Source organism: Zophobas morio, unplaced genomic scaffold (assembly GCF_036711695.1).
Source record: "Zophobas morio isolate AGI-343-1 ecotype UQ-CSIRO unplaced genomic scaffold, CSIRO_AGI_Zmor_V1 ptg000006l, whole genome shotgun sequence".
In the NCBI taxonomy this organism is placed as follows: Eukaryota; Metazoa; Arthropoda; class Insecta; order Coleoptera; family Tenebrionidae; genus Zophobas; species Zophobas morio.
The window spans coordinates 6,389,541-6,503,674 of NW_026972111.1; the positions used below are offsets into that span (position 1 = coordinate 6,389,541).

The 114,134-nt window shown below is 31.1% G+C and overlaps 7 protein-coding genes across 10 annotated transcripts; 3 read left to right on the top strand and 4 right to left on the bottom strand.

Annotated features, from left to right (window-relative positions):
• Positions 1-4,835: 4,835 nt before the first annotated feature.
• Positions 4,836-5,663, top strand: LOC135123774 (histone-lysine N-methyltransferase SETMAR-like). Its single transcript, XM_064048651.1, has one exon. It carries the CDS (start codon positions 4,836-4,838, stop codon positions 5,661-5,663), a length of 828 nt encoding a protein of 275 aa, XP_063904721.1.
• Positions 5,664-9,252: 3,589 nt separating this feature from the next.
• LOC135123031 (zinc finger protein ZFAT-like) lies at positions 9,253-10,883 on the bottom strand. The gene is made up of 2 exons (XM_064047531.1): positions 10,763-10,883; positions 9,253-10,716 (listed from the first exon to the last, which is right to left on the bottom strand). The coding sequence occupies exon 2, from the start codon at positions 10,701-10,703 to the stop codon at positions 9,294-9,296; it is 1,410 nt and encodes a 469-aa protein (XP_063903601.1). The 5' UTR covers positions 10,704-10,716; positions 10,763-10,883; the 3' UTR covers positions 9,253-9,293.
• Positions 10,884-19,394: 8,511 nt separating this feature from the next.
• LOC135123442 (U3 small nucleolar RNA-associated protein 6 homolog) lies at positions 19,395-29,069 on the bottom strand. 2 transcript variants are annotated; one of them, XR_010279616.1, is made up of 7 exons: positions 28,980-29,069; positions 28,849-28,931; positions 28,479-28,797; positions 28,031-28,430; positions 21,531-21,839; positions 20,175-21,480; positions 19,395-20,116 (listed from the first exon to the last, which is right to left on the bottom strand). XR_010279616.1 is itself a non-coding variant. In XM_064048081.1 (6 exons), the coding sequence occupies exons 2-6, from the start codon at positions 28,914-28,916 to the stop codon at positions 20,873-20,875; spliced, it is 1,704 nt and encodes a 567-aa protein (XP_063904151.1). In that variant the 5' UTR covers positions 28,917-28,931; positions 28,980-29,069; the 3' UTR covers positions 19,395-20,872. The 2 variants fall into 2 exon arrangements, 1 of the variants encoding a protein (XP_063904151.1); XM_064048081.1 differs by having other exon boundaries at positions 19,395-21,480.
• LOC135123775 (lysozyme C, milk isozyme-like) lies at positions 20,386-20,820 on the top strand. Its single transcript, XM_064048653.1, has one exon. It carries the CDS (start codon positions 20,386-20,388, stop codon positions 20,818-20,820), a length of 435 nt encoding a protein of 144 aa, XP_063904723.1.
• Positions 29,070-29,195: 126 nt separating the features above from the next.
• On the bottom strand, positions 29,196-56,664 carry LOC135123444 (uncharacterized). 3 transcript variants are annotated; one of them, XM_064048083.1, is made up of 13 exons: positions 56,517-56,664; positions 56,192-56,369; positions 55,976-56,134; positions 55,829-55,920; positions 49,090-49,199; positions 48,779-49,036; positions 31,037-31,166; positions 30,839-30,988; positions 30,646-30,790; positions 30,406-30,596; positions 30,169-30,357; positions 29,992-30,048; positions 29,196-29,793 (listed from the first exon to the last, which is right to left on the bottom strand). In XM_064048083.1, the coding sequence occupies exons 3-13, from the start codon at positions 56,052-56,054 to the stop codon at positions 29,560-29,562; spliced, it is 1,635 nt and encodes a 544-aa protein (XP_063904153.1). In that variant the 5' UTR covers positions 56,055-56,134; positions 56,192-56,369; positions 56,517-56,664; the 3' UTR covers positions 29,196-29,559. The 3 variants fall into 3 exon arrangements, with proteins under 3 accessions (XP_063904153.1, XP_063904155.1, XP_063904154.1); XM_064048085.1 differs by lacking the exons at positions 29,992-30,048; positions 56,517-56,664 and having other exon boundaries at positions 56,192-56,464; XM_064048084.1 differs by lacking the exons at positions 29,992-30,048; positions 56,517-56,664 and having other exon boundaries at positions 30,157-30,357; positions 56,192-56,462.
• Positions 56,665-56,794: 130 nt separating this feature from the next.
• Positions 56,795-105,674, top strand: LOC135123443 (nuclear protein localization protein 4 homolog). The gene is made up of 9 exons (XM_064048082.1): positions 56,795-56,904; positions 57,065-57,319; positions 57,370-57,554; positions 66,458-66,858; positions 66,918-67,244; positions 82,640-82,800; positions 98,903-99,321; positions 99,371-99,525; positions 105,327-105,674. Exons 1-8 carry the CDS (start codon positions 56,884-56,886, stop codon positions 99,522-99,524), a joined length of 1,923 nt encoding a protein of 640 aa, XP_063904152.1. The 5' UTR covers positions 56,795-56,883; the 3' UTR covers position 99,525; positions 105,327-105,674.
• Positions 82,831-88,894, bottom strand: LOC135123445 (uncharacterized). The gene is made up of 2 exons (XM_064048086.1): positions 88,570-88,894; positions 82,831-88,403 (listed from the first exon to the last, which is right to left on the bottom strand). The coding sequence occupies exon 2, from the start codon at positions 88,399-88,401 to the stop codon at positions 86,782-86,784; it is 1,620 nt and encodes a 539-aa protein (XP_063904156.1). The 5' UTR covers positions 88,402-88,403; positions 88,570-88,894; the 3' UTR covers positions 82,831-86,781.
• Positions 105,675-114,134: the final 8,460 nt, after the last annotated feature.

A 114,134-nucleotide genomic window follows, 5' to 3' on the forward strand; every position in this document is an offset into this window, starting at 1 on the left:
AAAATTATAAAACAACATTTTGCAATTTAATTTTGAATCTGTTAATCCCAATGTTTTGAAATGTTGCAGATGTTTTAAGGCTAAAGAGCATCATAAATCTTTACTCAAAATATATTTGGATATCTCCTCCAAAAACTTGATGACGTCAGCTCAAAAGTTTGCCAAATAAATCCTATGTAAAATGTACAAAATATGATGAGTGTGCTTGTGCTATATCACTCCATTCATATTTTTTGGATTTGCGTATACAGGGTGACTCAAAAAAATTAATGAATGCGTAAATTTATTTTACTGATTTACTCAGGAACTACAAAACCGAATGCTTTGAAATCTTGAAGGTGTTTTAAAGTTATCATAAGCATGGTAAGTTTTTGATCAAAATGTATTTGCTCATCCCCCCTAAAAAATTTATGACGTCACCACAAAATTTTGCCGAATAAATCCTATCTAAAATGTACAAAATATGGTGAGTCTTTTCTTGTCATTTATCATTCCAATCAATTTTTTTCGATTTCCATATACAGGGTGACTCAAAAAAATTAATAAATGCGTGAATTTATTTTATCGAGTTAATCAGGAACTACAAAACCGAATGCTTTGAAATCTTGCAGATGTTTTAAGGTTATAAAGAGCGTAATAAATGTTTAGTCAAAATATTTTTGCTTATCCCCTCCAAAAAATTGATGACGTCAGCTCGAAAGTTTGCCGAATAAATACTATCTAAACTGTACAAAATATGATGAGTCTGTACTTGTAATTTATCACTCCATTCATATTTTTTGGATTTGCATATACAGGGTGTCTCAAAAAAATTAATGAATGCGTAAATTTATTTTATTGATTTACTCAGGAACTACAAAACCGAATGCTTTGAAATCTTGAAGGTGTTTTAAAGTTATCATAAGCATGGTAAGTTTTTGATCAAAATGTATTTGCTCATCCCCCCCTAAAAAATTTATGACGTCACCACAAAATTTTGCTAAATAAATCATATCTAAAATGTACAAAATATGATGAGTCTTTTCTTGTGATTTATCATTCCATTCATAGTTTTTGGATTTGCATATACAGGGTGACCCAAAAAAATTAATGAATGGGTTTATTACTATTTTTAGTCAAAATATATTTGGTTATCTTCTACAAAAAACTGATGACGTCAGCTCAAAAGTTTGCCGAATAAATCCTATCTAGGATATACAAAATATGATGAGTCTGTGCTTGTAATTTATCATTCCATTCATATTTTTAGAATTTGCATATACCGGGTGACTCAAAAAAAAAATGAAATCTACTGCGAAAAGAAACAATAGACATGCAGTCGTCACGTTTCCGACAGCGTGGGAAGTACTGTCTAAACTCTTTAGACCAATTTTTTAGTTTTGCTTATAGGGAGTGTCTCAAAAAAATTAATCATTGAGTCAATTTATTTTATTGATTGAATCAAGAATTGCAAAACTGAATTTTGAAATATTGCAGACGTTTGGAAGTTACTGTTTGACATGATAGATTTTTAATCAAAATGTATCTGTTTATCAAGCCCAAAAATCGGATGACGTCATCCCAAGATTTTGCCGAATAAATCCTATCCAAAATGTGCAAAATATCATCAGTATATTTTCGTAATTTATCATTGCATTAATATTTTTTAGATTTGCTTTTACAGTGACTCAAAAAAATGTATGGATCAGTCAATTTATTTTAGAGAATAACTCAAGAGTTGCAGAAATGAATACTTTGAGATCTTGCAGACGTTTTAAAGTTATTGTAAGCATGGTAAATTGTAAAGAATATTTATTTATTCCCCCCAAAAACTTGATCGAATGGCTCACTCGATTTTCGCAGATAATTTTGGGAATACAGTACAGTTATTTTTAGTATTACACTGCACCAATCCAAGATGGTATACGTGTTGATCGTAAATGTTGATTAGGTCATCACAAAATTGTGTGAAGAAAAGACTCAACTCGAAAATGCTGAATATGTTTCATTATACTTTTGGTGGGAAGGAAGTTCTGTCGAAACAACGTTCGATCAATTTTTTGACAATGGTTGATATAAATAAAACTCAGTGGATGCTCATACTCGAAATACGAAGTATCTACTCGAATATCCAATCAAAATATTTCTAGTTTTTCTAGATGATGCTAATACTTCAGTAGGTAACAGTTGATGCTCAAGTAGCATCTCGATACAACAAAAACGGAAAACAGTGCCAGTCTTCAACCATTAAAACAAAAATCGAGTCACCAAAATATAAGTTAGGATGGGGTAGACACCTTGAGATGTGAATCTCTATGGCCAGTTGTAGAAAGAACGCACTGCACAATAAATAAAAGTTAATTACCTGAAAAGTTTTCGATATTCCCGCTCCTAATGTGTTTTTCAAACTGAATGCACCTTTTGACGACGCTCCACGTTCATGAAAGTTGCCATGTTTAGTCAAAATTCACTCTTACAACGATCTTACTCATTTTCTAAGCTGCTTTACAGACAGCTCAGTTATTTGCCACGGCGATGCTCATTTTAAGATTAAATGCTCACAAAACGCGTAGATGTTCAATGTCCGGGGAGATACAATGTTTCCAAGTAGGTACTCAGTACATAGAGTAGATGCTCAGGTATATAGGAGTAATAATGAAGTAGGTACTTTGTACTTCGAATATGAGTATCTACTCACTTTTATTCATACCACCCAATGTCTCGCTTCAATGTTTGATTATGTTGATTATGAGCGCAACGCTGATCAACTTCCGTATCCGAATTACCCATGAAATAAATCATTGCGATTTGCACCTGAGGTAGTTCGTCGCACATTTGATTGACTTCGTGGACCTATGTCAGCTTGTCGTCTTCTCGGCATTGTAATGAACTTCAATAAACGACACAGAATTATTTTCACATTTTCAATCAAATCTGTAAATTTTGTCTTAAGAATTTTAAAATACTGAAAACTTCAAATCAAATCCTCGAATAACGGTAAAGTTTGAGGTTTTGTCGAAACCAACAAAGTGAACATAGGTAAATAGAATGGCAGATCAAAATTAATAAGAAACTTTCGCAATGCGTAACTGAATTCACTTTAACGAACACTTTTCTTGAAATAAACGACGTTTTTTGTTACGAAAAAACAAACAACGACTTGAAATGCAATAATACTTTTCACAATCGCACGGAAGAAATAGTTTTGTGTGACACGTCAGTCAGGCGACAGATCCGTCAGGAATGGCCAACTATTTAAATTGATTCGAAATGGCGATTCCCGTGCAAAATTTTTAAAATTTTTTTATCTTTAACCGGTCTCATTTTTCATGAATATTCTTACATATAAACCTTCTCCTGACGATAAGGAACACGTAAAAAAAAGAATCGTCCGATTCGGTGCGGCCGTTCTCAAGTTATGGGCGTACATACATTTCGGCGATTCATTTTTATTAATATAGATTAATTATTATTAATTTTTTAATAAATTATACTATGAAATTTTGCTTTTGACTTTACGAAATTAAAAGTACATAAGGCGAAGGATATTTTTAGTTACGTCAGCAGTTTTTACTTATCAGTGATTCATAAGGCAACAACGACTGGCTCATACGTTCACAGAGGTAATTAATGAATATCAAATAGTCCAAAATCATTCTATTAGGTTGATCTCTGTGTATCATGTTAAAGTTTGACCTACTAAATCAAACTTATAATAATAACTTAAGTCATTACTTTTTAAAAATTGGGTTTATTCATTTATTATGGTAGCATAAACAGAAAAAACAAGTAGTTTCATTTATTTTATTAAATGTTAAAAAAACGGTAACTCTAAAAATAAAAGTAAAGCATTTCTGTTGGATCATAACAAAATATCACAAAATAAAACAACTTCTTAAAAAATACTTACCCCATAACCTGGGTCGAGATTTGTGTATATATTGTAGGTGATGTTGAAGTAAAAAACTGTGCTAAATTCTAGCTACCCATAAATACAGATGATAGCACTTTTAATTTTTTGTTCCCAACTTTCAAATGAAGCATATTAGAAAAACACTTTTAAATGCAAAATTTAACACGTAAGAATTTTTTTTGCACAATAAAGTAGTGGATAACCCCACTTGATAAATTTTCAGAGGTAATTTTCCCCTTTAAAAGTGTTCATGGGCACCTAGACTTTGTACAGTTTCTTACTTTAGTATTCTCTATGATGTATACTTGTACAAATCTTGACCCAGGTTGAGGTTACATTATCACAAATTTTAATCACATCACTTAAAAAAAAACTAGAATTAAATCAAATATTTTTTCAATATTTTTTTTTCAAAAACTAAACTGCCTCTTCTGAGTACCTGAGGTGGAGGTAGTTTCATTATATATTCATTTTCTTGGATCTCCCCCTGATCTTTAATGACCGGAAACATAAAAGCATCCGGAATTTTTGGATTCCTTTTCAAAAAATCACAAAAAATAGGGTTAAGTGATAACACGTTACCAATGTAACATTTTTTGTTTTGTTTTTGAGTTGTTACGAGGGTGGGGTGACAAGTACCGGGCCTCACATAGATGTGGGAGTAATAAGATCAGTATAATGATGGCATTCAATAATTTCATCTTCCATCAGCTTCCCTTAAAAATTTCATGTCAATATGTCATTTAGTAGTTGGATGGCAGTCCTTCAGATTAGATGCATCAAACAATTCTCACAAAATGGAAAAAGTGGAAATTCGGCCAATGATTAAATTTTTTTTTTGAAACGCCTAAAAGCAAGTGAGATCAACAAAGAGTTGGATACAACATTGGGAGACTCCTCTCCATCGTATACAACAATTAAGTGATGGGTTGCTAAATTTAAAATGGGCCGAATCAGCACAAATAATGAACCATGCAGTGGGCACCCTGTTGAGGTGACCCCTCCAGAAATTACAGAAAAAAATCATAAAATCATCTTGGCTGACCGGAGAGTGAAAGTGAGGGAGGTAGCAGAATCAATAAGGATCACAACAGAACGTATTCGAAATATTTTAAATGAACACTTAACAATGAAAAAGCTTTGCGCCAGGTGGGTGCCGCGTTTGCTCGCTCCAAACCAAAAACAGCGTCGTAAGGATGTTTCGGCTGATTGCTTGGCACACTACAGGCGTAACCCAACTGAGTTTTTGCGTCCATTCATTACTGTCGATGAAACATGGTTCCATCTTTACACCCCCGAGACAAAACAGCAGTCGAGACAGTGGACCAAAAAAAGAGAACCTCCGAAGAAAGCGAAGACAGTTGCATCGGCCAGTAAGGTTATGGCCACCATCTTTTGGGATGCGAGGGGAATAATTTTTATTGACTACCTCCAAAAGGGAAAAACAGTTAGTGGGGAATATTATGCCACTCTAGTACAACGTTTACAACAGGAAATTAAAGTAAAACGGCCAGATTTGCCGAAAAAAAAGGTGCAGTTTCATCAGGACAATGCACCAGTCCATACTTCAGTCATTGCGATGGCTACAATTCATGAATTAAAATTTGAATTGGTTCCCCACCCTCCCTACAGACCCCATTTAGCCCCATCTCACTTCCACCTTTTCCCAAACCTCAAAAAGTGGTTGTGTAGTAAGAGGTTTATGACAACATCAAAGCAGCAAATAGTTATTTTGAAGATTTCTACAAATCGTTGTATTACTCCGGTGTAACCGCTCTAGAAAATCGCTGGGTTAAGTGTATCGAGCTAAATGGAGATTATGTTGAGAAATAAATAAAAATCAACCGAAAAAAACAATGCATTCCTGTTGAGGCCCGGCATTAATCACCCCACCCTCGTAATTCTACTATAATATAATCGTCTATATTTAAGTCTGGTTTAGAACGATCAGTCTTACTATTTTCAGCCTTGAGATTCAAACGAGGATTCAAATCATCAGAATAATTGGAAGAATTCAAACTTTCGGTGTCCGTGCTGTCATCATATTCCATACTACTTGGGTTGTCTAAATCAGATGAGTCACTTTTTTGTTTTCCAATTTGGACTGGTTTTTGAATTTGAGATGCATCTTTATGTTGAAGGCAGGTATCTGTTTCTGACTTAACTCTACTACTATTACATTTCTTATTTTGAATAAATCTTTTGAGACGATCCACACTGACGCGATCCTTTTCATTGTCTAACAGCCAGCAAAGTGAAGACTTCTTTATAACTTTTGTTGTATTATCTAAGCGTATTCTGACTAGATCACCTTTCTCAACAAAAATATCGTCACTATCAAAACTTCTAAGGTGTATGTCTGTCAAATTTCTTAGATTCGTACGAAATTGTGCAAAGATCATTCAGTAAATCTTCATCTTGGTCAACTGGATCGTTTTCCAAACTTTGAAAACAGTTACGTTTCATGGCTATTTGAGAATTGTTGTAATTTTCAATGTGATCGCACTGTCCTTCACTAAACATTTCATCTTCAACTTCGTCATTGCATTCATTGTCTTTACACAGAGGCAAAAATACATAGTTGAAATCTATCACTTTCATTCCTAAATCTTCAGTGTCACGCAGACAATCCCGTAAAGCTGATTCTACGGTGCTTTGTATATCTTTATCTGAAATGTTTCCTAAGTCATCATTTTTCACAAAATCTCTCTCCATGATTGAACTTTTTTTCCTGATTTCTCTAGGAAAAACGAATTTTGTATCCAAATCGTTTTTAATGTTGTTTATAGTTTGCAGACTGTCACTTCGATGCAACATATCTCTTAAACTAAAATTAACAATCGTGCTAAAAGTTGAGGTCATTGATCTAAGGCTTCTAAACATACTCTCACAAGTTTGAGAGCTAAACTTCCAAGGCAAGAACATATCATCAGTAAGATTTTTGCACGACCTGAACTTAATGAATTTGGTACCTCATATCACAAACTCAATTTTGAAAAACTAATTTGGGGCGAAATTATAAATTTGGTTTGTAGGTATAAAGCAATATAATGTATCATTTCTCGTCGGAACTGCACTTCATTAACTACAACTTTAATATTTGTCAAGCTGAAATATCATGCTGTCAGTTAATGATATTATACTGGAATTTTCTATCATTATGCCCTTAAAAGGTTATTTAATCTCCACTTTTAAGATTAAATTGATATTTTCTTTCTTATGAGGAATACTATGACTTATGTCGTACATGTTACGTTTATTAGTTCTAGAAAATATCTAGTTTAACTGGTTTTGCTATGATGATTTTGGATTTCCTTTGTTTTCTTGTTGATTTCTTGTTAATTTCTCATTGATTTCCCCTTGATTTCTCGTTGATTTCCTCTTGATTTCCTTTGATTTCCTGTGATTTCCTCTGATTTCCTGTGATTTCCTTTGATTTCCTCTAGCGTGTACAATTGATTTTCTCTGCGGTTTACCCCTCGATTATTATATTCTGTTTATTTATTTAATTATAAATTATCCTGTCCAATTGGATTGTAGGGCAATAAATATTTATTTATTATTTATGTATTTATTTAAAATTTTGCTGCTTATTTTCCGCTTTCTACATTAGTTTTGAGCGGGAGCACAAGCAGTCCCACAATTATTATTGTTGATTGTATCGTAATCTATTATAATTTTGCTTTGTTTTAGCTGGGACGACAATATTCAAATGATTCAAACACTGATCAGCGCCTAAACTGCGTTAATTCGAAAGATCATTTTCGACGACAAAATGTTAGGTTAGTGATCTGACGTTTCTTCAACGTTGCAAGGGTCAGTGCTTTGGTGCTCCGTGGACACTTAGCTAACCAAAATGTCAACTCTGGAGTATTCCGAAATACCTACAAGATGGGGAAGATCTTCATGGAAAAATGTTCACAACTGTAAACAATGTCCATATTTTACAACCTCACTTTTTCTTATGGTGAACCACGTGAGAAGACACAGTTCACCCCTAGAAAAATTGAACTGTGAACATGCCAGTATAGAAGCGTATTATTGTAAAGACTGTGATTTTAAAACTGAACTAACGACTCTGTTCAAACGACACATTAATGAACGTCACGGCCTTAAAACAGAATTCAGAGAAGATTTATCAAGTCAGGATTTCCAAATAAACAACTACGTTTGCGAAAAATGCGACTTTGAAACGAATTTCTTGTTAAAGTGGCTTCAACATCTTTCAACATGCACGAAAAAAAGAAAAAGAGCGAATTCCTATTTCAAGCAAACCGACGAAATATGTTGGTATTACTGTGCGGAGTGTTTTTACAAAACCAAATTCAAAAATAATTTAAGACGTCACATTGACGAGCGCCATTTGAACAAGCGGTATTCGTGCGACAAGTGTCCATTTACGAGTGCACGTAAAGTAGGTTTAAAAATCCACATAAACTGCGCCCATTTAGATGACAAAGATTCGGAATGGTACAAGTGCGAGAAATGTCCTTTTAAAACCAAATTCAAAAATAGTCTAAGAAGCCACGCAGGCTCCCACTTGAACGAAGAAGACATTAAATGGCACCAATGCAAAGAGTGTCCTTTTAAAACCAGATATAAAAGAAATTTAAACACGCACGTGACTGGACAACATCCAGGCAAAGACAAAAGTAAGTGGTATGAATGTGAATTTTGTCCATACAAAACCAAACGGATGCCTAATTTAAAAAGTCATGTGATTTTTCGACATTTAGATGATGAAGAAATTAAGTGGTATGAATGTGAAGATTGTTCGTATAAAAGTAAAAGGAAAAGTTATTTAAAATATCATTGGAGAAACTGTCATTCGGATGGAAACATACACAGACGTGCTGATCTTTCAAGAAAATCGGAATGGTACGAATGTGCGAACTGTTCATATAAAAATAAAACGAAAAATAATTTGAAACATCATGTAAAGGTCCATTCGGAGATCAAATCGCATCAGTGCGAATATTGCCCGTTTAAGGCGAAACGCAGTTGCAGTTTAAAGCGTCATATAAATAGCCTTCATTTGAATGGAACGGATGTTAAGTGGTACAAATGCGAACACTGTCCTTACAAAGTGAAAGATATTTCAATTCTGTATAAGCACAAAAAAATACATGTGTAGGATTTAATTCCATTTAAGTTGTTTCAGTATCTTGTGTAACATGTTTAATATGTTGTGTTCATTAAAATCAAGAAGAACAAATTGAGTGTTTTATTTTTTATATGTAATGAATATACTTTATTCTATGTTATATCTAACTGTTTATGGAATTATGGAAACCTGTAAAGAAGAGGCGGAGAGGCCTAATACCTCTCGCCGCTGTTCCGAAAATCACGAAAAAAACATCTTTGAATATAATTTACATTTAATATACATTACATATCTATATTACATCTGTACATCAGTGACTACATGTTCAGGGTGCACCCGCATTTCATGCCTTCTTAAAGAATTTAAATGCGCCGTCGTAAACGAACACTTTACGCATCGAATTTTTTCCGCCTCTTCCAAATGAACCACACTATGCTTCCGCACTTGACTCTGTTGTTTCGCCTTATATGGACACTTCTCACAATAAAACCACTGAATATTCTCAGGTGGTGTGTGTTTATTCAAAATATGGATCTTCAAATTACTTTTAGATCTACTTTTATGCGGACATAAGTCACAAATAAACCCTCCTACGTCCTGATCCTCTCCGTGTTTACGTGTTATGTGTACTTTTAAAGGACCTTCGTGTTTAGCTTTAAATGGGCAAATTCCACACTGATACCATTTAGTGTCGCCAGTTATGTGAACCTTTTGGTGTCTTGTCAACTGGGCTTTTAGTTTCGTCTTGTAGGGACACTTGTCACACTCAAACCATTTAATTTCTTCGAAGGGCGTGTGTCTGGTCAACATGTGGATTTTCAAGTCGCCGAAAACTTTGGCTTCGTATGGACAATAGTCACACTTGAGACGTTCAATATTTTCGCTGTGTTTGTACATCATGTGGGTTTTTAAGTAGTGGTTGTACTTGGTTTGAAACGGGCAAAACTCGCACCAAAAGACATTTCCTTTATGGCGATATCTGTGGCTGGTTATTGACAGTTTGCTGGTGGTTTTAAACCCGCAGACTTCGCAGTCGTACCACACTTTTTCTTCTTGCGATAAGTGAGTGGTTTGGTGGAGAGCCAACTGACTTCTCCGTTTTGATTTATATGGGCACTTATCACATTGAAACCATTTCAGATGCTTACTGTCTGTGTGTTTGCACACTATGTGTGCTTTTAAGTTGTACTTATGCCTTGTTTCGAAAGAACACATATGACACCGATACATCTCCACTTGTAGCGGATCTAGAGTAAACTTCTCTTGAGCTGTTTCAGAAAAGCCGTGATTACTCATCAGGTGTGCTTTCAAGTTGCTTTTTAACTTCGTTTTGTAGAGGCAGAACTGACACGTAAGCCAGTTCACTTCTAAACCATCTGTGTGTTTGCACATTATGTGGGTTTTCAAATAGTATCTGTGCTTTGTTTTAAAGGGGCATTTCGTGCACTGGTATAGTTTATTGTTGTGGTTTTTGATGTGGTTGCTGAATTCTACTGTTAAATAAGTGCTGAAGCTACAGTCTCTACAGAGGAAACTCTCAGGGGCGCTGTCGGAACAGTCGAATGATTTCAGGTATTTAGGGACTTGGTGGCGTGCTATGTGATTCTGGATAGAGAAGTATAGCTTTGTGAAATAGTTGCATTCTCCACAATTGTACACCATTCGGGTATTTTGAATGTAGTACGGTGGTTTGACAGCTAAATCCATGTTAACCTAGAAACTTTAACGACGAGTTATTTTTTGTAGGTGTTGAATATTCAACTGACCAATTGTACAAGGTGCTCTGAAGTATCTACAAGTTTTTAAATCATCGTTTGAACTGTGTAGAAAAAGATGTGGAACAAATTACATGATAAACGTCAATACGTCAACTGTCATGTACTTGAAGTTCGGCAACCAACAATACACACGCAGTGATAACACGAAATGTGATAGGGGAAGGTGTGACAAGATAGTTATCACAAAACAGAGTATTTATTATGCCACTGAAGTATTTCCGGATAACATAAAATTTCTTATGAATACATATGTCTACCATTAATAGACGTTTCAAGAATAAGATATTCCACTAACCGATTTTAAATTTAAGGGTGCCCAGTAGCAGACCGAAAAATGAGCTAAATAGAATTTCATTGTACGGGCGTAATTTCAACTTTGAAAAAAAGATAGACATTTCAATTGCAAATGGTGTTAATTGTTCTCTCATTTTGCAAATTTTACCAAAATAACGTTCGGTTAGTCTAAAGGATTTTTCTGCGCACGATTCTGGATTACTGCGTTCGCCAATTGTGTTTTGTTCGATTAAAAAGACATCAACGTTTGAACGTTTTTTGAGAAATACTTTTTGCACTGTGACATATCAGGTATTTCAACTGCTTCGTTAGATACATCGTCGCCCGAGAACTTGTATGATCCACAGACCGGAGCGCGCTCAGGCCAATGTCGACTCTATAAGCCTCCAGAAATTCTGCGGGAAATGGTTATTATTTAGACGCTTTCATTTATACACATCTCACATGTTTCACTCGATTTTGACACCCAACTATTTTTTTGTTTAACTAAGAATTAATACTTTCATTGCGTTTAATATCAACGTCCTAAATTAGCAATACTAGTGGAACAGTAATCATGCAATAGATTTTTTTGGGAAAGTACAGTTATTTTTATGTTTTAGCAGCATTGTGTTCTATTTTCTATTAATTTTTACATATTTTTAGTCACAATTTTGGTAGTTATTTTTTACTTTTAGTTTTAGCAATAATAAATAGTCCGAACATGAAACATGATTGAAATTAATATTGAAAAATTGAAACATCAAAAGTTGAAAAATCGAGAAACCGAAAAGCCAAAAAATCTCAATAATGTATTTATAAGCCACAAGTTCAGGATTATGCTACTTTTTAACATTTAAACAACATTTATTGGACAAAATTGTAAGATGACATCATCAACTCCTCGGGAGCATCAACAAATAAATCCTGACTAACGATTTAACATGCTTCCAATAACTATAATTTGGAAAATGTTGTTGATTTTTTTCCAAAAATCTTGACATCTAAGGTAAAAACTCAACACGGATTCATAAACCATAAACGGGGGATATAAAATTTAAATTACATCAACTATTGTAAAATTTGGAGATTACGTCATTTCATTGTTGGTGACAAATTTTGGTGAGCGTTCTATCATTTGATAATACAATTTGAAATGTAAATGTTGTCATTGTTCTGGAACTTTGTTCGCTTATTCGTTGTAAAGTCCGACTAGATGGTCGAAACGGGTTAGTTCTTCGTAGTGGATGTGTATCTGTTAGATCAGCTCTAACGAAAGTCGGCTTATAGATAAATCGCTTAGAGTCGATATTGGTCTGAGTGCGCTCTGGTCTGTAGATCAAACAAGTTCTCAGGCGACGACATGCCCATAATTAGAATCTGCGCACTGTGTGCGCTGTTTTCTTTTTGTGGCACGTTATTTGTCTATTACTAAACGTTTTTGTAAAAGCTATCTGGCTCTTATTACATTTTTAAAACTAAATGATAAATTTGCGACTCTAAAATTTTTCGTACAAACTAGAATTTGAAAATTCATCTGACAAAACTGTTGAACTTCCTTGTCCACTTTTTCGAATGGTCTCCTAATATGTCGTTGGGTCCACTCAGGATGTCATTTTTGAAATTCAAAAATTTTTTTATGCTAAGGAACGTTTTTCGTTTTTTCTGTATCTTATATCTGGAAATCTAACCTTGAAGCGTTATATTCTGCCTCGATATCTTTGGCTAGGAAAAAATATGATCAACTGCAACAACTGAAGTTATTCGTGTCGAAGAAGTTTCAGTCATTTTACATGAAATTACCACTTGCAGATGGCTATCGACGTGACGACGAGTTCGATGTAAATTGTACTTTTTCTTTTTTCTTATTTGAAATAAGTAGACTTGGTTAATTTTTTCATACAATATTGGAACAGGATTAAACAAGTGCATTTTTTTTACTGTTATATTTGGACATAAACAGTTTATTTTATATATTTTTAAAACATTATAAAGAAAATAAAAAATTGTGTCAGACTGAACCTTGTGGGTTTCTCAATCTATTTTCTTGAGCGTTTTAAACCTTCAACTCAATTTCTTTCAAAATACATACAAATGAAGCATCATGAAAATTGCAGCAAAAGTGCTATAAATATCTTTTCTTTTACTTTAAAGAGCAACGAAACCATCAAATTTTAGCTAGAAACAGTATTTTTGTCGATTTTTATTAAATCTAAACTATATTTCAACATTTTTTGATGATTCTGAGCGACGAAACACACTTAGAGCATGCAGAATCGTCTCAGATTAAGAAAAGGAGACGTTTGGGTCAATTTTATGCATTCTGGCGTTCGTAGATACAAATAAATTGTTAAAATTCTTCAGAAACCTCACTTTTGAAGCGTTTTCTTGTAGTTTTAAGCCAATCAGCAACCCAACGTGCTCGGAAAGAGCAACAAAACCATCAAATTTTAGCTAGAAACAGTATTTTTGTGGATTTTTATTAAATCTGAACTATTTTTCAACATCTTTTGATGATTCTGAGCGACGAAACACACTTATAATCAAGAATTTAGTTAATATAATTGTCATTTCATTAACAAAAATAATTAACACATGTATTCGAGATTCTGTTTTAAAAAAGAATTATCCAAATGTTGTTTCCAATTATAGACCAATACCGCTTGTACCCATTTCAAGTAAAATATTTGAAATCATTGTTAAAATACAACTTGGTGCATATTTGGAAGGGAACGATTTACTTACCTTACTTAGCATTTATATTCTTGAGTGTTTAATTTATATATATAAACATGTGTCAAATTATTCTACTTTTGACCATGTATACACCACGACAAATAAGCATGCTGTTATTGTATCAAGTTTTACAATGTTCTACCATTACATGTACAAGAGAGTAGTTTTATAATCTATGAAAAAATATTAATTATTTTATTATATTATTTTTTATTAGACTGCAAATTTCTTTGTAAATTTAAGCGAAATAAAGCATATTATTATTGCTGTCGTTTCTGCTTTTCGAACACACTCCGCCGTTATAAAACACAAAGTAGGTCCTCCATTTTTTTAACGACCTCAGTCCAAAGTCAAACCTTGAAGAGCTTATAATTTCTAAAGCGCGCAACATTTTATGGCAAAACTATGCTGAAACTATAATAATTAGATGATATAGCTTGTTAATCAAACTACCATAAACAATAACTTGTGTCTGGTCAACCTTAATTTCATGAAATTTACTTAGCTGAAAACACGCAACATCTTAACGTAATTGACGACTGTTAACCCCCCGAGAACCACTTGACACTTTTATAAACAGCATAAACACACAAATTACTCTTCTTCAAACCGATGACAAACATCACTCCATTCTAATCATTATGAATTAGTCGGGGGAACTTCGTATTCATCATTCACACTTCATAGCACTTAAGGGGACTCGCTAGACGAGGTATAACATTTTTTTGGTTTTTTGTATGAAAAAATGATATTAATATAGATGTATCATACATCAAACTGCAGCTTTTTTCATATTCTAGAGCGCAGAGACCAGTTCAATCAACTAAAAAAATATGGCTGAGAAATATCGTAAAAAAAAGCACCATTGTATGTTTTCTTTTCAAGTTTTTTGAGTCAAAACCATCATAGAATGGCTTGAAAATTAGCACATGGATAAAACATCACTTTTTACAGAGTCATTAAATGTTTGTTAGTGGTACAATTTGTTTAAATAATAATGTGTTTATTAAAATCAAAATATACCACAAATTAATGCAAAATATGTCGAATAATTTTAACAGGAATATCAGAGGAAAATTAATGATCTATTGGTTAGCAGAGTTTTTAACAAAAACTAACAATTATTGAAAAAAATGGGTATCAATTCGACAGAATTTGAGCAGTTAGTTCAGTACTTTGCCGATAGGAGCGCCAGTAAAATTTACGGAAGCGACTTTCCAGGTAAAACCCTTATCACCTGCTCTACCATAAGCTGATTGTTAGAGTTCTCGGCTGATTTTTCTAATTTATGGCAAGGAACTCAGTTTTATAACAAGCCGCCAGGACCGGCCGTAGTAATCTATTGTTAAGGAAATTAACTTTTACACAATGAGGTACTATCATAAAACCGAATTAAAACTGGGGAACTATAATATTTTTACTCCACTCAGGATCCTGAATTCAATACACATGATTACTAAAAATTCATTGTAATATTATTGTTAATATATATTTTGCTTTCTTAATTAATAAAACTAATATACATATTTATAATAATAATAAAAAATATATAAAATACAGCTTTTGTTTAACACGTATAAGTAGCTAAGTGTATCTACTACTTATCCCAGAAAGGAGGTGTTTTAAAAAAGCCCTACGGCCAGTAACTTCTCCCTTCATTGTTTACTCGAAAAAAGTGCTCCTACATATGTTTTCTTTTGCCGAGAGATCATTTTCAAAACATATTTATAATAAAAATATGCAAGTCTTGGTGATGAAAAATGTACTCCTAATAAATGATTAAAGTACATAAAAAGATAGAAACAAATTTTATTTATTTTAAAAAAATCTCTCGCAAAGGCAGTTTCCTCTTTCTTCTTGAATCAATTAATTCGGGCAATAATGCGCCAAAGTAAAATCTGCCAAGTTTATCTGCCATCTTTTTACATATTTCTTCGTTTTTTTCTATATTAATTCCTTTGGGTGTCCACACAACAAAATAAACTTGTGAAATACCCGTAACAAGCATTTGTCCCTGGACTTGAAAGTAGTAATCATGATTTTTTTTAGTTTCAATTCTCTGTCTGTCAATGTACAAAATTTGATAATTTTTTTTTCTAACCACTTCTTCGGGAGACGATTTTGAAGGGCATTTAATTTCGACTAATGCACTCCTATCCTCTAGAACCCTGTCTGAACTAGCAGCCAAGTAAGGAAATTGATTTGAAATAAACAAGCCACACCGTTCAGTTTTTATATTTTTATTTATTTCAAAACACTTGACAGCTTTTTCCTCACTTTGCTGTCCATAGTGTGTATGACTATTACCTCTAAATGTACTGTACAACAGAGACTCCACAGTTTTAGCTATTGCTGTAGTCGGTCTAAGTTTGTAAATACGTCCAAAATTTGAAGCCGTAACTCTAATTTCTCTTTCTTTTGCCCAAATGTACCTGTCTATTTCAATTTGGTCTAAATTCAAAGATAATTTTCTCAAAAAAACCTCTTTGGCTGTCACAAATGTTACAACATCCATGACAGGATTTTCTAAAAAATATTTAAACCATAATCGCAGTCGGGACCAGCATACGTAAATTTTTTTACGACATATTTTTTTAGGAATACTTTGTCTAAGACGAGCTTGTTCTATAGACGAACAATATTTTTTTGTTATTAAACCAGGACCGTTTTAATCACAATATATTTAGGGGAAAAGTGCTTAAAATGATCCCCTCAGGTCAAATGATCCCCATCAATTGTAAGAAAATTTGTGGCTCCATCTACCAAACATAACTGTCATTTGATTAAGCGCTCTGTAATTAGTAGCTTCTGAAAGCTTGATGGCGTTCTGTGTATTCTGCACAGTTTTGTGCCAAAATATGTAAAATAAGCACTTCTGATCTAAGGTAAGATATATTTTAAAAGTCCATTACTTCCACTTGAAAGGTATTATAGAGGTGGTAGTTGTTTTGACAGAATTAGATACATTTCAGTCGTAGGTTAGTTATGATCTTTTTACCGCATGTAAAAATTGAAGGTTAGTTTACAATTTTTGAATGCGGATATGTTACCTAAGGCGAAATGATCCCTTTTTCTTGAGGCAAAATGATCCCGGATCATTGGGCGGGGCTAGTACCTGCTAAGATAAGACTGATTTTTGCAAATCATATACCCTCTAAGAAAAGAGAGGGTGGGTGGGCGGTGCTAGTACCTGCTAAGATAAGACTGATTTTTGCAGATAACATATCCTCTAACCCCGCCCACCTACTCTTTATTTTCTTTGAGGGAATACCATTTGCCAATATCAGTTTTATCTTAGCAAGTACTAACCCCACCCACCCGCCCGTTATTTTCTTAGATTGTATGTTATTTGCCAATATCAGCCTTATCTTGTCAAGCACTAGCTCGGCCCATCCGCCCTTTATCTTGTTAGAGGGCTAGTACCTAATAAGATAAGACTGATTTTCGCAAATGACATATCCTCCAAGAAAAGAGAGGGTGGGTGGGCGGGGCTACTACCTGCTAAGATAAGACTGATTTTTGCAGATGACATATCCTCTAACACCGCCCACCCACCCTTTAGTTTCTTCGAGGGAATACCATTTGCCAATACCACTTTTATCTTAGCAGTTACTAGCCCCACCCACCTACTAGCTGCTAAAATAAAACTTTTTTTCGCAAATGAAATACCCTCTAAGAGAGGAGAGGGAGGGTGGGTGGAGCTAGTACCTCTTAAGACGGGGAAATTTAAATAATTTAAAAGAATTTTAGGGATTTTCGTGTTCTATTTTTGGGAAATTCTCAGTCTTAAGAGGTACTAATCCCAGTCACCCGCCGTCACTTTTCTTAAAGGGTATCTCATTTGCGAAAATCAGTTTTATATTAGCAAGTATTAGCCCCACCCACCCACCCTCTCTTTTCTTAGAGGGTATATCATTTGCCAAATTCAGTTTTATCTTAGCAGTTAGTAGACCCGCCCACCCGCCCTCTCTTTTCTTAAAGGCTATATCATTTGCCAAATTCAGTCTTATCTTAGCACTTACTAACCCCACCCACCCACCCTCTTTTTTCTTAGAGTGTATGTCATTTGCCAAATTCAGTTTTATCTTAGCAGTTACTAGCTCCACCCACCCACCCTCTCTTTGCTTAGAGGGTATATCATTTGTCAAATTCAGTCTTATCCTAGCAGTTACTAGCCCCACCCACCCACCCTCTCTTTTCTTAGAGGGTATATCATTTGCCAAATTCAGTTTTATCTTAGCAGGTAGTAGGCCCGCCCACCCGCCCTCTCTTTTCTTGGAGGGTATCCCATTTGGCAAAATTAGTCTTATCTTAGCACGTACTGATGACTAAAGTATTGTCTCAAACTCTTCTAGAAATTATACACCCCGTATTTTCGGTGCTTTTCAAATTTTTTTTGTTTATTTTTTTTAAGAATTTATTTTTTTGTTAATTTTTGAAATAAAATATTTATCAGTTATGTCATGATTTGATTTTTCTTGTTGATGCTGTCCCCTTATGGTCAAAATTCAAAGGGATCATTATGCCCATGCCGAGGGATCATTTTACCTATGGGGATGCCTAAAATGATCCTTTTGTAAGGTCCTGGAAAAACGTTAATAACTTTTTTTATAATTATCGAATCACCAATTGGCTTATACTGTTACCTAGATAAATGAATGTTCTTACAAATAATGCTACACTTTTACATGAATAATAATAATTTGTATTTTTTAAAGAATTTCTCCCTTAGGGGGATCATTTTAGGCACCTTTCCCCTACTTATCCCCTCTAAAAAATTGACGATCTCAACATTTTGCTGAATAAATCCTATCTAAATTGTATAAAATATGATGAGTCTCTTCTTGTGATTTATCATTCCATTAATGTTTTTTGGATTTGCATATACAGGATGACCCCAAAAATTAATGAACGCGTAAATTTATTTTATTGATTTAATCAGGAACTACAGAACCCAATGCCTTGAAATCTTGCAAATGTTTTAAGGTTATAAACAGCATAATAAATTTTTAGTCGAAATATATTTGCTTATCCCCTCCAAAAAATTGATGACGTCAGCTCAAGTTTGCCGTATAATCCCATTTAAAATTTACAAAATATGATGAGTCTCTTCTTGTAATTTATCATTCCATTCATATTTTTTGGATTCGGATATACAAGGTGACTCAAAAAATTTAATGAATGCGCAAATTTATTTTATTGATTTCATCAGGAACTACAAAACCGAATGCTTTGAAATCTAATGTGGAAAAAAAAAACATAATAGGCATGCAGTCGTCACGTTTCCGATAGCGAGGGAAGTACTGTCTAAACTCTTTAGACCAATTTTTTTGATTTTCCCATTTCTCCATTTCTCAATTTTTCAATGTTTCAGTTTGGGATTTTTTCACTGTTTCGATTCTTTAATTTTTCTTCCATTTTTAGGTTTTTCAATATTTCAGCTTTGGAATTTTGCAATAGTACGTTTCTTCAATTTTTCAAATTTTTGATATTGTGTTTTCTCGGTTTTTAAATTTTTCGATATTTTAATTTTTCAGTTTTTAACGTTTTAGGTTTTTAGATTTCTCACTATCTCGACTTTTCGATTTTTCAGTTCCATGATTTTTCAATTTGTCGAATTTTTAAATTTTAGATTTTTTGTTTTCTTTGATGTTTTGAATTCTCGATCATTCGAGTTTTCAGGCTTAGATTTTTTTTGTTGTTCAATTCTTGGATTTTTAAAATTTTTGTTTTTTAAATTTTCCTATTTATCAACGTACTGGGATTTCAATGTTTTGATTTTTTGATTGTTCAATTTCTCGATTTTTTGAATTTTTAGTTTTTGATACGATTTTTTTTTTCAAAAATGTTCAGTTTTTCAATTTATTAACTTTACGATCTTACTTCAGTTTTGCTCCATTTCGATTTCTCAATTTTTCGACATATTACTATTGGGATTTTTCAATTTATCGATTCTTCGATTTCTCGATTCTTCATATTTTCGGGTTCTCGAATTTCTTCATTTTTCGATTTCTCAGTTTTCCGATATTTCAGTTTTACGATTTTTAAATTTTTTTATTTTTCAGATTTCAATTTTTGACGTTTCTAAATTTTTCGATTTTTCAATTTTCCTTCCATTTTTCAGTTTTTCAGTATTTCAGTTCTGGGAATTTACAATGTTTCGGTTCTTCAATATATACCGTTCAGGATATTTTTTGACAAAGGTAGGCCATGTAAATCTAGTAATTTGGTTGGCAACCAATTACGTATATGCAAAGATCCCTAATCACAATTGCAATATATGTATCATATTACGTTAAGTTGTTTTGTTAATCTGACAAAAACACTAAAGTCCTGAAGCAAACAATCACAGCTTAGTTTGTTGAAATTTACTCAGTTGAAAACACTCAACATATTAAAGAGAAGAAAACACGTGCCACTTTGATAAACAACATAACCAGACCAATCAGTCTTTCTCAAACTCACGACAGGCACCTTTCTGTTTTAATCATCACGAATTAGTTGGGAAAACTGCGCCACTTGTCCACTTTATTGCACTTAACTTTAAGTGGCCATGATTTAAAAAAATAAAAACCCTCATATAAAGTTGTAATCGCGCCGTCATGCCACCGTCAACGTTTTTCTTCGTCACCTTCCTCCTGTGCTTAACCACACCAGAAGCAAAAGTGTTCGGAAGGTGTGAACTCGCAAGAGCTTTGAGATACAACTACGGCTTTCCACTCGATCAACTACCAACATGGGTGTGTATAGCTAACTACGAATCGCTTTACGACACCAGCGCCTTCAACCGCGTTTCGGGGGACCACGGAATTTTCCAAATAAGCCAACTGTGTTGGTGCTCCGACGACAAACACCCGGGGAAAAACTGCAACGCGGTGTGCTCAAAATTCCGAGACGACGATATTGCAGACGACGTCGCGTGTGTAAAGAAAATTTTTGCGGAAAATGAAAGGCTTTCCGGAGATGGTTTCGACGGGTGGATGACGTATCAGTCCTGTAGGGACAACGTTGGGGAATTTACTACCGGGTGCTTTTAAACTTTTAATCCATAACGACAACTTTACGCACATGCGCAATAAAGTCTATACACTAGTGTTCAAAGCGCGCTTTATTGTATTTTTCCTTAAAATAGGAGACCAGTAGGGGCGAAAGAGTCCTTTCCGCCTCCACACAAATCTGTTGCACTTTTTCACCAACATTATCGATCTTGTGGAAATGTAAATAAAACAAAATGTGATTAATCCACACATCTACGTCTTCTTCACCGAACTGTTTGCACGCTAGTTCGTGAACCCGAGCCCACGCGTCGTAGTCATGATCGAATTCCGTCGACTCTAGTTTGGACATGGTGAAGTGCAATTCTTTACAAAATGGTTGCTTATTCGCTAGTTCGTTATATTTAGTTCGTGCGGCCTCAACCCCTTCCATAAACGCTAACCATTCTATGTATTTGGGTTTTAACACTTCAGAGACCTCTGGTGGTCCCTTAATCCCCTCTTCGTATATGTCGCGGATTCGATCATCAGACAGCAGTCCACAGTAACGAATATACGTAAGCCACAACGGCAACGACGTTTCGTTAAGCTTCTCAACCCCTTGTTTAAACACTTCATCAACTTTACTCTTCCTGTCGGTCATAGTTGCGTACCGAAGACGCATTTTCCACAAGTCTATAGACTCGGGTAGGGCTACAGTTGCTAAAATTACACTAATTATTATTAATTAGTGTGTCAAACGATGGAGTTACCTTTTTCTAATATATGCAACGCTTCTTCATCCGTTACAAGCTCTAACCAATGCATGTAATATCTTTCTGGTAGATATTTTTCCTCTGAAGCTTGTTCCAAAGCGGATTTAAGAAGATCGGTTTTTTCGATTTTTGGCATGCCGTTATTTTCACGCTGTGCGTCCACAAGGCAGTCGAGATACATTGACCAAAGGCTACTTCTTTCGGATGGAGGCACTTTGCTCAAACCCTCTTTGTATTTGTCAAAACAAGAAAGTATATAGTTTTTGCCGTACAGCTGTATGTCTTCCTCTGACATGTTTTCTAACTCTACAAAGTAAAAGGACTGCACAGTTAACGGCCGACTCTCTACTTTTGCATTTTCTCGACCTATCATGACCCCTAGAGGACGAAGAAATAGGTCTCCCGTTTCCGTCTTTCTGTCCGTCTGTCTGCCGTCCCGGATTTTTATTACAGAGATAATTTCCGAAAGTACTGGGTCGATTGTTGTCAAATTTTGTATTTATATTAGGTGTATCATGTAGATGGTAAAACGATAACCAAAATTTGTAATGGGTTTTAAATTGTATCAAATAACATAGTCTTACACATTTTGACATTTAATTTGGAATCTGCAAAACCGAATGCTTTGAAATCTTGCAGATGGTTTACAGTTATGATAAGCATAAGTTTTTATTCAAAATACAGTACAACCGCGATAATCCGAATTAGTTGGGGAAAGGTGTGTTCGGAATAGCGATTTGTTCGGATCAACGAATTTCCCAAAAAGCTGAAACTTCATACACTGCTGAAAACAAATTTCAAGAAATAAATTTTAATTTTATTAAACAGAAATAAAGTACATATTCTTAACCAACAATGTGTAATAGATACATTCGAAAAAATATTTTTGGAATCATAACGTCGAGATAAATATACATCTCTAAATTTTTTCAGAATTTTTAGACAACTTTTTCAAAAATGAAATTTTACACTGTGGTAGTACTTACCAAATAACGTACCCGCTAAGAAAATAAAAAGTGGGTAGGCCAGGCTAGTATTTACCAAAATAAGACTCATTTTGACAAATGACCTACTCTTCTAAGAAAAGTTACTAGCCCCGCCCACCCACCCTTTATTTTCTTAGAGGAGTAGGTCATCTGCCAAAATTAATCTTACCTTGGCAAGTATGAGGCTGATTTTTAGAAATGACATTGTCTAAGAACATAAAGGTGGGGGGCCGGGCTAGTACTTGTCAAGATAGGACTGATTTTGGCAGATGACCCACTCTTCTAAGAAAGTAAAGGGTGGGTGGGCGGGGCTAGTACTTGTCAAGATGAGCCTGATTTTGGCAAATGACATATCCTCTAAGAAAATAAGGGTGGGTGGGCGGGGCTAGTACTTATCAAGATAAGACTGATTTTGGCAAATGACATATCCTCTAAGAAAATAAGGGTGGGTGGGCGGGGCTACTATTTGTTAAAATAAGACTGATTTTGGCAGATGACTTATTCTTCTAAGAAAATAAAGGCTGGGTTAGCACTTACTAACAATAAACAAATTAAAAAATAAAAATATGAGAAATTGAATAATCGGATAAATGAGAAATCGGAAAATTGTCCAACTGTGTAATCGGAAAATCAAAATCTGAAATATCGAAAAACTGAAAAAAAACAAGTCTTATAAAATCGAATTCGAAATTCCAGTTTTCATTTTTTTAGTTTTTAGATTTTTCAACTTTTGAATATTTCATTGCTAATTTGTTTCACAATTTTGCAGTTAGTTTTTAATTCCAATCTTTTGATTTTTCAAGTTTTAACTTTACAATTTTTGAATCTTTTGATTTTTAATTTTTCAAGTTGTCAAGTTAAATTTTTTCCTTTTTACGATTTGTCATTTTCGATTTTTTAACTAAAAGAACAAATTTATTCGAACCGAAATTTTGAAAAATTGAAAATTAGAAACAAAATTTTCAGATGTTTTAAAGCCACGGTAAACATGGCAAATCGCTGATCAAAATTACTTTTTACTTCCTTCCAAAAACTCGGTGAAGAAAAATCAAAAATCTAGTACTTGTTAAAATAAGACTGCTTTTGGCAGATGACCCATTCTTCTAAGAAAATAAAGGGTGGGTGGGCGGGGCCAGTACTTGTCAAGATGAGACTGATTTTGGCAAATGACATATCTTCTAAGAAAATAAAGGCTGGGTGGGTGGGGTTAGCACTTGCTAACAATAAAAAAATCTAAAAATAAAAAAGTGACAAATTGAATAATCGGATAAATGAGAAATCGGAAAATAGTACAACTGTATAATCGGAAAATCAAAAACAGAAATATCGAAAAATTGAAAAAAAAAAACAAATCTTATAAAATCGAATTCGAAATTCCAGTTTTCATTTTTTTAGTTTTTAGATTTTTCAACTTTTGAATATTTCATTTGCTAATTTGTTTGACAATTTTGCAGTTTTTAATTCCAATCTTTTGATTTTTCAAGTTTTAACTTTGCAATTTTTGAATCTTTTGATTTTTAATTTTTCAAGTTCTCAAGTTAAAATTTTTTCGTTTCACGATTTGTCATTTTTCGATTTTTTAACTAAAAGAACAAATTTATTCGAACCGAAATTTTGAAAAATTGAAAATTAGAAACAAAATTTTCAGATGTTTTAAAGCCACGGTAAACATGGCAAATCGCTGATCAAAATTACTTTTTACTTCCTTCCAAAAACTCGGTGAAGAAAAATCAAAAATCTAGTACTATTTAAAATAAGACTGATTTTGGCAGATGACCCATTCTTCAAAGAAAATAAAGGGTGGGTGGGCGGGGCTAGTACTTGTCAAGATGAGACTGATTTTTGCAAATGACATATCCTCTAAGAAAATAAGGGTGGGTGGGCGGGGCTAGTACTTGTTAAAATAAGACTGATTTTGGCAGATGACTTATTCTTCAAAGAAAATAAGGCTGGGTGGGTGGGGTTAGCACTTGCCAACAATAAAATAAATTAAAAATCAAAAAATGACAAATTGAATAATCGGATAAATGAGAAATCGGAAAATTGTACAACTGTATAATCGGAAAATCAAAAACTGAAAAATCGAAAAATTGAAAAAAAAAACAAATCTTATAAAATGGAATTCGAAATTCCAGTTTTCATTTTTTTTTAGTTTTTAGATTTTTCAACTTTTGAATATTTCATTTGCTAATTTGTTTGGCAATTTTGCAGTTTTTAATTCCAATCTTTTGATTTTTCAAGTTTTAACGTCACAATTTTTGAATCTTTTGATTTTTAATTTTTTAAGTTCTCAAGTTAAAATTGTTCGTTTTCATGATTTGTCATTTTTCGATTTTTTAACTAAGTAAAAGAACAAATTTATTCGAACCGAAATTTTGAAAAATTGAAAATTAGAAACAAAATTTTCAGATGTTTTAAAGCTACGGTAATCATGGCAAATTGCTGATCAAAATTACTTTTTACTTCCTGCCAAAAACTCGGTGATGAAAAATTAAAAATCTAGTACTTGTTAAAATAAGACTGCTTTTGGCAGATGACCCACTCTTCTAAGAAAATAAAGCGTGGGTGGGCGGGGCTAGTACTTGTCAAAATGAGACCGATTTTGGCAAATGACATATCCTCTAGGAAAATAAGGGTGGGTGGCGGGGCTAATACTTGTTAAAATAAGACTGATTTTGGCAGATGACTTATTCTTCTAAGAAAATAAGGCTGGGTGGGTGGGGTTAACACTTGCTAACAATAAAAAAATTTAAAAATAAAAAAATGACAAATTGAATAATCGGATAAATGAGAAATAGGAAAATTGTACAACTGTATAATCGGAAAATCAAAAACTGAAATATCGAAAAATTGAAAAAAAAAGAAATCTTATAAAATCAAATTCGAAATTCCAGTTTTTATTTTTTTTTAGTTTTTAGATTTTTCGACTTTTGCATATTTCATTTGCTAATTTGCTTGGCAATTTTGCAGTTTTTAATTCCAATCTTATGGTTTTTCAAGTTTTAACTTTACGATTTTTGAATCTTTTGATTTTTAATTTTTCAAGTTCTCAAGTTAAATTTTTTCCTTTTCACGATTTGTCATTTTTCGATTTTTTAACTAAAAGAACAAATTTATTCCAACCGAAATTTTGAAAAATTGAAAATTAGAAGCAAAATTTTCAGAAGTTTTAAAGCTGCGGTAAACATGGCAAATCGCTGATCAAAATTACTTTTTACTTCCTTCCAAAAACTGGGTGATAAAAAATCAAAAATCTAGTACTTGTTAAAATAAGACTGCTTTTGGCAGATGACTCACTCTTGTAAGAAAATAAAGGGTGGGTGGGCGGGGCTAGTACTTGTTAAGATGAGACTGATTTTGGCAAATGACATATCTTCTAAGAAAATAAGGGTGGGTGGGCGGGGCTAGTACTTGTTAAAATAAGACTGATTTTGGCAATGACTTATTCTTCTAAGAAAATAAGGCTGGGTGGGTGGGGTTAGCACTTGCTAACAATAAAAAAATCTAAAAATAAAAAAATGACAAATTGAATAATCGGATAAATGAGAAATCGGAAAATTGTACAACTGTATAATCGGAAAATCAAAAACTGAAATATCGAAAAATTGAAAAAAAACACAAATCTTATAAAATCGAATTCGAAATTCCAGTTTTCATTTTTTTAATTTTTAGATTTTTCAACTTTTGAATATTTCATTTGCTAATTTGTTTGACAATTTTGCAGTTTTTAATTCCAATCTTTTGATATTTCAAGTTTTAACTTTACAATTTTTGAATGTTTTGTTTTTTAATTTTTCAAGTTTTCAAGTTAAAATTGTTCCTTTTCACGATTTGTCATTTTTCCATTTTTTTACCAAAAGAACAAATTTATTCGAACCGAAATTTTGAAAAATTGAAAATTAGAAACAAAATTTTCAGATGTTTTAAAGCTGCGGTAAACATGGCAAATCGCTGATCAAAGTTACTTTTTACTTCCTTTCAAAAACTCGGTGATAAAAAATCAAAAATCTAGTACTTGTTAAAATAAGACTGCTTTTGGCAGATGACCCACCTTTCAAAGAAAATAAGGGTGGGTGGGCGGGGCTAGTACTTTTCTTAGAAGAGTAAGTCATTTGCCAAAATGAGTCTTATTTTGGCAAATACTAGCCTGACCCAGCCGCCTTTTATTTTCTTAGAGGCTCGGTTATTTGGCAAGTACTAGCAAATTTCGACCCATTTTCGACCATTTTCGAAATTTAACTAAATACTTTTTCTTGTAGATTTCGGGGCGCAGAAGTCACTTCCGGCCTCATTTCTTCGATAACTTTAACCTTTTTTCCAGAATTAGATAATTAATTCAGTGCATTGAAACATCACAATTTTTAAAAATTTCAAAAAATTACGTATAGAAAGAAGATCTTGCGTCATTTTTGCAAGTAGGTGCATGTTTTCAAGTTCAGTTCGGATTACTGGATGTTCGAACAATTGTTAGTTCGGATTATAGAGGACATACTGTACATTTATTTGTCCCCTCCAAAAAATTGATGACGTCACCTCAAAAGTTTGCCGAATAAATCCTAATAAAATGTAGAAAATATAATGAGTTGGTACTTGTAATTTATCATTCCATTCATATTTTTTAGATTTGCTTATATGGGGTGTGTGAAAAAAATCAATGACTGAGTCAATTTATTTTATTGATTAAATCAAGAATTGCAAAATTGAATACTTTGAAATCTTGACGTTTTGAAGTTATCGTAAGCATGGTAACTTTTTAATGAAACTGTATCTGTTTATCAACCCCAAAAAATTAATTACGGCATCTCAAAATTTTGCCAAATAAATTCTTTCGCAAATGTGCAAAATATGAACAGACTTCTAATCATTGCATTAATATTTTTTAGATTTGCTTAAACAGGTGACTCAAAAAAATTAATGGATCAGTCAATTTATTATTGATCAAATTAAGAACGAGCCACCACATTTTCTGGAAAATGTGAGAATACGCTCGCCTTTATAACAATAAAATAATGATAAGGTAAGAATTATAATAATAACATTCAGAATATTTTGTTCAATGGAGGCTTATGAATAATTTTAGTCATCTGATTTGGGGCGATAAACTCATTCAAATCAAACAAATGTCTACGTGACATTCTTCCGATGTAATGTTTCCCCGTTGATAATGTGCTGCCAGACATTTTTATTGCTCAGACTTCCGCTTATTGAATAAAACACTACATTTTATTTTGATTTTCGATGTTCTAATTCACATTTATTTAATTATAACTTGTCTAGATCTCGGGGAAGTTCAGCATCCCATAGCCTCCCCCTAGCTAGGGGTTATGAAATATCGAGAAAATATGAAAGTACCAAATTGCCGATAAGGAAAACAACTTTTAAACGTTTATGTTTATACATCGGGAGAATGTCACGTAGAAATTATAGATTATCTGTCTTATTAAAATCCGTCACGGCAGGCAGACAGACAGACGGAAAATTAGTTAATATTACTATTCTACTTATACTTACTTTTTCTCTCCCTCTGTGCCAGAGTGTGCCACACAAACTCCTTATCAGAATAATTTTCCAACAATTTCTCGATTATTAAATCCTGAACTGGCGCCGTAAAACTATACCCTTCTAACAAATTTAAAATTTCAATGAAATAGTTGCAGTCTTTCACATGATCAGAAATAAAATGCACATACGTTTCCACCCTCTGACACACCCTTTTCGTTATATCATCCTGAAACGTGTCATCTTTAACCACCGACAACTCCAACTTAACAGCTTCTGTATACAACAGCTGACTGTCTTTATGAATAGTTAACCCTTTGTTGAGTACGGTTAGCGCAGTGTTGGGGTCATTCCGGTCTTGAGCATACCATGCGGCAGCCACTTGCCACACTTCCGGGTTTTGACCGCAGTTCTGAATAATCAAAAATTAACAGCGTTGGCATGGGGGTCCACTACGTACCTTTATCATGTTCTGAATGGCCACGGAAGCCGCATTAATGTAATTCGACTGCTTGCAAAATTTAAAATACGATAAACACAAGGAAAAATCATGTGCGAACCTTTGCAGCGCTATTTCGTATAAGTTTTTAATCCGGCGCAGAATTTTGTACTCGATGCTGCTTTTGCGTTCGGATTGTATGCTTTTATCGCGTCTGTTGTGGCCGTGGATTTCTTTCAAGAGGACTTTTTCGAACATGATGTATTCTTTGAAGTCTTTTAAATTTTTTGAGACGCTGTTGATTTTGTACTCGAATTCTGTGCGGGTTCTTCGGATAAAACTGAAAAGGGGGTACGTTCATTCAAATAAATTTTATAAATGGGTGAATTACTGTAGCTTTTCGGGGGTGTATAAATTGGTTTTTCGCATTTCTTCGATTTCTTCCGCTAGTTCCGACATTTTGTTGAGTATTTTCTGTAATGGGAAATTAAAAAGTGGGGTAAATATGATATTTTTATTTACCGATGTTTGAAATTATAACCTCTTGATTTGTGATCATATAACCTCACATTTTCCTCACTATGCCTGAGACTTGTGGTTACCAACCTAACCATTGCCAACCACGGATAAATTCCAATTTGGAATCCTCTGACTCGTCTGTGCTGATTATTTAAATAAAATATAAATACATTATTTAATTTTAACGTTGTAATAATAAGTAGGTAAAAAAAGCAACCATTCTTTTTCAAGGTTATTATTTTATTTCCCATTGTCGTAGTGCTTCAACATATTAATACAAAAAGGATGGACAATAAAGTTACACTTAATAATAAATAAATACAAATAAATTAATAAAAACCTAATAATGAGGAAGACCTGATGTAAATGACACTTGGTGTGAAAATTTCGTTGCAAAATTGTTAATAGCAAGTACCAGCATTCGATCGTGATGGTCGGCATATTGGCATCACAACAACATAAATAAAAACATGTTTATACATTATTAGTTTCATCAATCCTTTAGTACTTCGGAAACGTACATCAACAATCAATACTTACAAAAACTGTACAACTGCAATTAAACATAAACACAACTAACAAATCAGCGCAATTTTATACTAATTTGGTCAATAAGTTGGTCGACTCTCTCGCTTGCTCCCTTAAAGCTCCTCGGATCGGGTCCAATCATCTGAATAAGTTGAGGAACTTCTTGGGACGAAACCAGGACGAATTTACTTATGGCCTTCAAACACCTGTACAAGTGTTCCTCGTTGGGCTTGGAGTTAAAATATTGCAGCAAGGCCATCGTCAGTTCCACCGCGACATCGTCAAACACCTAAAACCAACAACATCACCACAACCTCCAAAAAACGACACCATCTCCGTCAAAGTACAAGTGCTAATTTAGTGCGACAGCGGAAGTGACTTAAACTGACAGATGATCAAGAGACATGAAGTGACTTAGTAATGTAGCGACTGCCCTCTAGCGGAAGGTCACAGTTAGTCAAACAAACGATTAAACCAACTTAGCTACCTTGGATAAGCTGCCTTTGGGTAAAAGCTGCCGAATCCGAAAATATTTAAACATTTTCTGAAAACACAAATCTGAACAGAGTATCAATTGCAAAACCGGTTATACAATTTTGTTGACAAAAGCAGCCAAGCCGCGATTACACAACTGAATAAGTCAGATACAGACCACAGTTTTTACCTCCTTGCAGGCTAAATTGTGGATGATGGCGGTTCCTCGTTCTTGGAGAAGCGGCAAGTCTGACAGTAGAGAGTGCACAGCCACCTTAGTAGTTACTCGGATGTTGCTGGTTTGCTGGTTGTTGTAGGACCATTCGGAAATGTACATCAACCATTCCGACGAGCTCAAATTTTCGAACATATTGGCAATCTAGAAGAAGGTGTGACGTCACAAGTTAACTATGTTTGGTTGGATTACAAATAGGGCTAGAGCTGATTGCTCCTCAGGGCTGATCCTGTCAATTTCGAAAGCGTAATTCATCAACACGTGGTCTTTCCGATCTTGATGTAGCACCAAAATAATATCGTCTTTCAAAGCGGCAATGGCTAGGATGTTCAAAGTTCGAACTCGTACTTCAGTCGAGAGATCTTTGTCGTGAAGAAGACGACCTAAATCATCAAAAATGATCACATAGACTCACACAATGATCTTCGTTACCTATAAAACTCAAGAAACCGTCACTCAACGCCCAGCTACCTTCTTCACCCACCATGTACACCTGCAATTCTTCCATGAATCGCTGTTCTTCTTCAGAAATCTTACCATCTATTAGTCCCAGAAGAGCATCGAACTCAGTTTGGGCCTACAATGTCAACAATAGCACAAAGATTACCACTGCAAGATGTCTTACGTCTAACTGATCTTTATAAACGATGGGAGGTTCTCTCGCCTTCTTCTTTTCTTCTTCTTCGCGCCGTTCTTCTTCCTCTAAATCCAACACTTGGTCCGAGGGAACCCTAGCTTCAGCGCCATTTACTTCGGCTTCGGCCATAGCTGCGTCCTAAAATTTTGCCGTTATTTTACAATTGTGCTAAAGAAATTGACGTACTTCTAGTTCTACTGGAACTGGTCCCCCTTGTCGCAACAACTTCTTTCGCTTCTTCTCCTTCTTCTTCTCTTTCTTTGCTAGTTTTTCTTTGATTGTTTTTCTTCGTTCTTCCAAAAGAAGTGACCGGTATCTAAAAGGAAGAACTATTGAGTTAAATGGTGAGAATGTGTAGTAAAGAAAGGAACTGCAGGGAGAATGTGTGTGTACTTTAGTCATTACAGATGATTAAGCGCATTATTTATCTTGGCATATTTTCAAATCACTTATTTATCTGACAAAAATGTATATTTCATCAAAGGCTAATAATAGCATGTACGTTTCGTTCCAGAGAAAATCTAGCGATATGAAGGTGAAATTTAACGAATTTATGTAAGCATTACATTCGGGAAGAATCGCAGAAAAAAAGTCTCAAAATTCTTAAAAATACTATAATTTTTAAACACCCCAAAATAGAATACACCATTAAAAATTTCCCTTAATTCTCCTCTCATAATCAAATTTCGCGCCAATTAAAACCGTGAAATCGCATTTAAATTCAATGACGTAGCAATCACCCATATTTTAGCGTGTTTTTTTTTTATTTTATGGTTTGTAAATTGACAGTTAAGATTTGTAACTGTTAATATAGTCTTTGCCATTTCTATTGAAAGACCACCTGTTGATTTTCCCTAAAATTTAGCAATTGCTAACAGTTTTCGGTTGATTGACAACGGCTTTTAGTTAGAAAATTGTGTGAATATGAACGTTGCCAAATTTACGATCAACAAGTGGTGTTTTAATAGAAATGGCAAAGACTATAGTTCTAATACTGTTTAACAAGAATAATGAAGACTAGCATACATTAATTTCTTCAGTTTTCTATTTTACGATTTTTCAATTATTCCATTTTTTGCTTTGTTAGTTCTCCGATTTTACAATTTTTTGAGTTTTAAACTTTTAGTTTTTTAATTTTTCGTATTTTTTTATTTTTCAGCAAAAGAACAAATTTATCCAAACTAAAATACTGGAAAATCGGAAAATTGTATCATTGAAACAATGAAGAAAACAAAAATTTTAAAATGAAAAGTCCAAAAATTTCAAAATGAAAATCGAGAAACTAAAAAATCGAGAAACTAAAAAATCGAGACACCGAAAAATTGAAAAAATGAAAAAATAAAGAATCCCGAAATTGATACATCAAAAAATCAAAAACGAAACAATTTTGAAATTTTTCAATTTTAAAGTTTTCAAGTACTTGATTTCCAATTTTTATCAAAATAGAATTTTGTAAAATCGAATAACTGTAACACCGAAACATTAAAAAATGCAACAATTAAAAATCGAGAAATTGAGAAAATCAACAAAAAGAAACAATTTTGCAGTTTTTCGATATAAAATTTTACAAATTCTCAAGTTTTAATTCTTTATTTTCTCGATTTTCATTTTTTAATTGTTCAGCAAAAGGACAAATTTATTCAAACCGAAACTTTGAAATATTTAAAAATCAGAAAATTGTAATCTTGAAGCGTCTAAAAATTATAAAATGGAAAAATCAAAAAATTGTAATATGGAAACCTGAAAACCCCGATTAATTACAAATCGAGCAATTGAAAAATTGAACAAACGAAAAAAAAACTTCTATAAATTAAATAATCAAAAATACAAAAATTTTTAATTTCAAAATCCAAAGATTTTAAAATGAAACTTGCAATATCAAAAAATTTAAAAATCGAAAAATGAAAAAATTAAGAAATTGAATTGGATAATTGAAAAATCGGGAAAAAGAAAAATCGACAAAACGAAGCAATTCTGCAATTTTTCAATATAAAAATTTTCAAATTGTCGATTTTCAATTTTTCATTTTCTCGATTTTTCATTTTTTTTTTTTTTGTTCAACAAACGACAAATTTATTCAAACTGAACTTTTGAAAAACCTGAAAATTGTAACACTGAAACATCAAAAAACAAAACAATTAAAAATCGAGAAATTGAAAAATCGACAAAAAGAAACAATTCTGCAATTTTTCGACATTTAATTTTTCAAATTCTCGATTTTTATTTCTTCATTTTCTCGATTCGTCATTTTTTAATTGTTCGACAAATGGATAAATTTATTCAAACCAAAATTTTAAATTGAATTGAAAAATCAAAAAATTGAGAAATCGAAGAAGTGAAAAAATAAAGAAAACTTGAAAAAACCGAAAACATGAGATTTAAAAACTGAAAAATGAAACTTGAAATATCGAAAAATTTTAAAATTGAACAATGGGATAATTGAAAAAACAATTTAAAAATCGAAAAACTGTAATATTGAAACCTGAAAACTCTGATTAATTAATCGAGAAAGTGAAAAATTGAAAAAACGAAAAACAACAACTTCTATAAATGAAACAATCAAAAATACAAAAAAAAATTCAAGATTCAAAAATTTTAAAATGAAATGCGGAAAACTAAAACATTAAGAAATTGTAAAAACGAAACATGGAAAAGTTAAAAAATTGCAACACCGAAAAAACGAAACACTGAAAAACCGAAAAATCTAAAAGTTGAGAAATCGAAAAATTGAAAAAATACAGAAACTGAAAGATCGGAAAATGGAAAATCCAAAAAAATCCTACTAATTTTTTTGAAAAAAGTGAAAAATTAAAAATAGGCAAATTTAAAAATGAAACAATTCAAAAATTGAAAAACCAAACTTGAAATATCGAAAAATTGAAAAAATTGGCAAACTGAAAATTGGGTAACGAAAAAACAATTAAAAAATGGAACAACTGAGAAAAAGATAGAAACTGTAAAATCGAAAAAACAAAAGATTGTAAAATTCAACAGATAGAAAATCGAAAAATTAAAAAGCAAATCAGAAAATCGGGAAATTAAAATATCTACAAATTAAAAAATCGAAAAATACAAAAATTTTACTGAAAAATGCAACAACTTCATAATGAAAATCGAAAAACTAAAAAATGGAGAAATAGAAAAATGTAAAAACGACACACGGAAAAATAAAAAAATTGACAATTAAAAAAAACAAAAATTTAAAAATCTCGAATTGAGAAAATAAAAAATCGAAGAAACGATCGAAATAACTTGGAATTACATACTTGGAAGTACATTATTTTTAATTTTTCACTTTCTCAATTTTTCATTTTTTAATTTTTCAACAAAAGGACAAACTTATTAAAAGTGAAATTTAAAAAAATCAAAAAATCGGATAATTGTAAAACTGAAAAATTGAAAAATTAAAAAATTAAAAACTGAAAAATCGAAAAAGAAACATTGAAAAACCGAACAATTTAAAAATTGAGAAATCCAAGAATTGCAAAAATAAAGAAGCTCAAAATCGAAGGTCAACAATTGGAAAAGGAAAAACTGTAATCTTAAAACTTGAGAAACTGAAGAGTTCGATAATTGAAAAAACAACTGAAAATTTAAAAAATAAAAAAAAGAAACTGTAATAAAAAATATCAAAGTCGACAAATTGTAAAACTCAAAAGTTGAAAAATGTCAAAATAAACATCGAAAAACTGTAAAATTAAAAAATCGAAAACTAAAAAATTGAAAAAAATGAAACATTAAAGAATAAAAAAAATTGAAATACCGAATGTTGAAAAAATAGCGAAAATAAAAAATCGGATAAGGAAAAAATCAACAATTGAAAAATCAAAAAATAAAAATATCTTTAAATGGAAAAATTGAAAAAAACGAGAAATTGTCAAATCTAAAAATTATAAAATTGAAAAAATCGAAAAGCTAAGAATATTAAAAACTTCAAAAATCGATGCGAATTGAAAGCAATAGTATTCGACTTTGGGCCAGTTTGAATTTACCGCCGATATACTTTGTTGTGATTGGTCGGCACGAGTGCGAAAATTAACATATGTTACGAAAACTGTTCCTGTAAAACACGTGGAGGAAATTCACTCATTCAAGCTCAATTTATTTTAAATTAAACCACCTTGAGAGTTATCATCAGTTACATTAATGTCATCGTGGGCTCGAAATGGGAGGTGTTTTATTATATTAATGTGTTTTCTTACAGCTTGAATTTGAACATTTATTCTAGAACAGTTTTTTTTTATTTTGATCGCATTTAATATGTATGTGCTTTGTTGTGCTCAGTTCATGTCTTTTGCTTTAAGTGTTATCTGAATTTCTTGGAGTCCATGATGTAATCAACAATGTTAATTTAAAAATTAGTTTAAATTAATGCATAACTCAAATTGAGAGCAGTTGTTTTCATATGAATGTTCATCTTCATCTGCAATATCGGATTTTCAGCCCTTGCGAATCAGGCTATCTAGTTGGCTACGTCCTGCGGGATAAAAGTAAACCACATGGACGCTTTTCGCGCCGCTGTCGCTGCGCGTCCTCACGCTGCGTAATTAGCTTTCAATTAGCTTTATCTTTTCTGTCGTAAATTAAATTTGCCGCCACACCATCGTAATAATTTGAATTTTACCATCCGCTACTTTAGGATTTCCTTTTTTTCTATTTCATTTTTGAAACCTGGAGAGGGTTTTTGCAGCCATGATTTCCCGATTTTCCCTCTGCAGAATGGTGGAATAAACATTTTGTCCTCAATATTTAGCATTTTATTTAAGGGCACTTAATAGAAAATGTCTATAAGTATGTATCCGGTTGATGTTGCAGAAACCAAAATTTTTTTTTAGTCATTACGGTTTCAAATTTTAATCAATTGTTGATGGCGCCATCTAGAGAAAAAGAGACGTAACGTAAATGACACTAATGCAGTTCTCATACTTACAGCTGTGTAGAATCAATATTCAAAGTGTTGTCACACTGCAGTTTTTGTCATTTATTACATTTTCAATTAACAGGTTTGCCATTTACTGTGTTTTTTTTTGTAAGTAATTTGGTAAGTCAGGTTTCAGTACCTAATAAATGGTGTAAATAATTGAGTTTGTTTAATCACTGTTTATATTATTAACAGTATTGTATACAATTAATTATTTCAACATTCCCGCTACAAGCACCACATATCGCAAAGGAATTTGTTATAATTGGTAAATATTATTATTACATAACCTTAATTCCAGTATCAAATCTAAAACAATTAAGTAATAATTTTTACAGTGGTTAGAACTAATTCAATTATAAGTAATGAGTAACTGGAACGAATTACTTTTTTTGAGTAATTCAGTCACTTTTACAATTACTTTGAACCCAAATACTCAAAAATATTGTTTTGTTTTTCTCTACGAATCGTTTACCTGACCTCCTGGGATTTATACCTTATTCGTCCCCACAAAGAGACGATTAACCCATTAGGGAGTTAAAATCTAAAACGAGTTTAGCACAGAATTTGTTAAGGGTGCCCAGTCGTCGCGTACAAAATCAGTTCCAGTGAGAATTATTTTTTGTAAGTATGCAACCCAAAGTACCAAATCACCGCAGGTTCCATTTGTATGTATTTTGAAAAAAATTGAGTTGAAAGTTTAAAACGCTCCAGAAAATAGATTGAGAAACCCACAAGATTCAGTCTGACACAACTTTTTATTTTCTTTATAATGTTTTAAAAATATATAAAATAAACTGTTTATGTCCAAATATAACAGTAAAAAAATGCAATTGTTTAATCCTGTTCCAATATTGTATGAAAAAAATAACTAAGTCTACTTATTTCAAATAAGAAAAAGGAATAAGTACAATTTATATCGAACTCGTCGTCACGTCGATAGCCATCTGCAAATGGTAATTTCATGTAAAATGACTGAAACTCTTCCGACACGAACAACTTCAGTTGTTGCAGTTAATCATATTTTTTCCTAGCCAAAGATATCTAGGCAGAATATAACGCTTCAAGGTTAGATTTCCAGATATAAGATACAAAAAAATTGGTCTAAAGAGTTTAGACAGTACTTCCCTCGCTGTCGGAAACTTGACGACTGCATGCCTATTGTGTGTGTGAGTAAAGTAAATTTACGCTTTCATTTATTTTCTTGAATCACCCTGTATATGCAAATCCAAAAAATATGAATGGAGTGATAGATCACAAGTACAGACTGATCATATTTTGTACATTTTAGATATGATTTGTTCGGCAAATTTTCGAGCTGACGTCATCAAGTTTTTGGAGGGGATAAGCAAATATATTTTGACTAAACATTTATTATGCTCTTTATAACCTTAAAACATCTGCAAGATGTCAGAGCATTCCGTTTTGTAGTTCCTGATTAAATCAATAAAATATATTTACGCATTCATTAATTTTTTTGAGTCACTCTGTATATGCAAATCCAAAAAATATGAATGGAGTGATAAATGACAAGTACAGGCTCATCATATTTTGTACATTTTAGATATGATTTATTCGGCAAACTTTCGAGCTGACGTCATCAAGTTTTTGGAGGGGATAAGCAAATATATTTTGACTAAACATTTATTATGCTCTTTATGACCTTAAAACATCTGCAAGATTTCAGAGCATTCGGTTTTGTAGTTCCTGATTAAATCAATAAAATATATTTACGCATTCATTAATTTTTTTGAGTCACCCTGTATATGCAAATCCAAAAAATATGAATGGAGTGATAGATCACAAGTACAGACTCATCATATTTTGTACATTTTAGATATGATTTATTCCACAAACTTTTGAGCTGACGTCATCAAGTTTTTGGAGGGGATAAGCAAATATTTTTTGACTAAAGATTTATGATGCTCTTTATAGCCTTAAAACATCTGCAACATTTCAAAGCAATCTGGTTAGCAGATTAAAAATTAAATTTCAAAATGTTGTTTTATAATTTTGATTTTTTTTTCAAAAATCTGGACGTTTCGGGTGAAAAGTCGATTCAGAGTTGTAAACTACATGTGTAGGACTATGTTATTTTATACAATTGAAAACCCATTTACTATGTACAATTTTGAAGTGACGTCATCGCATTAGTGGTGGGGATGATTAGACAAATTTTGGTTAGCGTTTTACCATCTACATGATATTCTTAATATAAGTACAAAATTTCACAACAATTGGTCGAGTACTTTCGGAGATTATCTGTCTAATAAAAATCCGGGACAACAGACGGACAGACGGACGGACAGACGGACAGACGGACAGACGGACAGACGGACAGACGGACGGACAGACGGACAGACGGACAGACAGACGGAAATGGGAGACCTATTTCTTCGTCTTCTAGGGGTCATGAAAGATCGAGAAAACGTAAAAGTAGAGAGTCGGCCGACGGACTCGATTACAATACTTCCTTTGCTTACGCTCGGGAAGTAAAAAACGAAAACGTTCCTTAGCATAAAAAAATTTGAATTTCAAAAATGACATTCTGAGTGGACCCAACCACATATTAGGGGACCATTCGAAAGAGTGGACAAGAAAGTTCAACAGTTTTGTCAGATGAATTTTCAAATTCTAGGTTGTACGAAAAATTTTAGAGTCGCAAATTTATCATTTAATTTTTAAAATGTAATAAGAGCCAGGTAGCTTTTACAAAAACGTTTAATAATAGACAAATAACGTGCCACAAAAAGAAAACAGCGCACACAGTGTGCAGATTCTAATTATGGGCATGTCGTCGCCTGAGAACTTGTTTGATCTACAGACCAGAGCGCACTCAGGCCAATATCAACTCTAAGCGATTTATCTATAAGCCGACTTTCGTTAGAGCTGATCTAACTGATACACATCCACTACGAAGAACTAACCCGTTTCGACCATCTAGTCGGACTTTACAACGAATAAGTGAACAAAGTTCTAGAAAGATGACAAAATTTACATTTCAAATTGTATTATCAAATGATAGAACGCTCACCAAAATTTGTCACCAAAAATGAAATGACCTAATCTCCTAATTTTACAATAGTTGACGTAATTTAAATTTTATATCCTCCGTTTATGGTTTATGAATCCGTGTTGAGTTTTACCTTGGATGTCAAGATTTTTGGAAAAAAATCAACGTTTTCCAATTTATAGCTATGTATTTGAAGCATGTTAAATCGTTAGTCAAGATTTATTTGTTGAGGCTCCCCAGGAGTTGATAATGTCATCTTACAACTTCGTCGAATAATGTTGTTTAAATGTTAAAAAGTAGCATAATCCTGAACTTGTGGTTTATAAATACATTATTGAGATTTTTTGGCTTTTCGGTTCCTCGATTTTTCAACTTCTGATGTTTCAATGTTTCAATATTTCAATTATTGACATTTTCAATTTTTCCATTTTTGTATTTTTCGATTTCTCAATTGTCTGATGTTTCAATGATTTTCCATTTTTTTTTATTTTTCGATTTTACAGTTTTTCGATGTTTCGATTTTTATTTTTTTGATTTTTTCATGTTTGGACTATTTATTATTGCTAAAAGTAAACGTAAAAAATAACTACCAAAAGCGTGACTAAAAATATGTAAAAATTAATAGAAAATAGAACACAATGCTGCTAAAACATAAAAATAACTGTACTTTCCTAAAAAAATCTATTGCATGATTATTGTTCCACTAGTATTGCTAATTTAGGACGTTAGTATCAAACGCAATGAAAGAATTAATTCTTAGTTTAAAAAAAAAAAAATAGTTGCCGGTCAAAATCGAGTGAAACATGTGAGATGTGTGTAAATAAAAGCGTCTAAATAATAACTATTTCCCGCAGAATTTCTGGACGCTTATATAGTCGACATTGGCCTGAGCGCGCTCCGGTCTGTGGATCATACAAGTTCTCGGGCGACGATGTATCTAACGAAGCAGTTGAAATACCTGATATGTTACAGCGCAAAAAGTGTTTCTCAAAAAACTTTCAAACGTTCACGTCTTTTAATCGATCAAAACACAATTGGCGAAAGCAATCACTTACTTTAAAAAATATTGTGTCTTCCCCAGGGATTTAGACATAATCTATCAATTGGAATGTCAAGTGAACTAAAGCATATTCCAGCATAGGGAAATACATATAAACTTCTACCCAAGTTTTTGCCAAAAGTATACGTCCGATTGTAATAAACTTCACACCGTTGAAATCACATTAGTAGAAATTGTATTAAAAAATCCATTGCGCTTTACAGAAATAAAATATCTTAATAAATAATTGAGTAAACAAGGGCAGAATATTTAAAATTTGTGGTCAAACAAACTTTAGCCATTTTTCTAGTCCATTCGTAATCCGACAATAAAATTTTATGAGTGTCCACCCTCCAAGGTTTTTTAAATTTAAGCTGTAAGTCACAACGCCAAGTAAGAGGCAATTAAAGACAGACTTTTAAGTTCACATTATCTTGTAGCTCCCTTCTAAGTATTTAGGGACTTTTTCATTATAAGTGGTAAAATTGAAGCTATAAATATAGTTGGAATCATTCGCAAAACATATTCGCTTTTTTGTGACATACAGAAACGGAAAATGTGTAAATCAGCCAGTGGGTTTGGAAAAATGCCAAGCGTAACTGCCTCTTTTTTGAGTCTCTCCAATCCTCAGGAGTATACAGGACATTACTTCCGACGGTCATCCCCGTCATTGTTCACAGATTCTGGAGACAATTTGTTTACTATAAAGAATGGTGGATGGCGATCCAATGGTTCGAATTCTTCACATCAAAGCAGAATCGTTAATTTTTACCTCGATGACGTTCAAACTGAAAGATTGGATAGGTCACCGATTTAAATTTAAATCGTCATATTGAAAAACATTATGAAAATTTCAAACTACATATTCCAAAATTTACTCAATCAAATTTAAAAATTTTTTTAGCGGAGCATTTTAAAAAATGTTATTATTATAATTCTTACCTTATCATTATTTTATTGTTATAAAGACGAGCGTATTCTCACGTTTTCCAGAAAATGGGGTGGCTCGTTCTTAATTTGATCAATAATAAATTGACTGATTCTTTAATTTTTTTGAGTCACCTGTTTAAGTAACTCGAAAAAATATGAATGCAATGAATCGAAGTCTGTTCATATTTTGCACATTTGCGAAAGAATTTATTTGGCAAAATTTTGAGATGCCGTAATCAATTTTTGGGGTCGGTAAACAGATACAGTTTCATTAAAAAGTTACCATACTTACAATAACTTCAAAACGTCAAGATTTCAAAGTATTCAGTTTTGCAATTCTTGATTTAATCAATAAAATAAATTGACTCAGTCATTAATTTTTTTCACACACCCCGTATAAGCAAATCTAAAAAATATTTATGCAGTGGTAAATCACAATTATAGACTCATCATATTTTGCACAATGCACATTTAAGATAGCATTTTTTCGGAAAAATTTTGGGGTGGCCTGATCAATTTTTTAGGGGGGATGGGCAAATACATTTTGATCAAAAATTTATCAAGCCTATGATAACTTTAAAACATCTCCAAGATTTCAAAGCATTCAGTTTTGTAGTTCCTGATTAAATAAATAAAACATATTCACGCATTCATTAAATTCTTTGAGTCACCCTGCATATGTAAATCCAAAAAATATGAATGGAATGATAAATTACAAGTACAAACTTATTATATTTTCTACATTTTAGCAGGATTTATTCGGCAAACTTTTGAGGTGACGTCACCAATTTTTTGGAGGGGACAAGTAAATATACAGTATGACCTCTATAATCCGAACTCACGATTGTCCGAATATCCAGCAATCCGAACTGAACTTGAAGACATGCACCTACTTGCAAAAATGACGCAAGATCTTCTTTCTATAGACATTTTTTTGAAATTTTTAAAAATTGTGATATTTCAATGCACTGAATTAATTTTCTAATTCTGGAAAAAAGGTTAAAGTTATCGAAGAAATGAGGCCGGAAGTGACTTCTGCGCCCCGAAATCTACAAAAAAAAAGTATTTAGTTAAATTTCGAAAATCGTCGAAAATGAGGCGAAATTTGCTAGTAATAGTATTTGCCAAAATAAGAGTCATTTTGGCAAATGACCTACTCTTCTAAGAAAAGGTACTAGCCCCGCCCACCCACCCTCATTTTCTTTGAAGAGTGGGTCATCTGCCAAAATCAGTCTTATTTTAACAAGTGCTAGATTTTTGATTTTTTATCACCGAGTTTTTGGAAGGAAGTAAAAAGTAATTTTGATCAGCGATTTGTCATGTTTACCGTAGCTTTAAAACATCTGAAAATTTTGTTTATAAGTTTCAATTTTTCAAAATTTCGGTTCGAATAAATTTGTTCTTTTAGTAAAAAAATCGAAAAATGACAAATCGTGAAAAGGAACAATTTTAACTTGAGAACTTGAAAAATTAAAAATCAAAAGATTCAAAAATTGTAAAGTTAAAACTTGAAAAATCAAAAGATTGGAATTAAAAACTGCAAAATTGTCAAACAAATTAGCAAATGAAATATTCAAAAGTTGAAAAATCTAAAAACTAAAAAAATCAAAACTGGAATTTCGAATTCGATTTTATAAGATTTGTTTTTTTTTCAATTTTTCGATCTTTCAGTTTTTGATTTTCCGATTATACAGTTGTACAATTTTCCGATTTCTCATTTATCCGATTATTCAATTTGTCATTTTTTTTATTTTTAAATTTGTTTATTGTTAGTAAGTGCTAACCCAGCGTTTATTTTCTTGGAAGAATAAGTCATCTGCCAAAATCAGTCTTATTTTAACAAGTACTAGCACCGCCCACCCACCCTTATTTTCTTAGAGGATATGTCATTTGCCAAAATCAGTCCCATCTTGACAAGTACTAGCCCCGCCCACCCACCCTTATTTTCTTTGAAGAGTGGGTCATCTGCCAAAATCAGTCTTATTTTAACAAGTACTAGATTTTTGATTTCTTATCATCGGGTTTTTGGAATGAAGTAGAAAGTAATTTTGATCAGCGATTTGTCATGTTTACCGTAGCTTTAAATAATCTGAAAATTTTGTTTCCAATTTTCAATTTTTCAAAATTTCGGTTCGAATAAATTTGTTCTTTTAGTAAAAAAATCGAAAAATGACAAATCGTGAAAAGGAACAATTTTAACTTGAGAACTTGAAAAATTAAAAATCAAAAGATTCAAAAATTGTAAACTTAAAACTTGAAAAATCTAAAGATTGGAATTAAAAACTGCAAAATTGTCAAACAAATTGGCAAATGAAATATTCAAAAGTTAAAAAATCTAAATACTAAAAAAAAATGAAAACTGGAATTTCGAATTCGATTTTATAAGATTTGTTTTTTTTTCAATTTTCCGATTTTGCAGTTGTACAATTTTCCAATTTCTCATTTATCCGAATATTCAATTTGTCATTTTTTGATTTTTAAATTTTTTTATTGTTAGCAAGTGCTAAAGTTATCTGCCAAAATCTGTCTCATCTTGCCAAGTACTAGTCCCGCCCACCCACCCTTTACTTTCTTAGAAGAGCGGGTCATCTGCCAAAATCAGTCCTATCCCCCCACCTTTATTTTCTTAGAGAATGTCATTTGCAAAAATCAGGCTCATACTTGCCAAGATAAGATTGATTTTGGCAATTGACTCACTCTTCTAAGAAAACAAGGGGTGGGTGGGCGGGGCTAGTAACTTTTCTTAGAAGAGTAGGTCATTTGTCAAAATGAGTTTTATTTTGGCAAATACTAGCCTGGCCTACCCACTTTTTATTTTCTTAGAGGGTAGGTTATTTGGCAAGTACTACCACAGTGTAAAATTTAATTTTTGAAAAAGTTGTCTAAAAATTCTGAAAAAATTCAGAGATGTATATATATTTCGATGTGTTGATTCCAAAAATATAGCATGTTTATGGTAACTGAGTAATATTTTCGAATGTATCTATTATACATTGTTGGTTAAGAATATGTACTTTATTTCTGTTTAATAAAATTAAAGTTTATTTCTTGAAATTTGTTTTCCGCAGTTATGTAGATGAATCGAAAAATTGGAAAACCCAAAAAATTTAAAAACGAAAAATCATAGAATCGTCAAAATTGCAAACTGTAAAAACTGTAACATTGAAAGATCGAAAAACTGAAAAATTAAATATTCAGAAATTCAAAAATTAAAAGTCGATGAATTAAAATTGAAAAATCGAATAGATAAAAAAGAACTAGTATTTGAAAAATGAAACAACTGTAAAAGCGTACAATTGAATTTTAAAAATCATAATTATTATTATTACATATTTAAACTGAAAAATAGAAAAATTGCAAATCAAAAATTGAAGGAACGAAAAATTGAAAAATGGGGAAACTGAAAACTCTAAAACTGAAAAAACGAAAAATTAAAAAATCTAAAAGTTGAAAAATCGAACAATTGAAAAGCGAAAAATTACAAATCGAAAAGGTGAAAATCCAAAAATTGAAAAATTCACATTGAAAGAATAAAAATAAAATCACAACGTTGAAAAACCAAAACATTGAAAAATAAAGAAAATAAAAAACCGAAAATTGGGGAAAAATGGGGAAACTGAAAATCAAAAAATTTAAAAATTCACATTGAAAAAAAATAAAATCACAACGTTGAAAACCCAAAAAATTAAAAAATAAAGATAATAAAAAGCGGATGGGAAAATTGTAAATCAAAAAATTGAAGAAATGAAAAAGTGAAAATTAAAAAATTGACGAACGAACAATTCAAAAATCTAAAAGTTGAAAAATCGAAAAATTGAAAACCGAAAACTTGCAAATCGAAAAACTGAAGACATTAAAAATGAAAATTTTGCACAATTGAAACGTCCAAATGTTGGAAAATCGGAAAACTGAAACATTTTGAAATGAAAACTAAAGTCGCGATCTTTTCTATAGAACCACTCCCTAGTGTAAATTTTCAAAATTTGTTTGGTGTAAGTGACCTTGACGGGTTTCTGGGGGAAAACATATGTGTCAAAAATTTGACAGGTTAGATGGCCCCATTGTCAATGTAGATATTTTATTTTAATAAATAGGTGAACAGAACATACAGTCTGCACGGGATACAGTGCGGCATAGCTGAGGGCAACCGAAACATTCGTGTTGTGCTAGTTTCGATTGCCATGTCAATTACCGCTACCAACAGCGTTCGGCGTAAAGTACTAGATGACAGGGCTACCAACTTGACTTTTTATCGAGTGGTTCCGTAGAAATGACCGCTACTTTAGAAGAGTGCATATCGTAAAATTGAAGTAAAAAAAAAGTGAAAAATTTAAAAATTTGAAATCGAAAAATTGTAAACTGAAAATTTCAAATGTAAAACTAAAGAATCGGACAACTGAAAAATTTAAGAAATAAGAAAAATACAAATTGAAATATCGCAAATCGAAAAACTGAAGAACGAAAAACTGAAAAAATGAAAACTAAAAATACATAAAATTATAAAACCGACAATTGAAAAATCGAATAAATGAACAATTAACAATCGAAAAACTAAAAAACTGAAAATTGCAAAAACTCAAAAGTGGAAAATCCAAAAATTGCAAATAGAGGAACTGAAGAAACGAAAAATTGGAAACAAGAAAAAACCATCGAATCGAAAAATTGGAAAACCCGAAAAATATAAAATCGAAAAATGATAGAATCGTCAAAACTATAAAATCTAAAAACTGTAACATTGAAAAAGTGAAAAATTTTTAAAATTATAATTATTATTACACTTTTAAAATTGAAACTAGAAAAATTGCAAATCAAAAATTGAAAAATGGGGAAACTAAAGATATCAAACATTGAAATTTCGAAAAATTGAAATATCCAAAAGTTGGAAAACCGAAAAACTGAACAATTTTAAAATGAAAACTAGAAAACTTGCAAATCAAAAATTGAAGGAACGAAAAATTGAAAAATGGGGAAACTGAAAACTTCAAAATTAAAAAAAAAAACGAAAAATAAAAAGATCTAGAAGTTGAAGAATAATTGAAAACCGAAAAACAACAAATTTGCTTTCTTGGAAGAGTGGGTATCTGCCAAAATCAGTCCTATCTTGACAAGTACTAGCCCCGCCCCCCACCCCCCACCTTTATTTTCTTAGAGAATGTCATTTGCAAAAATCAGCCTCATACTTGCCAAGATAAGATTGATTTTGGCAGATGACCCACTCTTCTAAGAAAACAAAGGGTGGGTGGGCGGGGCTAGTAACTTTTCTTAGAAGAGTAGGTCATTTGTCAAAATGAATCTTATTTTGGCAAATACTAGCCTGGCCTACCCACTTTTTATTTTCTTAGAGGGTAGGTTACTTGGCAAGTACTATCACAGTGTAAAATTTCATTTTTGAAAAAGTTGTCTAAAAATTCTGAAAAAATTCAGAGATGTATATATATTTCGACGTGTTGATTCCAAAAATATAGCATGTTTATGGTAACGGAGTAATATTTTCGAATGTATCTATTATACATTGTTGGTTAAGAATATGTACGTTATTTCTGTTTAATAAAATTAAAGTTTATTTCTTGAAATTTGTTTTCCGCAGTTATGTAGATGAATCGAAAAATTGGAAAACCAAAAAAATGTAAAAACGAAAAATCATAGAATCGTCAAAATTGCAAACTCTAAAAACTGTAACATTGAAAGATTGAAAAACTAAAAAATTAAATATTCAGAAATTCAAAAATTAAAAGTCAAAGAATTAAAATTGAAAAATCGAATAAATAAAAAAGTTTTAAGTTACTAGTAATTGAAAAATGAAACAACTGTAAAAGCGTACAATTGAAGAAGGGAAAACTTTTAAAGATCATAATTATTATTACATATTTAAACTGAAAAATAGAAAAATTGCAAATCAAAAATTGAAGGAACGAAAAATTGAAAAATGGGGAAACTGAAAAAACGAAAAATTAAAAAATCTAAAAGTTGGAAAATCGAAAAATTGAAAACCGAAAACTTGCAAATCGAAAAACTGAATAAAACACAGAAAAGAAAAAATTGAAACGAAAAACTGAAGACATTAAAAATGAAAATTTTGCACAATTGAAAAATGGGGAAACTGAAAAAACGAAAAATTAAAAAATCTAAAAGTTGGAAAATCGAAAAATTGAAAACCGAAAACTTGCAAATCGAAAAACTGAATAAAACACAGAAAAGAAAAAATTGAAACGAAAAACTGAAGACATTAAAAATGAAAATTTTGCACAATTGAAACGTCCAAATGATGGAAAATCGGAAAACTGAAACATTTTAAATGAAAACTAGAAGAGTTGCATATCGTAAAATTGAAGTAAAAAAAAGTGAAAAATTTAAAAATTTGAAATCGAAAAATTGTAAACTGAAAATTTCAAATGTAAAATTAAAGAATCGGAAAACTGAAAAATTTAAGAAACAAGAAAAATACAAATTGAAAAATCGCAAATCGAAAAACTGAAGAACGAAAAACTGAAAAAATGAAAACTAAAAATACATAAAATTATAAAACATATTGTTGGTTAAGAATATGTATTTATTTCTGTTTAATAAAATTAAAGTTTATTTCTTGAAATTTGTTTTCAGCAGTGTATGAAGTTGTTATTCAATTCCTTTTCAGCTTTTTGGGAAATTCGCTGATCCGAACAAATCGCTATTCCGAACACACCTTCCCCAATTAATTCGAATTATCGCGGTTACACTGTATTTTGAATAAAAACTTATCATGCTTATCATAACTGTAAACCATCTGCAAGATTTCAAAGCATTCGGTTTTGTAGATTCCAAATTAAATGTCAAAATGTTGTTTCCTAATTTTGATTTTTTTTCCAAAAATCTGGACGTTTCGGGTAAAATCTCAATTCGGATTGCTTACGCGCGGAAAGTAAAAATTACAAAAAACGATAAACAAACCCAATTTCAAACATTGGATAAAAATTTCCCAAAACTTGGCAAAAGTTCATAATTACAAAAACAAGGTGATGTTTAACGGAGCAATTTATACTGGGCAGACTGTGTTAGATTTATTGAAATGATTAATATTTAATTTCCGTTTTAGTATTACATATAAAGGAACAATTTAATGATAAGTTTCTCCATTTATGGATGAAAAGTTTCGTAAGATTTATTAATCACCTGTATAGATCAGATAGTGAATATGTAACATATGTGCCCGATCGTCTACAAACACAGCAAAGAAGAGCGGACCAAACGCCGATCCTTGCACGACTCCTGGTTGTTTATGGCGATTAATGCGCATGCGTGCATTACGAACAGTCTGATTTTGTAAACAAATAAATTTAACCAATATGAAAAATCTTGAACCGAAGTGGTTGTCAGACGTTCGCTTTTCCAAATTTCAACGACTAAAACAAATAAAAACTCTGGATCAAACAACCACTTATTATCAGTGATTTATTGCTTTCTGAATAAAGATGTGAATATACAAGGGACATGTAAGTAAGCCAAAAACAGAAAAAATGGAAGACTAGTCACACTACATAAAGCCTGTTTTTTAACTGTGTAAATGTAAATGTGGCAACCCTGCATAGGAAAGTAATTTTTTGGCAATGTTGCCAAGGTTGTCTCTAAATAATGAAAATATAAACTTCTTGGCAAGAACGTAAGCACCTTCGGTAAAAAAACAGCCTTTACACTTGATGCATACATAAACAAGACAACAAAAACTATAGACTACTCTAACCACAAACAAATTAAACAATATAATAAATAAAATGACTATTTTGTTTCCAATATTTAAAACTACTACAACGAGTCTATAGTTTATGTACATTCAACAATAAAATCTCCAAATGTGTTAAAATCCATATATGTTATATGCAAATATGCGCCAGTTTCCTATTTACATAAAACGCATCACACCCAAATACCGTAAAACACAGCACCAACAAAACTCAATAACACAAAAAGCAGTGTCCTATTACAATGTAAACGCATCTACATCACTCGAAGCGTTATGTTCAATGATCCCCAACACTCTTTTTATCTGACCTGACTTCTTCAATCTGTGAATTGAGCTGCTCGAAATCCGGGCTGTGTTCCCTGGATCTCTGCTGCTCCTCTGCGATGGGTCTCGCGCTCTTCTCCAGCTGGCCGATTAGCAGCGGCAACGCCGGCCCCAAGGAGGAGTTGAGCACCTCGTTGGGCAAGTCCAAGATGTATTTGGGTATGCTGGCCCCGCACAAGAACTGGGCGATGTCTTCGGAGAAGTTGTTGCAGTTGTGGCGAAAGAGGTCGTACGTGGTGCCGCTGCGGGTGAAGGGTGGGTAATGGCGCGGAGGTGCTGGGAGATGGGTACTTACCACCAGGTGGACTCGCTCAAGCCGTTGATGTAGTCGATGAAGACTGAGTAAGGGACTTGAGTGTCTCCCAGTTTCAGAATTCGGAGGGGGTCGCCCAGGGCGGTCGTGGCCTGCGAATTTGTAATGTGAAGGTTTAAGATGTTGTAAAGATTAAAGAAATAAATAGCAATATTAAAGTAGAAATTTTGTGGCGTTTTGCAATTTGAAAAAATACTGGTTTTAACTCACAAATGAAAGAATAAAATAGTATTTTTACTTCTTGAGCGTAAGCTTTAATGACCCCTAGAGCCTAGAGTACGAAAAAATAGGTCTCCCATTTCCGTCTGATGTTCCTTGTTGATGAATTTTTCCATCACCAATTGCAGACGTATCTTTATTTGACTCATAAAGGTTATCATAAAAAAATTAAATTGGCAAAATTAAATATTGTACTTTTTCGAAAAATCTGAATTTATTTACCCTCGACCATTTTTTTATGATCCTACAATTTTTTGATATCACAAATTTTCGTTTTTTCAACTTTATTCTTTCAATTTTCCAATTACTCGACTTCCAAATTTTTTCAATTTTTCGTTTCTTCAATTTTTCGATACAATTTTTCATTTTTCGATTTTTCAGTTTCTCCATTTTTACCTTTCATTTTCCCGATTTTTTAAATTTTATTTTTTCGATTTTATATCGCCATTTTTTGTTATTCCATTTCCTTTATTTTTTCTATATTTCTTTAAATTTGATCATTTTTCGTTTATTCGATCTTTGATTTTTCAATTCCTCGAATTTCCAATTTTTAAATTTTTGAATTTTGCAATTTTTGAATTTCTCAATTATACGATTTTCCGATTTTGCACCCTTTCGATTTTTCAATTTTTCGTTTCGAGTTCTTGATTCCATACAATTTCAAGTCATACATTTTTTTTTGTCTCTTTTGGAACTTTGGCTTGTTGTTAAATCTGTATTATTATTATAATTATTTCAAATTTTTAGATTTTTCAGTTTTCATTTATACTTTTTCGATTTTCATTTTTGATTTGCCAATTCTACAATTTTGTAATTTTTCCATTTTTTTAATTCGGAAAGTTGAAAAATCGAAAGAAATAGAAAAACTGAATAAACGAAAAATTAAAACATTGAAAAACTATACATCGAGAAACTTAAAAATCAAAAAAAAAATTAATCCGAAAACTGGAAAGAAGAAAGAACGAATTGAATCGAAAAATTGGAAAGCCTAAACGATGTAAAATTGAAAAAATCAAGAATCGTCAAAATTGTAAAGTCGAAAAACTGCAAGACCGAAAAACTGACAAATTAAACATGAAAAAAGTGAAAAATCGAATAAATAAAAAAACTTTAAAATCCAATATGTGAAAAATGGGAAAATTCTAAAAACGTTAAATTAAAAATTTTAAAATTATAATTATTATAAATATTTAAAACGAAAAATAGAAAAATTATAAAGCAAAAATTGAAGAAACGAAACACTGAAAAATCGAATAATTAAAAATCGAAAAACAAAAAAAAAACTGAAAAAATTGAGAAAACGTAAAACTAAAAAAAAACGAAAAATTGCAAAATAGAAAAATTCCAAATCTAAGAACTGATAAAACGAAGAATTGAAACACTGAAAAACTAAAAATTAAGAAACTTAAAAATTGAGAAAATTAATTAGTCGAAAAATTTAAAAACTAAAAATGAAAAAAGTGAAAAATCGAATACTGAAAATGTTTTTAAATTATAATTATGACAAATATTTAAAATGAAAAATAGAAAAACTGTAAAGCAAAAATTGAAGAAACGAAACACTGAAAAATCGACAAACTGAAAAATCTTAAATTTTAAATACATTTTTCTTTATTCAAAAAGTTGAAAAACCGAATAATAATTAAAGATCGAAAAACAAAAAAAAAACCTGAAAAAATTAAGATATCGTAAAAGTGAAAAAACGAAAAATTGCAAAATCGAAAAATTCCAAATCCAAGAACTGAAGTGAAAAATGGGAAAACTCTAAAAACGTAAAACTGAAAATGTGAAATTTTTTAAAAATTATAATTATTATTACATATTTAGAATAAAAACTACAAAAAATTGTAAAACAAAAATTGAAAACTCGAGAAACCGAAAAATCTAAAATTGAGAAAACGAAAAATTAAAAAAATTTAAAAGTTGAAAAATCGAAAAATTGAAAACCGAAAAATTAGAAATCGATAAATTGAAAAAATAAAGAAAAGAGAAAACTGAAAAAATAAAGAAAAGAAAAACTGAAACGAAAAATTGCAAAAAAACTGAAGAATTAAAATTTCGAAAAATTGAATCATTTAAAAGTTGGAAAATCCGAAAACTGAAAAATTTTTATATAAAAACTAGAAGAGTTGCATATCGTAAAATTGAAGTAACAAACGTGCAAAATTGAAAAACTTGAAATCCAAAAATTGAAGAAATAAAAAATTGAAAAAATTATAAAAATAAGGAAAACAAAAAACCGAAACGAAAAATTGTAAATTGAAGTTTTGAAGTCATGTAAAATTAAAGAATCGGAAAATTGAAAAATTTAAGAAACAAGAAAATTAAAAAATTAAAAAATCGCAAATCGAAAAACTGAAAAAACGAAAAATTTTAAAAATCAAAACTGAAAACAAAAAGTTACACAAAACCGATAATTGAAAAATTGAATAAATGAAAAATCAAAAACAAAAACTAAAAAACTCGAAAAAACCGAAAAATCGAAAAAATTGCAAACAGTAGAACCGAAGAAACGAAAAATTGAAACATTAAAAAACTAAAAATCCAGAAATTTAAATGAATCAAAAAACTGGAAAGAAGGAAAAACGATCGAATCGAAAAATTGGAAAACTCAAAAAATTAAAAATCTAAAAATTAAAAGTTGAAAAATTAGAATAGATAAATGAAAAAGTTTTAAAATCCAATAAGTGAAAAATGGAAATACTCTAAAAACGTTAAATTGAAAGTGAAAATTTTAAAAAATTATAATAATTATATATTACATATTTAAAATGAAAACTACAAAAAATAGCACTGAAACATCCAAAAGTTGGAAAATCGAAATACTAGAAAATTAGAAAATGAAAACTCGATAAGTTATATACCGTAAAATTAAAGAAACAAAAAAAAAAGAAAAATCGAAAATTGAAGAAATGATAAAATAAAATTGTAAAAAAATATAAAATCGGAACATTGAAAAATCCAAAAAAAGACCGAACCGAAAAATAGCAAATAAAATTTGAAAAATGAAAAATTAAAGATCTAGAAATTGACAAATTAAAAGTCGAAGAATTGAAATTGAAAAATCGAATAAATAAAAAAGTTTTAACATTCAATAATTGAAAAATGGAAAAATTCAAAAAACGTAAAATTGAAAAAGTGAAAAAAGTTTTAAAAATTATAATCATTATTACACATTTAAAATGAGAACTAGAAAAATTACAAATTAAAATTGAAGGAACAAAAAATTGAAAAATTGGGAAACTGAAAACTCTAAAATTGTAAAATTGAAAAAACGAAAAATTAAAAAATCTAAAAATTGAAAAATCGAACAATTGAAAACCGAAAAATTACAAATTAAAAAATTGTTAATCCAAAAATTGAAAAGTTTCACATTGCAAAAAAATTATAAAATCAGAACATTAAAAAACCGAAAAATTGAAAAAATAAAGAAAATGAAAATCTGGAAGGAAAAATTGTAAATAAAAAAATTGAAGGAACGAAAAGTGAAAATTTTAAAAATGAAAACTCGTGAAATTGCAAATCGGAAAATTACAATTTCTAAAAACTGAAACATCCAAAAGTTGAAAATTCGAAATACTAAACAATTTACAATTGAATAAATAAAATGGTAAAAAAACAAATTTGGAACATTGAAAAATCGAATTGTAAAAACAAAAAAAATAAATAAATAAATAAACCGAAACAAAAAATTGCAAATAAAATTTGAAGAAATGAAAAATTAAAGAATCGAGACATTGTAATTGAAAAAGTATAAAATAAAAACTTTGAAAAATTGACGAAACGAAAAATCAGGTAATTAGAAATCCAAAAACTACAAAATTGAAAAATTTAAAAGTTGGAAAATTGAAATGAAAAGCAAAAATTTCAATTTGAAAGCTCTAAAAATTGCAAAGCAAAAAAACTGAATAAACAAAAAGGCTGTGGGAGTGTTGTTTATGCCACTTGTTTTAACTTTATATAGATTATAATAAAACAAAAATCGCAAAAAATTTTCATCATTATTTTATATTTGTCGAAATTTTTTTATGCCTTCAATTTGATGTTATCGTGTAAGCTTGGGCACTTAATTTGTGGTCACTCCATCTGTTCAATAAACGGACTCTACTATCAACATTTTAAATAGAACTTCCCTCACTCCTGAAATATTTATTCTGAAAATTGTAAACCATTTTTGACTTAATCAATGAAATCAACCTCATCATTCGCTGTTTATATGTGAAACGGGAGACCTACTTTTTCATATTCTACGAGCTATGAAAACTCATCAACACATGAAACTAGCAACTCGCCATATGGACCCTATTAGTTGAGCGTAGTAAGCATCGATTATTAGTGAAATTTATTTTGACATTTTTCAGTGCTAGAAAACTATTAGTGGATCATATCGTAATTAAAAATATCATATCATATTTGTTATTATAGAAACAAGGCGCGAATTTGAAAAAAAAAAGTATAAAATACACATTTCTGAAGTTCAATGAAGGGTGCCAACATTGGTTTAACAACTTCCCTACTTTATATTGAATACTTTATTTACTTTAGTTTCTGTATACGTAAAATCAGATTGTATTCGTAATTGTGCATCTTGTTTGTGCCTAGGTAATTTTTTCAGGAAATTTCAGTATTGTTGGGTTTTAAACTTTATCCATTAGAAATCTTATTTAAGTTGGTATTATTTTAGTTACTTATAATCATATTACTTATTATTCGATATTGAGTCGAAGTATTGACGACTGTTAGTATTATACACGGTGATTCATTCAATAAAAAAAAAGAACATCGTGATTTTCCATTACCACACAATGAAAAGAAAATTTATTACCAATTTATATTTAAATGATTTTAAATCTATATATAAATCACGTTTATTACTATAACAAAAACATATAAGCTATTACGTTTGATTAATCGATCGATACTCTAATAATACAGCGATTTATTATTGCATTCGGTGTCAAGACACACCGTATATTTAAATAATCTTGAAAGGGTCACCATACGTTCGTTTTCATTTTCTACACAAATTGAAAACTAATTACAAAGATCTTGTTATATCTAAATAAATAACAAACAACAACGCAGTTCTACCAAATTATTGACCACTTAATATTGCAATTAAATTATTTAAAAAGTATTCTGAGTTACACAGTCCTAAAATTGTTAACTACATATCGCAACTGCTAGGCTATAAACTTTATTTACGATTACAAGAAATATCGAATTATCTGAGCACAAATTACTTTCACAGTTAATAAACTTGCTCATTATACTCAATCGAAAATTACTAACACAACTTAAAATTAATAATTTAATAAGCACTTACGTTTTTAAAAACAAAAAATCATTACAGCTCTGAAGGTTAATGTTAAACTTGCCCACTTTTTAACCCACACCTATTCTAAGTACTTACTCGACGCTCTGTCAAATTTAACTACAACTAGTAGCACTAGCACTTTTAACTAGCAAACCAGCTGATTAATCCTCAATTCTGAATCAACTCTGCAGTAAAGACTAAAATATAATGCTTATACCCAAACTGAAAACAAGAGCACTGCATCCAACGTTTACAGAAATAAAATACCAAGCTGAGAGTTTTCAGATTTAAAAAAAGAGTTGGCAGACACTCCTTTGTATTTTTTCCGAACAACAATTTTGGAAACAGAAAAAATACACTGGAACATTGACCTCAGTGGCCAACAACCTGATCTTTCAGAAAAGTTCAGTTTGCTCCAATGTTATGTGATTGCAACATACTTCTAAAATTAAAAATGTAAAACTCCACTCTTATTTACAGAAGAATTCAATTGCTACGTGATTAAAAAAAAGCTCCTTGCTCTAATTCAAAAACAAGGTGAGTAAAAAAACAGACACAGATAAAGTTGTCAAAGCGTGATAAATGAAGCTATTTGTAAAATCAGTACACCCAGTCCACTAAATCTACTCACTTAACTACTTTAAAAATAATCACGCTAATTTAGTTCCCACATTAGAAGCAACGTGCTCAAAAATAATTTATTAGGCGAATCATATCATCTCGCTACCAGATTTTTCACTTGTCGTCACTTTCCACGCGTCTGCTTAATGGTGGAAAAAATTTTGAAGCATGTGTTGAAAACGTTAAGGCCACACTCCACACAAACATTCCAACAGGCACAATTTTAAACAAACGCAACATCTACAACAAATAACTTACAAGATGTAAGAGAATTAAATGCACTAATAAGACTAATCGAAACAGAAAGCCGGTACGCCGCTAGCCAAATAATGTTTCTATATTTATTTATAGCACCATTCCAAATTTAGACTTTTCTACAACATGATACGTACACAACGCTTCGACGACAGCGAGACAGTGCCCTCTGTGGATGTAACCCAACTCACATGTTATTCTAAATTTACAACACCACCTTTATATTTATAAAACCCAAATAAATAAGCAAAATTACATGACCGCGGACAACTAAGACGCATAACAATTGCAGAAAAATGGTGTCCTTACCGGATTGCAACTTGAAATACCGTGCGAGCCGAAGAAGTATTCTCTGCCGTAGACCACGATCGCCGTGTGCCAGATCCCGTCGATTTTCTTCCCTGTGGGGGCGCAAAACGGGGGGTGAATGTTAGATAACCTCAAAATTTTACTCACCTATTATCATTGGGGAGAGGGTGGCTGCCATCCCCCTGGACAGGTCGTAAATGTACAATTCCACCTTGTTCGTGGTCATTTTCGAAAAAGTTTCAAAACTGAATTCGGACGAATTTAAAAGACCTGTCAATTTTTGACAACTGTGATAAATGTCTAATTCTGAAATGTCATCGTGATGTTTTTTCTCCAAAGATGGTTAAAGTGATGGGAACTCACCTCTGCGCCACTTTTTATAATCAGAGTTCTGCTTCGTCACTGCATTGACGAGAATCGCTTTCTTGTTTTATCACTTGGCACTCCGGTTCCAGAATTTTCCAGAAACAATAAGTGACAGTCGATTCCGGAGTCCGGGCGATTCCTCAAACTCAAAATCGAGAAGTTTTGCTCGAAATGCCTAAACGAGCATTAAACGAATCACTTAAATAGATTCTGCGACATATTTCACGAAAAATTGGCAAAATATCGCGGGAATTAAAGTATTTATTAAACTGCGAAACAGCGCGCCTACAATGTCTATTTCAGTAGCAGTTTAGCATTTTACCTGTACGTTTATGCAGTTGTGACGAATTCCAGCCTTAATTTATATTTAGAAACAGGAATTCGCATCCAAGGATCCAAATTGAATTACGATTTGGCCCAAACTGCGAAAAACGGTTCAACCAAATAATGGCGCGCAAATAACAAACTATCCGTCCCAACGACAACTTTCTACAAACTAATTTTAAATTCCTGACTCATTTTTCGCGGAAACTCCCAATTTTTAAATTATCTTCAAAATTTTAAAAAGATTTTAAAGTGTCCAGTCATCTAGTAACTTTCGTCCTGCGCCATTGGCAAGTCTGTCAATTGACAATTCGACTTGAAATAGTACTGACTAAGCTTATAAAAATATACATGAATTTTTTACAATGTCCAAAGCTAAAGCAATAGTAAGCCCGTTATTACCTGTATAAAAGCCCCCTTTTAAACTGCCTCTTACCCCACTAAAAACCTTACCTCAGCCCCAAATCGGAAATTTCCGTCCTAACCTCAAAATTTAAAAAAATCCCGAAACAAGTGACAAAGACAAACCGATTTTTTTTATTTCAGCTGTTAAGGGTACAATCTCCCGAGGGCACAAAACGGATAGAAGTCAGCTCTTCAGACTCGACTTGCAGGTTGTTCGAACGAGTTCATGACACTTTCGACTTGAGCAGTTTCGCTTTCGCCCTGTACAAGGAGCGCAACCAGAAAAATGAGATTGCGAGCAGCAAGTCTCGCACCGTTGCAAGCGCAGGGCTGCGACACGGGGACATGATTTATCTGCAGCCCCTCAACGGCGCGGTTTTATTCCCCACGACTTCAGTGAGTAAGGACAGATCGTGGGAAATTTGGCTCAATGTTCTATTTTATAGAGTAATAATACGCCCTCAGGTGAGCCTGTTCTTGCGTCGACGTCTACTAGTTCAGGAATAAGCAACTCAAGACCAAGTAGCAGTTTAAGTGTAAACAGTAAATTGAGTACTGTTAAGGAGGATCCTGTCGATTTGCAGTTATCAAAGCTCGATGGGAAGGTCCAGAGGAAGCAAGACCCGAAATTGTAAGTGTGAGGGGTGGATTTTGTGAAAATTGACATTTAAATATCAGCAAGTATTGACACTTGTCACTTGGAGTATCCTTGACATTTGATTGGTGCCAAGGGTTATTTAGGAACTTTTGTTTATTAAGGCTTGTATTTGGACAAAGATGATTTAAAAAAAGCCACCATACAAGGTAAAATAACTGCCCACTACATTATTTGTGCATACAATTAGGTATGGTTTATTTGATGTAATAACAAGTGGAAAATTTACTCAAGATTGTGTACATTTAAGGGAGAAATTGTATCTGTGAAAAGTTCAGTGATACACAATTTGAGGTTAATTACGACCGTTAATCAAATTTTATCCATACGTCTGTTTTTTTTTTACATTCAATTTAATGTCACGTAAGGTCGTGTATCGTTTGCGCCAAATTGAAATCAAAGCCTATTATGTTTTCCAAGCAACATCTTTTTTTGTTATCCTATGCGGTAAAAGCTTGGTTTAATGACATGATGTGTAGCATATTAAAATGGAGGCCTTTGTGTTTTTTTTTCTCTCAAAAATGACCATTTTAGTATATGCTTCAACATAATTAAGTTATTTCAGACAGTGTTGTCACCACAAAGTCCACATATGTTGGAATCAAGTTGGAACAACATAAAAAACAAGATTACATTTAATGTGTACATATTATACTGAGAAAAATGTTGCAATTCGTTAACTGATGTACAAATAAGTGACTCATTTGTGTACTGTAAAAAATTTTACCACGTGTATTTTCAGTGTGTTGGTAGATCTTTGAAATGAAAAAAGTGTTTAGTTTCGTTTATTGATGACTAATTTTCCATCATATTTATAAATAATTGAAATAATTATATGCTGATAACGTTATCAAAGAAGTTATGAAAGAAATGTTTGCTACAACATATACCCTAAAAACGCTATTGAAGCAATAGCGTTTTTAATTAATTGGCTTTATTTTTACGATTTTAAAAAATGTTGGACAGAGGAATTACGGTTAGCGTTATCTTGTACATCTCAAAATTAATGATTATATCGCCTCAAAATTTGATGACGTCACTCGTGACAAAATTAATTAACTTTGACACTATACCAACGATTTAATATATTTTGACAATGATTACGTGTTACGTGTTTTGAAAGATAAACTAATCTCATTTTAAAACAACCACCCATGATAATGTTACAAATTTTGACTTGATTGATTCGGCACTTTGGCGGGTTTAAATCATAATTTCATTATAGGGCGCTTTCATGAAAGTAGTAGTTGTAGTTTATGAATCCGTCTTGAGTTTTTACCCTAGACATCCAGGTTTTTGTAAAAAATTCAAACTTGTATAATAACATTTTACAATTAACCTTTGGAATTACAAATCCGGATGTTCTGAAACCTTGCAAACGTTTTAAGATTATCGACCCCCCCCCCTAAAATTTGATGACGTCATCTCGAAATTTTGCCAAATAAATCCTGTCTAAAATGTGCAAAATATGATAAATTTGTAATTGTAATTTATCATTCCATTAATATTTTTTAGAATTACTTATACAGGGTGCTAGTACTTTTCAAGATGAGACTGATTTTGGCAGATGACTTATTCTTCAAAGAAAAAAAGGCTGGGTGGGCGGAGCGAGTACTTGCTAGAAATAAAAAAAAAATGAAAATTTAAACTTCAGATGTACAGTGTGTTTATTAAATGTACGACAAAAATATAAAGGGTTTTTCCGTGGGTTATTTTAAGATTTTTTGTCCTTGGATGATTTTCGGAAACACAATTTGATTTGAAGATACAAGACGATAAAACGTTTCGAAAAAAAAATTGTTTATTAATTCATATCTACAAAAACTGCCGAGAATGACTACCTAACTTTTTCAAAAAATCCAAGAGATTCAAGTCTGGGGATTGGGCAGGCCTGCACAGTACACTGTAATTTGACTTTACTTTTGTGGCCCCGTATTTCCGAAACAAATCGTCTTTTTGAAAATCGTTAAAGGACAAAAAAATCTTAAAATAATCCAAGGAATAACCCCCTGAATTTTAGCCGCATGTTTAGTAAACACCCTGTATAAATTAATTTTTTACGAAACGTTTACACAGGTGATTTTTGGGATTTATATTATCGATTAGTTGACTGTCTTAGATTTAAATCGAATACTAAAATTAATATTTGTAAAAATCGCTGTTAACGCTTTCATGGAAAATTCACCTTGGGTTCATTAATGACTTAATGTTTTTTATTATTTAGAACTGATTATACCGGGTGTCAGCAAAAATTGAGTAACCAATTAAAAATGTTCGACGTATCAAAAATTGACAAAATTTTTAAAACTCTACGTTTAAAGTATTCGCAGTTAATTTTAGGTCCCCTGGTGTTTTATTTTCGGATAGATTTAAAGGAATCTGGTGTTTTATGAATTTGAAAATGTCTTGAGTGCCGCAGTGTTGTTTTTTTTTTTTTTTAATTCGGGAGACTCTTGGATACTCAGAGTGTATGGAGATTTTTTTTGTAAATTATTTAAAACAATTTGTGGTGTTCTATTTTTAGAAAATTCTGACCTGACTTGTTTTGGAGTTAATTTTGGGACCCCGTTTTTTTGAGGTTCTAGGTATTCCTGCTAAAATCGGTCTTATTATTGAAAAATATACAATTTTATTATGTTTTTTTCTTGAAAACTTAAAAATTATGAGGGTATTGATAAATCACAAGTATACAGGGTTCAAAAATTCGCGACACGTTGTTCGGGACCATTTATGGAGCAGAGAAAAATAATTAAAAAAATTCTTTTGTCCAAATGTTGAAGATATAGCCCTTCAAAGTTTTATATTTTTTCTAAATTTCACCACTCTTCGAATTTTTGATTTTGACAATTTCGACTTTTTAAATTTGTTGATGTTTTAATTGCTCGATTTTTTAAATTTTCAATATTTCGATTTTAAATTTTAGATTTTTTGCTTTTTTGTTGTTTCGATTTTTTGAATTTTTCGATTTTTCAATTTTTCGGAATTACTTTTTCAGTTTTTCGATATTCCGATTTTTCAATTTTCGATTTAATGGTTTTCTTTCGATTTTTCGCCTTCTCGTTTTTAGATTTCCCGGTTTTTCAATTTTTCGGAATTCATTTTTCAGTTGTTCGATGTTTCGATTTTTCACTTTTTCGGTTTATCGTTTTTGAGTTCAAATTTGTCAATTTTGAATTTTCCTATTTTTCGATGTTTAGCCACTTCCGTTTCAAGTTTTCGATCTTTCGACTTCTCGATCTTTTGATATTTGGATTTCGCGATTTTTCGATTTTTTAGTTTTCCAATTTTCCAACGTTTCAGTTTTTTCAATTTTTCGACTTAAATCGATTTGTCAGTTTCACGAATTTTGAATGTTTAAGTTTTGGGATTTTTTAATTTTGGGATTTTTGAATATGTATTTCGATTTTTAAATTATTAAATTTTCGACTTCCTGTTTTTCTTTTTAATTTTTAACTCATTCGATTTTTAAAATATTGCGAATTTTTAAATCTTACAGTTTTAGATTTTTCAGTTTTTCGATTTTTCGATTTGTTGAAGTTTTTAATTGCTCGATTTTTAAAATTTTCAATTTTTTAAATTTTAAAATTTTTGGTTTTTCACTTTTCTCTTGTTTCGATTTCTCAACCTTTCGATTTTTTGCCTTCTCGTTTTTAGATTTTTCAATTTTTCAATTTTTGGATTTTTCGTTTTCTCAATTTCTCGATTTTTTAAATTTCCGATTTTTCGATTTCTCTGTTTTAAGTTTTAGGATTTTTCAATTTTGGGATTTTTGAATATGTATTTCGATTTTTAGATTATTCGATTTTTCAAAATATAGCGCATTTTTAAACCTTACAGTTTTCGATTTTTCAGTTTTTCGATTTTTCGATTTGTTGAAGTTTTTGATTACTCGATTTTTTATATTTTCAATTTTTTAAATTTTAAAATTTTAGGTCATTCACTTTTCTCTTGTTTCGATTTCTCAATTTTTCGATTTTTTGCCTTCTCGTTTTTAGATTTTTCAATTTTTGACGTTTCTAAATTTTTGGATTTTTCGTTTTCTCAATTTTTCGATTTCTCTGTTTAAATTTTGGGATTTTTGAATATGTATTTCGATTTTTAAATTATTAGATTTTTCGACTTCCTGTATTTTTTTTTTTTTTTTTTGATTTTTTACTTATTCAATTTTTCAAAATATTGCGAATTTTTAAATCTTACTGTTTTAGATTTTTCAGTTTTTCAAATTTTAAAATTTTAGATTTTTCACTTTTCTCTTGTTTCGATTTCTCAATCTTTCGATTGTTTGCCTTCTCGTTTTTAGATTTTTCAATTTTTCAATTTTTGGATTTTTCGTTGTCAATTTCTGGATTAATCGATTTTTTAAATTTCCGATGTTTCGATGTCTCAATTTTTCGATTTCTCTGTTTAAGGTTTGGGATTTTCAATTTTGGGATTTTTGAATACGTACATATTTCGATTTTTAAATTATTAGATTTTTCGACTTCCTGTTTTTTTTTTTTTTGATTTTTTACTCATTAGATTTTTCAAAATGTTGCAAATTTTTAGATCTTAAAGTTTTAGATTTTTCAGTTTTTCGATTTTTCGTTTTGTTGATGTTTTTGATTGTTTAAGTTTTTAAAATTTTCAATTTTTTAAATTTTAAAATTTTAGGTTTTTCACTTTTCTCTTATTTCAATTTCTCAATCTTTCAATTTTTCAATTTTTGGATTTTTCGATTTCTCTATTTTTTTTATTTTTTACTCATTCGATTTTTCAAAATATTGCGCATTTTTAAATTTTACAGTTTTCGATTTTTCAGTTTTTCGATTTTTCGATTTGTTGAAGTTTTTGATTGCTCGATTTTTTTTAATTTTAAAATTTTAGGTTTTTCACTTTTCTCTTGTTTCGATTTCTCAATCTTTCGATTTTTTGCCTTCTCGTTTTTAGATTTTTCAATTTTTCAATTTTTGGATTTTTCATTTTCTCAATTTCTCGATTAATCGATTTTTTAAATTTCCGATTTTTCGATTTCTCTGTTTAAGTTTTGGGATTTTTGAATATGTATTTCGATTTTTAAATTACATATTAGCTTTTTAGCCTTCCTGTTTTTTTTGTTTTTTGATTTTTTACTCATTCGATTTTTCAAAATATTGCGAATTTTTAAATCTTACAGTTTTCGATATTTCAGTTTTTTGATTTTTCGATTTGTTGATGTTTTTGATTTCTCGATTTCTTAAATTTTCAATTTTTTAAATTTTAAAATTTTAGGTTTTTCACTTTTCTCTTGTTTGGATTTCTCAATTTTTCGATTTTTTGCCTTCTCGTTTTTAGATTTTTCAATTTTTGGCGTTTCTAAATTTTTGGATTTTTCGTTTTCTCAATTTCTCGATTAATCGATTTTTTAAATTTCCGATTTTCCGATTTCTCTGTTTAAGTTTTGGGATTTCTCAATTTTGGGATTTTTGAATATGTATTTCGATTTTTAAATTATTAGATTTTTCGACTTCCTTTTTTTTCTTTGATTTTTTACTCATTCGATTTTTCAAAATATACCGCATTTTTAAATCTTACAGTTTTTTGATTTTTCGATTTGTTGATGTTTTTGATTGTTCGATTTTTAAAATTTTCAATTTTTTAAATTTTAAAATTATAGGTTTTTCACTTTTCTCTTGTTTTGATTTCTCAATCTTTCGATTTTTTGCCTTCTCGTTTTTAGATTTTTAAATTTTTCAGTTTTTGGCGTTTCTAAATTTTTGGATTTTTCGTTTTCTCAATTTCTCGATTAATCGATTTTTTAAATTTCCGATTTTTCGATTTCTCTGTTTAAGTTTTGGGATTTTTCAATTTTGGGATTTTTGAATATGTATTTCGATTTTTAAATTATTAGGTTTTTCGACTACCTGTTTTTTTTTTTTTGATTTTTTACTCATTCGATTTTTCAAAATATAGCGCATTTTTAAATCTTAGTTTTCGATTTTTCAGATTTTCGATTTTTCGATTTGTAGAAGTTTTTGATTGCTCGATTTTTTAAATTTTCAATTTTTAAAATTTTAGGTTTTTCACTTTTCTCTTGTTTCCATTTCTCAATCTTTCGATTTTTGCCTGCTCGTTTTTAGATTTTTCAATTTTTTAATTTTTGGCTTTTCTAAATTTTTGGATTTTTCGTGTTCTCAATTTCTCGATTAATCGATTTTTTAAATTTCCGATTTTTCGATTTCTAAATTTTTCGATTTCTCTGTTTAAGTTTTGGGATTTTTCAATTTAGAGATTTTCGAATATGTATTTCGATTTTTAAATTATTAGATTTTTCGACTTCCTGTTTTTTTTTATTTTTTACTCATTCGATTTTTTAAAATATAGCGAATTTTTAAATCTTACAGTTTTCGATTTTTCAGTTTTTTGATTTTTCGATTTGTAGAAATTTTTGATTGCTCGAGTTTTTAAATTTTATAATTTCAGGTTTTTCACTTTTCTCTTGTTTCGATTTCTCAATCTTTCGATTTTTTGCCTTCTCGTTTTTAGATTTTTCAATTTTTGGATATTTCGTTATCTCAATTTCTCGATTAGTCGATTTTTTAAATTTCCGATTTTTTGATTTCTCGATTTTTCGATTTCTCTGTTTGAGTTTTGGGATTTTTCAATTTAGAGATTTTTGAATATGTATTTCGATTTTTAAATTATTAGATTTTTCGACTACTTTTTTTTTTTGATTTTTTACTCATTCGATTTTTTAAAATATAGCGAATTTTTAAATCTTACAGTTTTCGATTTTTCAGTTTTTTGATTTTTCGATTTGTAGAAGTTTTTGATTGCTCGATTTTTAAAATTTTACAATTTCAGGTTTTTCACTTTTCTCTTGTTTCGATTTCTCAATCTTTCGATTTTTTGCCTTCTCGTTTTTAGATTTTTCAATTTTTCAATTTTTGGATTTTTCGTTATCTCAATTTCTCGATTAATCGATTTTTTAAATTTCCGATTTTTCGATTTCTCAATTTTTCGATTTCTCTATTTAAGTTTTGGGATTTTTTAATTTTGGGATTTTTGAATATGTATTTCGAATTTTAAATTATTAGATTTTTCGACTTTCTGTTTTTTTTTTTTTATTTTTTACTCATTCGATTGTTCAAAATATTGCGAATTTTTAAATCTTACAGTTTTCGATTTTTCAGTTTTTCGATTTTTCGATTTGTTGAAGTTTTTGATTGCCAGATTTTTTATATTTTCAATTTTTTAAATTTTAAAGTTTTAGGTTTTTCACTTTTTTCTTGTTTCGATTTCTCAATCTTTCGATTTTTTGCCTTCTCGTTTTTAGATTTTTCAATTTTTCAATTTTTGGATTTTTCATTTTCTCAATTTCTCGATTAATCGATTTTTTAAATTTCCGATTTTTCGATTTCTCCATTTTTCGATTTCTCTGCTTAAGTTTTGGGATTTTTCAATTTTGGGATTTTTGAATATGTATTTCGATTTTTAAATTATTAGATTTTTCGACTTCCTGTTTTTTTTTTATTTTTTGATTTTTTTTTACTCATTCGATTTTTCAAAATGTTGCGAATTTTTAAATCTTACAGTTTTTGACGTTTCAGTTTTTTGATTTTTCGATTTGTTGAAGTTTTTGATTGCCAGATTTTTTATATTTTCAATTTTTTAAATTTTAAAATTTTAGGTTTTTCACTTTTCTCTTGTTTCGATTTCTCAAGTTTTCGATTTTTGCCTTCTCGTTTTTAGATTTTTCAATTTTTGGATTTTTCGTTTTCTCAATTTCTCGATTAATCGATTTTTTAAATTTCCGATTTTTCGATTTCTCTGTTTAAGTTTTGGAGATTTTTCAATTGTGGGATTTTTCAAGATTTGATTTTTTTTTTTGATCTTTTACTTACTCGATTTTTCCAAATGTTGCGAGTTTTTAAAACTTACATTTTTCAACATTTTCATCTATAAGATATTTTAATTTTTGAATTTTTTAGATTTTTCAAATTCCCGATTTTTCAATTTTTTAGATTTTTCAAATTCCCGATTTTTCAATTTTTCGGTTTTGACAATATTTTGAAAAACGAAACATCACATATTTAAGATTTTTTAAAAGTACATATTTTAAAAACAAAGCACAGGAGAACCCGAAGATTTTTTTATATTAAAAAAAACACTAGGCGCCTGCAAGACTTGCTCTTTTAAACGCAAAAAATTGGTCTAAAGTTATTTAGACAGCTCTTCCCTCGTCTCTGAAGTAAAAATATATTATTAGTACACACTTAACTTCAATTGTTTATGTTTATATGTACATCGAAAGAATGCGACAATTAAGCACGCAGCAAATTGTCTCCTCAAGAAGAAGAAAAGATAATAAAAACAGCAGCTACTAGCCCCGCCCACCAACCCTATACTTTCTTAAAGGAATCTCATTTTCCAAAATCAGTCTTATCTTAGCAAGAACTAGCACTATGTCCTGAGACAAAGCGGCATTTCTTACACTTCAGAGGTCAGAAAAATTGTGTATAAGTAACTATATTTTTTTAACAAGGTATTATATATACTAAGGTGGTACCTTAGTATATTGTTTCGTATGGTACTAAGGAAGGGGGGGATTCATCATTTTCTGCTCTATTTTTAAGTGATAAATAAATATTAATTGACAAAATTTATCATTACACCGAAAACATAACCTAAAATATATCAAAGTCGAGTTAAGGGATTATGTATAAGTCGTTTTTCATTTTCTTGCTGACGTCACAACTTTGACGAAATCAATTAAAAAAATTCAGGTATAGTGCAGATTAAAAAATAATGAAACGTGACGTCAATATTAATTTTTGTTGTTGAATGTGGCATTCACGGCACGTAAAATCCATAGTATTTTTGATAGTTGTGTAATAAATACTACAGTAAAATCAATTCCGCAGGTGTCGCCACAACACTAACTCTCGCTGTGTCCACTGCTCGGCTCTGGAGCCGTTCGACGAAGCTTACTTGCGCGAGCACAATGTGAAGCACCTCTCTTTCCATTCGTACTTGAGGAAGATGACGTCAGGCGTAGACAAGGGTAAATTCTTAGCCCTCGAGGACATCTCCTGTCGCATCAAAAACGGCTGCAAAGACCACCCCCCATGGCCCAAGGGCATCTGCTCCAAGTGCCAGCCGAACGCTATCACCCTGAACCGACAGGTGTATCGTCACGTGGACAACGTCGCTTTCGAGAACAAAGATCTGGTGGAGCGGTTTTTGAACTATTGGCGTTCGACGGGACATCAGAGAATCGGGTTTTTGTATGGAAATTACGAAATTCACAACGATGTGCCTTTAGGTGCGTTCGACAAAGCCGACTTATTTGGCAAAGTCATTGTTGTTTTTTTTTTTTTACAGGAATAAGAGCTAACGTGGTGGCCATCTACGAGCCGCCGCAAGAAAGCGGCCGTGACTCAATTCGTCTTCTACGCGACGATAAAGAAGAACTAGTTGAAGATTTAGCTAGAAGTTTGGGGCTGAGACGCGTTGGGTGGATTTTTACTGATCTCATACCGGAGGATGTGCAAAAGGGGACGGTGAAGCACTTGAGGCACATCAATAGCCATTTCTTGTCGTCTGAAGAATGCATAATGGCGGGACATTTCCAGAATTTGCACCCTAATCCGTGTAAATACGCTTCAGGGGGGTACTTTGGCTCGAAGTTTGTCACTGTTTGTGTCACTGGTAAGTAAATTATCAAATAACTCAGTCCAAATGAAACATCCTGTATATTCGCTTTGAAAGAACAAATAAGTGCAACCGGTATAAAATTGCGCTGAAATTAAGAAAGCCTTGATTTTATCTAAATGGGATCCTCTCAAAGCAAAAAATATTCAATTTGCGAAATTACATATTTGATAATCATAATTTTTAATGGAAGAAATACAGAGTATGCTAATTACAGTTTATATTTTAATAACATTAGTGCGGGAATGTTGCATAATTTAAATTAAATTTACCTTCATCCTCAGGCTCCACTTTCGTTGATATTACTTTAAAAACATGTACTCACTTACATAATATCGTTGCAGAGTTCATTAAGAGATAAACACATTCTTTTTGGAAAAAAAACGTCGTTGGAATTTTTTGCTGTACTCCAGTGTCTATTTTTAACTTTTTCAATTTTTGTTTAATTTTCTTCAAAATAAACATGTTGTGAAAAATGAAGTGAGAGCGTCCGACTTTTAACTGTTATATGGATATTTTTAGAACCACTTTTTACGTATACGAATTTGAGAATTAGTCACTGTTTTCAAAATTGACGATTATTAAAGATTACTTTGTTGAAAGTAAACATAAATAATTCCACAAAAATAAATAAAGTTGCTTGCTTACCTGTAAAGAGATTCTTCTTCAATTAATTTTCACAAACACAAACATTTTTTTACCTGATTCGATTTCTAAAAGTTTGCAAAGTAGTTTATAAAATAATGCGTTATTTCTATTTTTGACTTCGTTTTCTTAGTTTTCCGATATAGATTATAGATATATACTACTCATGAAATATTTACGAATCGAGATAATCAAAAAAAGCAAAAACAAAAATAACCTTGTAGAACAATTGAAGAGTTAATTTTTCCACAACTTTTATTGCTCATATCCGTTGTTATGGCGATGTTATTGCTTCTTAATGGAAAATTTTCAGCTTGATAACACTTGATTTAAATATTTGTTAGCAAATAATTGCCGAAATTGTAGCAGTTATTCTACATTTTTAGTGCATTTTGGTATTATAAACATCGCAAGACGCGAATAAAAATTTAATCATCCCCGCCAATACATTGCTTACGTCATCTCAAAAATTTGCCGTGTCACTTAAAAATACATGCCACTTCTTACTTCGCGAGCGTAAGCTAAGGAAGTATTATTGTAATTGAGTCCATCGGGCGACTGGCTACTTCCATGTTTTCTCGACGATTCATGACCCCTACGTACGGAAAAATCGGTTCCCGTTTCCGTTTGTCTGTTTGTAAAGCCGTCTGTGTAATTCTGTATGTATATTTAATTTTACAATAGTACATAAATATTAAAAGTAACATAATCCTGAACTTGTGGTTTATGAAACCGTGTTGAATTTTTATCCTATACATCGAGATTTTTGGAGGAAAAAAAACAAACTTGAGTAACAATTTTACGATGTTACAGTTTGACGATTTTTCAATTTTTAGCGTTTCTAAATTTTCGATTTATTTCTCAATTTCCCGATTGATCGATTTTTTTGATTTTTGAATTTCTCAATTTTTTGATTTCTCACGTTTTCGATGTTGCAGTTTTTTAAATTTCTTTTCGATTTTTCAATTTTTGCCATTTCTAATTTGCCGATTTTTCAATTAATCGATATTTTGATTTATCGACATTTCGATTTTTCAGTTTTTCGTTTTTTCTATTTTGTAAACTTAAGATTTTTCAATTTTTCGATTTCTCGATTTATCAAGATTCCTATATTTCAATTTTTCATTTTTTCGATTTGTTTTTTTTTTTTTTTAGTTTAAATATTTCAATTTTGGGCTATTTCGATTTCTTAACTTTTCGACTTCTCGACTCCTCAACGTTTCAATTTTTCAAATCCTATTTCTCGGTTTTGCGATTTTTCGATTTGCCCATTTTTCCATTTATTTTTTTTCAATTTTTCGATGTTTCGGGATTTTTCAGTTTCTCGATTTTTCAATTCTTCCATTTAATTTTCGATTTTCAAATTTTTCTATTTTTTAAATATTAGATTTTTCGATTTCTCGCTTTTTAGTTTTTGATTTTTTAGTTTTTGGTTTTTTCGATTTCTCAATTTTTTTATATTTTCATGTTTCGATTTTATAAACCGTAGATGTTTTGTTTGGTCGATGTTTTGATTTTTCGACATTTCGGATTTCGATTTTTCGGTTTTTAAAATTTTCAATTTTTGGCGTTTCTAAATTTTCGATTTTTTGATTTTTCGACATTTCGATCTCTGAATTTTTGTCGACTTTCCGATTTCTCGATTTTTCAATTTTTTGTTTTTCAATTTTTCAATGTTTCAGTTTCGGGATTTTTCAGTATTTCGATTTTTTACTTTTTCGATTTTGTGATGTTTCGATTTTTCGATTTTTTTAAATTTAAATACATATTTCGATTTTGGGCATATTTCGATTTCTTACTTTTTTGACTTCTCGATTTCTCAATATTTTTCAGTTTTTCAATTTCTATTTCTCGGTTTTCCCATTTTTCGATGTGTCAGTTTTTCCATTTTTTTTTCAATTTTTAGATGTTTTGGGATTTGTCAATTTCTCGATTTTTCAGTTTTTCAGTTTTTCGATGTAATTTTTCGGTTTTTCAATTTATCTATTTTTTAAATTTTAGATTTGTCGATTTCTCGCTTTCTAGTGTTTTTTATTTTATAGTTTTTCTTTTTTATTATTTTTTAATACTTATTTCAAATTTTTTGGTTATTTAGGGAATTTTTCAATTTTTGATATTTTCATGTTTCGATTTTTTAAATGTTAGATTTCTCGATTTTTCGCTTTCTAGTCGTTTGATTTTTTAGTTTTTCGTTTTTTTCAAATTTGACATTTTCGATTTCTCGATTTTTTCATTTTCTGATTTCTCCAGGCAAGCTTTCGATGTTTCAGTTTTTTAAAATTTTTTTTAGATTTTTCAATTTTTGGCGTTTCTAAATTTTCGATTTTTCGATTAATCGATTTTTTGATTTTTCGAGATTTCGATTTCTCAATTTTTCGACTTTACGATTTCTTAATTTTTTAATTTTTGGTTTTTCAATTTTTCGATGTTTCAGTTTTGGGATTTTTCAGTATTTCGATTTTGTGATGTTTTAATTTTTCAATTTTTCTATTGTTTAAATTTAAGATTTTCCAGTTTTTAAATGTGTGAATTTCTCGATTTTTCGTTTTTTTTTGAGTTCTCACTTTTAGGTTTCTCAATTTTTCGATGTTTTGATTTTGGGATTTTTCAGTATTTCGATTTTTTACTTTTTCGATTTTGTGGTGTTTTGATTTTCCGATTTTTTAAATTTAAGTATTTCGATTTTTCAATTTTTCGTTTTTCCTATTTTTAAAATTAAGATTTCCCACTTTTTAAATGTTCGAATTTCTTGATTTTTCGGTTTTTTGAGTTCTCACTTTTAGATTTTTCAATTCTTTGATTTCTCGATTTATCGAGATTTCGATGTTTTTAAGTTTAAATATTTCAAATTAAAAAAAAAATCGACGACTTCTCTATTCTCCGATGTTTCAGTTTTTCAAATCGTATTTCTCGGTTTTGCGATTTTTTGATTTGTCCATTTTTCCATTTGTTTTTAATTTTTCTCGCGTGTTCAGTCCTACCATGCTTTTTTCGATTTTTCTATTTTTCTATTTTTTAAATATTAGATGTTTCGATTTCTCGCTTTCTAGTTTTTTGATTTTTTAGTTTTTCGTTTTTTCAAATTTTACATTTCCGATTTTCTGATGTTTCGATTTCCCAAGTTTAATTTTTTAATACGTATTTCAATTTTTTGATTTTCGATTTTTGGTTTTTTGATTTCTCAATTTTTTTATATTTTCATGTTTCGATTTTTTAAACGGTAGATATTTTGATGTTTTGATTGCTAGATCTTTTGGTTTTTCCCCTTTTCGTATTTCGATTTTCAATTTCTCAATTTTTTTTTTTAATTTTTTTCGATTTTTCTTTTTGACGTTTCTAAATTTTCCATTTGTCGATGTTACAGTTTTGGGATTTTTCCAGTATTTCAATTTTTTTAATGTAAGATTTTCCACTTTTTTAATGTTTGAATTTCTAGATTTTTCGGTTTTTCGAGGTCTCACTTTTAGATTTTTAAATTTTTGATTTCTCGATTTATTGAGATTTCGATGTTTCGATTTTTCAGTTTTTTTTCGATGTATCGATTTTTTTAAGTTTAAATGTTTCCAATTTGAATTTTTCTATTTCGGGCTATTTCGATTTCTTAATTTTTTGGCTTTTCGATTTCGCGATGTTTCAGTTTTCAATTTCTATTTCTCGGTTTTGCGATTTTTCAATTTGCCAATTTTTCCATTTTTTTTTCAATTTTTCGATCTAATTTTTCGGTTTTTCAATTTTTCAATTTTTTAAATTTTATATTTTTCGATTTCTAGTTTTTTGATTTAGTTTTTCGTTTTTTTAATTTATGTTTTCGATTTTACGAATTTCTGATGTTTCGATATCCCGATTTTAATTTTTTAATACGTGTTTCAATTTTTTGAATTTCGATTTCTCAAAATAGGTTTTTCGATTCTCAACTTTTTGATATTTTCATGTTTCGATTTTTTAAGTGTCAGATATTTTCATGTTTTCGTTGCTAGATCTTTTGATTTTTCGCCTTTTCGGATTTCGATTTTTAGATTTTTTAATTTTTCGATTTCTCCATTTTTCAATTTTCCATGTTTCAGTTTTTGGGATTTTTTTATTTTTTAAATTTATGATTTCCACTTTTTTAATGTTTGAATTTCTCAATTTTTCGTTTTTTTTTTTGAGTTTCCACTTTTAGATTTTTCAACTTTTTGATTTCTTGATTTATCGATTTTGCAGTTTATCACTTTTTTTCGATGTATCGGTTTTTTAAGTTTAATTGTTTCAAATTTGAATTTTTTGATTTTGGGCTATTTCGATTTCTTAATTTTTTTGACTTCGTCGACTCCTCGGTTTTGCGATTTTTCGATTTTCCATTTTTTTTTTTCAATTTTTCGACGTTTTGGGATTTTTCAATTTCTCGCTTTCCAATTTTTTTGATTTTTTAGTTTTTTCATACGTATTTCAAATTTTTTGATTTTCGATTTCTCGAAATAGATTTTTCGATTTCCCAATATGTATTTCAATTTTTTGATATTTTCATGTTTCGATTTTTTGAATGTTAGATTTTTTGATGCTTTGATTTTTCGTTCTTTCGATTTTTCGATTTTTAAAATATTCGATTTTTCAATTTTCCGGTTTTAAAATTTTTTTCTTTCTCGATTTCTCATTATTCTGATGTCTTAGTTTTTTCGTTGTTGCAGCTGTGGCAGTTCGTAAATACTTTACAGAGTTTAACAAAAATATGTGTTAATTTTTGAAAGAAGCGGTTTGAAAAAAAAATTGTTGGGTCACTTCAAAGGCGAGGGAAGTTCTATCGAAATAACCTTCAACCAATATTTTTATTTTGGTAAGATACCAACGTTGAATGATTAGCAAGTATTAAAAAAATCTATTTATCCAACACGTGACGTTATTTCGTAGCTAGTTATATTACTGTGGGCAAATTCGCGATATACGTTTAAGCTAAATATAAAACAGTGATAGCAATACGCAATAATGGTCTGCAAATTTATGTCATTAACACGATAGTAAAGTTTAAAATTTCACGAAAATACAACAAAGATCCAAAAAATTTTCTTTAACAAAAGAAATTACAGTTGCATCGACAAGAATTACGGTTGGGTATTTTTGGCACTGTTGTTAAAGCCTTTTATTATCAGTCAACCTAGTTTATGTCAGTGGCGTAATATCAACAGATTGCTAAATGTTTACAAACAAATGAAATAATTCAGCTTCATTTATTAAATTTTATGTTTAAAATTCCATTCAAAGTAAAATATTTCTTTAACTGGCCAATGTTGATGAAATTTCCAAAGAGAATTAACTTGTGATTAATTTTTTTCGATGGCTTACACGGGTTTTCTAAAATACTATTAATAACAATAATAATGTGAGTCTAGTCGTAATTTTCTGGCAACCTTGTCCTTTATAATTAGTGTCACATTCTATATACCAAAGTTAATTTTATCACTACCGTCAATATGTTTTAAAAAATTACGAAATGAATTCCAAAAGATTTTCTTTAAATTGAATTGTACAAACGTAGTTCCTGAGATCTTTTTCAGTTTTAGGTAAAAACAGAAACCTGTAATATTAATTACAGGTAACTTTCGTTTGGCTTACATGTGAGGGTGGACTTTTCAGTATTTACTTTGGGAATTGTAATCGTGTAGAATACAAAAATGGCGGTTTCCCGTGTCTAATACTAATTGTATTCGTGAAAGAAGCAATTTCTCTTGTTCGTCAAAGCTAATTGCACAAGTTTAAAAATAAAAACATAAATACATATCGAAAAAATCAGGTTTTTATTATCAATTAAAATAAATAATGCATTTAATTGCTAGAAAATTATTTAATGAGCAGTGTACTGGAACCAAACAATTTTAAATGTCATTCTTTTCTACAAATTTGCTCTTGTGTATTGACTCGAAATGTTTTATTTTGTAACTCGTGGAGGTCTCTCAAGACGGTCCAATACTTCTTCAATTTAAGACAAATTGGAAAAATCCACACTCTCTATATAAATAAACCAGTGTTGTGGACTTTTCCATATTAGTTATTTTTAAATTAGTTAACATGGAGTGCTATTTGTGGAGGTGTTGCGTGGAAGTATTTACCGCCTTCTTGTTCAACTTCTGTCAAAGAGGATGGCGATCAAGCCCGATTTAAACGCCAGGCAACGCCAACTTTAGTCGATTTTTTTTATCAAATTCTGTAGGTTTATAACATGTGTTTCAATTTACTTCTTCTATTGTATTATTTATTTAAAGACAAGTTTAAAGTTAACTAAATTAAATTCATTAACATAAATAAATCTATAAAGTGATTGTATCACATCGACTTTGTTTTTCGGAAATGATCCGAACTTTTATTTCAAATACTTTTTCACTTGGGAATGTCACTAATTTGCTTCTTTTTAATGACTGTGAAAATATAATCCATATTGCTGTTTTTTTTTTCATCAAAATAGATTGACCACTGACAAGAATAAAATATTTCCAACAAAATAAAACCCGAATTTTCAGAATATGAAAAAATTGAACTCCCGTTTCCGTTTGTTTGTCTGTCGTCCCGATTTTATTAAACAGATAATCTCACAAATTATTGGACTGATTGATATCAACTATTATTTGTATTTTAGGAATATCATATCTTAGAAAACCGAAATTAGTCTGATTATCCCCAACAAAAATTCGTCACCTAAAAATATTGTATAGTAAATGTTATAAAATAATAAAACAATTTCAGTATTGGTTCCAATAATCCTATACATGTGGTCTATGAATCCGCCTCGATTTATTTAACTTATTGGGGCTATCATGAAAAAAATAAAATTCACAATTCGAAGAAGCTGCATTTGTTGCACTGTACTTCAGGGGCTAGGAAAATTCTGTCTACTGCCCTTGGCCAATTTTTTTTTATTTTAAGAATGGGACGTATAACAAAACAATTATTAAAAATATTCGAGAAAACTTTGTAACTGGTTACAAATTAAAAAACATTTCATTTTCGGAAATTTTGGAAACGTTGTTAAGAAGGTACTGAAGAACTCGAAAAAAATAATCCCTCAACCAAATTTTCGAAAATATTACACCTCAAAGTTGAACAATTAACTTACAGTCTAAAATTTTGATGGAAACTGTCAAAAATGATTTCTGCCAACAGTAAAAAATGGCGTTGTGGATTGTATTGTAGCAAATGATTATTAAATTATTAATAACTAATTATTTAACTGTCTATTAGATGTGTAAATCATTAAAGAACTACGAAGTTAATTCTTGAACTTTGCAGTTTAATATTTCCAAAAGTTTGGTGCAGGGATTTTTCATCAGCCTGTATATTGTTATATTTTTTAATTTAAATTTAAATCGTTATCCTAAACCGGTTACGTATCAATTGATATACTGCTAAAAAATAAAACAAAAACTCACTGTATTCTACCTGAAAAAAAAATATCATTTCCGAATAAACCAAAATCGATAAAAATATACTCGGATATCCAGTTTATACATTTGTTTGAACACAAAATTTTAAGCAACAGATTAGGTTTTCTAAATTTCAAAAATCTGTGTTGCAACATGTTACAATATCGTTTAAATGAAATTTTAATATACAGGGTGTTTATAAAAAATTTCTACAATTTTCAAACATCGACATTTTTAAACAGAAAAAAAAATGTCATTTGCCAAAAACAATCTTATCTTAGCAGGCACCCACCCGCTCTCTCTTTTCTTAGAGTATATGTAATTTGCCAAAATGAGTCTTATTTTATTAGCAAGTACTAACAAAAAAGAAAATAGAGGGCGGGTGGGCGGGGCGACTACTTGCTAAGTTAAGAGTAACAATATTAAGAGTAGTCCTTGGAATGAAGACTGGGTGGGTGGGCGGGGCTACTGCTTGCTTACAAGACTCTTTGGAAAAAAGGCAAACTCGGTTCCGCCCACCATTGTTCTCTATTTCATTGTCTTAGTTTTTACTGTAAAATGCAATCTAAAATTTAAAACTATGCAAAAAGTGGCCCCGCCCACCCACCCCCATGTATTCCGTTTTTATCATTCTTTCTCATTGGCTCAGAATTTGGATTTTATACTGATAAATAATGGAATCTAGAATTATATATTTTTTAATGAGTATTTAAAATTTAATTTTACTAAATTTTTTGCAATTTTTGTAGTTTTCATTTTAAATGTGTAATAATAATAATAGTTTTTAAAATATTTCACTTTTTGAATTTGACGATTTTACAATGTTTCCATTTTTCAAATAATATTGGATTTTAAAACGTTTTTGTTTATACGACTTTTAAGTTTTTGATTCTTCATTTTTTCATTCCTTCAAATTTTTTATTTGCAATTTTTCGTATAGGTTTTTTTGTTTCCTTTATTTTTACAGTTTTTCGATTTTCAATGTTGCGACTCTATAAATTTTGTATTTTCAATTTCAATTATTCGTTTCTTCTATTTTTTGATTTGAAATTTTTCAATTTTTCTTTTTTTTTTTTTCTCTAATTTACGACAAGCGACTGTTCGAGTTTTCAATTTTTAATTTTCAGTGATTGGCAAATGACATTCCCTCTAAGAAAATAGAGGACGGGTGGACGGGGCTACTATTTGCTAAGTTAAGACTGAACCATATTAAGCCTGAAATAAAGAGAGGGCGGGTGGGCGTGGCTACTGATTACTTATAAGACTCTCTAGAAAACAGGCAAAGTTAGTTTAGCCCACCTTTTTTCTGTAATTAATTTTCTTATATTTTTCGTTTATACGACTTTTGAGTTTTTGATTCTTTTTTTCTTTTCTTAAAATTTTCGATTTGCAATTTTTTGTTTCGGTTTTTTATTTCCTTTAATTTTACAGTTTTTCAATTTTTCAATGTTCCGATTTTATAATTTTTTGTTTTTTCAGTTTCAATTATTCGTTTCTTCAATTTTCTGATTTGCCATTTTTTAGTTTTTCAGTGTTCCGATTTTTCAATTTTTCGTTTCTTCAATTTTTCGATTTGCAAATTTTCAGTTTTTCATTTTTGTTTGTTAGTACTTGCTAAAATAAGACTGATTTTGGCAAAAGACGATCCTCTAAAAAAATAGAAGGTGGGTGGGCGGTCTTAGTACTTGCTAAGTTGAGAGTAATTTTGGCAAATGACATACCCTCTAAGAAAATAGAGAACGGGTGGACGGGGTTACTATTTGCTAAGTTAAGACTGAACCATATTAAGCCTGGAATAAAGAGAGGGTGGGTGGGCGGTGCTAGTGATTACTTATAAGACTCTTTAGAAAACAGGCAAAGTTAGTTCAGCCCACCTTTCTTCTCTAATTCATTGTCTTATTTTTTTTTTTACTGTAAAACGGCAATCTAAAATTTAAAACAAAGTAAAAAGTGGACCCGCCCACCCACCCCGTCTATTTCGTTTTCTTAATTCATTCTTATTGGCTCTGAACAACGGAAGTTGGATTTTATACTGATAAATGGAATCCAGGATTATATTTTTCTTTAATAAGTACTTAAAATTTAATTTTACTAAATTTTTTGTAATTTTTGTAGTTTTCATTTTAAATGTGTAATAATAATAATTTTTTTAATTATTTCACTTTTGAATTTTACGATTTTAGAATGTTTCCATTTTTCAAATATTATTGGATTTTAAAACGTTTTTGTTTATACGGCTTTTAAGTTTTTGGTTCTTAATTTTTTCATTTCTTCAAATTTTCGATTTGCAATTTTTCGTTTGGGTTTTTTATTTCCTTTATTTTTACAGTTTTTCGAGTTTCAGTGTTGCGACTTTATAAATTTTGTTTTTTCAATTTCAGTTCGTTTCTTCTATTTTTCATTTGCAATTTTTCGTTTTTTTTTTCTCTAATTTTACAATATGCAACTGTTCGAATTTTCAATTTTTAATTTTTCAGTTTTCGATTTTGTAGTTTCTCGTTTCTTCAATTTTTCGATTTGCAAATTTTGATTTTGGCAAATGATATAACCTCTAAAAAAATAAATGGCGAGTGGGCGGGGCTACTACTTGCTAAGTTAAGACCTGGTTTATAGAAACCGAAGTTAAAGTTAATTCGCGATTAACTTTTAATTGAGGTTCGTTGCTAGGCGACGTGCAGGTTTTAACCAATCACGAACTCCCATTCCACATTTTAATCCAGTGTTAAATTAATCGAGGATTAAATATTTAACTCGCGCTTCTATAAACTGGCCCTCAGACTAACAATATTAAGAGTAGTCACTGGAATAAAGAGGGGGTGGGTGGGCGGGGCTACTTCTTGCTAAGACTTTTTAGAAAAAAGACAAACTCGGTTCCGCCCACCTTTTTTTCTCTATTTCTTTGTCTTATTTTTTTACTGTAAAACGGCAATCTAAAATTTAAAACAAAGTAAAAATTGGCCCCGCCCACCCACCCCCTCTATTTCATTTTGATCATTCATTCTTATTGGCTCTGAAGAACAGAAGTTGGATTTTATATTTAAAAATAATAGGATCTAGAATTACATTCCTTTTTAATAAAATATATTTTTTACTATTTTTTTTTCGAAAAAAAGTTTCAAATTTTTAATTGCAATTGTTTTAGTTTTCATTTTAAATAAGTAATAATAATAGTTTTTAAAACATATCACTTTATGAATTTTTCCATTTTTCAAATACATATATACATATTATTGGATTTTAAAACTTTTTCATTTATACGACTTTTGAGTTTTTGATTCTTAATTTTTTTCATTTCTTCAAATTTTCGATTTGCAATTTGTTGTTGCGGTTTTTTATTTCCTTTATTTTTACAGTTTTTCGATTTTTCAATGTTCCGATTTTATAATTTTTTGTCTTTTCAGTTTCAATTATTTGTTTCTTAAATTTTTTGATTTGCCACTTTTTTCTCTAATTTTACAATATGCAACTGTTCGAGTTTTCAATTTTTTAATTTTCCAGTTTTTCGTTTCTTCAATTTTTCGATTTGCAAATTTTCAGTTTTTCATTTTTGTTGTTAGTACTTGCTAAAAAAGACTGATTTTGGCAAGACGTATACTCTAAAAAAATAGAAGGCGGGTGGGCGGTCTTAGTACTTGCTAAGTTGAGAGTAATTTTGACAAATGACATACTATCTAAGAAAATAGAGGACGGGTGGGCGGGGCTACTATCTGCTAAGTTAAGACTGAACCATATTAAGAGTAGTCCTTGGAATAAAGAGAGGGTGGGCGGGCGGGGCTACTACTTGCAAAGTTAAGACTGAAAAATATTGAGAGTAGTCTCTGGAATCAAGAAGGGGTGGGTAGGCGGGGCCACTGCTTACCTATAAGACTTTAGAAAAAAGCAAACTCAGTTCCGCCCACTTTTTTTTCTCTATTTCATTGTCTTATTTTTTACTGTAAAATGGCAGTCTAAAATTTAAAACAAAATAAAAAGTGACCCCCCCCCACCCACCCCTCTATTTCGTTTTGATCATTCATCTTATTGGCTCTGAAGAACGGAAGTTGAATTTTATATTGAAAAATAATAGAATCTAGAATTATATTCTTTTGTAATAAAATATAATTTTTACAATTTTTTTTTCGAAAAAGTTTCAATTTTTAGATTTTTCAATTTTTCATTGCAATTTTTTTAGTTTTATTTTAAATAAGTAATAATTATTATTTTTAAAATATGTAATTCCCTTTTAGAATTTCACGATTTTAGAATTTTTCCATTTTACATATATATATATTATTGGATTTAAAAACTTTTGCTTATACGACTTTTGGGTTTTCGATTCTTCATTTTTTCAATTCTTCAAATTTTCAATTTGCAATTTTTTGTTTCGGTTTTTTATTTCCTTTATTTTTACTGTTTTTCGATTTTTCAATGTTCCGATTTTATAATTTTTTGTTTTTTCAGTTTCAATTATTCGTTTCTTCAATTTTCTCATTTGCCATTTTTTAATTTCTCATTTTTTTTTCTCCAATTTTATGATGTGCAACTGTTCGAGTTTTCAATTTTTAATTTTTCCGATTTTTCAGTTTTTCGTTTCTTCAATTTTTCGATTTGCAAATTTTCAGTTTTTCATTTTTGTTTTTTAGTACTTGTTAAAATAAGACAGATTTTGGCAAATGACGTATCCTCTAAAAAAATATAAGGCGGGTGGGCGGTCTTGGTACTTGCTAATTTGAGAGTAATTTTAGCAAATGACATACCCTCTAAGAAAATAGAGGAGGTGGGCGGGGCTATTATTTGCTAAGTTAAGACTGAACCAATTTAAGAGTAGTCCCTGGAATAAAGAGAGGGTGGGTGGGCGGGGCTAATACTTGCTAGGTTAACACTGAACAATATTAAGAGTAGTCCCTGGAATCAAGAGGGGGTGGGTGGGCGGGGCCACTGCTTACTTATAAGACTCTTTAGAAAAAAGGCAAACTCAGTTGATTGCATTTTTTTAGTGTTCATTTTAAATAAGTAATAATAATAATTTTTAAAATATTTCACTTGATGAATTTTGCGATTTTAGAATTTTTCCATTTTTCAAATATGTACATATTATTGGATTTTAAAACTTTTTCATTTATACGACTTTTGAGTTTTCGATTCTTCATTTTTTCATTTCTTCAAAATTTCGATTTGCAATTTTTTGTTTCGGTTTTTTATTTCCTTTAATTTTACAGTTTTTCGATTTTTCAATGTTCCGATTTTATAATTTTTTGTATTTTCAGTTTCAATTATTCGTTTCTTCAATTTTTTGATTTGCCATTTTTTAATTTTTCTTTTTTTTTTGTTTTCACTAATTTGATGATATACAATTGTTCGAGTTTTCAATTTTTAATTTTTCAGTGTTCCGATTTTTCAGTTTTTCGTTGCTTCAATTTTTCGATTTGCAAATTTTCAGTTTTTCATTTTTGTTTTTTAGTACTTGCTAAAATAAGACTGATTTTGGCAAAAGACGTATCCTCTAAAAAAATAGAAGGCGGGTGGGCGGTCTTGGTACTTGCTAAGTTGAGAGTAATTTTACCAAATGACATACCCTCTAAGATAATAGAGGACGGTTGGGCGGGGCTATTATTTGCTAAGTTAAAACTGAACCATATTAAAAGTAGTCCCTGGAATAAAGAGAGGGTGGGTGGGCGGGGCTACAACTTGCTTGGTTAACACTGAACAATATTAAGAGTAGTCCCTGGAATCAAGAGGGGTGGGTGGGCGGGGTCACTGCTTACTTATAAGACTCTTTAGAAGAAAGGCAAATTCAGTTCCGCCCACTGTTTTTCTCTATTTCATTGTCTTATTTTTTTACTGCAAAGTGGCAATCTAAAATTTAAAACAAAATAAAAAGTGGCTCCGCCCTCTATTTCGTTTTGATCATTCATTCTTATTGGCTCTGAAGAACGAAAGTTGGATTTTATATTGAAAAATAATAGAATTTAGAATTACATTCTTTTTTAATAAAATATAATTTTTACAAATTTTTTGTTCGAAAAAAAGTTTCAATTTTTAGATTTTTCAATTTTTGATTACATTTTTTTTGTCTTCATTTTAAATAAGTAATAATAATCATACTTTTTAAAATATTTCACTTTATGAATTCTACGATTTTAGAATTTTTCCATTTTTCAAATATATACATATTATTGGATTTTAAAACGTTTTCGTTTATACGACTTTTGAGTTTTTGATTCTTAATTTTTTAATTTCTTCAAATTTTCGATTTGCAATTTTTTGTTTCGGTTTTTTATTTCCTTTGTTTCATCAGTTTCAATTATTCGTTTCTTCAATTTTTTGATTTGCCATTTTTTAATTTTTCATTTTTTTTTTTTTTTAATTTCACGATATGCAACTGTTGGAGTTTCCAATTTTTAGTTTTTCAGATTTTCGATTTGCAAATTTTCAATTTTTCATTTTTGTTTGTTAATAATTGCTAAAATAAGACTGATTTTGGCAAAAGACGTATCCTGTAAAAAAAAGTAGAAGGCGGGTGGGCGGTCTTAGTACTTGCTAAGTTGAGAGTAATTTTGGCAAATTTGCTAAGTTAAGACTGAACCATAATAAGAGTAGTCCCTGGAATAAAGAGAGGGTGGGTGGGCGGGGATACTGCTTGCTTATAGGACTCTTTAGAAAAAAGGCAAACTCAATTCAGCCCACCTTTTTTTTTGTATTTCATTGTCTTATTTTTTACTGTAAAATGGCAATCTAAAATTTAAAACAAAGTAAAAAGTGGTCCAGTGGCCTTTCATTTTTTCCTTTTTTTCTCTCTTTTTTCTCGCATTGTGTATTATCTATATTTATGACGCCATTACAAATTTTTATTGGTCAAATTAAGAACGAATCACCTCATTTTCGCGAAAATTTGAGAATACACACGTCTTTATATAATAATAATAAAATAAGAATTACAATATTCAGAATATTTTGTTCGATTGTGCTTTAATTTAATGTTAATTTATGCCTGTCTTTTGAGGAGATAATCTCATTCAAATCAAACTAATTTCTACGTGACATTCTTTCGGTGTATAAACATATATAACCACTAAAGATTCAGATTGCTATTACTTAGTGCTCAAGGATAAAGGGTGTCTTTTATGCCTCTGGTTTTTACTTTACAGCGGTTATCACAAAATCGTAAAATCAAATTTTATAATTTTTTTCATATGCAAATATGCAGCATGTTTCATAAAAAAATACAACTTTGAAAAATAATTGTAAATTATTGAGCTACGAAAATGCAAGATTTACACGACATATTAGAAGGTTCATTTTCCATTTCATGTGTGAAATTTTTGATCAAAAAATGTATGATAGAAAGAATTGTCGAACGTTGCGTTTATTTTCCAGGCGATAAAACAAACCAAGTTCACATGGAAGGATACCAAGTATCCAACCAGTGCATGGCGTTGGTGCGCGACAACTGCCTCCTCCCCACCAAGGACGCCCCCGAACTAGGTTACGTGAGGGAATCATCCGATAAGCAGTTCGTTCCTGACGTATACTACAAGGTAAGTGGGATATAATAATCACATCACAAATTACAGATGCGGAAAGTAATTTATTTGAAATCTAGAGTGAGGTGGTAGTAGGTACTCATTATCACAAATATTAGTCGGGTACAAGGCACAAACACTGGCTGCTACATTTAAGTTTCGCAATTAGGGGTTTCTGTTTTTTGTATTTTTTTTCCTGTTTCTATGTATTTTTTATAAATCTACCGACATGACATCACGCAGCCTTTTCGAAACGGTTACGACGACAGTTCTACTCGAATTATTGTTTATATTTACCATCGAGGTGATATCATGTCCGCTTACATGAAATTTTCACTAAGCTAATGTCAATAATACTTTACAACGATACTAGTTCTAGTAGACGTTTCTCTTCTCTTTGCACATTTAGTATGCAACATCTAGTTTATCTTATTTAAACAGTTGAAGAGACGCAACGAGCAAAAGGAGAGTAGGATAGTAATTCGAAAAGACGTAGGGTAGCTCAAAAATCCTTGACTTATTTATTATTCGCCGACACAAAGTTTAAAGTACACATGCACAAGTTTTTGCTGCTTTTGGTGTTTAAGTTCTTCCGAAAAGCGTGAAAACCTCAACGAAAATAAACAAAGTTGTCGTACATGCGAGATTGGACGGTATCTATACATAGTGAGCTCGATTGTTTCTAAAAAGAATGGAACCGGCATCGGCTACAAATGTCTCAATAAAGAAAATTAATTAACATTTTTTTTAATCGTTTACGTTCGTGATGTTATTAACTTTTAAGGTCATATGCATTTTTTTTAATGAGTTAGATCATAATTTAAATTACTGCATTATCATGACTGGGTACTTTAGCAATAAAAAACACGAGACACCCAGTATATGTTAAAAAATGATATAGCAAAATCGAAAAAATTAACATTATCCATGTCACTGCAGTTCAATTAAAATTTGATAACAATGTGGTCGGTGTCCGTGGCCGCATTTCGTGCCTTGTACTTTGTTTTTGAACGAACTAATTTGAAACAAAAAGCTGTCAAAATCATTTACATATTTAACGTATTAAATGTCGTTTCCTGCAAAAATTAAAAGTAATGTAGATGCCAACGACCACTTTTTTTAATTTTTTTAAATTCCAGTTTTGAATTAAAATTATTCTAGTGCTTGTAGACATTTATAGCCGATACGAAATCGATTTGTAAGAAATTAAAAAATAAAATTGTTATTGTCGATTTATTTCCACGTATGAGTATATTGGCAGGTGGCAGCATTTAGAAAAACGGAGAAATGCTGCCCTTGACAAACTGAATCCAAAACAAACCAAAATAACCGTTCACGTTTTTCCTGTCATAGTAAGCGAAATGTAAGCACCATATTCGAGATTATTGTTGAGCCACCCTATACGCTATACATAGAGTCCACTTTCCCGTTATCCATAAAAATAGACCTATGCCGAATCGAACGATGAAGTTCAGACAGTGAGCACATTCGAAATATTTGCCAATAACGTCATAAATAATTGTACTGTAGAGTAAGCAACGGAAATGTCAGAACAAACACCATTTACATAAAGCGGCACCGGTGCGTACATTCTCAAGGTCTACTCGTAACTACAATTATTTACTTTTTTCACATAATTAATGCACACTATTTTTGTTGCTAATTGGAAGAAAACAAAACTCGCTATTCCGACGTCGAAGCTCAAATTCTCTTCCAAGCCGATTTATTTTTTTTAAACGTTCGTAATGAAAATAGATGCATTCTTAAATAACGAAAGCGCAGCTGCTCAATTAGATCAAGTTTTCGACGTTAAGGTGTTTCGTGGCCTAATTTTTATCTGTCTAATTTTATTTTCCGCCGAATTAACGCGCGTCAATTGTTTTTTTGACAACGAGCGGCGAACTTCATCGTGGGGTCCGGATTGCGTCGGCGACGCCCCTTTATCAGACACCGATTTTTACACATTTAGACAATTACGCGTTATGATGAAAGATTGGCGAAACACTTATTGTTATGTTTAGGCTTATACATATATTAGGCTATGATATTTTTTCGCGCTACTCACTAACGTCTTGGAAATGTATTATGATACGAGTAATGCTTCACATCCGGCATTTTCCCCACCCCCCACCCCCAAACCAAGGAACGAATTTTTCGCGAATTTCGAAATTGCTGGACTCAAAATTTGGAACGTGTGCCACTTCGGTCGAAGAAAACGTGTGTCGACGGAACGGCTGCGGGTTGGAACGGGATTAGCCAGAGTCACTGAATGAAGGAAGAAATGAGAAAAACAGAACGATAAGAGTGAACGAAAAGCATGACTTTATTACAAAAAAAAAGAAAATCAAAATGCGTGATTTTCAAACATTCTAAAGCTACAAGTTTCTATTTAAACACTAGGCGAGTCAATGAAAAAGTTTATTAAACTGCAGTCTATCACATAATCAGTCGTAATTTTGCTCAGTCGAGATCTATCTCAAAACAAAATAATTTACAAAATAATAATCGATCGATAGTCACAAGTAAGTCCATTCAGTAACTCCAACTTAGGACCTAAGGAAGACCTAAACTAGACACTGGGTGATGAAAACAAAATTTTGTAAATGAATGACCTTGTAAGGCACAAACAAACTGTTCTAGCGAAATGAGACAGTACACTATACACTAGAAAAAACTAAATTGATATGCACTCGGACAATTCTCCTACGGTGATTAAATTCGTTGTACATTCGTTTTGCCCAAAAAACCAAAAGTTAGTTCCGACAGACAGTTAAAAAAAAAAATAACCAAATTGAAACGTTAAAAATATAGATTTTATTTGCCTTTTTTTTTTCATTCATTTTATGATTATAACATTGACAGCGATTCTAGCATGTTATATTATGATTCTTCGATAAATATACCCGGTTGCGACTAAATTAATTAACTTAAAACTACAGAACCTGAACGATTGCACGTTTAAACAAACTTCCACCTGAAACTATACCGCTCGATCGTATATCGTTTACTTATCCGCACGAAACGAAGAAATTTATTTAAACGTACAACCGAAGCGTACAATTAACAATTTACCGAATTACCGCACTTAAACTAGACAATTATATCCATGTCATATAATGAAAAGGAAAAAAAAAACATGACAAACATAATTAAAAAAATGGGAGATTTCTCGACGACTTCTTGTTTATGAACCCAAACCCTCTGACTTTACGGGGGATCCCATTATTATCGCTACGTGGGTCGAATCCTAATCCTGGTTTCGGTTCACTAACGAAAAAGCTCGTTACGTGGTGTGGAGGGAAAACACAAAACTATAATATTGAACGTATCTGCGTGATAAACCAGTACAGACTAATCCTATAAGGTACAACACGAAAAAAACAAAAAAAAAGAAAGGAAGCATCGATGAACAAAAGTGACGTGAGGTTCCAATGTGGACTTTAAAACGCAAAAGTACACGTTCAATTCCTGCACGTTGACATTCCGGGTTTGTTTTTTTAAACTCTGTAATCTTTAACATTTCTACCGCACCAGGAAACAAACATAACATAGACACTTATTAAGCTAAAACGTCCCTTTCACAAGCTGAAAAACGACAACAATAAAAAATATCGCTCGTGTTTGCTCTCTTTTATATACGATATTTCATACGATACGAAAATATAGTTATTTCGGAATTCGATAGTACTATTAAGCTAAGACGGTATCTTTACGTTTTCATCTTTTCGTGATCATTAACTACGCAGTTTTATGCTTGAAGCTACATATATAAAACATCTAGATATATATTTTTTGTACAGATTTTTTTTGTTTTTTTCTTTTTTAAGCAGAGTTTGATTCATACACATCAAATAGATAATTTAGTGTTTTTTGTTTTCTCAAAGAACATGTCAGTTGAAAACTGAACTCTTTGTCATGCGTGCTACAGATTGTTGCCGTTTTCACCTGACATTTTCGGTTTTCGATGGTGGTACGACGAAAGACGATTTTCTCGTTTTATAACTTCCCACATTTAGCGATCAGTATATTTTTGGTTGGTTTACCGGCCGTATCCCCGTACGTGCTGATTTTCTCGACTAGCTCGAGCCCCTCGATCACGTGACCGAAAATTCCCGTGAACCCCCTCATCTCTTGTAAAATAATGCGAAACTGCGACCCCACCATACCTAGATTGTCGTGCCTCTTCTGCGTCCTCCTCATGCCGACGGTGCCCCGGACGGCCATCAGCTTCGTGTCGTCCGGCAGGAAGTACGAGTCCTCGAAGATGGAACGCCCCCCTCTGCCGTTGTTCAGCTCGAAGTCGCCGGTGATGACGCTCTCGCCCTCCCAGCACTGGAAGATCTGGCAACCCTTGTACCCCATCCCCGCCTCCCCCGTCGTCAGTAGGCCGAAGTTCTTCGCCATCTTGGGGGCGACGTCGGCGCGGACCTCGATCACGATCCGCCCGAGGCTCTGCCCGTTGACTTCGATGTTGAAGTAGTAGAGTGGGCACATGTTCGCCGGGTTGCGGATCTGCGGCGAGTGTATCACGTTCTGCATCATCAGGTTGTTCTCTTGGTAGATGTTCTTCGGGGTGGTCAGCACCAGGTGTTGGGGGTTCAGGTAGTTGACCGGAGGAATGGTGTTGTGATTGTGGTAGTCCAGGCTACCGTTGACGGTCTGCTTGGTGAGGACGTGTCTGGAGTACAGCTGCGACATGCAGTAGTTCGCCAAGAAGAGGATCGGGTTCTGCTGCGAGGGCGGCAAGATTCGAGAGTTGCCGGGGAAAGCGACTTCCCCGTTGTGGATGTTGCTTAAAGCTTGCTTCAGCAGCTGGAAATCGAAAATGACTGTGCTGTTGCGGATGAGGTCGTCGAGCTGGCACTGCAGGTACATCTCCTGGTAGCGCAACTGGAGGCGCTGCTTCTCCACGTTGACGCTCGAGTAGAGGTTGTGCACGTCGGTGAGGTTCTCCGCCATCGAGAGGTTCAGCCGGAGCTTGGCCAGCGCGTCGCGCGTCTCTGACAGCTCGAAGTGCGACGCGTTGTTGGTCAGGTCGGCCTCCACGTGCGTCTTCAGCGTGACGCAGGCCTCCAGGATCTTGAGCAGGAACTCGCGCTGCTGCATCGCCAGCCGCTGGATCTCCGAGAGCATCTTGCTCATCGAGGCCAGGTCGACCTGGAGCTCGGCGATGAGCTGGTCCTTGGCCTCGTTCTGCGACTTGATCTGGTGCGTGGAGTGGTCGCTGGTGGTGGCGCAGGCCCGGCACACCGGCGAGCAGCACGTGTGGCACCACAGCGCCAGCGGCATGGCGTGCGTGTGGCAGTTCTCCGAGATGACTTTGGCCGGTTTGTCGGGCGGCTTGGGGCCGAGCTTCAGCTGCGAGAAGTTCTTGGTCAAGCACAAGACGGGCGCGTACGTGGGCAGGGACTCGGGCCCGAGGTCGCCGATCTCGGTGCGCTTCCAGCAGTACACGCAGAAGAGCTCCTGGCCCTTGGTGAGGTTCGTCCGCATGCACTGCAGGCAGAAGTAGTGCTTGCAGGACAGCAGCTTCGGGCTCTGGTCGGAGTCGTTGAACTTCTGCTTGCAGTAGCCGCACAGCATCAGCTCCTCGAATTCGGGCACCACGGATTCCATTTCTGCAAGAGAGGCGCCGTGAGTGGCGTGGGTCGGCGGCGCCGGGGCGGCGGAGGCGCCGCGGGGGCGCTCCCGCCGCCCCCTGGGCCATGCAAACAACTGCGTCTCTGTGCCTGTCAAAGCAGCGTTGCTGGCGTTCTCGTCGATAAGTCGCTCAGCCAGACTTACCGTTATGGTTTTTTTTAATTGTTTTGTTTACGATGTGTAGCACAGCCTTTGAGTAAATCCGATAAAACGAGAGGGATACGCTTTTTGGTCGTCGGTTGTCTAATCTTATAAAAACTCGGTGTTTCGGCAACGGTTTTCGCGTGTTTGTACTATTTAGCGTTTAGAACGGGTACGGTGAACGATGCATTAACTAATCGAGATTTATATTACATAATTGTTTCGTGCCGACAATATCGGCAGATTTACGAAAAAACTTAAAGTTATTGTGGCCGCCGAACGATGTGCCACATCATGTTGACGACTAACCGCACACAGTCAAGTTAGCTGCGATGCGCCGATGTGGCGTCGGCCCGGTTTTGACAGATTCGAGATAACTTCGTACCGTTGCCGGCGAAGCCCGCCAATTTCAAATAACGACTATAATTAAACCCTCTTATCGTGATTCACGACTTTTTTTATTTTGATTACGAGCGAAACGGAACGACGAACACAATACGATCGTAAGCATGTCCGGCGTATTTTTACAGATAAAAGTATTAAATGGACACGAAAAATTCGTGTTTATTTTCTCTCGGTGTTTTTTCTCGATTACAAAAAATTACAAACTTTCGTAAAACAGCCATCACAGGCGCAATTACGAATTCTGAAAGCAAATTTAATGTTGGTTCAGAAACATTTGGAATAAGTATATTATTGCTTTGTATATTATTCAAAATGGCGGCGAAAACAATACTTGGAGGTTTTTTAATGGTGCATTTATTCTTTTTTTTTCCAATTGACGTTATATTTGCTGTCAGAACCCACAATAATACTTGTTGTAACTATATTTTATAAAAGTGTATATACAGCGTGATCAACAACTACTGTTTAAGTTGGTATCAACAAATTTTGTTTGAAAGTTGGCAGAAATATCCCCACTTTATATCTTATCGTCAAAATTGATATGATTGACAGTCGCATTTAATTTAAAGCAAAATTTATTATTAATTATTATCAGAATGAAATTTTTGAATTTTTGGTTAGTGAATTTGAATTCAGGGGGATCAAAAAACAAGTAAAATGTTAGATACTTCCATTTCTGGGAACAAAACTTGTCGGAAAAACTGGTGTTATCACTGCATAGAAATTAAGATTTTTCATGCGCAGTATTATGAATATGAAAGTTCTCTTATTTGTTATCACTTATCATTATCATTATCAGTCTCTGTTTATGTTGTGGAGCTTTTCTTACAGCAAACTGTCGGGAGTGCACTCTTATCTTATCATGCGATTCTACTGTGTGGGTACCCTGCTAATTTAAAATAATTCTGATATTATAAAAATCATTTTAAGAATGTGTTTCACCATATTACTAGTATGAAAAAAGTTAATGGAAACCGAAGATTCTAAAAATGGGAAATGTGTTTGTAAAATTGAATAATTTTTACTAATAATTGTGCTGTCAAAGTTTTATGTAAATCTTACTTGATTATTGTGACTAAATATTCTTTTAATTCAGCTTTTGTTTCAGACATATATATTTTTTTTTTATTCGTAACACATGATCTGTCAAAAATTAATGATTGGAACGATTATAGAACCGGCTTATTTGATTTTCGTGAAATTCTGAGATCACAGTAGCGTTGTTTTTATTGGAAAACTTGACGATTTTTGTTGATGATGTTCCAAGTCCTGAAGAAAGATAGAATTTCCATCCGACTGAAGGCATACATAAAATTGTGTATAGTCTTGTAAATTCTGCATCGGTTTTATGGTCTGTTAAAGTGATTATGGAGTGTTAAACTTGTCGATAATATTAATGAAAAACTTTTCTTTTTGAGGCAGTTTTATTGAATTTTGCAGTTCTATAAACGCTTGTTTAGGTTGAGTCTCGACTGTAAAAGTCATAACTCATAACATATAATTATTTTATAAGTTTAAAGTCATGAATTTTAAAGGCTTCAGAAAAACCTCGGGCTTTAAAGATTATTATTTTTAATTAATATATTATTGACTTTATTACCTCCAATAAACAATAGATAATAACAGCCTACTTAACATGTGAAATAAAAATTTACAATACTTAAAATTGATAATAAACATCAAAGTATATGTTAAAAACCCATACATGATGTATGAAATTTACATTAATATGTATTTACACAAATACATTAAATGTGAACAAATCATCACATAAAAATTTACTATATGCAGAAATTTTGACAGTAACTTGCGAGAGAAATGTTTGTAAAATTTTCTTTTTTTTTTTTCGAGTTTTCAATTTTTCGAATTTTTAATTTTTCATTTCTTCGAATTTTCAATTTGCTATTTGTCGTTTCGGATTTTTGTTTTCTTTATTTTTACACTTTTTTAATCATTTTTGTTTTTTCAATTTCAATGTTTTCAATTTTGCTTTCGTTTTTTTTCCCTTCTTTAATTTCAGTAAGATGCAACTCTTCGAGTTTTCATTTTAAAATTTTTCAGTTTTTCGATTTTCCCACTTTTGGATGATTGGATGTTTCAGTTATTAGATGGGTAGTTTCAGGAATTTTCTGTTTTTAATTTTTTATCTCTTCGTTTTTCTTTCGTTTCGGTTTTTTATTTTCTTAATTTTTTCAGTTTATCGGGTTTTCAGTGTTTTGAATTTATCATTTTTCTTTTTTATGTGATTTTTTTTTAATTTTCGGTTTTTTCGTTTCTTCAATTTTTGATTTGCAATTTTTCTAGTTATAATTTTAAACGTCTAATAATAATAATAATAATAATTTAAAAAATGTTCACTTTTTAATTTTACTTTTTTGAAATTTTCCATTTTAGAATTATTGGATTTTAAAACTTTTTCATTCATTCGATTTTTTAATTTCTCGATATTTAATTTTTCAATTTTTTTATCTTTCAGTGTTACAGTTTTCCGATTTTACAATTTTTGAGTTTTCCAGTTTTTCTATTCGATTCGTTTTTCAATATTTCAATTTTTTATTTCTTCAGTTCTTCGATTTACAATTTTTCGATTTTGCAATTTTCCATTTTTTCGATTTTTCAATTTTTTGCGATTTCTTATATTTTCGATTTCTAATTTGTAATTTTTCAGTTTTTCAATGTAGTCATTTTTCGTTTCGAATTTTTATTTTTTTTAATTTTTTCAATTTTTCGTGTCTTGAGTTTTTCGATTACCGATTTTTCAATATATACATATATTAAATTTACGTGAATATGTATTTACACACATACATTATATTATGTGAACAAATCATCAAATAAAAATTTATTATATGCAGAAATTTCGACACTAACTTGTGAGATAAATATTTGCATTTTTTTTTTTCAAAATTTGGTCTAAAATTAGACACAACTTTCTTAGTCTGTGAGGCTTAAGAAATACATGTTGGCAGATATTTTTCAGTAAAAATTGATGAAGTAATTTTTGGTGAAAAAAGTACGTTCATGTTAATATTTATAATCGATTTATTTTTTATGAAAACTCGCATCCGTAACTTTCTTTTTTTTTCGAATTTTCAATTTTTGATTCTTTAATTTTTCATTTCTTTGAATTTTCAATTTGCAATTTGTCGTTTCGGTTTTTTTTTTCTTTATTTTTACAATTTTTTGATTTTTCAGTGTCCGATTTTATAAATTGTCTTTTTTCAGTTTGAATGTTTACAATTTTTTTTTGTTCCTTTAATTTCAGTATATTCGAGTTCTCATTTTACAATTTTTCAGTTTTTCGATTTCCCACTTTGGATGTTTCATCTTCCTTTCTCTTTCGTTTGGGTCTTTTTATTTTCTTTATTTTTTCAATGTTTCGATTTGCAATTTTATTAGTTTTAATTTTAAATATGTAATAATAATTATGGTTTCAAAAATTGTTAACTTTCTCAATTTTACGTTTTTAGAATTTTTCCATTTTCCAATTATTGGAACTTGAACTTTTTCATTATTTCGATTTTTCAGTTTTTAATTTTTCAGTTTCTCATATTTAATTTCTCAGTTTTTCCATCTTTCAGTGTTACCTAAAGTACGACTTTACAATTTTGATTATTCTATTATCATTTTTCGATTTTATAATTTTGGGTTTTCCAGTTTTTCGATTAGATTCGTTCTTTCTGCTTTCCAATTTTTCGATTCAATGTGTTTTCAATTCTTAGATTTGGAATTTTTTATTTTGCAATTTTTCGTCTTTTCAGTTTTACTATTTCTTAATTTTTTTAGATCTTTTTAGGTTTTCAATTTTTAATTATTCGATTTTTCAACTTTTTGATAAAAAAAATGAATTTAAAACTTAATATTTTTCAGTGTTCGTTTCTTCAATTTTTGCTTTACAGTTTTTCTAATTTTTATTTTAAATATGTACAAATATAATAATTATAATTTTTAAAATTTTTTACTTAAATTTTACGATTTTAAAATTTTTCCATTTATCAATTATTGGATTTTAAAACTTTTTCGAGTTTTAATGTGTGAATTTCTCGATATTTAATTTTTCAATTTTTCGATTTTACAACTTTTGGTTTTTCCAATTTTTCCATTCATTAATTTTTTTCTGTTTTTAAATTTCTCAATTTTTAGTTTTTTAATGTTTCAATTTTTCGTTTTTTCAGTTTTCGATTTTTCCATTTTTTCGGATTTTTTTCGATCTTTCAACTTTTCCATTTTACAAAAAATGAAAAAAATTGCAAAATTGTGGAATTGACAAATCAAAAATGAAAAAACTAAAAAGGATAAATGAAAACTTTGAAAAATTTAAAAATTGGAAATAATAATAGTAATAATAAGAATTTAATACAAACAAAAGTTCCAAAAGAGACAAAAAATTTTACAATTTTTCGTGTCTTGAGTTTTTCGATTAGCGATTTTTCAATATGTACATATATTAAATTTACGTGAATATGTATTTACACATATACATTATATATATTTGTGAACAAATCATCAAATAAAAATTTAGTATATGCAGAAATTTCGACACTAACTTGTGAGATAAAGATTGGCATTTTTTTTATTTTTTTCAAAAATTAGACACAACTTCCTTAGTCTGTGAGACTTAAGAAATACATGTTGGCAGATATTTTTCAGTAAAGATTGATGAAGTAATTTTTGGTAAAAAAAGTACATTCATGTCAATATTTATAATCTATCTATTTTTTATGAAAACTCGATGCATAACTTTCTTTTTTACTTCCCGAGCGTAAGCAAAGGAAGTATTGTAATCGAGTCCGTCGGCCGACTCTCTACTTTTACGTTTTCTCGATCTTTCATGACCCCTAGAAGACGAAGAAATAGGTCTCCCATTTCCGTCTGTCTGTCCGTCTGTCCGTCCGTCTGTCCGTCTGTTGTCCCGGATTTTTATTAGACAGATAATCTCCGAAAGTACTCGACCGATTGTTGTGAAATTTTGTACTTATATTAAGAATATCATGTAGATGGTAAAACGCTAACCAAAATTTGTCTAATCATCCCCACCACTAACGTCACTTGCGATGACGTCACTTCAAAATTGTACATAGTAAATGGGTTTTCAATTGTATAAAATAACATAGTCCTACACATGTAGTTTACAACTCTGAATCGACTTTTCACCCGAAACGTCCAGATTTTTTGGAAAAAAAAAATCAAAATTATGAAACAACATTTTGCAATTGAATTATGAATCTGCAAAACCAAACGCTTTGAAATCTTGCAGATGTTTTAAAGTTATGATAAGCATGATATATTTGTAATCAAAATATATTTACTTATCCCCTCCAAAAAATTGATGACGTCAGCTCGAAAGTTTGCCGAATAAATCCTATCCAAACTGTAAAAATATGATGAGTCTGTACTTGTAATTTATCACTCCATTCATATTTTTTGGATTTGCATATACAGGGTGATTTAAGAAAATAAATGAAAGCGTAAATTTATTTTACTGATTTACTCAGGAACTACAAAACCGAATGCTTCGAAATCTTGAAGATATTTTAAAATTATCATAAGCATGGTAAATTTTTGATCAAAACGTATTTGGTCGTCCCCCCTAAAAAATTTATGATGTCACCACAAAATTTTGCTGAAAAAATCCTATCTAAAATGTACAAAATATGGTGAGTCTCTTCTTGTGATTTATCATTCCATTCAAATTTTTTCGATTTGCATATACAGGGTGACTCAAAAAAATTAATGAATGCGTAAATGTATTTTATTGATTTAATCAGGAACTACAAAACCGAATGCTTTGAAATCTTGCAGATGTTTTAAGGTTATAAAGAGCATAATAAATTTTTAGTCAGAATATATTTGGTTATCTTCTACAAAAAACTGATGACGTCAGCTCAAAAGTTTGCCGAATAAATCGTATCTAAAATGTACAAAATATGATGAGTCTGTACTTGTGATTTATCATTCCAATCATATTTTTGGATTTGCATATGCAGGGTGACTCAAAAAAATTAATGAAAGCGTGAATTTATTTTATCGATTTAATCAGGAATTAGAAAACCGAATGCTTTGAAATCTTGGGAATATTTTAAAGTTATTATAAGCATGGTAAACTTTTGTTCAAAATGTATTTGTTCATCCCTCCTAAAAAAATTGATGACGTCACCCTCAAATTTTGCTGAATAAATCCTATCTAAAATGCAAAAAATATGATGAGTTTGTACTTGTGATTTATCATTCCATTCATATTTTTTAGATTTTCTTAAGAGGTGGTTCAAAAAAATTAATGAAATCAATTTATTTTATTGATTAAATTAAAGGCAACACTTATTATTAGTATTACACCCCAACCAACCCAATTTGGTAGACACAAAATTTGTTAAAGGAAAAACTCGGTTGAAACATAAGGGTAGCACGCTTATTTATATCGACTTTAACATTACAGACCTGCATTTGTTTTATGCGCTCACTTGGTTCCGCGAATGTGAAATAGACATGTTTATAATCAACCAATTGTGAATTTCACCGTCAAGAATTAAAATAAAACCCAATGTTTTATATAATAAGCGGAAGTCGAAGCAATAAAACCGATGGTCGTTTTGTTTACAGTTTCTCTGTTTGACTCTCACGTATGCTGTTACGCCTGTCATCTTAAATTAAGAATGTTTATACATACACGATTTTCAGTTGCCTCTGATACGTATACGCGAGTAAATTGTTTCGTTATTTTATTGATTATTACAAATCAATATTCAAAACGACCCAATTCATTTTCCCGAAAATTTGAGAATATAATAATTTTGTTCTTAGTATTACACTACATCTATCCCAACTGATATACGTGTCCTTGCAAAAATGTTGATGACGTCATCGCAATTTGTTTTTTAAATTCCCACTACAAAAATGTAATGAGAAAAAAAACACAATAGGCATGCAGTCGTCAAGTTTCCGACAGCGAGGGAAGTACTGTCTAAACTCTTTAGACCAATTTTTTTTCGAGTTTTCAGTTTTTGATTCTTTAATTTTTCATTTCTTTGAATTTTCAATTTGGAATTTATCGTTTCGGTTTTTTTTTTTTATATATATTTACAATTTTGGTTTTTCAGTGTCCGATTTTATAATTTTTGTTTTTTCAATTTGAATGTTTACAATTTTTCTTTTTTTATTTTTTGTTCCTTTAATTTCAGTATATGCAACTCTTCGAGTTTTCATTTTACAATTTTTCAGTTTTTCGATTTCCCACTTTTGGATGTTTCAGTTATTGGATGTGTAGTTTCAGGTGTTTTCAATTTTTAATTTTTCAATTTTTTATGTCTCCCTTTCTCTTTCGTTTGGGTTTTTTGTTGTCCTTATTTTTTCAATTTTTCGATTTGCAATTTTTAGGTTTTCAGTTGTAGATTGTTTAGTTTCTCGACTTTTCAACTTTTCGTTTCTTCTATTTTTGATTTGCAATTTTTTTAGTTTCAATGTGTAATAGTAATTATGATTTAAAAAATGTTCACTTTTCTCAATTTTACGTTTTTAGAATTTTCCTATTTTACAATTTTTGAAACTTAAAATTTTTCATTCATTCGATTTTTTAATTTTTCAGTTTCTCATATTTAATTTCTCAGTTTTTCCATCTTTCAGTGTTACAGGTACCTAAAGTACGACTTTACAATTTTCCATTAATTTTTTTCGATTTTGAAGATTCTTAATTTTTAGTTTTTCAATGTCTCAATTCTTCGTTTTTCAATTCTTAGATTTGGAATTTTCGATTTTGCAATTTTTGTTTTTTCAGTTTTACTATTTCTTTATTTTTTTAGATCTTTTTAGGTTTTCAATTTTTAATTTTTCGATTTTTCAACTTTTTGAATTAAAAAAATTAATTTAAAACTTAGGATTTTTCAGTGTTTGTTTCTTCAATTTTTGCTTTACAGTTTTTCCAATTTTTATTTTAAGTATATACATATATAATAATTATAATTTTTAAAATTTATCACTTCTTCAATTTTACTATTTAAAATTTTTGAATTTCTCGATATTTAATTTTTCAATTTTTCGAATTTACAACGTTTGAGTTTTTCAATTTTTCGATTCGATTCGTTTTTGCTTCGTTCCAATTTTTCCATTCATTAATTTTTTCTATTTTTAAATTTCTCAATTTTTAGGTTTCTGATGTTTCTATTTTTTCGGATTTTTTTTCGATCTTTCAACTTTTCCAGTTTACAAAAAAAATGGAAAAATTGCAAAATTGTAGAATTGACAATTCAAAAATGAAAAAAACGAAAAGTATAAATGAAAATTTTGAAAAATCTAAAAATTGGAAATAATAATAGTAATAATAACGATTTAACACAAACAAAAGTTCCAAAAGAGACAAAAAAATTTACAATTTTGACGATTCTATCATTTCGATTTTACAATTTTTGGGTTTTCCAGTTTTTCGATTCGCAATTTTTCGATTTTCTGCTTTTTCGGTTTTTTCAGTTTCTTGATTTTTCAATTGTTGCCCAATTTTTTAGTTTTTCGATATTTAATTTTTATTTTTTCAGTTTTTCGTTTCGGTTTTCTTTTATTTGATCAATTATTCGATTTTTCAGTTATCGATTTTATAATTTTTTGTTTTTTCAATTTTGATTTTTTTTAATTTTTCATATCTTGAGTATTTCGATTTGCGATTTTTCATTATATACGTATATTAAATCTACATGAATATGTATATACACACATACATTAAATATGAACAAATCACATAAAACTTTTACTATATGCAGAAATTTTGACAGCAACTTGTGAGATAAATATTTACAAAAATTTTTTTTTTTTTTTCAAAATTTGGTCTAAAATTGGACAGAACTTCCTTAGTCTCAGAGGCTCACCAAATACATGTTAGCCGACACATTGTTTTGTAACATCACCAAGTTTAATCGTAAAAGACAATTTTCAGCTGCTTCTGCGCAATTTTTTTCTACAAAAAGATTAATTTCCTTGTAAAAAGTAGCGCCTTAAAGATTTGTGATTTCCCAATCCGCACACTTTCATCCACCGCTTCAAGCCCGAAAGGGTAAAATTCGGCAGGGTATTTTTACGTTATTTCGGCATCACTTAACGTTCGCTTTTATCGTATTAACCAATCGATGTTTATGCATTAACCGACCGGCTACACTACCAATAATCGCTCAATTCGGTCTAAATTAGCCAGACTACGTAGGCCGGATTTTTAACTACCTACTCACCTTATAAAACTTTTAGTCTCCCCGATGATTATCGATTCTAATTAACAATTATTTATAATTGACGCCAAGTAAAAACCGCGCTAAAGCATTAATTATTAATCGCAAAAGTTGTAAGTTGTTAACACTTGTGTTCTATTTTTATGTCGTTGTCAACGTTAAAGTTTTCAGGGGATTTGTAAACTATTAATTATAAGTAAATGTATTTTGATTAAAAATTTATCATGATTATCATAACTGTAAACCATCTGCAAGATTTCAAAGCATTCGGTTTTGCAAATTCCAAATTAAATGTCAAAATGTTGTTTCATAATTTTGATTTTTTTCCAAAAACCTGAACGTTTCGGGTACAAAGTCAATTCGGAGTCATATCCTACATGTGTAAGACTATGTTATTTCATACAATTTAAAACCCATTTACTATGTACAATTTTGAAGTGACGTCATCACATTATTGGTGGGGATGATTATACAAATTTTGGTTAGCGTTTTACCATCTACATGATATTCTTAATATAAATACAAAATTTGACAACAATCGGCCCAGTACTTTCTAAGATTATCTGTCTAATAAAAATCTGGGACTGCAGACAGACGGACAGACAGACAGACAGACAGACGAAAACATCCTTTAGGATTTGCATATTATCCGAGCCTTAGTTATAACTTCTATGATAATATACACTTAATAATAATAATAATAATTTTACATTTTCGTCCCCCAGGAAAAAGACACCTACGGCAACGAAGTTTCGCGCCTAGGCCGGCCCCTCCCCGTGGAGTACCTCCTACTGGACGTCCCAGCCTCGACCCCAGTCACCCCGACGTACACGTTCAATTCGGATCCAACGAAGCAGCCTTTCCCCGTGGAAAACCGCCTCCTCGACGGAGACATCCAAGACTTCAACGCCCTCAACCAGTATCTGTCGCAGTTCGGCCCCAGCGAGTTCTTCACGGCTATCAACGATTTCCACTTGCTGCTGTACATCGCGACCATGGACATGCTGCCCATGAAGGAGTACATGGGGCCGCTGCTGCGGGCGCTCAAGAACAGGGACGCCAGCGCCGCCGAGGAGTGGTCGAGGTCCGAGCACTGGGCCACCATCGAACAACTGATCGCGGCCAGCTCGCCGCCGCCGTCGAGGTAAGGGTCGGGGGTGGACGATGTGAGGGAGTAATGCTTTTTGTTGTAGACCTGGCAGCGTGGCCTCCGGGAGTGTGAACGCCGGGGCCAGTTCTTCGAGCGGCGGCCAGGGGCGGTGGACGTGCTCGCACTGCACTTTCTTGAATACTTCGGATATGAGTAACTGCGAGATGTGCAGTCTTCCCAGGTCGGCGCCTCATTGAGGTGGGTTTTAGTTTTTATAGGGTGTTGAAAATGTGAGGGTTGTGCTCGTTTTTTTTGCGATGACGTCAGGTACTCTCCAGAGGGGATTAATTAATACATTTCAAAAAAAGTTCGTTTCGCAAAATTCGTATTGAAAACTAAGTAGACCAAATCAAAATTGCTACAATGAACGAAGTTCGACAATTTTTAAGGATATATTTTTTGCATGTGACCTGTCAAAATCAATGAAGACCGAAAAATGTTACTAGTTTTGACTATAATTTTTGAAATAAAAATTGGTCGAAGGTTATTTCGACAGTTTTTCGAGTTGCAATTTTTCGAGCTTTTCGGTTTAAATTTTTCGGTTTTTCAATTTTCCACTTTTTGAATTTTTCAATTTTTCGATTCGAGTTTGTCGAGTTTTCAATTTTTAATTATGCATTTTTTCGATTTGCAATTTTTAATTTCGGTTTTTTGTTTTCTCTAGATTTGTTCAGTGATTCGATTTTTCAGTTATCGATTTTATAATTTTTTTTTTCAATTTTCAATTTTTCGTTTCTTCAATTTTTAGATTTAGAATTTCTTGAGTTTTCAAAATTTCGATACTTTAATTTTTTTCGTTTCGGTTTTTATTTTTTCAATTATTCGATTATTCACTAATCGATTTTATAATTATCTGTTTTTCAGCTTTAATTTTTTCAATTTTCCGTTTCTGCAGTTTTTCGATTTGCGATTTTTCAATTTTTATTTTTCTTGTTTCTTAAATTTTAGATTTTGCAATTTTTCGGTATAAAATTTCTAGAGTTTTCAATTTTTAATTTTTCAATTTTCCGGTTCTTTAATTTTCCATTTCTTCAAATTTTCAACTAACAATTTTTCCCTTCGGGTTTTTATTTCCTTTATTTTTTCAGTTTTTCGACTTTTCAATGTTCTTTTCTTCAATGTGAAATGTTCCAGTTTTTGGTTTTTTCAGTTTTTCGATTTGCAATGTTTCAGTTTTCATTTTTTCGACTTGCAATTTTTCGTTCCGGTTTTTTGTTTTCTCTATTTCAAAAGTTCGATTTTTCAGTTATCGAATTTATAATTTGTGGTGTTTTCAATTTTTCTTTTTTTTAATTTTTACATTTTGCAATTTTTATTTTAAAATTTCTCGAAATTTCAATTTTTCGATTCTTTAATTTTTCATTTCTCCATATTTTCAATTTTCAATTTTTCCGTTGTGAATTTTTTATTTTCTTTATTTTTTCAATTTTTCGATTTGCAATTTTTAAATTTCAGTTTTTCAATTTTCCTAACTTCTGAATGAGTAAATTTGTCATGTTTTCACTTTTTCGATTTGCAATTTTTCGTTTCGGTTTTTTATTTTCTTTATTTTTCCGGTTTTTCAATGTTCTGATTTTATAATCTTCAATGTGAAATTTTTTAATTTTTGTATTTTCAATTTTTCGATTTCTTTTTTTTCGGTTTTCAATTTTTCGATTTTCCATCTCCTAGATTTTTTAATTGTTTGTTTTTTCAATTTTAGATTTTTCAATTTCTTCATTTTTCAATTTTTCCTTTCTTCAATTTTTGATTTGCAGTTTTTCTAGTTTTCATTTTAAATATGTAATAATAATTAATTATAATTTTTAAAATTTTTCACTTTCTCAATTTTACGTTTTTAGAATTCTTCTATTTTTCAATTATTGGGTATTAAACATTGTTATTTATTCGATTTTTCAATTTTTTTTAATTCTTCGAGTTTTCATTTTTCAATTTCTCGATATTTAATATTTCAGTTTTTCGATCTTTCAGTGTTACAGTTTTAGACTTTACAATTTTGACGATTCGATCGTTTTTTCTTTACAATTTTTTGATTCATTTAAATTTCTCGATTTTTAGCTTTTCAGTGTTTCAGTTTTTTGTTTCCTCAGTTCTTCTATTTTCCACTTTGGATTTTGCAATTCTCTGTTTTTTCAGTTTTTCGATTTTTCAACTTTTTCCGATTTTTTGATTTTTCGATTTGCGATTTTTCAATTTTTTATTTTCTTTGTTTCTTAAATTTTTAGATTTTGCAATTTTTCAAGTTTTCAATTTTTAATTTTTCAATTTTCCGATTCTTTAGTTTTCCATTTCTTCAAATTTTCAACTAACAATTTTTCGTTTCGGTTTTTTATTTTCTTTATTTTTTCAGTTTTTCGACTTTTCAATGTTTTTTTTTCAATGTGAAATGTTCCAATTTTTGGATTTTTCAATTTTTCGATTTGAAATGTTTCAGTTTTCAATTTTCCTAACTTCTTGATGTTTCAATTTGTCATGTTTTCACTTTTTCCATTTGCAATTTTTCGTTTCGGTTTTTTATTTTCTTTATTTTTTCGGTTTTTCAATGTTCTGATTTTATAATCTTTCTTTCAACGTGAAATTTTTAAATTGTTGGATTTTCAGTTTTTCGATTTGTATTTTTTCGGTTTTCAGTTTTTCGTTTTCCATCTACTAGATTTTTTAATCGTTTATTTTTTCAATTTTAGATTTTTCAGTTTCCCCATTTTTTAATTTTTTTGTTTCTGCAATTTTTGATTTGCATTTTTTCTATTTTAATTTTAAATATGTAATAATAATTAATTATAAGTTTTTAAAATTTTCACTTTTTTAATTTATTGGATGTTGAACATTTTTATTTATTCGATTTTTCAATATTGTTATTAATGCTTCGAGTTTTAATTTTTCAATTTCTCGATATTTAATATTTCAGTTTTTGGATCTTTCACTGTTACAGTTTTTAGACAAATTTGACGATCGATTTTTTTTTCCAATTTTTTGATTCATTTAAATTTCACGATTTTTAGTTTTTCAGTGTTTCAGTTTTTTGTTTCCTCAGTTCTTCTATTTGCAATTTTTGGATTTTCCATTTTTAGATTTTGCAATTGTCTGTTTTTCAGCTTTAAATTTTTCGATATTAAATTTTTCCAGTTTTTAATTTTTAATTTTTCCGATTCTTTAATTTTCCATTTCTTCAAATTTTCAAGTAACGATTTTTCGTTTCGGTTTTCTGTTATTTTTGTAATTTTTAAAATTTTTCAGTGTTTCAATTTTTTTGTTTCTTCAATTCTACGATCTGGAACTCTTCTAATTTTCATTTTAAAATTTTTCAGTTTTTCGATTTTCTAAATTTTGGATGTCCAGTTTTCGTATTTTCAATTTTTGATATCTTCATTTTTTTTTCAATTTTTCGATTTGCGAGTTTTCGGTTTTCAATTTTTCATTTCATGAATTTTTGAATTTTTTAGTTTTCATTTTGATTACCTACGTTTTTAGAGTTTTTCCATTTTTCACTTATTGGATTTTAAAACTTTTTCATTTATTCGATTTTTCAATCTTCTTCCAGATATCATTTTTGGATTTTCCAGATTTTCGATTCGATTAGTTTTTCTACTATCCAATTTTTGGATGCATTTTTTTTTTATTTTTAAGTTTCTTGATTTTTAGTTTTACAATGTTTGAATTTTTCGCTTCTTCAGTTTTTCGATTTTGCAATTTTCCGTTTTTTCAGTTTTTCCCAAATTTTTAATTTTTTGTTATTTTAGTTTTAACTTTTTCAATTTTTTTCGTTTCTTCAGTTGTTGGATTTGCGATTTTTCAATTTTTATTTTTTTGTTTCTTAAATTTTTAGATTTTGCAATTTTTCACTATAACATTTTTCGAGTTTGCAATTTTTTAATTTTTCAATGTTCCGATTCTTTAATTTTCGATTTCCTCAAATTTTCATTTTACAATTTTGCGTTTTTTCAATTTTTTCAGTTTTTCATTTTTTTTGTTTCTTCACTTTTACGATATGGAACTGCTCTAGTTTTCATTTTAAAGTTTTTCAGTTTTTCGATTTTCTAAATTTTGAATATTCAATTTTCGAATTTTCAATTTTTGATGTCTTCATTTTTTTTTTCAATTTTTCGATTTGCGAGTTTTCGATTTTCAATTTTTCATTTCGTGAATGTTTGAATTTTTTATAGTTTTCATTTTAATTACGTTTTTAGAGTTTATTCATTTTTCACTTATTGGATTTTAAAACTTTTTCATTTTTCGATCTTTTTTCAGATATCATTTTTGGATTTTCCAGTTTTTCGATTCGATTAGTTTTTTCTACCATCCAATTTTTAGATTCATTTTTTACAATGTTTCAATTTTTCGCTTCTTCAGTTTTTCGATTTTGCAATTTTCCGTTGTTTTCAGTTTTTCGATTTTCCAATTTTTTGTTATTTCAGTTTAAGCTTTTTCAATTTTTTTCGTTTCTTCAGTTGTTAGATTTGTGATTTTTCAGTTTTTATTTTTTTCGTTTCTTAAATTTTTAGATTTTGCCATTTTTCCATATAAAATTTTCCGAGTTTGCAATTTTTTAATTTTTCAATTTTCCGATTCTTTAATTTTCGATATCTTCTAATTTTCAATTTATAATTTTTCATTTTTTTCAGTTTTTCATTTTTTTTTTCTTCAATTTTTACGGTATGGAACTCCTCTAGTTTTCATTTTAAAATGTTTCAGTTTTTCGATTTTCCAACTTTTGAATGTTTAAATTTTTCGATTTTTGAACTTTTAGATTTTTAAATTGTTATTCAATTTTTCGGTTTGCAGTTTTCAGTTTCAGTTTTTTTTTTCTTTATTTTTTTCGATTTGCTAGTTTTGGATTTTCAATTTTTAGATTCTTAAATTTTGTGTTTTTTTATTTTTCTAATTTTTTGGTTTTTCAACTTTTTGAATAAAAAAAATGGAAAAATTGTAAAATTGAAAAATCAACAATGAAAAAAGAAAAAGTATGAAATGAAAACTTCGAAAAATCTAAAATTGGAAAACAAAAACATGAAAAAGAAACGAAAATTAAAAACCCGGGAAACTTTAAATCGAAATCTTGAAAAATAAAGAAATCGGAAAATTGGATAATTATCAATCCAAAAAATTGCAAAATTGAAAAATGTTTAAAATTGTAATATCGAATTGAAGAAACGAAAAATTATTAAACTGAAACATTGAAAAGTGGAAAACTTGAAAAATGAAAGAAAATGAAAAAAACAAAATTTTTCTGAGTCACCTTGTATAATTCTAAAAGCTATGAGTGCATTGATAAATCACTAGTACATACTCATAAAGTTTTGCATATTTCAGAGAGAATTTATTAGGCATTATGTTAATTTGACGTCATCAGTTTTTTGGGAGGGGATTTACGATATAAATTAACAGTTGCCATGATTACGATAACCTTAAAACGTTCGCAATATTTCAGAGCATTCGGTAGTGCACGTTTCAAATTTAATTGCAAAATATTGTTATACAATTTTGATTTTTTTCAAAAAATCTGGATGTCCAAGGGTGAAAACTCAACAGGGATTCATCCATTATAAGTGCAATATTTTATTTTATAAAATTTAAAAAATTGTATTATTGTAAATTTCGAAGATGACGTCAATATAGTGGTGGTGGGGACGATCAGCTCACGCTCAGGAAGTAAAAAACATGCTGATGGTTTATTAACATACAGTCGCGGTGAGTAGCAGAGTTCAATAGCATTTTGAATCGATTGGAGGCGAAACTCGTTTCGATTGCTTACCAAAACCACGAACTAGGTTGAATTAAGCACCAAATTGGCACGACGTAAATTTATATAATGTTAATCTGTCACATGTCAATCAACACGCATTTCACGAGAATTTCAAGTAGGCAGTGAAAGGTGGAACATCTCGTTTGATAACTTTGATCAGAACGTAGAAAAAATGACGTACGCAACACGTGCAAACTTTTCATTTTAACACACTCTGAGTTTTGTTTTATACTATATTCTGTATTATTTGTTTCAGATTAGTCACAACCTGCATAAATCTGGAGCACGGGACGTGGCGGCAGAAGTAAAATATCGTTTAATGGTTATAGTACACTTGTAAATCTTTAGTTTTTTAATTCTCATTTACATTTCCACAGTCACGAATAGCAGTTTGGTGAGGCGGAGCATGATCCAAATATTTTTCTAAATTGTGTAAAATTATATTTCTACGGCGTCTATTTATTGGTCTATCGTTAAATACATTGTAAATAAATTACCGGAACTTTTATTTTCTTTTTCGTTCTGTTGTTAGTGTTTGATTGTACGGTGATAACGTTTTGAGACTCTTCGTACGTTACTTAATAAAACAAGCTTATCCATGAAATGATTATTATTGTACCACACTGTCATTCGTACAACAAAATCGGCCTCAGTCCTTATCATACTATCTCAGGTTTTTATAAAAGCACCCTAAGCTTCTAAATCCGTTTATGTACACCACATATCCTAAACACAGGACACAAACTCGGACGAGTGAATGTTGTTTTATTTTAAGGCTCACTGTAACTTAACCACTTAGATCGTCAGATCATAGCATATCACCAACTATTTTGTATAACCTTGAATGGAACCATACAGTTTTTAAGTTTTTATGATCAATGTTTGTGTTACCTATGTCGTGTCAGGTTGTAGAAATACTTAAAATGTTAGAAAAATGTGCTAAAATGTGCCCAATCGTGATGAACAATAAAAAACATGCTTGCATTTTGACATAAAATTACACATTACGCACGGGGAGTATGAGCTGAAATTAGTAAGAGTTTGCGTGTTGCTTTCTCACCTGTAAAGTAATGAAGCTATTACGCACACAGGAGGGTGTTGGGTGGGGAAAGAAATACTGAAAGTTTATCTATGAAATGATTTTATTGCATCGCACTTACACTCGTTCAATAACAATATCTGTCGTTATCATACCAGTCACAGTTTTTATACACGCGCTTAAATCCATTTGTATTAATATTCGTCCATGAACCTTCCTTCTTCTAGTGAGGAATGAGGGTATTTTAGAGCATAAAAATTGATTGAAAGTTATTTCGACAAGACTTCCCTTGCTCCTTAAGCAGATACAGTTCAACAGATCCCGCTTTTTTAAAAAATTAAAAAAGAAAAATTGTATTTTAGAAGCTGTGAAAATATGGAGCTACCACCAAATTTATCCTTTAATTTAAACGTGACACTTCTCGTCCGAAAATAACAGAAATCACCATTGCTGCCAGTACAATTTAAAAAACAAATTTCAAAGCGTACTTGACACGTTTTTTTTTCGATCACACAAAACAGAATTCACAAACTTTAAAATTTTTGCGGGAAGTTTTTAAGTATTGAAACATCCTTTAAGTATAATATTCTTATTGGGTCCCCTCAGAAAAATAATAATACGGAAGAGCTTTCAATTGAAATAATAGGTTTGACCCGATGATAGAAAAAATTACGTACGCAACACGTGACGTTTTGGACTTCACTCATTTTTACAAAAATCTGTATTCTCTAGTGTATCGTTTAATACGTTTTAAATAAATTTTCGGAACTTTCGTTTTCGTTTGGTTATTTGATAACACTTTGAGACGTGTTTTAATATGAAATCTCTTGAGATGATGTCAGTAAATTCTTGGTGGGAATGATTACGTCAGATTTTGATTAGCGTTTTGCTATTTACATGTTGTTCCTAATATACAGAAAATTTGACAACAATTTGTCTATTAATTTTTTCGTATTATAGGGGACATGAAACGTCGAAAAAGCATTAAAGTAGCAAGTCGCTCATTGGACTCGATTACAATATTTCTTTCGCTTACACTGGGGCAGTCAAAAGAAATATAAATAAATTTAGAGAATTCCAGCTAACCTTAAAAAGTCAAAAAATGGCTGCGTCCTTAAAAATACAGCGTGCTTACGTGACTACTCAATACGATGAACGTTTGATTGCAGGGAGTTAAAAAAAAAATCCAAAGTATCCTTGATTTTTTTTTTTTTTGGGTCGTATGGTACGTTCATTACGAAACAGAATACACAAACTACTGGTATCGTTAATGAAATTACTTTTAATTTTTTTAGGTAAGCTTTAGGTAGTAATTGAAACATCCTTTAATTTCCTGAAAAGAAATGTTGTTTTACCAAATTTTGTTGTAGTTTTTCTTAGAAAAATTAAAAAGTAAATAGGAAAGGTCGTTTTATATGGAGTTTTTTGATACGACAACATCAATCGTCTTGTAGAGAATTTTATTGGATATTGAACTGAATTTTTTATTTGTTTATAACATTATTACTGTTTAAGTTATAGCAAAAAAATGAAAAAAATAAATTGGAAGATTTTGTTAGAATAGGCAACCAAATATACAGACTCGAGATTATTTACATCTCAGCCGGTCTAGACTAATCCGATCTTTAAAGGGAAGTGGGAAAATGGAGTAGGCCGTTCCTGATTTAATCAATAAAATAAATTGACCCATTCACTATTTTTTTAAGCCCCCTGTATATGCAAATATAAAAAATATGAATGCAATGATAAATCACAACTAAAAACTAATCATATTTTGCGCATTCTGGATAGAATTTATTCGACAAAATTTTGAGATGACGTCATCATTTTTTTGCGGGGAAGAGACATATACAGCGTGTTATTGAAAGGTACGTACAAAATAAAATCGGCAATTGGTCTCGAAGTATGGGTGCTAAAATTAAAAAAAAGTTCAGGTAAGTAAAAGTGTTCTCCTTTTAGAGATAAAAATTATTAAACTTCATGTCCAAATTCGTTGTACGCCTCTGATACAAAGGTCATCTTTCGTTTCTATAGCAACAAAAGGGTCTTATTTTTTATTATTGTTACAGTTTTGCAATTCTTGATTTATTCCGTACAATTATTTGATTCATTATTTTTTTAATCACCCTGTATAAGCAAATCTAAAAAAATATTAATGCAGTCATAAATCACTGATCAAATATTGCACATTTAAGGATTTATTCGGCAATATTTTCAGGTGACATTGTGATCAAAAATTTACCATGCTTATGTTAACTTGAAAACATCTTCAAGATTTCAAAGCAATTGATTTTGCAATTCCTGATTAAATCAATAAAATCAATTCACGCATTCATTAATTATTTGTTACCCTGTATAAGCAGATCCAAAAAATATGAATGGAATGATAAATCACAAGTATGGACTCATCATATTTTGGACATTTTAGATAGAATTTATTCGCAATTTTGAACTTACGTCATTAATTTTTTCGAGGGGATAAGTAAAAACACTTTGATTAAAAAATTATTATGCTTATCATAATAACTTTAAAACATCTGCAAGATTTTAAAGTACCTACATATTCGGTTTTGCAGATTCAAAATTAAATTGCAAAATGTTTTATAATTTTGACTTTTTTCCAAAAATCTGGATGTTTCGAGTTTTAAAAACTCAACACGGAGTCAGAAACTACATGTCTAGGATTATGTTATTTTGTACAATTTAAAACTCATTTACTATCTACAATTTTGTAGTGACGTCATCACTTCAAGTGACGTGGGCATGATTAGACAAAGTTTGGTTAGAGTTTTATCTAAATATTCGTAATATACATATAAAATTTGACAACAATCGAACAAGTAGTTTCTGTCTAATAAAAATCCGGACAGACAGACGGACGGAAACAGGAGACCTATTTCTTCGTACTGTAGGGGTCTTGAAAGGTCGAGAAAACGTAAAAGTAGAACTACACAAACGAAATATATAATTAAATTATTAGTTCAAAGAAACAAAAATAAATTAAATTGTCACAAATTAATAAAAATGATATTTTGGTAAAAAAATGACATTTTTCTGAAAAAAAATTGGGTGGGTTTCACTTAATCATAGTTTGAAGAATGTTCAAAATAAAAAGCGATAGCTGTTTATTTTAAGTAAAGCAAAAGTAAAATAAAATAACATTACGACAGAAAAAAAAACAATACCAAGGAAAAGACATCTTAACATCCATGAGTGTGGAAAGTTTACTGATTATGCACACTTAAAGTTTCATTTATTAGTGTTTTATTTATCCTCTGTTGCTGTGCTGTTTTATTTACTCGTTTTTTTTTTTGTTTATTCATCACGTTTTTTCAGTTTCCTTTTGCTTTCTCATCGTCTGTTTTGCATTTTAAAAGTTGTCTTCTTTATTTATAAAAAATGTCACTCTATGCTACATACTGTTTTCTCTAGAAGACCTAGAGGATATATCATTTTCCAAAATCAGTCATATCTTAGCAAGTACTAGCGCCGCCCACCCGCCCTTTATTTTGTTAAAGGGTATGTCATTTCCCAAAATCAGTCTTACTAGCACTGTCTACCCGACCATTATTTTCTTAGAGGGTATGTCATCTGCCAAAATTAGTCTCATCTTAGCATGCACTAGCCCCGCCCACCCGCCCTCTATTTTCTTAGAGGGTATAACATTTGCCAAAATCAGTTTTATCTTAGTAAGTGTATTAATAAACCCTCCGATGTAAATATGTAGCAGAAAATGTTGATAGTTTATATAAAAATATACATACTTCTATTATTTTACATGCATCGACGCTTTTTCAGCGATTGCTATACTTACCCTACTATACAGGGTGTCCAGAAAATGGCGGATTAATACTTCAATACGTTATGTACGGGGGTTTCGGGAGTCCCAAAAAAATAATAAAAAAATTCTTTATGATGTATATTACGAGAAAAACCTAATTTTCTAAAAGTAAAACTGGCAACACTGCACGGACCTAATGCGTGAATACCTTAGGCTTACTTTCTGATTTCTTAGTAGCGATGGTGACTGAAATCCACCTTTTATTTTTTTTAGAACCAGTAGTCATTAATCGTTGTGCATTATTATTAATAAAACAACCTGTTATTTTTCATTAATAAATAAACCAAAAAAATCACTTACTTAATAAAGATAAATTATAAACAAAAACAAAACCAATAAAAGAAAAATCCATTGAAACATAACCAACTAAACACTAGAGAAGATGTTCAAAATTCCTGCCTTGTGCATATAAGTAAGCTCGTAATGTTTCAAAATTTTGATCATTTTTTGTAAAAGTTAGTCAACAGTACTTGCTACGATAAAACTGATTTTGCCAATGACATACCCTCTGAGAAAAGAGAGGGTGGGTGGGCGGGGCTGATAGCTGCCAAGATAAGACTGATTTTGGCAAATGAGATACCCTATAAGAGAAGAAAGGGCGGGTGGGCGGGGCTAGTATCTGCTAAGAAAGTCTCAATTAAATTATTATAAAAAAAATAGACTAGAGGCTCCAAAGCACTTTCACGAAGTACTAGCCCCGCCCACTCACCCGCTATTTTCTTGGAGGATATATCATTTGCCAAATTCAGTCTTATCTTAGCTATTACTAGTCCAGTCCACCCCACTCTATTTTCCTAGAGGGTATATTATTTGCCAAAATCAGTCGTATCTTACGAAGTTCTAGCCCCGCCCACCCGCCCTTTATTTTCTTAGAAGGTATATCATTTGCCAAATTCAGTTTTATCTTAGCAAGTACTAGCACAGCACACCCGTCCCCTCTATTTCCTTAGAGGGTGTATTATTTGCCAAAATCAGTGGCATTTTACGCAGTACTAGCACCGCCCAACCGCGTTCTATTTTCCTAGAGGGTATATCATTTGCCAAATTCATTCTTATCGTAGCAAGTACTAGCCCAGCCCACCCCCCCCTCTCCTCTATTTTCTTTGACGGTGTATTATTTGCCAAAATCAGTCGCATCTTACGAAGTACTAGCACCCCCCACCCGCCTTCTGTTTTCTTAGAGGGTACATCATTTGCCAAATTCAGTCTTATCTTAGCTAGCACTGCCCAGCCCACCCCACTCTATTTTCTTAGAGGGTGTATTATTTGCCAAGATCAGTCTTATCTTACGAAGTACTAGATAGTACTGTACTAGCTAGTACTTCGTAAAATACCACTGATTTTGGCAAATAATACACCCTCTAAGAAAATAAAGGGGGCTGGAGGTTGGGCTGTTACTTTTTACGATAAGACTGACTTTGGTAAATCACATACTCTCTAAGAAAATAGAGGGCGGGTAAGCGGGGCTAGTTAGGAAGTACTAGCCCCGCCCACCCACCCTTTATTTTTTTAAAAGATATCATTTCCCAAAATTAGCCTTATCTTAACAAGTACAAGCCTCACCCACTCACCCTTTATTTTCTTAGAGGATATATCATTTGCCAAAATTAGTCTTATTTAAACAAGTACAAACCCCGCCCACCCACCCTTTATTTTATTAACGAATATCATATCATTTGCCAAAATCGGTCTTATCTTAACAAATACTACACTGTAAATACTCGAGATCTTCGAAATGTTTTGAGATATTTTGGATTCTCTTTCGCCGTTTGAGATCTGTCAGATCTTTTAGATCATTTAAAGCGTTTAAGTCTTTTGGATCCTACCAAATATCCTAGAAATTTGATCTAATTTAGATCCTTTAAATTCGCCAGATAATCGAAATCCTCTGAATCTTCTAGACTATTTAAACATTTTAGACCTTTCGCAGTCTTTGCATTCTTAAGGTCCTCCACATCTTTTAGATCCTTTAAATCTGTTCTTTAGGATCATACGTTGTTTAGTCTAGTTCTTTAGATCCTTCTGGATTCTTTCTATCTTCTGAAGACTTTAGCTAACGTATATCTCTAGATAATCCAGATTCTATAAATCTTGTAAATCTTTTAAACTTTTGAGACATTTTATATTCCATATATTCTTCAGATGCTTTGGCTGTTTGACGTCTTTCACATTCTTTAAATCCGTGAGGTCCTTCACGTCTGTTAGATCTTTGACATCTTCACTTTTTTTTTGTATCCTTTCAGATCCTCTATATCCTTTAGAGACTTTAGCTAATCTAGATCCTTTAAATCCACCAGAAAGTTTATATCCACTAAATCTTCTACACCCTTTAAGTCTTCTAGACCTTTTAGATTCTTAAATCGTTCACCTCTTGCACATATTCCAGACCCTTCATATTCTTCCACATCTTTTAGGATCCTGTAGGGCCTTTACATCGTTTAGATCCATCAAGTTCTTTAATACCTTCTAGATGCACTATATCCCCTGAAGAATTTAGGTAACCTACATTCTTAGATAATTCAGATCCTATTAATCTTCTAGATCCTTTAATTTCTGGGAGATCTTAGATTTATTTAACTCCTCATAAACTTTAGCTGCCTGAAATATTTCACAAGCTTAGATTCCTGATGTCTTTCATATCTTTTAGATTCGTTAGATTCTTTAGATCTTTCAGGTTTCTGGGAATCTTTTTTTTTAATGTAACTCGACGGACCTCTTTAATTTTCTTCAAAAATAACACCGGGGGCCCCCTGAGATCCTTAACTTCTTCAAAAATAAAACACCAGGGGCCCCTGAAATACTTTAAACTTTTGTAAATACAGAATACCAGGACCCCCGACATTTTTTAATGTCTTTAAAAATAAGAGAGAGATTCTTTAAACTTCTTCAAAAATAAAACACCAGTGGAGTCAAATATTTTTTTTTTTTTTAATAAAACACCAGCTCAAGATTCTTTCAATCTTCAAAAAAAATTAGATAGCTTAAAATTTTTGGTGGGAATACATAATATTTATAATTTCACAACAGTTAAATTAGAACAATAAAAGTGTGAGTAGACCACAGAGAACAGATAGCCGAAATGGGAGAACTACTTTTTCATATTCTAAAATTCACGAAACATCTACATGAAATTACGTTACATACATACTACCTTACGCTCTAAAGTAAGAAGAAATTGTTTGAAATAATTTACAAAACAATCTCCAAGCGCTCCCAAAATAATACACCATGGGTGGCTACCCATGGTGTATTATTGGCTAAGAGTCTCCCGAATTAAAAAACAAAAACACTGCGGCACTTAAGATTTTTTCAAAGTCATAAAAAATAAAACACTAAACCACCTCCAGAAAGAAGAAGCAATTGTTTTATTGGATGAGAATTCAAGTACTTTACATATTTATTTGTACGGATGGGCAGTAAATTTTAAATTATAGTAAGTTTCTTGCATTAATTTTTGTAAAAATATGTCTGTTTCTGGTTTAGCACATTTTTTCCACAAAAAAAAAGATATTTCTTTGGTGATGTCTAAGAGTTGTGTAACCTGGAAACAGTGGTGTAAACCGCTCTCCGAAATTCCCATAAATGAGATACTGATTTTTCAAAATACGGGATGAAAAATTTCACCGAATACTCACTATACATTACATTGTGATTATTTGTTTCAAATTACCCTCAAATCTGTGATCACTGATAAATATTTATTGTTGTACAACAATACTGGCACCTATCCTATCTCAGATTTTTTTTTAATTTATGCGTTAGAGCTTCTAAATCCGTTTATAATAATATAATAATAACCTTAACAAGATGGAACTTTACGTTGTGTTTTGAAATTGACGGAATGAATTCATGTACAAAATGGTGAACCCCAAGAGTGGAAAAGTGACCTTACCAGTACTCGAAAATTAAGTATTAGAAATCGATACAAATGTTTGTACACCATAAATTTACACACACAAAGAAAAAGAGAAACCAACAAACTTGCTACAGAGGACGTTATGCCCAAAAAAACCTGCCGCATATTATACGCTACATCCCCAATTGTTTTTTAAGAGCTTTGTATTTTTCTATTTGGTTAGGTTTTTTGTCCACAAATATACAACAGTTTTTATGTAAAAGTCAAGCTGGGCTTTATCTCTGCCGACGGACTTAATGCGATAATAAAACGTGCAAGAATTGCATTT

Bases quoted from the DNA above. Each gene is read 5' to 3' on its own strand.
- LOC135123774 (XM_064048651.1), top strand. From the start codon at position 4,836: ATGGGCCGAATCAGCACAAATAATGAACCATGCAGTGGGCACCCTGTT.
- LOC135123031 (XM_064047531.1), bottom strand. From the start codon at position 10,703: ATGGATTTAGCTGTCAAACCACCGTACTACATTCAAAATACCCGAATG.
- LOC135123775 (XM_064048653.1), top strand. From the start codon at position 20,386: ATGCCACCGTCAACGTTTTTCTTCGTCACCTTCCTCCTGTGCTTAACC.
- LOC135123442 (XM_064048081.1), bottom strand. From the start codon at position 28,916: ATGTCGGAACTAGCGGAAGAAATCGAAGAAATGCGAAAAACCAATTTA. The intron at 28,798-28,848 runs GTAATTCACCCA...CCCCCTTTTCAG, and splicing joins TACACCCCCGAAAAGCTACA to TTTTATCCGAAGAACCCGCA. The intron at 21,481-21,530 runs GTAACTCCATCG...GTGTAATTTTAG, and splicing joins GTTGCATATATTAGAAAAAG to CAACTGTAGCCCTACCCGAG.
- LOC135123444 (XM_064048083.1), bottom strand. From the start codon at position 56,054: ATGACCACGAACAAGGTGGAATTGTACATTTACGACCTGTCCAGGGGG. The intron at 49,037-49,089 runs GTAAGTACCCAT...CTTCACCCGCAG, and splicing joins TTGAGCGAGTCCACCTGGTG to CGGCACCACGTACGACCTCT. The intron at 30,049-30,168 runs GTAAAAACTGTG...TTGTGTTTTCAG, and splicing joins ACAATTTAGCCTGCAAGGAG to AAAATGTTTAAATATTTTCG.
- LOC135123443 (XM_064048082.1), top strand. From the start codon at position 56,884: ATGTCCAAAGCTAAAGCAATA. The intron at 82,801-98,902 runs GTAAGTGGGATA...TTCGTCCCCCAG, and splicing joins TTCCTGACGTATACTACAAG to GAAAAAGACACCTACGGCAA. The intron at 99,322-99,370 runs GTAAGGGTCGGG...TTTTTGTTGTAG, and splicing joins AGCTCGCCGCCGCCGTCGAG to ACCTGGCAGCGTGGCCTCCG.
- LOC135123445 (XM_064048086.1), bottom strand. From the start codon at position 88,401: ATGGAATCCGTGGTGCCCGAATTCGAGGAGCTGATGCTGTGCGGCTAC.